This window comes from Uloborus diversus, chromosome 3 (genome assembly GCF_026930045.1).
Source record: "Uloborus diversus isolate 005 chromosome 3, Udiv.v.3.1, whole genome shotgun sequence".
Lineage (NCBI taxonomy): Eukaryota > Metazoa > Arthropoda > Arachnida > Araneae > Uloboridae > Uloborus > Uloborus diversus.
Window position 1 is genome coordinate 18,883,408 of NC_072733.1, and position 144,179 is coordinate 19,027,586.

The 144,179-nt window shown below is 35.2% G+C and overlaps 1 protein-coding gene across 1 annotated transcript; it reads right to left on the reverse strand.

Annotated features, from left to right (window-relative positions):
• Window positions 1-910: 910 nt before the first annotated feature.
• LOC129218251 (ATP-binding cassette sub-family C member 3-like) lies at window positions 911-84,857 on the reverse strand. The gene is made up of 17 exons (XM_054852474.1): window positions 84,744-84,857; window positions 69,812-69,961; window positions 65,224-65,337; window positions 64,092-64,268; window positions 39,959-40,167; window positions 39,077-39,182; window positions 38,892-38,987; window positions 38,701-38,791; window positions 35,262-35,406; window positions 33,718-33,841; window positions 33,279-33,380; window positions 14,507-14,653; window positions 7,237-7,395; window positions 7,023-7,168; window positions 4,976-5,137; window positions 2,941-2,948; window positions 911-1,173 (listed from the first exon to the last, which is right to left on the reverse strand). Exons 1-17 carry the CDS (start codon window positions 84,855-84,857, stop codon window positions 911-913), a joined length of 2,313 nt encoding a protein of 770 aa, XP_054708449.1.
• Window positions 84,858-144,179: the final 59,322 nt, after the last annotated feature.

Consider the following 144,179-nt stretch of genomic DNA (forward strand, 5'->3'; position numbering starts at 1 on the left):
ATAGAAGGCATTTTTCCAAATATCTCGAGAAATACTGCATAAAAATAAATGAAATTTGGTATGGATATAACTCATAGTATGACAATAACGTGTGCAAAGCAAAAACTAAAGTGCCATTCATTGCCAAGAGTTATTGCCAATAGTCCAATGTGGACTACATGATGAAAGATGGCAATGAAAGTGAGGCTTGTATGCTGTGAGGCCGCCTCTAGTACGTTGTGTGGTCACCTCTGACTTATAGACCACATGCACAACGAGTATCCATGCTGTTAACAAGAGATGGGGGTTGGCGTATTGCAATTGTCCTCCCAAAAGCATTCCAAGCATGTTCAATGGGGTTAAGGTCAGGAGGTTTGACTGGCAAATCCAGTCGGTGATTATCTTCGCTTTCCAGATATTCTTCAACCAGGACAGCCCTAGGTGGTCGGGCAATGTCGTCCATAAGAACGAATTCAGGGTCAACAACACCCCTGAACAGACGCACATAGGGGTGTAGGATCTCCTGCCTGTGCCTCTGGGCATTCACGAAACCAGTGTCAAACACATGGAGTGGTGTGCGGGTATCTTGCACGATCCTTGCTCAAACCATCACTCCTTCGCCAGCATAATGGTCCCTTTCCATGATGTTACTGAGATGGTATCGAGGCCCAGATACCCTCTATATGAATATTCACTGAGAATCAGGTTGTAGGCTGAATCTGGACTCGGCTGTGATAAGAAAATTAGCCCATTGGAGTTGTGTCTAGTGTTGGTGCTGTCTGCACCATTGTACACGCTCTCTTTTGTGAGAGGGAGTAAGTAGGGTGCAAATGGCGGGCATCCTGGCATACAACCCTCTTTCATCGAGCCTCCTGGAAACTGTCTTCCTTGAAACTAATGTTCCTGTGGCAGCAGCGAGGTCCTTAGACAGTTATGTTGCTGTAGACGTCCTCTGGCGCTTGGTTGTAAGTAACAAATACTGGTCTTTATTGGACGATGTTGCTCTCGGACGACCTTGTCCGGGTCTACTGGACAATGCCACACTGTTTTTAATTTGACTCCACAAGTTTGAAACAACGTTTGAAGTTACACAAAATGCCCCAGCAACTTGAGCATGAGACTGTTCTGGCTCAAGTCTACCCACAATTATCCACCTCATACTTTCGTCTAAACGATGATATTCACTCATTTCACCTAAAAATCAACAAAAAACAACAAGAATATTTAAAAAACACAAGACAAATCGCTACTGTGCTGTAGCGTGGAATGAGCTGAGTAGCTGGCTGCAGACATTTATACTTGCTGCTGCCTTATCAACGCCTACAAGAATATGTAAACTCATCTCAGCGACACCAGTGCCATAGTGCTGTTATATGGCAACCAAGTGTCCAGGTTTCATGTGATATTTTCCGAAAAATGTGTGAAAATGCCTTCCATCTCTTAATTTTGTCCACCAATGTAGTTGAACAGAAAAAAAAGCGGTACTGCAAAAAAAAAAAAAAAAAAAAACTCATTACAACCTCTGTGAGTCCTTGTACAAATGAAAAGTTATTTCAAGAAGTCCAACTCCTAGATAGTAGAGTGTTGGCAAGTAATTTTATCCTCGGAAAATTATCACCAGTGTTTTTTCACGTGTACGAGAACTTAGACCATCTCCAATGAGTCTTTTGCACTGCCACACATTTCTCCTATTCCTCCCAAATAGTACTGAACTAGTATTTTCCTTTTTTTTTTTTTTTGGATATTTAAGGTTCGGCAAATGCTGGCCTGATTATTTTTCAAGTTGTATTTTAAAGTTTTTTCTCTAACAAATTTTTTTCTATTCTTTGTTTTACAAGGCAAAAGGAGCGATTGCTTCAAAACTGATCTGCCATTGTTTTCTCTTGCATACGAGTACAACATTTTTCCAACCTTGAAAGATCCGATATTGAACTGTTTCATAATGATTTAACAAGCTTGATTTCCATACGTAAATCCCAAGTTTCTTTATTCATTTTATGTTAATTGGCTTTTGTTATTAGGGAGTAAAAATGTGCCATGTTAAATTAGTTTTTTTTTTTCACGAACGAAATTTTTTATTTTATATTTATGTCGATATTTTATTTCGTTGATTTTAGAAAATATTTTAATTTACTGATACATATGTGCTAGTCATTTTTTTTCTTTTACTATTTGTTACTGTTTATTCTAATTCAAATACAAAATGTTACACCATATTGTTGTTTCGTGCAATTTTACCAAAGTTGTGTTTTAATATTTGTACCAAACATAATAAAAATTTTAGACAAAACTTGGGATCCTGATAATCTTGTATCTACATAGGCTAATTTTTCAACTAATATATATTAATGAAACAAATAGCTATGATATGTACAGGTACTAAAATTTTCTACAAAATAACTATGACAAAATTCTTAAACACTACAAATGAGAGATGAGTTTCATAATCGCATCAACAGCGTTATGTTTGGTGAAAGATTTTACCAAGCAAATATGCATAAATAATTATATATGCAAGAAATAAATAAATAGCGAAAAAAAATAGATTTTTGCATTAAAACTACCGATTTGTTTCCAATGTCCTTTCGTCGACAACTTCTCCACTTGATATCCTTATGATCCTAAAAATTCAGTTTTTAAAATGTTATGAAATATCATGCACTATCTACATAAGTAAAACATTTACTCCAATTCAAAGTACTTAAACCTTCGGACGGGGAGCATATCTGCCTCTGGAATGAGTAACTTTTAATTTACATTTTCGAAATATTGATTCACTGACTTTCAGATAGTTTTTGGGATCAATTAAAACCAGAAAAAAAAAGATATTATGCTGAAATGTTTACGCCGACTAGCCTTTAACTCATGATACCTATAACTATTGACCCTAAACTATGTCCGCCTCATATCCGCCTACATCACCCCCGAGGGCCCCCTGTACCTGTCATTGTGATGACTAACCAGCATATCTGTAGGCGGATATGCTGGTTAGTCATCACAATGACAGGTACAGGGGGCCCTCGGGGGTGATGTAGGCGGATATGAGGCGGACATAGTTTAGGGTCAATAGTTATAGGTATCATGAGTTAAAGGCTAGTCGGCGTAAACATTTCAGCATAATATCTTTTTTTTTTCTCCTTCCGAAGGTTTAAGTAAAACCTTCAATGTATTACATATCTAACTGAAGCAGGATACTTATGTCTCTAGCCTTTCAAATAAAGTCATTGTCAATGACCACACAAGATCTGCCCAAATTGAAGAATTAAAGTTGGAAAGACCACTAACACAGGAACAGCTCTTGAACTATCGTCAGAAGAGTATTTCATGCATTTAATAATAGGTGGGAAGGAAACTTCTCCCTACCAGTTTTAAGCGAATGATCGAAATAATACAGAAAACAATAAATGTTGAAAGGAATTTAAATTTACTGAACTAAGTAACAAAACCACTTACAATAAATTGAAAATAACTTTAACCCCATCAAATACGAGATGACATCCGTCAGATGTCATTTATTTCATACACTAGTGTTTTATTGGATGTCCCCAAGATATCCTTTATGGTGTGCGAGACGACCGGAAGCAGTCAAAATCCCGACAGTCCAAAATCCTTACACGGCTGAAATCCCCTCACAGCCAAAATCCCGACAGAAATGAAATCGAAAATTGAGACCTTTTCTCAAAAATTGAGGACATTGATAAAATAATCTTTAGTATTAGGATAATAATTCTTAAGAGTAGTGTGTGTAAGTCTCTAAACGGAGAACAACCCCTTTCGGGTGGAATTTTCGTGAGGAACTTGTTCCAAAATTCCTCTTCTAATTTTGTGGAAATGCGTTGATAAAAAAGGAGCAGAGAGGTTGAGTAGACAGTATGCTAATATTTTATTTATCTTAAAGCTTTTATTTTAATATTACGAAACTTTTTTTTTATAATAAAGTCTGTGCTGTGTGTATAACTATTGCATCGGTATTTCGTCCCTATCGGGATTTTGGCTCTGCCGGGATTTTTGACTGTTTGGGTAACGACCCAAAACAGTGCATTTTCGTGTCAAACTACTTAACTAAAAGCTCTGAAGAAATTTGAAAAACATTTATGTTATTATATAGCATCCGGCCACAATAAGGTACATTTCAGAAAACCAGTTATTTAAGATAATCAAGTAATATGTAATAAAACTTTTTTAATCGGTTTCGTCTGAAACACTACAATGTTACGGAAATCTTAATGGTTGTTTTTTGCAGTTTAATTTAAATGTATGGTTAAAAATTGAAAAATGTTTTTCCTAATCGAAATTTCGATGAGGTGCGACTGTTTACTATATCGTTTATCCGTCACTGTGCGCCATCAGTTATGCAAAAATAGCTCTATGATAGCATTGGGTAAATCAAGAGCATAAAATTCAGATAACCAGTAATAATTAAATCAAATTTTTGAGTTGTGCCATTATTGTCACCGGAGAGGGATATGTTAATAACTATTCTCTCCTGTTTTATTTTACCCAAGAACTACAAACCGGGATAAATATATCTACCCCAGGTAAAATGGGTTTTCAGAACTTTTAAAAAGGTTTTTGCCGTTTTAGCTATTGAAATCGTATTTCCACCAGCTGAACCTTGATAAAATTGAATTTGCATTCACTATTCTTTTCGATATGAAAAAACAAAAATATTCATGTACTTATGCGTCACATTACAGCTTTCAGAACGATTTTGTGCGCAAAAAAACCCATGGTAAAAAATCCCCTTCGAAGTTTACAGGTTAAAAAAATGGGTTTCTAGTTCTATGGTTAACATAATTATTCCTCATAGCTGATGTGAATGACATACGAAAGTGAAATGAAATTTTGTATTGATTGCATCCTGTAGGATTCAAAATCTATTCATAAGCACTTGAGACGTCAAAGTCAAAACTTGACTATAAACGAAATTGTTGCGTATTAGGCACACAATTTTATCTTTACAGCCCTTGTAAAATTACGAAGTCGATAAAGTTACCTGTCATAATCTGTTAAAAGTCGACTTCCAATAGTAATGATTGTACTTCCTCGGAAGATTTGTCTTTCGGTGGGGCTGAAATCATCAGGATCTTCAAAAATCACAACTTTTGTTTTTTTCAAGAAGCATCTTGCAAGGGATAAGAGGTACTTACCCTTGTCACTGTAAAAAATTGTTTCACATGCTTACATCCATTTACGATATTTTTGAGAAACTTCAATTTAGCCATAGAAGTTAATAACAAATATCAGTAATATTTTAATTTTATAACATTACAAAAGACTTGCTAGCCATTCAAGCCTATTGTCTTAAACATTTATTTGTGACTAATTCTTCTTTCAAACACAAAAGAAACGACGAAATGCGAATCCATAAAACAATTTTCTGAGGAAAAAAATATTATTCATTAACACTTACAATATTAATATTATTTAGGCTGCACTAGACTAAAATGAGAGTGACAAAGGACATCCATAATAGTAAAAATTCTAACTTATGTTTAAGATGCTGACAAGGAGGGTTTGAATATGCAATCAATGTAAGAGGCACATTTAAAAAATATTTCTCCAAAATTTTGCCTCACGTGATAGCATATCAAGAAAATTTTGAAATAATCTCAACTTTTAAAGACATTGATACGCGGAACAGTTTGATTAAAGCTCAAAGCTATTGATTACTACGATTCCCATATCAAGAACACAGCCAGAGGGTGTTTAGGCCCCCTATTAACCCTTAACTCGAGGTACGTTTGCATAGCATTGGCATATTCCTGGAATTCCCGAAGTGGGTGACGCGCCCCTAGGGTCGTGTCTCAAGGAGAGGCGAGGAGTGCCGGAAGGTGGTTAAGGTACAATACAGTTAATTCCCGATTATCCTCGGAATTAGGTTGTACAAGTGCCGCGAATAATAAAAATCGCGGATAAACAGCAAAAAGGCTTAAATGAGTAAATAAGGCAAAAATTGTCCTTCCTCAAACAGTGAATATGTACAGTATATTATAATAATACAGTGTAATATAACAGTGAATATATACATACAGTACAAATGTTTTGTAATTTTGCACAACAGAACTTAACATCCATAAAGAACTAGTGACATACAAAGAAGAAAGCGCAATAAATAAGTAAATATATACTCCACAAGCAACTGAGTTTCAATTTACAACTTTTCGACCAAAAAAAAAAACACCAGCCATTGGTATTTTCTTTTTACTGCGAAAACACATGTTCCTGATTGTTTATTGACTCGTGGATCATCGGGAGTTTATCGGGAGTTTAGTTCAAAGAAAAGAGTGCCGTGACAAAGTGCTAATTTTTTAAAGGGTGGTGTGAATCGGAAAAATTTGGAATCTTTGGCGTACTGTATTTGTAAAAATAATTAAATTAGTTAAAATAAATGATTATAACCTATGTATGCGTGTGGATTGAATACCCCCTTCCCCCGAAAAATAATTGAAGTTTCTCTCGAATGGTATAGATTGATTTGTTTCAACGTGGATATTCCTTTGGTTCAGCAAATATATGTGCCGGTTTGCACGAATGTTTAGCCGGCCTGAACACTTCTAGCATTAATCAAAATATAAGTTAAAGTTTTCTCTGTTGCTTTTTATTTGTTTTGCATTAATCCAAATGAAACTAGCTAAAAATCTGTGAAACAGTGTGTGGAAAATGCTAAGAAAAAAACTATCCTTCTCAAAGACAGATGTTCCTTAAAAGAGAGAAAAGAAAAAAGAAAAAAAAAAACGGTATAAAAGACAGAAAAGAAGAACTTTCGTCAATTTCATAAAACTTGAAGTGTTGGGTCCCATGTCTTTGGTGACATCCTATTATTTTAGTGGTAAATATCGCAGCAAATAAAAGTCAAGTCAATTTGTAATTAAATTTCCTTGAAATGTTCTCTAACTGAAATGGTTTTTCCTCTCCCCCTCCCGGATTTTATAAACAATTCTTTCACAGGACTCAAGGAGGTATTAAATAATCTTGCCCATTTATCGTGAACGCCTCTAGATTGAAAATTTATCGTGTTTTAATCAACAACCCATACATACCTTAAGTATTTATCCATAATGTCTTCGAGGCTGGTTACATGTGACTTTAAATTCGTCACTTCCAAGGCATACCATAACTCATCATCAGTAAAAGTCGAAAATGGATCCAAATTTTCCCGAAGAGTTCCGTCAATGACTATAGTTTCCTGCAATTGAAACTCTCGTGACAAAGTCATCTCTTATTTGGACTAGCAGTTTTTAGAAAGAAATATACCTGTGGGACAAGGGCTAATCTGGATCGCAAGTCGCGAACACCAACTTTGCTGATGTCGAAGTTATCTATGATGATGCGACCTTCCGACAGTTCAATAAGTCGAAACAGAGAATATAAAAGAGTTTCTATTCCAGATTCTTCTTTTCCAACTAAGGATACCTAAAATGGGAAGACGGTTAGCGAAGAAGAAATTGAATTTACTTTTCAGAAGAAAATTATAAATCTGTTTTAATGTTTATAGGAAGTTAACTGAATAATAATAAAACCACGCATGAGGTGGGCTTCAATTTATCTATCTCCTATCTTACATAGAAATGATGGGTCGAGATTGGCCGATTGTTATAGGCACCAAACTCGTGGCCCTTCCTGATATTTCAGTACGATCATCCTTAAGATTTGGGGATGAGACATAGATCTATGACCTATATACAGTGGCTCCCAAAAGTGTTCGTACACCTACGACTTTCAATGAAATAGGCCATTATCCATTGGTTAGAATTAATATTTCGGAATAGGTATTTTATTATTAGATCTATGATCTATTCTTAACAAAACTACATGAAAATTTTTAATAAAACATTAAAATATAATTTTTAAAAAATCAAAAACCAAAAATTGGCAGAAATTTTATCTCACAAAAGTCTTCGTACACTTTGAAAAAATGTCAAATAATTAATAAATAATCTAACTTTTTACAAAGTTATTATTTAGTAGAATATCATGCAGTATCAACAACAGCTTTTAAACGTATGGGAATAGATTTCATTGTTTTTTTCTTTCTTTTTTTGTGTATTTCTGAGTAAGTGTTCAGACGCACTTCGAGTCTTACTGTTTCTAGTTCGCTTTTCGTTTCAATGGTGTATTTTCGTAATCCAGCTACCAGATATCTCCAAATATATTCCATTAAGTTCAAATCTGGCGATTGAGGAGATATTTCTAAGCTTAAGGACAATTTTTGAGGCACCAAACGCAAACGCGTGCTTCTTGTCGTTATCTTGATAAAAAAACAAAGTTGTTTCCGATTACCAAATTTTGGGCTAATAGTTTAATATTGTTTTTTTAAATATTTAAATAACAGAATGATTCATTATTTCATCAAAAAATTCCAAATTTCCAAGTCCTGATGCTGTAATGCACCCTTACACTAGAACATCTTCACCGTCCTGTTTAACTGATCCAACTAAGTTCCTAAGATTAAATTCCTCATTTTTTCTTCTATTTACAATTATACAACAATTTAACCGAAAGTGTTGAATTTGTTTTCAGCTATAAGTAAGACGTTGTTCCAAAAGGCTTTGAGCTTATTTATCATTGATATTACGACGGAAAGCGTGAGCTTACTGTTTTTCGCACGAACAAGAAAATTTCTGCGGGATGAGGTCCCATTTAATCCAACAAATCAGAGAACTTGGCGAACAATTTTAGGTGAAAATTAAACGTAAAATGTTTCATTCAATTCTGCAGAAACTTTTTCAGCATTCAAATATGTATTTTTCATAATTTTTTTAACTGTAAACCTCTCATCACGCATTGTTAACTTTGCCAGTTGACCTTTTCTTACCTTGTTTTCGATCCGATTCCTTTCTTTAAAGCATTTTATCAAGCACTTTACTATAGAATGGAATAAATTAACTAATTTAGAGACATTTCAAACCAATTTACCGCTACTGTGGGGAAAAAATTCAAATTTCGAATGGTGTTTGTGGTTCTTTTCGAATACCAGCCATTTTAAAGTAATAAGCAAAATATTAAGGAATAAATACACAAAATATTAAAGCCAAATGACCTTTAAGAATCAGCACAATGCAAAAATAATAAAAAAACGACATGTGATAACTTTAATCATGAATTTATTCGAAACTATTTCAGTGTACGATGACTTTTGTGGCGTATCTTTTCTCTTTCTCTTCGTTTTTTGACAAATTTCAAAAATAAAATCTGGCAATATTTTGAAAAAAACTACTGGGTTGTATTCAGAATGGCATAGGAATGGTGTGAAAAAAAATTGGACTTCATATTCGAATTCAGTTTTGCGTTATTTTGGTTTTACTACAAAATTTCAAGGTGTACGAACACTTTTGGGAGCCACTGTAGTGTATAACTAGATGCATAACTCCGCATCAGTTAGTAGCCACTAGCCGCCATTGAACACGCAAATCTTGAATTAAACAAGCAAAAGCGTAGCCTAAGATTTTGGCAAAAGTATTTGCGCGCCTGCGCTTTTCGGACGCTTGCCCGTGTACTACTTGGTCCATGGAACCGGTATCTCGTTGTGTATCTTGTTAGAGTGCCTAGAAAGAGTAGTGTGCCGATCGACGGGGAAAAGGTGAGGTCAGATCTGAGGAAAATCCAGATGGCGCTGCGCTCGAGAAGTACGTTAAGCTCCTCAATCAGACTCGTTTTAAATCAGCGATTGCATGCTGATTTCGCAGTTTAAAAGCCCCGTTTTTCGGATTGAACTTATTTCTGCGCAAAAGGCAAATTCTGTAAAAAGTGCTATTTGTTACATGGGTGTTCATTAATTTTTTCAAGCATATAAAATTTCCTTATGCTAATTTATCTTCAATGAAAATAGTAGACTATAAGGGGCCATTCATTAAATACGTAAAGGTCCTGAGGGGGAGGGGTTGGAAAAGCCTCTACATACCCTTACTTGGGGGGGGGGGGTCAAACTCATTCTTACGAAATATTTTCCAAGTCGGTATTTCACATTAGAAAATGCGCGGTCAAGAGATTTGGCAGAGATTTGTTCCATTTGTGTCTGGAAGGTAAGAAACGTGTTAGGATAAGATGTTTTTTTTATTTGTTTTACAAAGAATGAATAGTGTAAAATATAATAAAAGAGTCGCATTGTGTATGGCATGTTTTATTTTTAATTAATATTACATCAAAACAAAAACAGAACAAAAAATGTCGAAAAAACATTTAGTTTAGATTCTAACTTTTCAGTAACTATTTCTTTACGCAAAAGGTTTAATTTAATAATGTGAATTTAATAACGATTACAGTGATGTAACGACACCAAGATTTGTTATTTTATCATTTTGAAAAACGAAATGGAATCTTACGTAAGAACAGGGGGGGGGAGGGTGAAAAATCTTACGTACCCTTACATGGGAGGAGGGGGATCAAAAATTGCCAAAATCATTCTTACGTAATTAATGAGTGGCCCTTAAGTATTCAATAACTGCGCGTCTGTTATTTCTCTACTAATAATAAAGCTGAAAGTCTCTCTGTCTGGATTTCTGTCTCGATCTCTGTGACGCAGACAGCACCTAGACCGTTCGGCCGATTTTCATAAAATTTGATAGTTAGTTTGTAGCACGGGGGTGTGCACCTCGAAGCGATCTTTCGAAAATTCGATTTTGTTTTTTTTTAATTTCAATTTTAAGAACAGTTTCCGGAGCAAAATTATCATAAGTTGGACGAGTTAATTACGAAATTATCATGACGTGGAACCGTAACATGGGAAGAGCGAATGAACATAGCCAATTGGCGAGAAATTCATCATCCATTATTTGTAAATATACAAGCTAATCAAATGACCTTTTAATTTTCTCCTCCGGGCAAAGTCCTGCGGGTACCGCTAGTTTCAAAATAAAACTGCTTCTAAATTCTTAAGCTAATTAAAATTATCAGGGCTTCTCAGTCTGAGTCGAAGAGTCAGATCACTTGAAAAACCTACCGACTCCGACCTGTTTTTTTTTTTTTTTTTTTTAAATTTTCAAGGACTTTCCTTATATTAAAAAAAAAGGGGCCATTTGCTCCGATCACATATATAACTACATACTAATTTGCAAATAACTGCAATTGGCAAACAGCTGGCTTGATTATTTGTTGAATTTTCGGTAATACTTATCAACGTCAAACTGCTAGTTTGCTTATTTTTATAACGTTCTTTAGAACCTGTCAGCAAACGGTTTTGTTGTCGATAATTATCGAAATAGAAGTGTTTTTGAATCTGACGTTATCATTGTCAAAAAAAAGTATTTATGTATTTTTATCTTTTATCTCATATGTAAAATGGCGAAAGAAATGTATCCTTAAAAACTAAAAACAAATGGGGAACCTCCTCATCCCTCTCCTTTGTCTAACATTGCTTATGATAGCTTTAAAATGTTTTTTTTAAAGGAAGCGCAGCTTCTGAATCTCCCTACCTTTAATCAGGAAACAACATGACAGTGCTACAATTAAAAAATCTAAATAAGTAGCGATCAAAAGAACATTGTAATACATGTTTTTAGACGCAAAAAATATTTTCCCCTTTGTCGATATATGAGATTTTAAAGCCTGTGGGAATTTTAAGAAAAGCGAGTCTCTTTGTTCCAAATTTAGCGAGTTTCGATGGGGACAGACATCTTTCGCGCTCTGTAGATATGAATGTCCTGCCACATGCAGACGAGAAAATCGTCTGTGAGAAATTAGTACCTTCAATCCCTCGCCAAGTGTTGAAATTTGCCACTTTTCTTAAAATTTCGGGAGACTTAAATACCTTTTATCTCGATAACGAGGGACGATAACAACAATAATTATTAATTTCGTACAAGATTTTAAAAGGATGAAATTCAAAAAAAAAAATTTTTTTTTAAATATAACTTACGTGCTCGTTGATTCCGTTTGTCCGAAAGTCTTATGGTCGATCGCTAACAGTTACCACGTGTAGCGTTGCTGGTTATTTCCAACCTATTCTCCAGACCTATAAACTAGAGGTGGTGCTACCATATACCGTGCCCAAGTCGGGCTCTTTCTTATTTAGGAGCCTCATTGACTCAGGAGTCGCTCCTTTCTGCTTTAAACTCATGCTGGCTACATGAATGGGGCTTGAGTCTCCCAAGTGGCATTAAAAACAACAACAAACTACGCCCTTAGCCATCTCGACTGATAATACATTTGCCTTAAAATATAAGTATCAAATTTTCAGTCAATTGTGTAAAATTTTGTTTTGAAAACATCCTTGTCTTTGTGTCTACTTCAATAATGATCTTTTTATCGTCAAAATTATTTTCCACATAATTTTCATCATATACAAAAACTACAATATTTGGAGATTTTTAAATTTCATACAAACCCAATATTCGTTAGGCAAATTAATATGAACAGTTTCATTTATAATAGATTTATACGTGGTTATTTCAGTTTCACCTGCGGAAAGATCAAGTTTTTTTTTTTTCAAACAGGGAACATTTTTCTTAACTACATAATTCCTGATGGACCTTTTCTTTGGTAGTTTTTTAGTAAAGTATGTTGGCAGATTTGGAAAATTGTCGGCATTGCCTCATCTTTCAAAAAAGTTTTTCCCCGAGGAATCAAAACTTCCTCGCTATTTATAATAAATATGCTTAAAATGCGTTTCAATAAAATGTTTTTCGAAATGCAGAGCACAAATTGAGCAATATTTATAAAAAAAACTTTATCTAATCTGAGAATTAAGGAGTTCCACTAAAGTTTTTCTTCATCTGATGGAGCTTTAAAACGCGTCTTTTTCCTTGCATGTTTTGTACGCATTTTTGCATCCTGGTACGAAACAAGATGAAGCTTTATTTCTTCCAATGTTCAACTTTGATGCCTCTCTTAAACGCTGTTTCATGAAATATTCACGAAATACAGGTAAAAAAGAGAAACGCGGAACTAAATTGTAAAAAAATCCCGCGTCTACTAATGTAAACACCGCGAAATTGAACGTGCACCTCGACTGCACTGCCATCTAGCGGTTTTCATACAATTCGTCTTCAAGAATCGCAGGGAAAAAAGCGCCGGTCGGCACACTACTCTTTCTAGGCACTATAATCTTGTTAATACTAAAGCCCTGTATCGTAGCTTAAATAGCGACACGTCCGCCATCTTGGGGTAAAGCGATGCTTTCTTCTATGTCTGCTATGATGAAGTTTGAAGTAGCGTGTTTTGCTTCTTAATTGTAGTTTCTTATTAACTCCATGTTAATTCACAATTAATAAACACCACATTCAAGAAGCAAAACACGCTACTTCACCGTAGCAGACATAGAGGAAAGCATCGTTTAGCCTCAAGATGGTGGACGTGTCGCTACTTAAGCTGCGATCTAGGACTATAGTTAATACTACATCCGTGGGATAAGAATCATTCATCGAGCTGTTCCTATTTGTGAAATGTGAGTGTATAAACTATTCAAAGTCAGTAAAATAATATCCTTTACTAAGATCTTATCATCCATAAGATTTGGGAAAAGACTCATTTCGTTCGTATAAAATATTTAAAGTTATTAAAGTAATTCCTCTTAGAATAATCTATTTTTTGTAAATGTTTTTGTCTGAAGATTTGTTCATGATCTCGTTTGTGATGGATGCCCTTGATTTTTAGCCATTATAGATGAATACAAATTTTGCATTAGAGAAAATTTTGGTCTTTATAGTCTCAACACTGTTGTCTACACTCTACAGTATGTTTATCGTTCTTATAAACCAGCGGCTATCATTATCTTCGCAGTACCCGCAATACCTTTTGGTTAAGTCAACGTTAGTATTACATTTTATACTGGATTCAAAATTATGCATCGAGAAATTAAGAAGAAACAACAAAGATAACTAAGAAGACATTTAATAAAGATAATCAAAGATAAGTAAGAATACCTTCACGCTCTCAGAAATGAATAGAACGCTCACTATTGAGGACCCTTCAATCATAAGAAAGAATTCGTTGTTTATACACACCGAATTTTTCCTCCCTAAGACAAACGTTTACTAAAATTTCGAAATTTTTGTCGATTTGACGAAAGGTTTACTTGGAGTATTTTTTATGAAGCAATTTCGTCGATTTCATAATATTTAAGTATGCGTTTCAGAGTGCGCATGGACCTAAAATATCAAGTACTTTTCCTTAATGGTCATAACATATTACCGTACATTAAATAATCACTTCAAAAAGTTGCTGATTTTAGTCCTATTCCACGAGTGGAGTATAAGAATATAATATTGCCGTGGGTAGGTAAACAGCACTATCTGCAGAAATGAGTTTTTGAGATATTTCAAAAACGCGTTTTGGATTCATTATTAACAGTAGCGTAATATTGGTATTAGACATCTTTTAGCGCATTTTATTTTCAGCGGAAACCAAATTAACGAGTTTGTACAATAAAGCTAACGTACAATAGATAAAAAAATGCAAAGGAGGAAAAGAATAAAAATTCTGCAGTTACTGCCTTTTACCTGTCCACGTCAGATACTACAGTAAAATGAGAGGAAAGTCTTAATTTTTTCTTAATTTTAGAGTAGAAATAAGTATTTAAATAACATACTTTTTCTTTGGGTTTGATATCTACATTGATGCCATGGAGAGCAGGATAAAGGTCATCGCCAAAGCTTGTACTCAAATTTTGCATTGCAACAGCTCCTACACCTGGCCAAGATGGTGGTAATGGATTCGATGGATCTTCCCATTCGGGCTATTTATAAATGAAATACAATAAAAGACTTTTTATGAAATTTAATCCCGCCTTATAGCATTATCTTTCATCTGATAGTATGAGTACAAAAATTAGTTTTCATGACTGTGTATGAACTTATGTGTTAATAAAAATATGACAAAATGTACGGATAAAACTGAACACATTAGCTTACACAAAACAGTAAGGTTGTTGATAATTTTAGATTAGAAACTGTCAATATAAGGGTTGCCAAAATGAAAAGTGGACAAGTTGAATAAAAATAATACTTTTAAAACTTTTAATGTAAGTCAAAAGAAATCGCTATGGACGTTGAAACACAGGTTCCTGCGTTGCGGCAGCAGGTCGATCGATGCCACATTGCTGTAGAAAGATCGGGGCTGATTCCAGAGGTAGTCCTGCGCGGCTTCCTTTACTTCATCGTCTGGATGGAAATGTTTCCCCTGCAATGCTCTCTTAAGTGGCCCAAAGATGTGGAAGTCACAGGGTGACAAGTCCGGACTATACCGGGGGTGCTCCAATACTTCCCAGCGAAATTTGTTTAGGGTACTACCTGTTAGGGTATTTATTTAGGTTATTGAACAGCAGATGTATGTGGATGATAGTGTGAACCGTTCCTTTACTGAGGTTGAGTGCGTCACGGATTTCAGGGATCGTAATCCTTCGATTAGCTTGGATCATTTCATTAACGAAGGCAATGGGATCATTGGTGATCGCGGTGTTTATTTGGTCCGGTCTCGGCAGATCCGATGTCATTGGCCGCCCACTTTTACACCATTTATTTACAGCCGTACGACCTAAGCAGTGGTCGCCACCCAAGCAGCACACAGGCGTTCAAATGTCGTTCTAGAACACCGGCACGTTCAATAACCGGCACGTTCAAATTACGTTCTCACAGAACGGTCTAAAACACGTCTATGTGTCTCATCGACCGATGTCTTATAGCATGTCGAAATCAGGTGTTGTATCACCCCTTTTGCACCAACTTTGAACGTGTAATATTAAGTTATGTTAAGATGCTAGGAAGACGTTTCATTTTGGTGTTTATGACACGATATTAAATATAATTCAAAGGTAAAAAATTCGCAATAATTATGTTTGTAACCCTCCAAGCGGGCTTTTCTCATAAAAATTCAGTTTACATCAGATTTTTGCAAATTTCGCAGATAGGTCCTTTAATGCACCAGAATTCACATGGATAGTTTTCACTCCCCTATGGGGGCGGAAACCACCAAAGAGACATTTCCCTTACACAGAAATCCAGTTTAGGTTGTATCTTTGCCAAATTTGGCAAAGAAAACATTAGATGCTCAAGACATAACACAGGAAGTTTTCATCAGCTCATCCCTATGGGGGCGAAAACCCCATAGCTATTTTCCTTCTTACTAATCAAGTTAACGTCGGTTCTTTGCTAAATTTGGCACAAAGATCCTTTGATGCTCAAGAATTTACATAGGTGTTTTCGCCAACTCCAATGGGAGTGGGGGGGGGGGGTGACTCCATAGAGGATTTTTCCTTGTACAAATCCAGTGTGCTCCAGATATTTGCCTATTTGGCTTATAGGTCCTTTGATGCTCAGGAACTCACATAGGGTTTCGCCACTCCCTACACTGTAAAAACGATTCAGAAACGTTCCTGCAAAATAATAGGCAGCTGATGTGCCCAATTTCAACCAGTAACATTTCTTACAAAAACCAGGAACGTTTTCCGATAAAAGTCAGTAACCTTTCTGAAATCTTGTGAAATCTCCCCTATTAAAACCAGTCGTGAACCTTCTACAAAAATTAAATAGGTTTAATGTATTTGATTAGAACCTTCCTTGTTTACCAAGAAAGATCCAGAAGCATTACCGCGACCATGGCCTAAGCTGCGCGAATAATTGCAAGCAAGAACCAACCATATTTCTTGCCCGCAATTCCTGCCTCGTAAGGCTGCAGCTATCCAGTGACTTATTTGCTCCCATTGGGAGTTCAGTCAATCTGGACGGGCCGTGATCAAGTTAAAGCCGATAGACCTTATAAACATGCTCAGTCATTCTTTAAACTGGTAGCCAAAAATATCTTTCACACCAGTGAAATGTCTGCATTCGTGCATCTTTTAGCAATTCAGGAAACTTTTTTGCGAAGATACTTGATTTTGCGGGGAAATAGGTGAAAACCTCTGAAATCCCGAAACGTTCCACGGAGATAACCAGTAACGTTTCGGAATTTTTTTACAGTGTACGGGGGAGGGGGCGAAATACCCCACAGAGGGTTTGCCCTCTTACAAAAATCTAGGGCCGGATCCTTGCTAACATTGCACATAGGTTTCTTTAATGCTCAAGAATTTATATAGGGGAGTTTGTGTCTCCCTATGGGGACAGAACCCCCCAAAGAGGTTTTTCCCTCTTCTAAAAATCTAGCGCCGGGTCTTTGCTAAATTTTTTGCATAGGTTGCTTTAATGCTCAAGAATTCACAAAGGGGAGTTTTCCCTCCCTATGGGGGTGGAACCCCCCCCCCCAAGGGGGTTTTCCCTCATACAAAAGTCCAGTTTATGTCGGATTGTCATAGAGGTCCTTCGATGCTCAAGAATTCACGTAGGAGGGTTTTCCTTCCCTATGGGGTGGAACCCCCCAAAGTGATTTTTCCCTCATACAATAGTCCAATTTTTGTCGGATCGTCACAGAGGTCCTTCATTGCTCAAGAATTCTGTTGTTTTTTACTTACTTCTAGGTGTCTTATCTACTTCAACATTTGTATATATACTGTAATCAACGTATATTTTAAACCTGTAAAACATTTGACGAATATGCTTTATTTTATCTTTCAATTTTGTGATTTTTTGGTTTAAAAAAAAAGGCAATCGCGGGACTGGTCAACATAAGCTGTGCTTTTATTGAATAACGTAAGTTTATTATGTTGAAGGTATAGCGATGTAACAAACAGAATCAAAGTTTTTGTTAATACAGTTAAATTTATTACTTCGATTTTAGTAACTTCAACTATATAAGCTTACGTTGTTCAATAAAAGTATAGCTTCCGTCGACCGGTCCCATGACTGGCATTTTTTTTATTGACACTTCCAGCTGTCATAAATTTGTTATACTCCTCCAAAATGCTTCAAAGAGATAGTGTATCTAATAAGTACTAGTTCGACGATTTCTTTGCGTTCGAATATCAAATAAATAAGGTGATTCTCCTACAGGTGGAATTTCTTACCTTGTCGCTTCCAACCTGTTACCATGTCACCGTGTGAGGTGGTTCGAAAAAATCGATTTCTTTCCTTCGGAATCGCGTTACCTCTCTGAAGTTGTAGTTTGATGTCCTCCATTGGGGAAAAATATAAAAAATATTCTAAGTTGCCATCTTCAGTTCGCGCATGAGGCTGAAAGTTTGAAAAAATATGCTAAAAATTGAATTTTTCAAAAAATAGTAAAAGTAGTTTGTTTTATTTTTGTAAGGCAACAGCCATAAACTGTCAATATATAGAACTAGTCAATAATTTGAACCTAAAACAAATATTTATAGCTTTTACATAAGATCTTTCGTTTGCGCATACTCCTTAAATTGGGCTAAAATCTTTTTAAATGTGAAGTCTAATTTAAGGCGTATGCGCTAACTAAAGATCTTATTTAAAAGCTATGAAATAATTTTAGGTTCAAATTACGCTATATACTGATAATTTATGGCTGTTGAATTACAAAAATAAATTTAAAAAAAAATAATTTTATTATTTTCTGAAAGTTTCAATTTTTAGCATATTATTTTCAAACTTTCAGCCTTATGCGCGAACTGAAGATGCAACCTTAGAATTTTTTTTTAAATTTTTCCAAGTGAGGATACCAAACTACAATTTTTGAGAAGTAACGCGATTCCGAAATAAAAAAAATCGATTTTTTCGAACCACCCCAATGAGCATTGCGCTTTCTTCTCGAGAGACGATATTACTTATCAAAAAATCAGCTTTATATGACCAGCATAGCTATCCACAACTAGAAACTGACAGTAAAATCACTTTCTGAGTTTTTCTATACCAATATCCTAGAAACGTTTTTTCCTCCGAAAGGTTTGAAGTTGTGCGGATCTTTTTGAGACTACCTGGGAGGTCATTCCAAGCGTTTTCTACTTTCGAGTTCGAGACGTTACGTCAGAGCCGATCACGTGACGAGAAATCTCGCAAAATGTTATTCTGAAGTCAAGTGTATGAAATTCATCTTGCGATGTGGCGACGAGTCCAAAAGTCCAGCCGCATGGGGAAGTGGGTTTTTCGCCGGTTTCGGCGGCGCGGTTGGGGGGGGGGGAGGAGGCACGTGATTTCTTCCAACCAATAGTCTTTCAGCGCAGATACTTTTTGTTTTGATCCATCCGTGCAAGATAAGGCGCGAATTTTGACGATTGGCACGTTAATGTATCATACTTCAAAGAATACGTTTTACGTTGCAAAGAATCACATCGAAATAATTTTAGATTTTCTAGAAGCAAATCCAGAATTCATAAAAATAAATTCACCGAAAATTTTACAAAATAATACACAAAGGAAAATTGAGCCGAGGGCTCCGGTGCAAAAAGCATAGTCAAATGGCAAAAGGTAAGTCATATTTTATGCATATTTCAATATTACAGAGTCTAAAACAAAAATCGAAGAGGGGAAAAAAGCGAATACATACATAAGATAAAAATTAACCGTACATTTTGTTGATTTACAATATAAAACCATCTATATTAGTAAGAACGTCTTATATGAAATATATTTTTCCCGAGAAACTATAATCAAAATAATGATAATAACTTTAGAAAAAATCATGATATCAAAAAAAAAAAAAAAATCTTAACTGTCATAAATGCAGACGAAGAAATATAAATAGTCCGTAATCGTGGATTGAATATTATGTTGTTGTCGTGTCGAATGAAGTGCAGAGTGCAAAAGGTTTAGCTGCATCCAAAAGTCTTGATGAAAAAATCTGCTAATTCAAATTGAATATAAAACACTAAAATGCAGGGGGGGGGCTAGGTTATGGCACTGACTGCGCTATTAAAATTTTTAGGGGATGGTGGTGGTGTTTTAAGGAGTATTTGTTTATTGGGGGGGGGCTGTTGCTTTTGGAGGGGGGGGAGTCTACGCGACATTTGGGGGGAGGGGCATCTTGCAAAATGTAAAAGGTTTGTTGGGCTAATTGAGCTTTTGGGGATGAGAGCAGTCATAACAGAGTATACAATCTTCCATATTAGGATTGGTTATGTAAAAACCAACCCTCCCCTCGCTCGGTTGTAACTTGTAATTACAGCAACAATCTCAGTATCAAAGACATATTTCACAGTTTTTTTATCTTTTCCTTTAAAATTATAATTTAATAAGCATATGCTTAAATAAAAAGTTTTATTTCTTCATTATTCCTGTTTTCAAATTCCATTTTTTCTAGGTATTGTTTTCCAAGACCCAATTTTAAGATATCTTCAAAACAGTACATTTCTAGATTTAACTTTTCAAAGCAAGCAGCTTGTAACTATGATTACATAACTTCATCTTTATCTTCAAGATTAAAAAGTCGAAACAGCAATCTTGGTTACAAGAGTAGTTTAAAATAAATAAATACTCTGCTTCTGTAAATGTATATTGAAAAATATTCGTAAAGGGAGTAAGATTTTTTAATCATAGTTTCACTTCAGCTGATAAAGAACTTTAAACGTTCAACCCAAAGGAAAGATTCGAAATTGAAGAAGGAATGAAAAAAGGAGCAATCGGGGTGAAATGGAGAATCAAATTTTGGAAACCATTCCCCAGAAATTACCAAGCTTTGTACTTTTTTGTAATTAGTTAATCAATATCAAATTTCATTAAAGAAAAACAAATTTTCTTACAAATTGAATTCAGTTGAAATTGAATAATGACAGTAGGTAACAAATAAAGAATTTAGGGAAAAAAGGGGGAGGAGGATTTTACAGCAAAAGAAGACAGAAAAAAATTACATTCGTCAGTGGTATACCTAGCATGGGTGACAGACGGGGCGGTAATTTGTGATGTCACCCCCCCCCCCTTAAACGCAAAAAAGGGGGATTGTATATTCTGCGTAAACTTGAAATTCATACAATTTTCAGAAACAAATAGTACTTTTGTTAAAAAACTAAATTTTAAGTGGGATAATGTACAAAAGACAAATAAAAATTATGAACGCTTTTTATATAATTTGCCCTAGACGCATTTGTGCAGGCCGTCAAGCGGTCAAAACCAATGAAGGGGAGTAGGAAATTCATAGCCCCTTAATTTTTTCAAATGCATTATTTCTCGAAAATGGAAGCCCCCGATCCCTCCCCCCCCCCAACGTATTTCCTAAGTGATGGATTTGGTTAAAAGAAAATGAAATCCATGGAAATAAACAACCTTAGCCGATAATGCATTTTTATTCATAAACTGACATCTTTTACATTGAGAAAGGAGCTCTTAATGTCTCCAAAACACGTGTCTGCAATTTAATTCGGATATTTGGGCATTATAATGTTGTGAAAGTGGGTTTAAGTCTTTTAAGCATTGAAAACTTGTTGTAAAGCGAGAAATGTTGCATATATACCTATTTTATGTTTGCAGTTATAACTCTCCCTCCCCCCTCTCTGCCCCCCTGCACCATTTTTGGGGTTGGCCACATCCTAATTCGTTTTCTTCGTACTAATACCTTTTAGAAAAACCAACTCCCGTAGTTTTATTACGAAAATTTCACCGAAAACCACTTTGCCCCCTCCCCCTCCTTCCCTGCAAAATGTTCAGGGTTCGCTACATTCTAATTTGTCCGCTTGCCAACACCTTTCAGGAAAACTAACTCCCGTTTTAGTGTCACAAAAATTTAACGGAAAACCACTTGCCCCTCAGTGCAGTTATGACCCCCCCCCCCTTTTCCCTGCACCATTTTCAGGCTTGGCAATATCCTAATTTGTTTTCCTCGTGCCAATACCTTTCAGAAAAACCAACTCCCATAATTTTATCACGAAAATTCCACTAAAAACCATTTGCCCCCCCCCTCTGCACCATGTTCGGTGTTGGCAACATTCAAATTCGTTTTTCTGAAATGTATTGGCAACCGGGAAACTAACTCCCGTTTTTGCGTCACGAAAATGGAACGGAAAACCACTCCCCCCCCGTACAGTTATGACCCCCCTTGCCCCCTGCACCATTTTCGGCGTCGGCAAAATCCTAATTCCTAATTTGTTATCCTCCTGCCAATAAATACCTGTCAGAAAACTTACTCCCGCAATTGTATCACAAATTGAATAGAAAACCACTTGCCCCCCCCCCGGTGTAGTTTTAACTCCCCCCCCCCGCTCCCTGAACCATTTCCAAGATTTGCATCATCCAAATTCGTTTTCCTCGATCCAATACCTTTCAGAAAAACAAACTCCTATAATTGTATCACAAAAATCGCATAATCTCATCTGCTTCGGGGCAGTCGAGATTTCGCTCGCAAGTAAGACTGCGAAAAGTCACTTTTTTCTCCTTCGTTTGGCGATTAGAATACGAACTTGCGAGATTTACACAGGGATTCAAGTGAAACACGGCCGATCGCAATGTACCGCTGCGATCGCTATTTCCCCATTTTGAATTCAAGTGTAACATTGCGATTGTCTTCAGTCCCAATTCCCTCGCAAAATTTGCAATTGCTCTCAAGCTCTCGTAAGTCTGGAAAATCCCTCGCAAGTGCAGAAAAACATCAATGGCGTCTATTTTGAATGCAAAGTTGATTTTAGAATTAATGGAATGCTGGAATGTTATTGTTAAAAATTTTCAGTTCTGAATTGGCAACTCAATGCAAGACTCGTTTTTTGTTTATAGTAGCAATTTTGCAGTAGCCTTCATTTTAAATTGGAAGTATAATTGGTTTTATTTACTTAAAATATGCGATACTTCCTCATTTTAACTTTGTTTTCATCTACATATGCAGTACCTATTTTAATTAATGACTTAATACTTGATGGCATAATAATATTCTGCACAGTCATTATACTACTTCGTCGTTTTGAAGAAATCAACGAATTTCTTTCCGGCTGAACAACAGTACAAGTTGAATTACGACTGTGATGAGAAATTATAATTAAATTCTCTTCATTGTTGTAATTTTACTAGTTAGTAATATACTAGTTGAGAAAGAAAAAGAAAAGGGACTGTTGAAAGTGAGTAAATTTGTTTAACGTTCACTATCTTACTAATATAAAATCTCAGTTCTAGGCTAGTATTTTTTAATTATTTGCTAAAATTACATTTACTTGCGTATTGTGGTACAATAGCAAAATGCATCAAACTTAGCTACATGTCCCCAGTATAAGTTCCTACAATGACATGCGTTGTACTCCCATTAAAAGTTAAACTGTGAAAGTCTGAAATCTGGTAAATGTCGACACAAGTCAGTGCATATCAACATACACATACCAAAGGCATCAGTGATATACTTAATATTTCTGGTGAATCGCCAGTAAAAGTCGACATTCTTTAATTTTGGTGTTTTACAGTAACATATATGTACTGCATACACATGATTTTAAAAAAGTTATTGGCAGAAACATTTCGCTGTAAATAAATGAAAAAAAAAATAAATAATGATCCAAATCTCGTTGTTTTTTTTTCCCCCAATGAGGAAAAAAATAATGGCAATACTTCACAAAGGTGCATATACCAAACGTAGTCAGACAAGGGGGGCAAATTTCGAATTCAGTCGTTTAATACTGGTTTGGGAGGGGGTGATAGTGCTAAGCAAGCAGTGCCAGATGTTTAATTTTTCTGTTATTTTTATATTTCTGTGGCAAATGTTGAAACGGATGCTCTCACTAGTGATGGGTATTATCGAGACCTTTTAATAATCAAGATCTCTCCAAATCGAGAACTTGAGCGATTGATAATCCAGATCTTTTGAAATCGAGAACTCCAGCTGAGTCGATCAATAACCAAGAATTGGTGGAAATAAGAGTTCTCGAGAGATTCGATTATGCCCATCACTAGTCCTTACCCATCTACCTTCAAGGTTTTATATCAAATTTGAAGAAAATAATTATGGTGAATTTTGCCACCTTTCAGAAGTTGCCGCCTGTAGCAAGGGCTTGCTCCCACATATGTAGTACAATCCAACTCACTAAAAACAAGCGTAATGAGACTGCAGCATTTGCTTGTTATATATAACAGAGTGCGCATAAAAAAATGGTTCGTGGAAAAAATCATGAAAATTTATACATACTGCGTTATTTTTAGATTTCAATATAACACCAAAGATAGCTATTTGATTTGAACTGTCGTATTTCTCTCTTTCTTGCAATGTTTTCAAGGATTTCGTGGTATGAAAATCATCGCCAATGGCATCTGCAGTCAAGGGCGTCCATATAGGGGTCTCCAGCCCCCCCCCTTTAGAAATGGGCTTTCTTGCTTTTAGTGCTTTTTTCTTTGTAAAAATGTATAAAAATTTCTTTTCTAGCCATTAATGAATAGGTTATTAAAAATGTCAAATTTTAATATCTCTAATCTGTACCGAAATCGGTTTCCATGGGGAAAATATTCTGCTAAACCATGAAAAATTTTTGAGCCCCCCCTTAAAATTTTGCATATGGGTGCCTTTGTCTGCGGCTTAAAATAGTTCAAATTTTTTCTGCACTTTAGAAACTTTTGAATACTGTAAGCCCCGCTTAATCAGGTAATGGATAAACGAATAACCCGTTTATACAAATAAAACCTCCTGGAACCGAATATTTCCCCATAGATGCAATGCTAAAGATCCCCGCTTAATCGAATAATTTCCCTGGATAATCGAAAAATATTAATCAGCTTTCACAAACAATTTTGAAGAGAAACATTTTGGATTCATTAGAAAAAAATTAAGTAAGAACACTTATTGGTTGCGTTCGACGAACCTCACCAGTCGACCGGTGAGTAACCGGTTACTAACCGCAGCCTTCTTTCATCTTCGGTTACCATTTTAAGCTATTGATTGGTTAATTAAAGCACGTGATCAGTTAACTGGTTGAACTGGTTGCAAGTAAGCATTGAGTTAAACTATAAAGTAATATTTATTGCCAACTGTCTTTGACATTAAAAAAAAAAAATAGCGCAGTCGATAATCTGATTAAATAACACAAATAAATACTGTACACAATTTAGACGATGATAAATTTACAAATATTTAATGTAAGATACGGTAGACGAACAGGGGAAAAAGGGTGTCAGAAAGTGTTCCCAAAAGATCTTGAGCGAGCAATCACCTATTACGGAATTTTTCAAAAAACATTGTTGTTCTGAAAAAAAGTGCCAAAAATAAAGATTTCATAACTGAAGTTGTAAGCTACTTTTTATAATTTTCATACGTACTTGTAATATACTTGTTTATATAAGAAACTATTTTGTTGTTTATTTAGCTTATTTTTTAAAACTTAAGAAATAACACTAATTATTTCCCTTAAAAACTTGTTTTTTTATTATTATGTTTTAAGACAAGTTGTAAATTTAAAAAGGTAAATAAAATTTCCCCGCTTAATCAAATAATATTTCTTGGAACAGACAATATTCGATTAAGCCGGTCTGACAGTATGTCCAAGGCTTAGAGCTACAATATTCTTGGAAGTATATCTCGGAAATGATTTAACATTCGCTTCAACAAATATAATTTCTAAATCCTCCTAAATTCCAGGAATTTTTTTAAAAAAAGGCTGTGTCTTCACTTTTTTTCGGGATTTATGTTTTTTTTTTTAATTCAAAATGTTTATGAAATTTTTCGAGAAATAGAATAATGTTTTCTGCAGTGGAAATTGGCAGAAATTTTATGAATGACAAAAATATTGCTCGCTTGAAGCGGGGTTTGCTCGATAAGGCGAGTTACGTTCTTATAGGCTTAACATTGTTCCAACCAAAGCTTTTTCATTCCGTCGCTAAATCCAAGTTCTCGTTAAAACAGGGCTCGTTATAAGCAAATTCGACTGTATTAACCAGATACACTACAAGAAACGGTTTCATAGGTAATTGAGACCTTTTAGTAAATAGACAAGTGCTCGAACAAGACGTGCACAAACAACTTCTGCCGTATCTTCTGATAGGATGGAAACAGCATTGTATCTTCGTTGGCTATGTTTCTTCCCATTTACTTCAAAATTCGCACAGCCGGTGGCAGCAGCTGAGTTTTGCATCTAGTTATATAATAACATGCTTCCTTCGTCCTGGATCCGGTACTTGATGTACGAGAGAATAACCTGCATTGGTACCAGACAGTCCGGTTATCACATCCAAAGACTGCAGTTTTTTTCTTATTAGAACTCATCAGTCTAGAATAGTGTGAACAACCGAGCTGGAGGCAGATGTCAACTCATTGGAGCTGAGAGCGCCAACAAACTAGTAGACAAAGTAAATTTATCTCACCAGTGAGTGTCCGCAGCATGGTGCGGTTCGACTTGTGGCGGGTTATACAGCATGTAGCTATGTAATACTACATGAAGTACATGGCTGGTTTTAAGGCTAATGTATGGCTTTACGTGCGGCAGTGATGGGAAAATTGTATTGCAGCAATGCATTTGAATTTTTAAAACTCAGACTTGTTTACACAGGGTCAATGAGAGACCATATCAGCCTATAGTCTAAAACTAGGGGTCACAGCTCAGAGTTTTATGAGGAGAGAGGGGGCTGGGGACCAAACTTTACAACAGGTTCGCCTTGGCTCTCAGCTGCCCTGCCTTTACCCCAAAAGCAAACCAATTCCCACTACTACTCTGTATCCCTGACACAGCTACAGTCTAGAGGGAAAATGATTCCAAATTCTAGAATTTCAAAGCTTCCAACACCTATCTCCTAACCTAAAATCGGCCTGACACTGCAACCCCAGTTATAAGTAAACCTTCACCTCCACATAAAAAATTTCTTGTTATGCTACAATGCCCAAAAACATCTCTTGTGTGTCCATTACCAGGGCTATCAGACCCCTTGTGAGCCAGCTTCAGAGTTTTTGCCTGGCACATGGCGGTCCAAAGAGAAGGATGAGCAGTGCATCCCCCGCCGGGCGGGAGTGAAGACAAGGCGGCGAGCCCTAAACTGAGCTTTAGCTGCATTAAAATGTATTCTTTTTACTTTTATTCAGTACTAGTGGTACCCACACGGCTTTACCCACAGTAGAAAATTAAAAGGTCTTTTGGTTCGCCTGTATATTTAAATAATGTATATGTATTCGAATATGGTGAATTTCTCACCAATTCGCTTGCCCATGTTACAGTTCCGCGTTATGATGATTTCGTAATTTACTATTTCACGTTGTGATAATTTGTTCGGAGAAATTTTCTGAAAATTGGAATAGAAAAAAAACAAAATCGAATTTTTGAAAAATCGCTTCGAGGTGCACACCTCCATGCTACAAATTTTGCTAAATTTCATGAAAATCGGCCAAACGGTCTAGGTGCTATGCGAATCACAAGAGATCCAGACAGAGAGACTTTCAGCTTTATTATTAGTAAAGATTTAATTTAAAATACTAACACATTCCCGTCTTTTTTAATAAAAGGAAAGATAACATGGTCAATCTCTTCGGACAGCCCTGCCCCTGCTTTCCTACCCTCTGCGCGGCCTTGGTCAGGCCCGGATCTACATACTCGCAGACCCTGCAGTGTATGTGGGAAGGGGGGACATGCCGCTGAAAGTGCCCCCCGGCCCTTAGTGACATAGAAATTTAGTAGGCAGTCAGCGGTCGTGCTAATTTTTGGTAGGGGCCTCAAAATTGATAGATTCGGGCCTGGCCCTGGTCATATTATCCCAGGTAGCACAAACCATCGGATTTACGTTGGAGAAAGGTTGAAAATGCATCGTAATGGTTGGAAATATGTTTTGGTTAGATATTGGTCTTTTCATACGCTCATCCGATCATTTGAAGCATCGGAGGATGGTTTAAAACCAACCTATATCCGACTAGCCAAGCCATGTAATATCTGACAGGCGGAGGGGGAGAACCCCCTTTTACCTGAAATCTATAAGAAGTGGGGGCAGAAGAAAGCGCCGGAGCGCACCTATAAGAAAAGAAAAAGGGGGGGGGAGGAGAAAGCTTATGGCCTCGCTAGGGCTGCGAGGCCGCTTACGAGGGCATCTATTTGCTGTTGTTGGGCTTGGAGCTGTGTGAGGACCTGGGTAAGAAGTGCCAGGACCTGGCTGGAGTCGGGGGCAGAGAGCTGCTGCAGGGCAACAGGTCTGGGAAGGAAGTCCGTAGTCCTGGGAGCTGTGCGTGGAGTCCTTTCTTTCCATGCATTTCCGACCTGTGCAGAAAAGGTCCTGGGGGGCTTGGGTAGACGGGGTTTTGGTCTTTCAGGGCAGACAGGAGCATTTGCTGGATGAGGGCCGCCACACAGGGCACAGCAGGCTGGGGTAGAACTGTCCTTAGTACAGTCGAAAGTCCTGTGTTCCTGGGCACATTTTAGGCAGCGTGGGGAGCGATGACACTTGGCCGCCGTGTGGCCAAAACGCTGGCATTTGTAGCATTGGATCACAGTGGTCTTGGAACGAAGTCGCTCCACCTTGATCCGGAGGTAGCCGATGTTTCCGACACCAAAGACGTCGTCGGCCTTATCGTCTTTATTGAGTACGGCCAGGTATAGGGGCAGCAATCTTTTCTCGGGTCCTGACTTCATTTGGAGAACCTTGACTACGTCGAATCCGTATCTTTTCAGGTCCTGAAGAATATCCTCTGTAGGGAAGTTGATGGGCAGGCCACGGATTACGACTTTCAGCGGGCGTTTACTGGGCAGGACTCGGCTGTGAAATTGGAGACTCTTCTCCTGCAGATATTTCTCAATGAGGTCAATGTCGTCTTCGAGGGCTGGAAAGATGTTGAGATCCTCGCCAGTGATTTTTCCTTGGATAGCACCGGCGCATACTTTAGACAGGAATTCCAAGATACCAACTGGATTTGGGGGGGTTGGCGACAGTGATGGGAGGCGGAGAACATGCCTTGGTCTTTTTGGGAGCATCCTGGGTGGCCGAGGGTTCGGACTGATCTGTAACCATACTAGGAGTAGCACTCTGTAGACTGGCTGGTTCGTCATCTTTAGAGGAGAGGGTGGAGAACATGTTTTTAGTAGGGATAGCCGTCACTTTTTCCTTGGGAGGGCTCCGACAGGTTCTTTTAGCCTTTACGAAATCGTTCTGTGTGGACAACTCCTCGTCGCTTTCGCTGTCGAGGGGGATGTCTGGGGGGAAGAGTCCGTCTAGCTTCTTTTGGTTTTCCTTGGAGAGAAGATCAGCATCATCGTAGATTTTTTGTTCCTCCATAGTCCAGGTTCTTGGGTCGGTCAGATTGAAGAGGGCCTCGAGAAATTCGTACAGGTAGTCCGCAATGCCGTTTAGAGTGGGCTGGTCGAAAGCTTCAACGTATTTTTCCTTGGTTGCCTGGAGATCAAACTTGTAGCGATCAAGAAGTTGTTGAAAGCGAGTGGATATTCCCTTTTTAATGGTGCGTGGGTATTTCTTCCTAATAGTGGCCAAAGACATGAGAGAACCGGGAGAAGGCCAGGCGCTGAGCTGGGGGACGGTTTCGCTGACGGGAGTTACCCCGCCGGCCCTGACAAGGGCCTCTACGCCGTTATCCCTAGCTGCGCACTGTTTCTTCCGCGTCGAGGGCATAGGCTTCGGAGAACGAGAGAGGAGAAAACACGTCCGAAACGTATTCCCAACTTATTTCTAACCTTCAAACCTGTTTCACATTTACGCCCATTTATTGTAAGCTGGTTGCTGATTTGCGCGTTCTGCGAAGCGTGCGTAATGCGGTCCCATAAGCCCCCCCCCCCTGCCTCTGCAGTCTTGTTGAGACCCATGACTTGAAAAAGGGGTGATGGAGGAGTGAGTGCGCCAGGGGCATAGCCATTTTCTTTTTCATTCCAGGGTCACATACACATTCACACGTGTCGTACTTGCTCACGGCGAGTGTCGTTCAATCTCACAAGTACTAAAGTCTTCCAAAGTAATTCAATTCATTTTTCCAACTATTTTTCTTTCTTTCAATAAATTTAAAACTAAGATAAAACATTGTTTTTTTTTGGTATGTGTGTGTTTGATTATTAAATGCATTCTACTTTTATTTGTTTTCCAAGCACGACAAATGATTGTGGCTGTGCAGGCCCAGATTTTTCTTGTTTCAAACTGCTAGAATTTTTCCTACAAATTCATTTTGGCAGGAGGTTTTAGGAAGAGGTTGTTTCTAGGGGAATTTTATCTTTTTTTTTTGGGGGGGGGAGGGGTCTCCGATGAATCGAAATTCTTGAAATTTTTGCTCATTCGAACTGATTTTCTTTTTTTTGATAGATGCTTTAACTAGTTTTTTTTTAGAGAATTTTGTGAATGCTTTGAATTCGTTTTAGAATTTCATGTTGTTCCTTTGTTTAGCTTTGGTAATTTTAAACGCACAATACATGTGCAATTTACCATAGAAATAAAATTGTGTCTCTGCATGAACTTTTCTCGTTGATGGATAAAATACATTAAAATTCCTTCCCTAATACTAAAATGAAAAAAAAAAAATTCAATGAACATGAATTTTTTAATGAAATGGGAGAGTATAATAGTTCGACAAAACAATAAAATAAGTAGTTTTCATGATATTCAAGTTTAACCCACGTCATTTTAATTGTTATGAAGATTCTAACTGAATGTGTATGCGTATGTTTTTTTTATTTTTTATTTTTATTTATTTATTTTTTTTAATTCTTATTTCAGGTCAAAGCAAAATTGAACCTTCAAACAAGCTAGGTTATTTTTCATGGCAGAATTTTAAAGTCAAAGATTTTATTCTGTCTTAAGAATAACCTTGCTGGTAATTAATATTTCCTGAAAAAGAAAAAAGAAACTAATGTATGCTTATGAAGATAATTTTCGAGTAATTATTCAGAAAAATAAAAGGTAAGAATTATAAATATCTTAATTTTTGTTCATATTTTATTGAAACGTTTGTAAATGATAGGGAAATGATAAATTGCATTTTTTTTTTTTTTTTAAACTCTTTGAAACAATATATTGATGTAATGAGTGAAAATAGTAAAAACTTTAAATGAAACAGGTTTGAGAGCAATCAGAGGTAGCAATAAAGGTTATGATGTCACAAAGGGCAAAAAGTCACATAAATTATAGATACTATACATGATGCAACTATTTCTCTACTATATTTTAATTTATTTTAGCATATATAAGAATTTCCATGCTTCAGCATATTTTTTTAATTTTTAGCATTTCTATTTCTACGCTTGTAAAATAATAATGATTTGATATATATTTGGTAAAGTATATTGATTTGATGAGGGAAAATAATAAAAAATTCAAATGAAATAGGCTGGAAAGCAATCTGAGGTAGCACACTATTAAGGTTGCGCATATTAAATTTCAATAACATTGGGAAATAGTTACTTAAATGTTGATTTTTCATCAGAATAGCGTCGGAAAATAATCAGTCTAACGTTGCAGCTAACGTTGGAAAATTGTTGGATAAGCGTCGAAATTTATATTGGGATAATGTTAAGAAGTGTTGTTTAACTGTTGTAATTTACATTGGAATAACGTTTGGAATTGGTTGGTTCACCGTTGCATTTTACGTAGGAACAGCGCTGGAAAAATGTTGAGATAACGTTGGAAACCAATCGTTGGATAACCGTTTTCCGACGGTGCACTTTAACGTATGTTCTAACGTAAGAGGCCGACATAAGTCTAACGTAATAAGCTAACGTTGGCCGAATGTTCGTGTGCTAGCTGGGATGTTATTTCATTGTTTGTATTACAGTACACGTAGGTGTAATTAGTTTTATAATTTTGTATTTGAATAAAATTTCTTTTTTGAAGCTACACTTATTTCAGGGTAACAAGAAATTAGTTTACATTTTACTGATGAAAAAACTGACTTCCCTTAATAACAAAAAAAAAAAAACATACTGCAATCACACCTGTTTAAACGAAATCAAAGAGACCTATTATGACCTAGATGAACTAAAATAAGTAAAATATAGTAAAAATGTGTTTTGTTGAAGTAAAAAGAACTTATCTCTGCATAATGTGTATCACCATTTCAAAACTGGATGTATCTTATTAATGTGATTATTTGTAACTATTCTAGAAATTGGCTCCAACTTTTGAATTTAAACTTGTAGATAACCCAAACTATTAACAAAAACTCTCATTTTGCTTCATAAGTAAACATATTTTTACTTACTACTTGTGCAAATGTATTCAACGTAGGGAAACAAACATGTTCAAATCAAACAGATATTACAATAGGCAGTTTAAATTCAAAATTCAATAAGTATTATTCAATTGTCGTTGTGAGAAAATTATTTGAAAATCTTTGATTCTCATCAGATTCATTCTCATCGGATGATTATCAAATCGTAATTTTCCTTTAAACATCATGCGTTTTATTTAAAACAAATACAATATGCATGTGGAACATATAAAACAGTTCTTAAACGGCAACATTTTTTATCCAGTTTGCTTTCTTTTCCAACTGTAGAGCTGAAAGTTGAAAAAAATAGCACGGAATATATCCATTACACGAGCGAGCATGAATTATCAACATCAAAACAAATATTGCATCACGCTTTTAACCATCTCAAACTCAGGGAGCTTAAACCTAATTCTCTCATTGGTTGACATCAGTTAATCGCTCCAAGTACATGCGATTATCATCGACCAGTAGCTCCTACCCCGACTTCTCACTTGCGATTGTCCAAATTGTTTCACTTGAATTCGACTGCCAACAGCGATCGCAAATCTCGTCGATTGCGATTGTCTTTTTTGCGATTGTGTAGTGTTTCACTTGAATCCGGCCATTATACTGCGAGACTGCGATTTTCAGTATAGCGCCATCTAGAGAGACGATCACTGGAGACGATCAGCCAGAACTAATCTCGCAAGGTGAATTTCGAGCTTGGAATAAGCACCCTGTACATTTTAAGTAGATACATCACAAAAGATTAAAACTGCAAGACATTTTATTGCTACTACTGTTTTAAAATCGTTATGTTCCTTTGTTATTTTTTTACTGAAAAATGTCTAGAATTTCAGAAGTTCTTTTGTCCCTTCATTTCGTAATAACGGAACTTCAATTTTTTCGACTAGTTTGAACAAGACGCAAATTAAAAGCCATTGTTAAGAACTGAAGCATTTCTAGCAGTATTATGAAGTAACAAAGCAGTTTCACATGACGTCGTGTAGTTAAATTATGTTGGAAAATATTTTCAAAAATAAAAATCTTTTCTATAACATGATACGTTTAGAATTTACGTAAGATTAACTTTAAGGTAACTTATTTTGTTCAATCCTTGAAAAATTGCGGGTTCAATTACAGAAAGATAATACCGAAAAATAAGAAAAAGGTGTTGGATATTTTTCTACGAGTAATAAAATAGCGGTCTTTCGTTTTTGGAGCAGTAATTCGAATACATAAATGGAAATTATCAAAAGATAGTGAAACATGTCCGTTTTTGCAAGTATTGACTATTGAATATGGTAATATTTACAAAATACATTGAGCAGTGATTATTTGGCCGAATATCTATGAAAGTTTGCTATTTTTATGGAATTTTTAATGGTTCATTTTTGAAATATTCCTATTTTACTTTAAATAAATCAAATACGAGAAGACTTTCAAGATGGTTGACTAATAAAACATTTGGATTTTACCTCTTGCTTTATCTTGAAAAGAGACTGAAATCTTTCAAATGCTGACAGATCTACATCAAGAAAAGAGTTCATGATGACCAATACAAGAAGATTTTCTGCTATCTGTTTGAAAGAAAACACCACATCAAGTGTATATTATTTATATGTTTGTTTTTCTTTTTTTATTTTAAATAATAATACAGAAAACTTTTTAGAAGATTAAGCAACAACTTCTGAAAAATAAAAATTTGCACACAAATTTAGAATAAATTCATAAATTTTTCAGTCAGGAGTACATAAAAAAGATATTTAAGTACGAGAAATTCAATAAACATCACAATAAAAGACAAGTTTTGCTCAAAAAGTCGAAAAAACTCAAACTTATTGAAAACTCTAAAGTACGTTCAGTTTTGACAAATTGTAGTAAGAAACCAACGAGTATATTTTTAAAATCTCATACCTGCATCGCGTAAACAACTGCTAAAGCAATATAACCATCATCTTTTTGTTCTAATACCAACGTGGTGGTGGCAGTCAGAAGAACGAAGAAAGCTCCTATCATATCTATGCAACAGCTGAGCCACCTGATGAGAATAAAATGATAATGAAGTGTCAAAACAGTTTGAATATCTATTGATAAATAAACGAAAATAGATTGTACCTGATGTTACCTGGACACCAACAGGAACAGAAGAAAACAATTGTTATGAGTGTCCAACTTCAAATGGAAGCGATTTATGAAATGGTAAGCAGCACGATATGCTCTTATATTTGAAACGCTTTGCAATGTGTCTTCCAGCAAATTCGACAAAGGACAACCAGTAGCAGCAGTCAACTTTTCCAGCTGTCGCCAAGTGTTCAAGTACAATTTCTATGAGAAAATAATCGATGAAGCAATATTCTAATATTTTTAGACAATACGGAAAACATGAGAACAAATATTACCTGTACAACAAAGAATGCAAATATTAATGGTATTGAGAATACGCAGAGAAATGGAGCTATTACAAACATGACAACCAGAAGAGCAGGAACTTTGAAAACAGATATAAGCCACACATAATATGTCATTGGTATTCTTTCATCCATATACTGAAGATCATTGTCAAAACTGCAAATAAGTTATTTTAAACGTCAATAAGTACCAATTTTGCTCGTCAAGTGCAATAAAGTTTCTAAAACGTATACATAATTTAAGAAAACGTTTCTGGAACTACTCAGGTTAGTTTTGGGGTAAATGCGTACAAAAACATAAAACTACTGCTCAAATGTTCGATTTTCAGTTAAAATGAAGATTTTTCATTGTTTAACTTGAAGTTTGGCTTATTTTCATGCAAAAATTAAAAGAAAATAAAGAAATAAAAGCATGAAATCAAGATTTGTCTCCAATAAAAATATGACGGAAAAAAAAACAAGCGTAATAAATCTGAAAGTACTCTCATGAGAGGTGAAATGTGTCAGTTATGCGCCAAAATAAACAGTTAGCTATTATTTCGACTTATTTTATTTGTATTTCTGTAGTTCAAAATAAGAGCCCTCACACTTGACTCACTGCTTTTAACGATCTTGCAGATTTTTCAACTTATAACACAGGTATCTGCAAAATCCAGAAAAGCAGATAGATCTTCGCGGGAAAGAAAGACATTGTGAGATTACCCTTTACTGAACCATAAAATATTAATTAAATATTGTTTGCGAAAAATTTACAAATTTAATTGCATTATATAGAAGTAGGTTAGATGTTCTTTATAGACGTCTACCGTGAAACAATGAATTAACATTTTTGGAGTCTTTGTAGTGTTTTGTGCAACAATTGATGCATCTGTTACCTTAGAATTGCCCTTTTGTTAGGGCAAAATGTATGACAAAAGATAAAATTAGAGCGAGGGCATCAGCAGCAGGAGTATATAGCTCCTTTGGAGCCTTTGTGTTTCAACCCCTACCCTCAACAAAATTACATAACAAGATGGTTGCCGAAGAGCCTTAATAGCAAAAGCTCATTACCTTTGCAAAAACTTTTCTGAAGGAGTTGTGTCAAATGTGACTTGAGGAGCTCGCATAATTCGATTGATAATCCAAGTGTGCAATTTGCCTGAAGACAGAGTTGAAGCAGCATAAACTGATATTCCACACAGAATTAAGAACAAAACTGAAAAAAAAAAATCATTATACAGTAGAACGCATTTTATAATGTCATGCAAAACTCAGAACATTGAAATGTAGTTTAGTTTAGCATGAGTAATCAATAAGTTTAAAGCATATTTTTCAGTAAAGTGTATTTACGTTCTGCATGTCATTGCATTGAATACAGTCTTTACATCCTAAATGTTGATTTCACACCGACTGCGATTTCAACAAAATACATCTGCTTCAGTAGACTATCAATACGCATCACACTGCGAACCGTTGGGATTTATCTATTTCATATTTGGTCATAGCAAAATCATCAAATCTCGACGAAAGTTACATTTTTGTAACTGGGAGATAAAGGGCATTATATAATTCATTTTTTCTTTTTTCAAAATTGAGATTTAAACACCGGCTAACTCTATTTTTTATATCCTTATTTAGAGGTATCAAGCGCTAAGATTTTGATAAACTAATTATAATTTTTAAGTCCATAAATGACAATCATAATCTCAAAAGTGAAACTTTAAACTTCTCCCCTGGCTAACTTTGTTTTTGTGATTTAGTGCCCTTGACCTCCCAGGTACAGATATATTAAGAATATTTTTAATGCAATATTATCTATGAGTCTATGACTAAACGATATTCTGTCAAACCCGTTGTAGCGTTAACTAATTGTTGATACAGATAGTAGTTTTATGTCGGGATAACATTTGGAATTAAATCACTGAGTTTTAACATAAAGGACAATAATCCATAATTATTCACCAAATAAATGTATTGTACTTTGATTTTAATGTGAAAATAATCTCAAAACTAAGGTATCCATAATTATTAAGACGTAGGGGAACTGTTCGGGCAGATGTTGGAAACACTGTCATGCTCTCTAGTTTTCCCCCTTCTTTCAAGCAAGGCAGCGAGTACATTGCTGTCAAGTTCAATCTTGGCTTGACAGCACAGCTGTTTGTTATGTATCATATCCGAGAATGTAGTCAATAAGTCGAAAGTTTAAGTTTAAAACGCAAAAGTATTTAAGCTGATTGAAATACTATATCACTTATTAAACTAACGTATGGTGAGTCGTGCAATGGATCTCAAAAACGTTCGTTCGGAACAAGTGCCGAGAGTTCGCAACTACGATGAAGATGGAAGTTCTGACCGGGAATTTCTGACGAAGAAAACGTGAAAGTTGAACAAACTATACGTGATTATTGATGGATGATAGAATGATTTACCCAAAGTAGCATTCATTGAATTTTGAGAGAAAATGGTCAATGTTGAAAGGAGTTTTCAAAATAGATCTGTGGGGACTCCAGGTTAGTGGACTCCGGAACTCCTCTTCAGCCTTTTACAGCTCCAGATGGTCATCAGCAATCAGCAGCGAACACGCACGCGCTACTCAACTCAGCTCGAGAGAGATAACACACGTGCGCTCCGTCGAAGCGAGGTTGTTCCTTGAGAGCTTGCGTGCAGCGCGGTTCGCTCAACAGCGATATTTTCAAATCATCATCCGTCATCCAATGGACTACGGTCTTCCAATGGACTGGTGAATAGGTTCCACCGTTCCCTCAAGCAGTCGTTACGCTGTCACACTTCGACTCATTGGGATGAGGTTCTTCCTACAGTGCTTTTGGGGCTCCGAACAGCTTACAAAGCTGACCTTGCTGCAACCGCTGCCGAAATGGCATACGGCACATCTTTGCGTCTTCCGGAAGAGTTTTTCCAGCCCATGGACACCAGCATAGTCCTCGACCCTACCAAGTTTGTACACTAGCTGAGAGACTGTATGTCATCCTTAAAGCCAGTGCCAACTAGTGCTCACGGCAAACGCAGTCTTTTTGTGCAGAAGGACTTGTTGAGGTCTACTCATGTGTTTCTTCGCATTGACTCCCTACGAAAGTCTTTGGAGCCAACTTATTCTGGTCCTCATGAAGTGTTAACTAGACAGGAAAAGACGTTTCGCATTAAAATTAACAACAAAGAGGCAGTTGTTAGTATCGAGCGGCTAAAACCTGCTTTCCTTTGGGTTCCTGATACTGTATCAACCCCATCACCTCCAGTACAACCTGAAAAATGGGCTCCGGCATCCTTGGAACTACCTGCTAGTGCTCCATCGAAGTCCACAGAGGAGTTTTACACCACGCGATCAGGGCGTCGTGTTTGGTTCCGTAAGTATTTATGAAGCGTATCGTTTTCATTGGAGGGGGAGTACTGTGGGTACTCCAGGTCAATGGACTCCGGAACTCCTCTTCAGCCGTTTACAGCTCCAGATGGTCATCAGCAATCAGCAGCAAACACGCGCGCGCTACTCAACTCAGCTCGAGAGAGATAACACACGTGCGCTCCGTCGAAGCGAGGTTGTTCCTTGAGAGCTTGCGTGCAGCGTTGTTCGCTCGACAGCGATCTTTTCAAATGTTCCTTTTTACCTTTTAAAGTGTTAATCTTTTAGTAGTCTTTTGCTCGTTTTAATGTTCATGTAGTTTCTTTTACAACAATAAATATATATTTAAAGGATAAGCATTACACGTCCTTAGATCCAACGAATACTCAGTAAGGTCCGTCAGCGCCATCGGCAACGAGTTAATTCTTACCACCAATTTCTTTGCCCCACAGAAGAAAATCCTTTGATTGCCCTGGGTAACAGAACTTGATGCGTATCATTTACGTATGAGTTGGTTAAAACGTCTGAGGGCAAACAACAATTACATGAGTACCTGGAGTCTGCCGATGGTAAAGTAATAGTGACTAAGTTTATGGATTGAAATAATGGAGTATTTTCTGGGATTTCAAGGATTCTAAGACCACAATAAGTGTTGACGAATATTTTGCTACCACAAAGTATGTCAGACAGTCGATTCATGGAAGGAGAAGAAAACGGTCGCTTGATTACGTCCGTCAAACCGACTCTTCTGAATCAGTTTTGACTGGACATTATCACTTCTCCATTTTGTCAAGATTTTGTGCTCATTACCTACTACATGTATCCTAAACTAAAACGACGCTAAGATTGAAGACGAGGTTCAACACTTCCTTAGTGACATAGCGGCGAGATGGTAAGACACGAGCATACAAAAACCTACCGCAACTATTCCAAAAAAGCGTAAACCTAGCTAGATGGTAATTATGTAGAAAACTAGACACATATTCAATATATAAAATTATGCCAAAATGCCAACAGTAGTAAAAACAAGCAGTTTCTGCCCAAACAGGAGACTATATTTTTCGAAGTACCCCCGTAAATGATATTTTGCCACAATGTTATGAAAATTGCAAAACGTCTACATTGCAACGACAAAATTACAAACTCCACACATACCTTGAGCCAAGTTAAATGAAGCATATACCAAGAGATTGCGAGTATGCACTTCGCCTTCTATCCATTCACTCAGCCAAACTCCAGCACCTGCCTTCCCAAAATTATTTTACATTTAACTATATTGAATGCATTCAAAAACATATTATCGCAAAAATATTCTACTGTTGTTAAATACGAACAAGATTTCTTACTTCAAAACAGCATGCTAAACCACCAGCTAGAAGCGATAATGCTGTGAAAAGGTAGCCATTACTTCTCACGTATAAAGTCACCTTCTTAAGGAGACCCTAAAAATTGGTAAATTAAAAAACTTCAGAAAAGTATGAAAGAGATTTATTATGTACGGTAGCAACTTGCAAATTCCATAAAATATTACCATTGGTTCTCCGATGAAGCTATGCACGTTTTCCACTTCTCGTGTCAAATCTATGCCTGCAGCTACGCACCAAGGATCGTTATGCTCTTTAAAGTTTATTGTAGACCTATGAATATAAATGCGTGGGTAAGTAAAAAATTGCTTACACTACGTTCTACAATTTCTTTAAACAAAGATAGATGGTGACCGCATACACATGCATTAAATTCGCACGTCTGTTTCAACCATACAGGTAGTATTAATTAGATGTACAATGAGAAAAAGATTCCATGAACAAACGAGATCATTAAGAGATCACCGCCTGAAAAAAATATTAAAAAAAGAAATCGAAATCTAATCCCGTTATCGAAATTTAAGGTCTTAAAATTGGGTGACAATTTAAGAACAGTCGACAAATTTAGCGAGAAATGAACGGCTCTGGAAACCGTGATCAGAATGTCGATATCTCTGAATGTTAGCAACACTACAGCGACTGCCAAAGTGTACATTTCTAGCTAAATCTGGGGAATTTTTTAAAAAATGTCACCAAACTTGAAGACTTTGCATTTCAATAACAGGGTGACGGGGCAAGTGTGTCAAAAAACGTGCATCATTGTGCTCTTTCCATTGCTACCAATTTAAAAGAAATTCATTTTTACATTATCGTATGGTTCTCTGGTAAGAACATCACAACATATTGATTTTGGGAAGCAGTGAAAAAGAGCAAGCTGATAATTTCATAAAACTATTTCTATCTGAATGATTCTTATTATGAGAAAGGACCACCAGTTAGTTAGCTTTTAAAATCTGAGAATGACAAAATCAGTGGCAGGAAAAAAACATCAAGTAAAATTCCGAAGATGTGTCACAATATTCAATTCAATACCTTTATGTTTATCTTACATTTGATCGTCTTCCGAAGATATAGAATGGTGTTCTCTATGAGAAGGTGCTTTTCCAGCTTGAGATGTCCTTAAGTACTCAGTGAAATGACCTTCCTTTTTAGTCAATTCCGAGTATGCTCCTTGTTCTACAATGCAACCGTCCTTCAGGAAAACAATGCGATCAACAAGAGGTAAAAATTCAGCATTCGTAGCAGCAAATATCCGAATCTAGAAGTAAAAATGTCTACAAATCACTGTTACAAGACGAGAAAACCGTATTGTACCTAACAAAACAAATTCTTTATTCTTTATCACATTCTTTTAGAATACAGCATCAGTGATTCTTAATCTGTGGGGAGTGCTGGCAATTTTTTGCCAGTATGGCTAAATGATTTTCAATGGATACAAAAATAACTTTTACATGTTCTTCTTCAGCTTTGTAAATTTTAGCACTGTTAGAGGTTGATAATCAACCTCATCTAGGTCTTAGATTGCTTCCAATTTAATTCCATTCAATTCTTTAATTTCCTATGTTCTAATAAGACTATGCTCAAAACAAAGTTATGCGTAGTAATACTAAATTTGTTTACGAAATTATCAATATTTTTATTTAATAACCTGCTTCAGCTATCCCAACTAGCTTTAGTTTCAAATTTTGACTGTACTGTCGTACTGACTTAACAGGGGGGGAGGGGGTTAGCTTCCGTTAGTGTTCAAAGAGGGGCGCAGAGCCTACAAGGTTGAGAACCCCCTGAATACAGTGTTAGCTTAAATCATTCATAGAGCTTCAAAACATCTTGTATTGAGAGGTAGGAGAGAGTGGTCCAAAGCGGGTAGGTTTACGAAGAATGCTCGAAAATTGTAGTTTTTGGATTTTTATCGCAACAATTTCGGTTTTATTTCCTAGCAGGATTCTTGAACTTCAAAATGAAGAGTGATTTTTGCATTACTTGAAACCTAATATTTATTTAGTATCAATTTTTACAAACATTCGAAAAATCCGCTTTGCCCTACCACGGAGGCTAAAGCGGGTAAGCTTAACTACGAGTAATTGTGGTTTGGTACATTTGCCAATCAAATATGAAGTTATAAATGATTAAAATAGTTGACTAGCTACCTGCCATTATAAAAAAAATGGAAAACAGTTGTACTTAACCAATGTAAAATCAGCACATTTGTTTATAAACAAAGAAATAACTGATTAAATTAATAGACTAATTAATCAATTCCAGTCAAACCATATCAATATCGGTAGTAGGGTGAGCCAAAAAAAAGGTATTTTCGAGAAGCAACTTCTAATAGCAAAAAAAAAAAGGTTGTGTATTGCCTTCCTAAACATGGGGAAAATAATTAAAAAAATTTATATTTATGTCTTCAAATCGAGCCTTGGCAGCAAAGTTTGAAAAAATATTAAAAAATGGTCAATTTTCAAATATTTTTACAAAAATCCAAATGTTCAAAATTTTTGTTCTAATGCCGTTTAAATGCTTCCTTTTAATAATCTTTTAATATATCTTTGAAAATATTCACATTCCTTTACATTTTTTATAGTTCGCACATAAGCCGCAAAGTTAAGTGAAATTAACCAAAAATCGACGTTTTTAGCTTATTTTGTATATTGCAGTATTTCTTCTTTTAAATCCCAGTTATATATATATTTATATTAAAGGTCTCCTATACAGCTCTTTGCTGGAACTGCAATTAAATAATGTTGCATTAACAGCCCGCCCCAATTTGGTGGTTGTACTTGGTGTTTCACCTGCATTCCCCAGAAGAATGGTTATTGACAGGACTCATACATTTGTAAAGTAACTTACAATAATAATAACTATTTGGTTTTAAACAAGTTTCTAAGTTTCGATCAAAGTCTGAAGTTGGAGTTGTGACTCAATTTTTGCATTGAGGATCGCGAGCATAAAAGTTTTCACATTAATTCATATATTGTCTCATCTCAAAAAAACAACACTACCTACCGACTCATTAACCAGTTTAATAACCTATTCCACTGCCGGAGTGTAAAAGAGGAACATTTACTGATTTATGGGTAAAGCATCAACTGTTTTTGCAAAATTAAATGTTATTAACTTAGAAAGAACTCGATCGGAAGAAATCGAAATTTTAGAAACTGACCTAAAAAGCGAGCAAAAGTATTTGATGGATATTGCTGTTGCAATACAGAAAGGAAAATGTGACTTGGATCTTGCTCCCACCAAAAAACTAAGACGTTTTAGTCATTAGCTTTCGTTAACATGTTCTAACGGAGTGCTGGGGCTGTATAATATTCAAACTAAACTACTAGTGGAATGAAGTCACCCGTAAATAATATCTTTAAAAATTATGCTTCTATGCGTGAAATACACCGCCAGCTCAGTCATTTCCAGCAGAGAACTGCAGTTTCGTGCTTATTGGCACTCATCAGCCCGGCATAGGAAAGTGACTGAGCTGGAGATGGAAAACCTCTAAAGGAAGCCAAGAGTGCGAAACAAACTGGTAGCTAATATAGAATTAGCAGACCAGACGAGTGACCGAAGCAATGTTTCGGTTCAACTCGAAGATTGAACGCGAGGCAAGGTATATTCAGTAAATTACCGCCCATTAGCCAGGGCTAAAGTAGAAATACGTGAAATACACCGCCAGCTCAGTCATTTCCAGCCAAAGACTGCAGTTTCGTGCTTATTGGCGAGGCAAGGAAGCCAAGTACCTTGCCTCGCGTTTAATCTTCAAGTTGAACCGAACCATTGCTTCGGTCACTCGTCTGGTCTGCTAATTCTATATTAGCTACCAGTTTGTTTCGCACTCTTGACTTCCTTAAGAGGTTTTCCGTCTCCAGCTCAGTCACTTTCCTATGCCGGGCTGATCAGTGCCAACTAGTCGACCCGTGCGGAACTCCGCACTGTGCTTCGAATCGTTTCATAAAGTATTTCGCTCTTTAAGAATTTCAAAGGAAGAACATTATGAAGAAGAATCGAAAAAAAAGTAAGCGCAGAAGAGAAGGCATGTAATTTAAAGACATCAGTAACAAAACCTCGTTAAATACAACGTTGTGATAATTTGATCATCGCTCATCTTTTGGTCGTACATATTTTCAATCCAAACATAAATATCATTAAAAGTGTGGCTGAGCAGTGACTCGTGAAAAAGCAATAATTGTGCATGTAAAAAAACAGGTTGTGGCAAATACAGTCCTGCCTATGTGAGCATCTGACGGGAAAAAAAAGAAATATTAAAGAGATATTTATTGGCACGGATTCGGATTGGCGCCATTCTGATTAACAGCCCGACACCCCAACAAACCTAGCAATTGCGCCTTCCTTTTCGAAAGCTATTCATTGAAGGAATGCGTAGTAAAAAACAGCAAAAAAGCTTTTTGACAAAATAATAATAATAATAATAATAATAAGATCATGCTTCTATGTTTTGTCATTAACCAGCATGATACGATTTAAAATTATTCGAAAAGCATGGAATTTGATTAAAGAATGACGAAGATCTCACGTAGCGGTTGAAATGAACATTCTAGAGAAGTAATAAATTAGACTGAAAATAAGTGTTTTTATCTTTGAATATTGAACTATTTCACATAGAAGGTTGCTTTATGAGTTACGGCTTAAATGCCGGCACATGTTTCTCTTTTAATCGAACACTTAAAATTCAAAACCAAAACCAGTTGAACTGAGTCCGTTTTTTAAGTGTAATTTTTCGAACGTGGACAAAATGTATTTTTTTTCAGCAGAAAGCAGAGGAGTAGAAAATGATTTCTTGCTAATGTAGTTAATAATAATTTTAATGCTTTATATCGTACTCGCGCGAATAAAAAATTAAAGGTTTACTGGGTGAAACTCGTAGTTTTAATTTGGCGTAGTATTTTTTCATTTGTACAAAAGGTCGAACACTGCTATTAGAAACATCTACATTTCAGCATACAATGAAAACGTTTTTTTGCACAAAAAGGATTTCCTTTAGGTAAATCTAATACTTTTTTATGCTTACATTATGCTGAGTGGTCTGGATGTAGTCAAAACTTAAAAAAAAGGAAGAACACTCTTCGATTAACAGTCAACTTATCCGAATGATAACTGTAGCCTGCATAAAGGAGTCGAAACACCAAGTAGCATTCCCACTGCATTTATTTTATTACGTTTGTATGTTATGAGTACATGTAATGCGTAATACTAATATAAATTTGATATTCTTTCGGACAGCCCAAACTTGCCCGAAGTTCAGATAGTTTATAGCCGAACGCTCTGCCGAAAAAAACTTATCAATTTAACCGAACAACTAAGTCCAGTGCTTTTAAGCTTTATTGAAATATGAACACACACACAGGCTTTTTTTTTTTTTTTTTTTTTTCGAGCAATCACGATTGCTTGTTGTTCTCATTTGACCGTCTTTGGTGTCCGTGCCTTTTTCAGCTCTCACCGTCACCTGCAGGTGCGACCCCGTCCCCCGGTAGCCGCTCCTAGTCGGTGGCGTCCTAAACACATGCACGCTCATACACATATGCACTCACACACATACACACAGCGCTTTTACACACATACACACACGCCAACGTGCATACACACAGGTCTACGCACACACAAAAGCCTACACATACACATATAATACCCACGTCTCCGTTCTAGAGGAGAGGTAAACTTGGAGGGACAGGAGCCGTGTCAGAAACAAGTGAGTAGGGTAATAACCAGGTCCTGTCGCAACTCGTGATTGCGAAAAACATAAATTGAATTCAAAATTTCAGAATTCAAATTAATTTTCTTTCTTTTTTTTTGCGGAAAGCGACGTAAAAAATGGAAAACTGCATTAGAACTTTGCTTTTAAAAAATGCATAAGAACTACAGGCAGCATCAAGGTTTTGAAACAGCAAGGGCCGTTTTCAAAAACTTGATTTTTCGACCGTAAGTCTATTTTTCTTCATTAGCCAGCCTGATAAGTTTTAAAATGAGAAGGGTATAATATATAAGATAAGATATTGAAGAAACATTTTTTTATTCTTGAAAGTTTTTACAATTTCTTACCGCAGGCTGCTTGAACCGTTATGACTTAGATGGCAGCACGTGTTCATCATTTAACAGCACGGTTAAAATACAAAATAAACTGAACTATGCTCTTTTTTAAGCGTAGCTTTTCGAATGTAGTAAAAATGTGATAAGCTATTTGTTTTTTTGCAAAAAGAAGAAAAAATATATATTTTACCCTTCAAATTGAGATAGTAATTTTTTTTTTATTTGTACAAAAAGTCAAAAACTCATTAGAAGTATATATATTTCAATATACGATTTATTATTTTTTTCTGAACAAAAAACAATTCTATTGTAGTCTGATATCTTAAACCTGTTACTTATATTTTCGCTTACATTATGCTTTAATTTTCTTACCAGAGCCAAAGCTTGAAAAGAAAAAAAAAAAAAACGTACAATTCCGAAGTAATTTAACACAAAGTCACTTCAAGTTTTCATATCAGCAAGAAGCGTTTCCTTCTCATTTATTCTATTCCTTCATAGTTGTTATTCACTCAGTTAAGTGTTCATGTAATGCGCGATATTTATCTAATTTTTTGTTGCAGATTGTCCGGACGTGGGCCCGAACACGCATTCTCCTGGTTACGAAGAGAACGCTCTGCCGATCAAGCTATTCAGCTCTGTCGGTCATAGGGCAAATTAAAGTTATAAGTTTAACCGAAAACCTCATCCTGGTTCTTTAAAACAGGTTTTTCGGCTGAAAAAAACAATTTTTAGACCATGGGTCTATTTTTCGTCAGTAGCCAGCACCATAAGCTTTAAAATAAGGCGTAAATCAAAGAAATCGATCAAGAATTGAGGAAAATCTGGCGTAGAAACCAAAAACGGGCTACAGAAATAATATATAAGGATTACGAAGAGAACGCTCTGCCGATCAAGCTATTCAGCTCTGTCGGTCATAGCGCAAATTAAAGTTATAAGTTTAACCGAAAACCTCATCCTGGTTCTTTAAAACAGGTTTTTCGGCTGAAAAAAACAATTTTTAGACCATGGGTCTATTTTTCGTCAGTAGCCAGCACCATAAGCTTTAAAATAAGGCGTAAATCAAAGAAATCGATCAAGAATTGAGGAAAATCTGGCGTAGAAACCAAAAACGGGCTACAGAAATAATATATAAGGATTACGAAGAGAACGCTCTGCCGATCAAGCTATTCATAGTACGGTGCAAATAGACCAAAAAAAGGCCTAACCCCAACATCCAAAGTAAAAGTTTCCCTCCATCTCCAAATTGTTCTATATAGTCCACATATTGTTTGGTAAAAAGTTACACCGTTTTCAGCGTCGGGTTTTGGGGGGAGGGGGGTAAGAAGTTGGTAAATTAGAAGTTTTTATCAGTTTTTCCGAAATATTTAGAAAACTATGGCATTTAGCACGAAAAGTGCAATATACAAAATAATCTACACTGAATTTCGAACAAAATGGTCCTAAACATTATTTTGTTAAGTGAATGGTTGCAGAGTTACGGCAGGTGAAAAATAGAAAACTTTCATATTTTTTTTAGATTTTTCGGAAAAAATATTCATTATCACTTAGAAAACTAATTTTTTGTATGAGGAGTGTTTTGTAAAAGCAAATTGCGATCTATAGGGCCGGTGGTATGTTTGTGATAAACCCTTGAAGGAACGACAACCTCACCACCTACTCAAGGGGCTCTACTTTTAAGGGAAAAGAAGCATTCATGTACCGTGGCTATATAAATCTGCAGCATGGAGAAACACAAACTTTCTCTAGACAATGCCGCAATAAAAATGAATATATTTTAAACATAGATGATTTTTTAAATTATAAAAATTCATAACAATTATGATTTATTGCTATATCATTTTTAATTATGACATTTTTATAAGTGCAGCTTTTGAAGTTTTTTCTGTAGAAAATAGGCATATTTGCCTGTATATTACAACCATATTTTATTGTTGTATATTTTTGACGTTCGTAAACTGAGTTCAATACTAATGTTTAATAAAAATGTAGAACGTTGAATGCGACAGATTGTGATGTAAATTATTCACCAGTATTCAGTCCTCTTCAAGCATACCACCGTCCTCTTCTAGATCTTCGTCTATGATATTAGTGCCCCTGTTATTACTTCTTAGACCTGAGCAATAGCTGCACATGCTTGAGCAGTTTAGACCACTACTTCTGCACTCGCAGCTACGGAAGCATTCGGCTTTGCAAACGCGCATTCTGAGGGAAAGTAATTCCCAGGGAGCTGGAGAACGCATTGTTATAATTGGTCTCAGGTATTCACTAATCTTCTTCCACTCCCACTGGAGGTAAATTCTTTTTCTCATCCTGCCGTTGCTGAACCTGGTAATAGGTTCTATAGGGTCTATATGAATGCTGCCTGGTTGCTGCTGAAGTGGGGGTAAGCCAACTTGAACAATGAATGTATGGGCTGCTTTGCAATAGCCTGCAAGTAACACTGCTAGCGAAAGCTATATAGATCTTCAGTATTATTTGCTCTAAACATCGCAAGAAAGAAATACTTCCCTGCGTCAGCCACTGCACTGGGGTCAGCTTTGGAATCATTAAAGACTTAGAAGCTTCGTACGAAGAGCGTTGTTGGCTTACGCTTTCCTATACGGTGAAATGTTTCCCTTCTTGTAGAAAGATGGTACATTGTCACATCCTGTGAAGGCGTATATTGCAAAGAGTACACCCTTCATATCTCCAATGCTTCGCTGAATGTCGAAACAGTGCATACCTTCTCCTGCTGATTGCCTTTCTTTGGTACCACTATTTTCAATTTGTTTTCTGATGGTGTGTGAACATTCATCAAGAATAGCAAGTCCATGTCATCACCGATCACACAAGCTTCAACTCCATTCTTAGCTTTATCAATCGCTGTTAAAACTATTAATAAGACAGCATCACCTGATGCTTGATGAACTGTGCAACCACCTCTTTGCAAGTACATTGTCAGGAGAGAAATAAGGCCCATTTTGTTCTTAGTGTTAGCTAGAAATTCACTTTGGTTGATAGTTGCATCGATTGAGTCTTCAACTTTGAATTCAATGTCAGTGGTAGAATGTGATCTACGTAATTGTTCTTCATCTTTTGTGGTTCCTTGCTCGTATTCATCAAAAACAAGTTGCTGGCCTATAATGAGCAATTACGTAATTTATGTATTGCTCGCAAATCTGTCTGAAAGTAGCTGGGAAACCTCAGAAAACACAATGAAGAAGGTGATCATCATCAATGATGTAGGACACTTTTCCTAAATCTGGGGTGACCGATGATTCATTTGAATCTGGAACCAAAACAGACACCATTGAAGATTTGCTCCCCATCCTTATCAAACCAGATTCGTCGAACAAGGATGGAGGATATGCACATAATTCAAATTAAAATACAGTTGAGCCCGCTTATTAGAACATCGGTTAAAAGAATATCCCGCTTAATATAATACATTTTCAATGTACCAAACCAATATAATGTGTTATTTTTATCCAGGTTTTCGGAATATCCCGCTTATTAAAATATTTTCTCGTGGCAAAATGACTATTCACTTAAGTGGGTTCGACAGTATTTCCTACAATCTCTCATATTTTCATGCAGTGCACACAATCCGATTTAAGAGAGTATTAGGCAGGGGCGCACGTGGACTCAATTAAAATTTTCTGAAGGCAATGTGAAATTTTCTGAAACTATGAGGAAGCTCGACCCTTCCCCCTCCCCAGTAAACTCTTCAAAGATGCATACAAAAATTATTTAAATCATTAATAAAAATTATTTTAAAAGTTTTTTTAATTTTTTAAAATAATTTTTCCGTTTTAAAATGTGTTGTTAACCCAAAATTTTCGGAAATTTCTAAAATTTCGGATCAAAAACACCCCTGGTATTAGGGTTCACACATACAGTGGTGTTGTTAATTGTCATAGACTTGGTAATAGAGGCTAGAGACTGAACAGCTAACTTTCTTTTCAAGTGTATCTCTGAATGTTTTGTTCTCAGTCTTTTTTAAAGCTAATAGTCTAACTTCAAGTGCTTTATCACAGTTCACGCAAATTGCAGTAAACCGGTTCCCGTTCCCAGTATTTCTACGTTTCTAGAAAGAGGTAGAAATTCTTATTTTCACGTTTTACAACTTTTGCTCTTCATCTATGGTAACAATTTTAGGAAACTCGATGAGGGTAGGCCAAGCCTAGTGGGATCCCATGTAATGCCTCTTAGCTTCTTTTAGACTAGAATACGACTATACAATATTACTTTTTAATAAAATTGTTTAGTTATTTCTGTTTACGTAGTAGTTAGAATTTCATTTTCCAAAAAAATCTGAAAATTTTCTACTTTTACACCCGCCGTAACTCTGGAACCGTTCACTTAACAAAATAATGCTTAGGACCATTTTGTTCGTAATTTAGTGTAGATTATTTTGTATATTGCACTTTTTGCGCTAAACCCCATAGTTTTTTAAATATTTCCAAAAAACTGAAAAAAAACTACTAATTTACCAACCTCTTCCCCCCCTCCCCCCAAAACCCGAGGCTGAAAACGGTGTAACTTTTTACCAAACAATATTTGGACAGTATACAACAATTTGGAGTTGACGGAAAACTTTTACTTTGGATGTTGAGGTTTATGTCTAATTGCACTATACTATCAGCTCTGGCGGTCATAGCGCAAATTAAAGTTATAAGTTTAACCGAAAACCTCATCCTGGTTCTTTAAAACAGGTTTTTCGGCTGAAAAAAACAATTTTTAGACCATGGGTCTATTTTTCGTCAGTAGCCAGCACCATAAGCTTTAAAATAAGGCGTAAATCAAAGAAATCGATCAAGAATTGAGGAAAATCTGGCGTAGAAACCAAAAACGGGCTACAGAAATAATATATAAGGATAAGCACGAAACTGCAGTCCTCCGCTGGAAATGACTGAGCTGGCGGTGTATTTCACGTATTTCTGCTTTAGCCCTGGCTAATGGGCGGTAATTTACTGAATATACCTTGTCTCGCGTTCAATCTTCGAGTTGAACCGAACCATTGCTTCGGTCACTCGTCTGGTCTGCTAATTCTATATTAGCTCCCAGTTTGTTTAGCACTCTTGGCTTCCTTAAGAGGTTTTCCATTTCCAGCTCAGTCACTTTCCTATGCTGGGCTGATGAGTGCCAATAAGCACGAAACTACAGTCCTCGACTGGAAATGACTGAGCTGGCGGTGTATTTCACGTATTTCTGCTTTAGCCCTAGCTAATGGGTGGTAATTTACTGAATATATGCTTCTATGGTTTGATATAATCAAAATTTTAAAGAAAAGAACTAACTTCCGTGAAACATGGACCTATACATTAAAATGTCAGTAATCCAACGTTATTAAGCACAAAACTTGCAAATGATTGCAGACACGTGTTTCGGTGTTACAAGGAACACCTTTTTCAATGCAAAGAAGTGTGAGCTTTTGGATGAAAAGTCATCCAAGAAAAGCAACACGGTGGAACAGGAGGTAGTATAAATATCAAAAAATAGAAATTAAACAAAACAAAAAAGATAAAATGACACATGGAGACAAAATTTATTATATAATTCCATCAGGAAAAAACCGTTAAGTAATAAATTTTAAAAGAAAACCCATAAACAATGCAAAAAGTCCAAAAATGAAACCACTCTGAATAAATTAGCAATAAATATACCAGCGGGAAAAACTATGTATGGAAGCAATGTATCAAATGGAGAAATGCAGAAAAAAACAGAGTGAAGGATAAACATATTGGAATTAGTTAATCACAAAACAAAATAAGAAAGCAAAAAATGAAAAAATAAAAGTAAGAAATGTACGACGTTTACATAAAAATAATAGAAAATCTAAACCAATTTTAACAAAGGAGTCCACACAGAGGAAAAATAGGGAATTGCAGTAAGATCGTTAACTAAATTAGAACGGTTCCTCAGGATGTGAAAAGATTCCCAAAAATCAAGATCCAACGAATTGGGGCATTTTTGGATAATTTGATAAGAGTTAAAATCAAAAGAGTGATTCGATTCCCAACAGTGTTGAGCAATACTGGATTTATTCAGCTGTTGTTTTCTCACATAGCTTTGATGTTCTTTTAACCGAAATTTCAAAGAACGGCGGGTCTGTCCGATGTATCCGAGTCCGCAATTGCAAACAATTTTATAGATCCCACAGCAATTAAGAGGGTGAATAGAATCTTTAAGAGAAGAGAAAGAAAGTTTATTAATAGGAGAAAATACCACTTGGAATTGGAATCGCTTCAGAATCTTTGCAACCTGAAAACTGATACTAGGGAAGAAAGGCAGAACAATTAAATTCTTAGTGTTAAAAGTTCTATTAAGAACAACATTTTGAGATTTTTTGCAAAGTTTTTTATAAATGGAATCAACTAAGGTGGGCGGATAGTCTCTATCAACAGCCACAGCTCTTATATAGTTAAGTTCCGCATTAAGAAGCTCAGGTGAAGAACAAATATTCATTGCACGATAAACATATGTGTTGAAAGCTGAATATTTTTGATTAGGAGGGTGAGACGATAATCTATGTGGGGGTAAGGAAACAGCAAAAGGTTTACGATAAACCGTAGTTTCAAAACCGGACTCAGTTCGAGAAACGAGAACATCCAGAAATGGAAGGCAATTATTCTGTTCTTTTTCACAAGAGAATTGAATATGAGGATCAATGGAATTTAAAATGGATAAAGCATCATCAATGCTTAGTTGACCGTGGTTCATAAGAACAAAACAGTCATCAACATAGCGAACATAGAATTGAAACTGTAGTTTCTGAAACAACTTGACCTCAAAGTAATGCATGTAAATATCACTAAGGATGGGGCTAAGTGGGTTTCCCATTGCCAAACCATCCAACATAGTATAAAATTTACCATTAAAAACAAAGGAACTTTGCCTTAGACAAGTATGAGTAAGGAAAACTAAATCCTCAATTTCCTTAGAGGTAAAATGAAATTCAGACAGTCTACTCTGAAGGCATAACAATGAACCCTCGACCGGAACGTTCGTAAATAATGAGTTCACATCAAAAGAAACCATAAAAGAATTATTTGGAACGCAATTCTGAATTTTTTTGACAAACTCGATAGAGTTTTTTACAGTGAATACATTATTACTCATAAGAGGAGAAAACACAGAGACTAAATATTTTGCAAGTTTATAAGAAGCCGTACCAATATTGGAAACAATCGGTCTGAAAGGAATGCCAGCTTTATGTACCTTGGGTAAAGCATAAAATCTAGCGCAATTAGCAATAGAAGGAATAACAGAGCGTTTAACATTTATTGGAATAGACTGAACAGACTTGACAGCCGAAGAAATAGTCTTTAACTCATTTTCACTAGGATCTTTAGAAATCTCTAAGTATGGACCAGAAGAAATCAAATCATTAGTTTTGTCAACATAAGATGATTTGTCAAGAACAACAATTTGACCACCCTTGTCAGCTTTAGTAACAACAATATCTGAATTAGAAGTTAAATTCTTTACAGTACGCCGAACAGTATTAGTAAAGACGGGATTGGAAATTCTAGAATTAAAGTCCACATTAGAAGCAATAAGATGCCTAACGCAATCTTTTTGATTGGATGATAAGGCACTAAATTTAAAAGCTTTCTCAATAGGAGCAATAAGCTTAGAAAAAGAAGGTTTGCTGGCCAGAGCAAAGTTATCATTGCATTTTAGAGCATTAATTTGAGAACTATTTAAAGGAACACTTGAAATATTAACGACAACATTTTTATTTACCACTGGTAAATTTTCCGAAGGAACAACTTTCGAATTTCTATAAAGTTTAGCTAATTTCTTTTTCAAAACAACTTGATGATTCTCCGTAGAACGAAGGGTTCTAGACCAAGAAGTTCTATCAACATAATCAAAATCAGAAATAGAATTTGAAATAGAGAGATGCAAATCATAGAGCTCACGTTCAATAAACGAGAGGCGTTTCCTAGTTTCTTGGATCGAAGCTCTAAGTAGAGCCAATTTCGACCGAAAAATAACTTTATCAATTTTTACAGAACGTGGTAAGTTACATTTCAAAGAAATAAAATTCGAAATAACTTTCCTGCGCCTACATTCTTGAAGAAATTTTAAGTGGTTCAAAAAGCGAAACTTCTTAATACGAAGATTGCAAAACCTATTGATTTGAGACATTCCAAAAACAAAATAACAAAGTACATAAGAACAAATTATTATCAAAAATACAAATCAAATTAAAACAGTAACAAGGCAAAAATGAAGCAAAATTCAAAACTACCAAATACAACAAATACAACCAAAATTCAAGGCAAGAAGAAAGAAAAAAGAAAGTAGAATGCAAACGTACGGCCCGTTTAAGCCAACTAAATAAAGAATAAATACCTTTGTGCTGAAAAATTAAAATGTCAGTAATCCAACGTTATTAAGCACAAAACTTGCAAATGATTGCAGACACGTGTTTCGGTGTTACAAGGAACACCTTTTTCAATGCAAAGAAGTGTGAGCTTTTGGATGAAAAGTCATCCAAGAAAAGCAACACGGGGGAACAGGAGGTAGTATAAATATCAAAAAATAGAAATTAAACAAAACAAAAAAGATAAAATGACACATGGAGACAAAATTTATTATATAATTCCATCAGGAAAAAACCGTTAAGTAATAAATTTTAAAAGAAAACCCATAAACAATGCAAAAAGTCCAAAAATGAAACCACTCTGAATAAATTAGCAATAAATATACCAGCGGGAAAAACTATGTATGGAAGCAATGTATCAAATGGAGAAATGCAGAAAAAACAGAGTGAAGGATAAACATATTGGAATTAGTTAATCACAAAACAAAATAAGAAAGCAAAAAATGAAAAAATAAAAGTAAGAAATGTACGACGTTTACATAAAAATAATAGAAAATCTAAACCAATTTTAACAAAGGAGTCCACACAGAGGAAAAATAGGGAATTGCAGTAAGATCGTTAACTAAATTAGAACGGTTCCTCAGGATGTGAAAAGATTCCCAAAAATCAAGATCCAACGAATTGGGGCATTTTTGGATAATTTGATAAGAGTTAAAATCAAAAGAGTGATTCGATTCCCAACAGTGTTGAGCAATACTGGATTTATTCAGCTGTTGTTTTCTCACATAGCTTTGATGTTCTTTTAACCGAAATTTCAAAGAACGGCGGGTCTGTCCGATGTATCCGAGTCCGCAATTGCAAACAATTTTATAGATCCCACAGCAATTAAGAGGGTGAATAGAATCTTTAAGAGAAGAGAAAGAAAGTTTATTAATAGGAGAAAATACCACTTGGAATTGGAATCGCTTCAGAATCTTTGCAACCTGAAAGCTGATACTAGGGAAGAAAGGCAGAACAATTAAATTCTTAGTGTTAAAAGTTCTATTAAGAACAACATTTTGAGATTTTTTGCAAAGTTTTTTATAAATGGAATCAACTAAGGTGGGCGGATAGTCTCTATCAACAGCCACAGCTCTTATATAGTTAAGTTCCGCATTAAGAAGCTCAGGTGAAGAACAAATATTCATTGCACGATAAACATATGTGTTGAAAGCTGAATATTTTTGATTAGGAGGGTGAGACGATAATCTATGTGGGGGTAAGGAAACAGCAAAAGGTTTACGATAAACCGTAGTTTCAAAACCGGACTCAGTTCGAGAAACGAGAACATCCAGAAATGGAAGGCAATTATTCTGTTCTTTTTCACAAGAGAATTGAATATGAGGATCAATGGAATTTAAAATGGATAAAGCATCATCAATGCTTAGTTGACCGTGGTTCATAAGAACAAAACAGTCATCAACATAGCGAACATAGAATTGAAACTGTAGTTTCTGAAACAACTTGACCTCAAAGTAATGCATGTAAATATCACTAAGGATGGGGCTAAGTGGGTTTCCCATTGCCAAACCATCCAACATAGTATAAAATTTACCATTAAAAACAAAGGAACTTTGCCTTAGACAAGTATGAGTAAGGAAAACTAAATCCTCAATTTCCTTAGAGGTAAAATGAAATTCAGACAGTCTACTCTGAAGGCATAACAATGAACCCTCGACCGGATTTTATCATTTTATCTTTTTTGTTTTGTTTAATTTCTATTTTTTGATATTTATACTACCTCCTGTTCCACCGTGTTGCTTTTCTTGGATGACTTTTCATCCAAAAGCTCACACTTCTTTGCATTGAAAAAGGTGTTCCTTGTAACACCGAAACACGTGTCTGCAATCATTTGCAAGTTTTGTGCTTAATAACGTTGGATTACTGACATTTTAATTTTTCAGCACAAAGGTATTTATTCTTTATTTAGTTGGCTTAAACGGGCCGTACGTTTGCATTCTACTTTCTTTTTTCTTTCTTCTTGCCTTGAATTTTGGTTGTATTTGTTGTATTTGGTAGTTTTGAATTTTGCTTCATTTTTGCCTTGTTACTGTTTTAATTTGATTTGTATTTTTGATAATAATTTGTTCTTATGTACTTTGTTATTTTGTTTTTGGAATGTCTCAAATCAATAGGTTTTGCAATCTTCGTATTAAGAAGTTTCGCTTTTTGAACCACTTAAAATTTCTTCAAGAATGTAGGCGCAGGAAAGTTATTCCGAATTTTATTTCTTTGAAATGTAACTTACCACGTTCTGTAAAAATTGATAAAGTTATTTTTCGGTCGAAATTGGCTCTACTTAGAGCTTCGATCCAAGAAACTAGGAAACGCCTCTCGTTTATTGAACGTGAGCTCTATGATTTGCATCTCTCTATTTCAAATTCTATTTCTGATTTTGATTATGTTGATAGAACTTCTTGGTCTAGAACCCTTCGTTCTACGGAGAATCATCAAGTTGTTTTGAAAAAGAAATTAGCTAAACTTTATAGAAATTCGAAAGTTGTTCCTTCGGAAAATTTACCAGTGGTAAATAAAAATGTTGTCGTTAATATTTCAAGTGTTCCTTTAAATAGTTCTCAAATTAATGCTCTAAAATGCAATGATAACTTTGCTCTGGCCAGCAAACCTTCTTTTTCTAAGCTTATTGCTCCTATTGAGAAAGCTTTTAAATTTAGTGCCTTATCATCCAATCAAAAAGATTGCGTTAGGCATCTTATTGCTTCTAATGTGGACTTTAATTCTAGAATTTCCAATCCCGTCTTTACTAATACTGTTCGGCGTACTGTAAAGAATTTAACTTCTAATTCAGATATTGTTGTTACTAAAGCTGACAAGGGTGGTCAAATTGTTGTTCTTGACAAATCATCTTATGTTGACAAAACTAATGATTTGATTTCTTCTGGTCCATACTTAGAGATTTCTAAAGATCCTAGTGAAAATGAGTTAAAGACTATTTCTTCGGCTGTCAAGTCTGTTCAGTCTATTCCAATAAATGTTAAACGCTCTGTTATTCCTTCTATTGCTAATTGCGCTAGATTTTATGCTTTACCCAAGGTACATAAAGCTGGCATTCCTTTCAGACCGATTGTTTCCAATATTGGTACGGCTTCTTATAAACTTGCAAAATATTTAGTCTCTGTGTTTTCTCCTCTTATGAGTAATAATGTATTCACTGTAAAAAACTCTATCGAGTTTGTCAAAAAAATTCAGAATTGCGTTCCAAATAATTCTTTTATGGTTTCTTTTGATGTGAACTCATTATTTACGAACGTTCCGGTCGAGGGTTCATTGTTATGCCTTCAGAGTAGACTGTCTGAATTTCATTTTACCTCTAAGGAAATTGAGGATTTAGTTTTCCTTACTCATACTTGTCTAAGGCAAAGTTCCTTTGTTTTTAATGGTAAATTTTATACTATGTTGGATGGTTTGGCAATGGGAAACCCACTTAGCCCCATCCTTAGTGATATTTACATGCATTACTTTGAGGTCAAGTTGTTTCAGAAACTACAGTTTCAATTCTATGTTCGCTATGTTGATGACTGTTTTGTTCTTATGAACCACGGTCAACTAAGCATTGATGATGCTTTATCCATTTTAAATTCCATTGATCCTCATATTCAATTCTCTTGTGAAAAAGAACAGAATAATTGCCTTCCATTTCTGGATGTTCTCGTTTCTCGAACTGAGTCCGGTTTTGAAACTACGGTTTATCGTAAACCTTTTGCTGTTTCCTTACCCCCACATAGATTATCGTCTCACCCTCCTAATCAAAAATATTCAGCTTTCAACACATATGTTTATCGTGCAATGAATATTTGTTCTTCACCTGAGCTTCTTAATGCGGAACTTAACTATATAAGAGCTGTGGCTGTTGATAGAGACTATCCGCCCACCTTAGTTGATTCCATTTATAAAAAACTTTGCAAAAAATCTCAAAATGTTGTTCTTAATAGAACTTTTAACACTAAGAATTTAATTGTTCTGCCTTTCTTCCCTAGTATCAGTTTTCAGGTTGCAAAGATTCTGAAGCGATTCCAATTCCAAGTGGTATTTTCTCCTATTAATAAACTTTCTTTCTCTTCTCTTAAAGATTCTATTCACCCTCTTAATTGCTGTGGGATCTATAAAATTGTTTGCAATTGCGGACTCGGATACATCGGACAGACCCGCCGTTCTTTGAAATTTCGGTTAAAAGAACATCAAAGCTATGTGAGAAAACAACAGCTGAATAAATCCAGTATTGCTCAACACTGTTGGGAATCGAATCACTCTTTTGATTTTAACTCTTATCAAATTATCCAAAAATGCCCCAATTCGTTGGATCTTGATTTTTGGGAATCTTTTCACATCCTGAGGAACCGTTCTAATTTAGTTAACGATCTTACTGCAATTCCCTATTTTTCCTCTGTGTGGACTCCTTTGTTAAAATTGGTTTAGATTTTCTATTATTTTTATGTAAACGTCGTACATTTCTTACTTTTATTTTTTCATTTTTTGCTTTCTTATTTTGTTTTGTGATTAACTAATTCCAATATGTTTATCCTTCACTCTGTTTTTTCTGCATTTCTCCATTTGATACATTGCTTCCATACATAGTTTTTCCCGCTGGTATATTTATTGCTAATTTATTCAGAGTGGTTTCATTTTTGGACTTTTTGCATTGTTTATGGGTTTTCTTTTAAAATTTATTACTTAACGGTTTTTTCCTGATGGAATTATATAATAAATTTTGTCTCCATGTGTCATTTTATCTTTTTTGTTTTGTTTAATTTCTATTTTTTGATATTTATACTACCTCCTGTTCCACCGTGTTGCTTTTCTTGGATGACTTTTCATCCAAAAGCTCACACTTCTTTGCATTGAAAAAGGTGTTCCTTGTAACACCGAAACACGTGTCTGCAATCATTTGCAAGTTTTGTGCTTAATAACGTTGGATTACTGACATTTTAATTTTTCAGCACAAAGGTATTTATTCTTTATGGACCTATACACTTATTTAAAGTTACAAAATCTACAAGTCAAATGTGTGATAATCTTCCAAGCATCGTGGATCCGGTGATTAAATGAAATGCTTACTTTGTTATTTTTAAGAAATTGTTATTGGCAATGCACTAAATGCGAAATATTAAGGAGTTGGATTGCAGTAGGGCAATACAATACAACGCAAAAAATTACCATTCAAGAAACACTTCAAAAGCTATAAGAGAATCTCTTCCATCAATATCAAGATTTGAAGATTCGAACTACAGCAGTTAGTTGACAGGTCAACGTGTTTACTTCCTTCGCTTCAGTGATGATGTGAAAAACAAGGATATTTAATCCTTTCTAGAAACTATACATGTATTTTTAAGTACGTATTCTTAAAATTCCCATATCACGCATGGGCAGTGGAATGGATTGTGGAAATGTTCAGTGGTTCTGCAGAAATTCATTTGAGGTATTAGACGGAAGAGATGGATTTGTATGAAAATCTCCTTATTTTTTCGACATCAGTGCCAAAACTGAGTCATAAGTCCAGCTTCACACCTTGATCGAAACGTAGAAACTTGTTTCAAACCATATAGTTATTATGAAAGATGCTTTGCAAATGTATAAGTCTTGTCAATAAGTCCAGTCTTGGGAACGGCAGGGTGAAACACGAAGTGCAACCTCTTACTTGGAGTGGGTTCTGGGCTGTTAATGCAACACAATATAACTGCAGTTCCAGCAAAGAGCAGTATAGTGCACATTTACTGTATAAAAATATATAACTGGGATCTGAAAGAAGAACTCCTGCTGTGTACAAAATAAGCTAAAAACGTCGATTTTTGATTGATTTCACGTAACTTTGCAGCTTAAGTGCAAACTAAAAACTGTAAAAGAATTAAATATTTTCAAAGATATATTAAGAGACTGTTAAAAGGAAGCATTAAAATGGGATTAGAACAAAAATTTTGAGCATTTGAATTTTCATAAAAATATTTGAAAATTAACCATTTTTAAACGTTTTTTCAAACTTTGATGCCACTGCCCGATCTGAAGACATAAATATTAATTTTTTATATTATTTTCCCCATGTTTAGGATGGCAATACACAACCTTTTTTTTTTTTTTTTTGCTACTAGAAGTTGCTTCTCGAAAATATCATTTTTTCGACCCACCCTAGTCTGCAGATACTAACCTTTTCCTTTAAAATTCCACTTCGGCCTATGACTCTATAGTATAAATGCTCTGCTACGGATGTTTCGATACCACTCAATGGTTCATCCAAAAGATAAATATCAGCATTTTGATATGCTGCTCTGGCGAGATCAACTTGTAGTTTCTGTTGATCTGTTAGTCGTACTCCCTTAAATAATAAGGTATTTTCAATAATAATACATCAAAATATAAATTAGAGTAAAACATATTTTATACGTCTCTCGATTATGCGTCTTTTTTTCATGTATATGTTGTTTTCGTAAAGTAACGATTCGTTTCTAGTACTTTTAGTGCAAAAGTACATCGTTTATACGACGTCGAGAAATATCGGTTATACGTCGTTTTTCCCTTCCTAAGGAACGAAAATTTTCTGCTTGACTATCTTTCTGCGTTTCTCTGAACGAGAGCCGGCTGGTGGCGTGATGGTTAGGCGCTGGGTTGGATTTTCGAGATGCAGAAAATCTTCAGCGCCCATGTCGTATGATTATGCGGAATGTAAAAGATCCCTTGGGTATTCGTTTGGCTTCGAATATCCCTCGGCTAAATTAAATTCCTAGTACAATTTCGCATCAAATGAGAGCTCAGGTGCCTCCATTTGGTGGAAACTGGGCGTGGAAAATACTGTGTCATGCATCAGCGCCTTAAGGGGCTACAGTACCTCAAAAATGATGAAACGATGAAGCTTTAGCTTAAACTTATTTACTTAGAGACTCCAAAAGCCATTTTATCATGTATAAAAACAGCCAATAATTCTTACAGTGAAGTCCTGCTAGCGATTTTTAATGTACGTCAAGTTGATTTTATTTCTGAACTGGTTAGGTGGGGTGTCTTATATCTTTTTTTTTCAAGACGTAGCAAGTGACTGAGTGTTAGCGTTGAATGCAGGCTATTATCATGAAGTCTACGATGTAACAAAACCCCCAACTCACAGAAACTGAAAAAAATTTCATTTTTACTTATAAAAACTTATTTTACATTGAAAACTATTACTTTCCTTCTATATCATACAGTTAATTTGTAATTTTGTCTTTAAGGGGTTACAGTACCTCAAAAAAATGAAACGATCAAAAAAATTTTTGCTTATTTCAAAACTAAAAGCTATTCCGAACACAGGGGAAAAGTTTCATTGCTTTAGTTCAAATATTTAAAAAGTTATGGGTGGTTTTAGGCCATGCTCGCTATGTGTTCTTATGCAAAAGAAAAACTTTAAATTGCTTTTTCTCGATGATGGTTTTTTTTTTTGTGTTTTCATGTCATTAGAATCCCTAAGGATTTTTTTCTATTAAAGATACAGCTTCAAAGTAATACTTTTTGCAATTGGGATAACATATTTGACAAAACTGTGCATTGGATAAGCATTTTATAAATTACTCAAATGTTTAGAGCATGTTAAACCTTTAAAAACCAAATTAAAAAAAAAATGATTTTTTACATTATTAATCACATAAAATTTTCTAATAAACTCATAAGCAAATGAATGCACAGATTTTTAGAGATGATTATAGTGATCCTTTAACAAAAAACTTTTTTTAAATTAGTGCAAAAATAAAAAAAAAACCTTAGGGATTTTAAAAAATTGAAATTTTCCTCCTCCTTTTTTGAATTTTTAAAAAAGTGGGCACTATTTTTAAATTTTGAAAATAAATTATTGATTAAGAAATAAGTACGCATGTTATGGTTTCAAAGAAATATAAAATTTACTTAAATTTAAGAAAAATGTTTGAAAGATACTGTGACCCCTTAATGGGGACACACGAAAGACTGATGCATTGTTGGGGAGCGTACTAGGTCTGGTTATGGCCCTGACGCCTCTTGAGGTGGGTCTCTTATACAGCCCCATTGGAAAGAAGGAAAAAAATCTCTGGACGAGAGAAATGTCTGAAGTATGGACATAGCAATTCCTTTCTTTAAAGATGCAGTAAATTGTAATTGTAAACTTAAAGTTTATTTTGCTTCTCAAATCTCAAGTGAAAAATCATTTCATGATCTTGATTCAATTTGTATTATAATAATCAAGGTTCAAAGACAATGAGCACATCAGAGGACGATGAAATTTTTTTCAGCTAATTATAAGTATTTAGGACATGCAATAAGGATATAATTTATTCAAGTTTCATTTCTATTTTGTTAAAAAACCCAATTTTTGTTTTAAATATAGAACAAAGGTTTCCACACACTGCTCCTTTCGCTAGCCAATATCCGTTCGCCTTCTTCCGCCTGTGACGGGTAACAATTGATAATTTTCATGCTTTTATCCCAGGATGTTCTCAAGTTATCCTAGAAGTCTAACCCTCTCTGCTCCCTTTAGGTTAAGAGAGATTATACAGGGTGGAAATTCTTCCTCTGAATGTCTTGTGTTTAACGGTGTTGTTGTTGTTTTTAATCTCCCTTTGGTCTGACGGAGTCAGACCAAATCGATGAAGCCGTTGACCCTAATGAAATCTGACACTAGCAGTGGACTGTCGAATATGTCGTTCCAGTCCAATCCCAGGCAGCCAGGGCCTGATTAACGCACGGTCCGGCGGGTCCGCGGACCTGGGCACCACAAATTTAGGGGCACCAAAATAGCCTAGCCTAAGTCCACTTACTTACTTCCTTTCTTTCTTTTTTTTAAAGCTCATTTTACTTTTTCTCAACTTTAAGGGAGAGGGGGCTCAAAATTTTTCAAAAATCAGCTCAAAAACTCATAAAGTAAAAAAAAAAATTTAGCATAAAGAAGTCGTTGTCCCTTAGCTTTGGAATTTCAAAAAATTACTCGGATGACATAGATGGACATTTTCCAGAAGAATTAACACACTTTCAAATTTTTGCAAAAGGTAACCCTTCTGCTGGAGAATGTTTTAAAAGGATAAGATCATTAAACATTACACATACATTTTCGAATGTGGATTCACCCCTTGCAGCTTCTTCTTACCTTGCCTATCAGCAGCTGTTCCAGTGAATCATTTGAGAAGCTGCGTTTCTAAGAATAATTTACAGGCGTTTTCCTTATTGACCACTGAAAATGCTGTGACATCAAACATAGATTTCGATTATTTGATCGACACATTTGCCTGTGTTAAAGCCAGAAAGAAGCTTTTTTAAAGCTTGATGTCAGAATTAGTAAGATTTTTTTTGCAGTTTTAAATTGTTTTTTAATTATTTTTTGCCTTAAGAGGCAATTTCAACTGTAATTAGTTTGGTGACTATCAAGTGTTTGGCATTCAAATCCCAGGTTTCCTTTTAAATGTAGTAATGTTCCTTTAAAATATAGTTTCTAGTATATTGGGCTTCTAGTATGATACATTGACTTTAAAATTGTGCAGATTTTCTCATGAAGGGGGAAGGGGTACCAAGTTCTACTCAGGACCTGGGCACCAGTTTGGCTTGATCGGGCCCTGCAGGCAGCTCAAGATATGCTGTGGTGATGCCTGGTCTTGTTGGCATTTAGGGCAGATGGGGAACCTCTTGGCGCTTCCAGAGAAAGTGAGACTTTTCAGATGTCCACTGGCGAGGCGAGACAGAAGGGTGTTAGTCTGCCTGTCGTTTAACGGTATTAGTATTGACCTGTCAGACATTGATAGTCTAGAGGAGATAAGTTTACAGACACGCCATGGGCGGATCCAGAGACTACTGAAGGAGGGGGCGGTTGATTTTTTTCTACTATGTATTTTATTTACACATGGTTTGGGGGGGGGGGGGAGGGTGCCACATTGTTGTTGGCTGATATAACAAAAATATAGGGATTTATCCAAGGAGGTCCTCGAACCTTTTCCTCTTCTTTTTCCGTTGAAAGAGTTATTCAAAAATTTCTCTTTAGCACTTCAATTTCGTAGTAATTCCAAGGAAATGTTTCGAAACCCTCTTCCCGTTACATGATTGATGGTCATCTAAAATGGCGCTTTTTGGGACATTAGCTTCGAAAGTTACGGGAGGAACCCATTTCTTTTCCAGACACTACATGAAATGTCTACAATCGCGTAACTTACTTACATTTAAAACTTATGTAGATTTTGAAAAATATCTGGAAGAAGACCTCTAAATTTGTCCTCCTAATATAATTAAAGATAATTTGAAATTACCGTTTTGAAACTTCAAATCCAAAAAGTTTCCAATAGGAAGATTCGAACTCCATTCTTTTTATTAATGTCGTCAAAGATAGCCTACACTTCTATTTTAGAACATCAAGTTGGAAAGATGCCTATGCAGGATCCCTCAAGGGAGGGATGATCGCACCCATTGGCCTTCCCTTGTATCCGTCCTTGGGACACACAGACCGATGCGCACAGGTTTTAATAGTCTAGACTAGAGCGTAAACATTTTACCTAGTTAAATTGAGAAAAAACTGCACAAAAACCTTAAAACTGCTATACTTAAAAAAAAAAATTGTATTGCTGGAATTAAAACTTATAGAAATGAAAGTGATGTTTTGATTATGCGTCGTTCGTTCATAAAAACCTTAAAACTGTTATATTTAAAAAAAATCGTATTCCTGGGATTACACTTGTAAAAATAAAGATGACGTTTCGATTATACGTCGTTTTCATTTATGTGACGTTTCTCCTCAGTCCCATAAAAGACGCATAAACGATGCTTTATAGAACTAATAACACAATTCCATTAAAAATATTTACCTTATCCCCTATTTCCGTTTCTTCTCCAGCAGGCAAGGTCTTAACATCAACATTGAGTCTGCAAGCCTCAAAAACTTTGCGATAATATGCATCGATTTTTGGCTTGATAAATAATATATTTTTCTCTATGGTTGTGTTTTGAATCCATCGTGAATCACCAATGAAGGCCATTTCACCCTATATCAGAGATGTATAAGCATTAGACGTTGAATACAGTCATAACTGTTATTTTTTTCATAAAAATCAAATTGTAACCGTTCAGTGTCGAATACTGGAGATAGTTTATTCATCGTGCCAGAGTTAAGCCTTAAAAATTCATTTATTATGCATTGCACTACATTTTCTTAATGCGTCTGCGATGAGCGTTGCTATGCCATGTCTTAAGCCTTGGTTTCCTAGCAGCGAACACGCCGATCGTCGGCGTCGCTCCTCGCCTAGGCGAAAACTTGATTCTTCTGCGCATGAGCGTCCAAGCTAAATCAACGTCGTGAATGGCCATGCCGAAATCCACTTGACTTTGATTTCAGCGTCACGGCGAGGAGCGACGTCGAAGATCGGCGATTCGCTCCTAGGAAACCAGGGCTTTATCTATGATTTTCCCGAATCGGGACAGAAACTTAACTGCCGCACTTAGACATTTTTATTCAAGTTTTATATCTAGTTTTAACAACAAAAAACATAGAAGTAGAATGAATTTGCCGTAACTCCCCCCCCCCCCCTAAAAAAAAGTCACCACTAGGGCAAGGGCAGCAGCTTGCTCCCTCTGGGTCCGGCATTGTTGCTATGGTAACGAACGGATATTTTCATGAGCTGAACCATTTCGTAATTCTAGTATGTGTAAATTCTTAGGCAGCTGGTCTCTAAACATTGGAGCGTCAAAGGAGCTGTGGGGGGAGGGTTAGTTGGGCTCACACCTGGCTTTTATATTGAAATGAGATGAAAGTTTTTCTTCGATTCTTCAACCACAAAATCCACAAAAACACTTACACTAAACAAACATCTATTGGATCATTTTCCTTTTGTGTGCTGTCACCCTGAGTACTCATTGGCATTTAAATTCAACTAATCTGAATTTTGAGCTTACATCAAAGAGTTTTGTGCAGTTAACTTATTTTGTAAGTCATGTACTTACCTTAGCGAAAATTTCACCAGAGGATTTTTCTAGTTCTCCTAAAATCGCTCGTAACAACATGGATTTACCACTTCCTGGCTTACCTACTATGGCGATCAAAGAGGAGGCTGGGATCTGGAGATTAATATTTTTCAAACAAGGTTCCGTTTTGCCAGGCCAAGAAAATGATGCATTATATAGATTTACATAACTTTCTGAAATAAAAAAACTTGTGTCAACAAAACACGTTTATTATGTAACATCACTAATTACTACACACTGAGTAGTCAACATTTAGTTTTGGCTGGAAACTAAATAAGCAAGAGCAAGGTTAAACTTGAATTTAAATCGGAAATTTCAAAAATTCTCATTTTCGAGAATTTAAAATCGCCAAGAACTTTTCCTCGTTTTCACTTATCTTTGTTTCATTATCATTATTACGTTTAAAAACTTGTATTGGAATGAAAATATTTTCATTCATACAAAATATGTTTAATAATCCTCTCAATTTAATGTTAACAAATATTTTCAATCTTTAAGCTTTGGTAGTCAAGATAGAAATATCGTTACAAAAAAAATTGTTATTGAGTTTCTTTGCTCAAGTTAAAATTTTTGTTCATTTCACCTGTCACATACATACAATATAGAACTTAACCGCACATAATCGTTTGAAGTAATTGTTTGTAAAGATTTAGTGATTTCATGCAGAATCAGACAATAAGTAGTATAAAAGTTCTTCTTTTCTCTTCAATTAAGTTCGAAATTCAGTTTTCACAACTTGAAAGGTGTTTATTCCTCTGATAAGGTATTACAATCGTGCTTGGGAAAAAGAAACTCATCTGCTGTCAGATTTATTTTTTCAGTGTTACATTCGAGCCATGACGCTAGTGCAAGTTTTTAAAAAAGCTATTTTCCCCCTCATTGAAATAATAGCATTGAAGAAACAAAGAACAGTATATCGATAAAAAGACACACGGATGGAAGTGAAACTTTTGTATATCAGAGAAGCACTAAATTGGGGGGGGGGGGGGGTTGTATTCCCTGTCAATTTGACGAACTAGATGAACCAGTGACTCGTCCTAGAACCCAACAGGAGGACAGGTCCACCTGTTATTCATTTTGGTTCCAAGAGCGCTTTGGATCCAGGTTTGTTTCAAGTACTTGTAAATTAACTTTACAGAAGTCGCTAGTTGCTATGTCGAAACGAAACTGATGAAAAGTTGAGTGAAACGCAATTTTTTCGGAAAATCTAGCAAGGTAACTCATTTCTTAAAATAAATAAAAGCTCCTCGGGAAATATTTCCCGTTAAGAACTCAATTTTCATACCTAACTTGTTTAAATGTGGATGAATGAATTCATCTCCTTTTAAAAACTGAATTAGTTAAACATCAATCAAACTACACTTCTGAAATAAAGACAAGTTTTCTTCAACGCGGTTTTCGTACAGACACTAATATCTCACAGCGCGATATCTGACTAACAATCTGAGAGGCTCAAACAGCAGAGCGCTGAGTTTCGAACCCACCGGACACTGGATCGAGTCCCGGCCAAGACGTTTCAGGTATATTCACAAGAAAATTGCATATTTCAATAAAGAAAATAGATTATAAAAAACGAGAACACTAAATAATACTTGAAATGCGTTGGTTATACACACGTATTTCAACATATTCTCTGTTGATAACCAACAGCTGCATTCAGTGGTCGCCACACCACCTCATCGCAGTACACGCAACCACGGACAGCGAGAAAGAAAGAAAGCTAGAAGAGCGCTTGTGCGACGTCATTTTCGTCACATAAAAAGGTAGCGGATAGGAACTTCAAAGCCATCGCTTAAAAAGGTTCACTTCAATAATTGAGACTGACTTACATTTACTTTATAATAAATACTGAATGAAGAAAAGTGAAAAGGGGTCGTTCACAAATTATGTCACGCTTTGAGGGGAAGAGGTGTTTTAAATTGTTGAGTTTTGTGACAAGGGGGAATTAAGAATCACGCATTTTTTTTTATAACTGCAATGTTTATGGAAAACAGTGTGACATGTGATGAGGGGAGGACGAAAGGGGAAATGTGACATCTTAGAACAAGAGGGGGGGGGGGATTGTCAAAAAAGTGTGACATCATTTAGGGACAGCCCCAAATCTGACGAATAAACGAAAATCTCAGACCTGGCGCAATTTCTGCATCAGTTATATTCATTATTTCCTTTGTATCCAAAAGTGTTTGAATTCGGGATGCTGATGCTAAGCCCTAAAAAGATATAGAAAGGATTTAAAGCATTTATCCATTTTTAAAACAAAAAATTTCTAAAAGTTTTATGTCTTATATTTTTACAAGCAACATTTATAAAGTTGTTTATTTTTTATATATAAGTAAAATATAATTAGTCTCGTTGTGCATAAAATGTCAAAAATAACTAACCCCTCCACATCCCAAATTGTTATTTTCTGTATATGAGCATATATATATATATATATATATATATATATATATATATATATATATATATATATATATATATATATATATATATATATATATATATATATATACACACAAAAAGAATGTTAAAGAATAATGTACAGTAGAACCTTAATTATCGGAACTCCCACTATCCGAATTACGACTCGCAAAATAAGAATTCTTATCTGCGCTCTATCCTCTCAGGGAAGTTAGTCTAACAGTTTGTGTGACAGAGATATTCAGCAAGCAAAGACTTTCATTTAAAGTACGATGTGTACATGCACTGCACTTGTAAGTACGCTTCATAAATAAAAGTGTTGCATTTTCATTTGATTTATTAAAAGTTATATTTCTTTAATAGTAGAAAGCGTTCTCTCATTTTCAGCATGATGCATTCAAAAATTAATCGAAATAGGCCCTTTTTTCGGACAAAAGCCAATTATCCGAACTTTTTATGAGCCGAATGGGGTTCGGTCCCAATTGACTCGGAATAAATGGAATTCTGCTGTATTTAACTATAAAAAGTGGATTATTTCTTCATACGTATTTTCAAAATAGGTTTGTGACTCCGGGACTGAAATATTAACTCGTGTCACTACCAATAATCTAAACATAAAGCAGCTATATTGCACCACTCATATCACACTGGTCATCTGGTCAACAAAGGAATAGTGCTCCTATAGGAAAATATGATGAAATTTGGTGTGATTTCAGAGTCATGGTGAGCAGTAGAGGGTTAACATGTAACTACTCTCGTTATATACATAAAATGCCAAAAATAATTAACCCTCTACTTTCCAAATTATTATTTTATGTAGAAAAAAACATATGCATAGAATGTTAAAGAATGATGTATTAACTTATATAAGGTGGATTTTTGTTTTTAAATTTCTTTATACAGAATTTCAAAATATGTTTGTGATTCTGAGAGTGAAATATTAACTCTTAAACCAGCCATATTGCACCACTCAGATTACTTGATCAGATGTCACGCTGGTCATCTGATCAACAACAGAATAATGCTCCTATAGGGAAATATAATGATGAAATTTGATGTGATTTCAGAGTCAAGGTGGACAGTAGAGGGTTAACATTTTATTTACTAACCTGAGAAAAATAGCGGAAGATCTGCAAAAAACTTCTGAATGGTGTTTTCATTAGGCACATAAGAAAAAAAGAGGCAAAGATGTTTTTTGCTTCCATTTCGCTTCCCGTAAGTACATACGCAGAAAAACTCGTCAGTGCTACCTATGAAAAAATGAGTTATTTGTTTTTCCTTAGTACTAATCATTTTTACCTTTTGAACACAAAACCCCAGCAATCTGGCTTTATATAAATGTCATTAGATACATAATCAAAAAAGGTACATATTTTAAAGAAGCTGTACGGTGGATGCCGTGTAAAAGAAACTGCAAATGCTTTCTTACGTAACTTCCGAACCTAAGCAAGTCTAGTAAATGAACTACAAATTTCATCCATATCCAAGCAGAATTAATAGCAATACAGAACAGTTCAGTTACAGCATCCAGAGACTTTAGTTTCGAACCTTGATTTGGGCTTATCAATCTGGAATAGCCAGCCATAACCCTAAGCTGCAAGCAAATAACCTCTTATAAGAGCTTATCTACACACTCGTGACTTTTTCTTTGTTTTTTTTTTTTGCGAATTAGAGAGAGACCTCGCAATCTTGGTAGGCCTCCCCCCCCCCCGAAAAAGTGAAGATAAAAGCTACGGTGTAAAGAACTATGAATTACCGCCACATATTATGCCCAAATCGAGTAATGTTTTCTAATAAGGTTATTTATTGTAACTTTGCAATGTTTCAAAAATAATTGGATTGTAAGGGAATTTCAATTATCTTTTCCAATCTTAAAGTACGAGGAGGTTTTAAAAAGTAAGATAACAAGAGATCTGACGGTTGTGCAGATTCTCTGTATGAATAAATATCACACTGAAGATAACGAAGATGATCAGAGCTTTCAGACAGTACCGGTGGATGGGTACCTGAGCTGAGTATCCACTAACAGGACAAAATGTCAGTTAGAAGATAGCTGTGTCAACGGAACAATGTTCGGATGATGAAAATGAAACAAGAAGTGTGATAAAATTTTTGAGTTGGGAGGTAGTTGGACCACTCTACTTACAGTCCCGGCTTCGCACCAACTGATAACCATCCCTTTGGACCTTAAAAGAAACACTTGGGAGTTCAACAGTTCAGAACCGATGCTGCGGTTCAGCAAGCCATCTTGATGTGGTTTCACATTCTTGACGATGATTTCTTCAATGCCGGACCTCTAATTGTATCTTTAAAGGTCCAAAGAGATGGAAATTACTTGGTGCGAGATAGAGACTGTAAAGAGGTGTTCCAATACCTCCCACCGCAAAAACCTTATCACACTTCTTGTTTCATTCGCGGGACATGTTTCCGTCAACGCAGCCATTTTCTGACATTTTGTCCTTTTAGTGGACACCCAACTCCATCCATCTTACCGTTTGAAAACTATGATCATATTCGTTATTCGATTTTTATCGATACAAAGAATCTGCAGTACTTGTTACCTTACTTTTTGAAACACCTACCTACAAATTCATACTGTATTTCTGTGAATCAGGGTCGAACAGAAAAGAAGCAACTAGGGCAGTTTCATGGGTCTCCTATTTAATAGTCCCTATATAAAACGGGAGGGAGAAGATAATACCGAGTTCGTTTTATTTTCACTCAGAAAATCCTGAATTTTTGCTAATACGTATTCCAAATGGGACAAGTCAACCATGCTTGGATATGCATTGTTGTGTTAGCATTATTTTGAAAAACCAAAGCTATAATACAGTTCCGTATACATTTAGAAATGAATGTACAAAAAATATATATTTAGACTCACCAATGAGGTTGAAGATAATATCAAAAATTTGAATATGATCCTCAGAAACTCGGCTTTCCTGATTTCACACAGTTCTGTTTTCCTCAGCTGAAGAAGTTTGCCAAGGAAGACATCTTCCCATGCATAACACTTCAAGACCTGGTTGATAAATATATTACCGATTAAATGAAGTTTGTTTTTGACTTGATACATTTAAAATGATATTTTATAGTATCAGCTTGGAGAGATTAGGATTCCTAACTGCTTTATTATCAAGTACTCCGGCAAGTACTCTCCTGTTTGTGAAAATTGCAACACCATGAAGGAAGCATCATAGTTGAATGAAATTTAATACACAGTTGAGTGGTAATAGTACAAATAAATGATTACATTTTCAAACCAAACAAGGAATAAAAAGAGATAGAAATCAGTATTTTGTGTGGCCACCACGCGTCGCAATAAGAGCTGCTACACGACTCGGCATGGAGTGAAACAAAGCTTGAATATCTTCCTGCGGAAGAGTATTCCATATTGTTTGTATGCGCAACCAAAGTTCGTCTGTCGATGCAACAGGACGAGGATCACGAGCGAGATGCCGCCCAACGAAATCCCACACATGTTCAATCTGACAAATCCGAGGAATATGCAGGCCAAGGAAGAAGCTGTACCTGCTGGGAATCAAGGTAGGATTTGACTCTCTGGAGAGATGACTGGGCTGTCGGTACATTGCACGTAGCTCCTTTAGTTCAAAGATGTTTAAAAAATCCCAAAATAGAGGAGGACTTCTACCGTAGCTGTATACTGCATGCTTAGGACAATATTCGCATCTACAATTTTGAACAACATTGAGTTATTGTCACCAGGCGGTTCTTTGTAACGTATTTCACCTAGATAAAATTAGGGATGTGTCGTTCATGAACGAACCGGTGAAAAAGAACGAATCCTTAAAGTGAACGACCGTTCTTTTGAACGATGAGCAGTTTGGAACATTGTATTGATGCACTTGGGATAAAATCGCTTTTTTTTTTTTTTTTTGAAATTACATTCATTTTTAAATTTTTAACTCTCATTCAATCTCAAACTTCCTTTTTCTCGGTGCAGTATATCATTCGAACCTTTTTACTTTCTGCTTTATTCATCATTTTTCTTTAACCACTGCAATTAATTAGCAATTTTCCAATGTATCCATTAGTAATGTTTTCTATAACTTGTTTGGGCTACTAACGAAATGTTGGACATTCCACTTCCTGTCCCACGCACGTGCTAAAATCCTTCTCACGCTTTCTGTCACCAAAATTATTTCTAAAAATACCTTTTATCACTTTTCTGGCAAACCTTTTGTCTTCTATAATATTCCTATCAACTACCATCTATACATGAAATACACCGCCAGCTCAGTCAATTCCAGCCGAGGACTGCAGTTTCGTGCTTATTAGCACTCATCAGCCCGGCATAGGAGTGACTGAGCTGGAGGCGGAAAACCTCTTAAGGAAGCCTAGAGTGCCAAACAAACTGGTAGCTAATTCAATGCTACCATTAGCTAATCATGCGTGTGTATTTCAAATTTTAGAAGGTCATTTGTTTTGTATTGTTTCAATGTGTCTACATGCCGAATTTCATTAAAATCAGTCTAGTAGTTCTGGAAATAATTGACAAAATCTGAAAATTCTCTTAGTTTCTTACACAGGTATACATTAACACCGTCAAAAAAACAAGATACAGGTCTTGTCTAAAATTAATCGCGGGTGGATCGTAGTGCCTAAACAGGGACGGTACTTGGTACCTTCCTGTATCAAAAAATAATCAGCCCATTACAGTTCAGATATGTATAATTAAGGTTAGTTCAGCGATTCTCAACAGGTGGTGCAATATCCTTATAGGTGGGGCTCGAGCGTAAAGAAGAAAATGACGCTGAAAAACTGATTGGTTTACAAAAAGAAAAGAAAGACAAAATATATTCTGACTTAATAAAATATAAAACACATATTAACAGTGAAATAATAATTGTAAAAAAAATGTATCAATTTCTTTTCTGTTTTGATAATTATCTTACAAATTCCTATCAATGCTACTTCTTTATCTTAACGTTATTGTTTGTTAAGAATTTTTTTTATATGGCATTGCATTGTTAGTTTCAAGAGTGAAATTTCGATACTTCGTTAATGGATCTCAGGTTATTTACATGAAAGCAGTAGAGCTGAGATGAACAAACATCTAATTTAACGCAAAATTACATTTATAAAACATATTATAACTCTTTTAAAGCTAATATTTGTAACAATTAAGAGTTTTTTTTTTTTTTTTTTTTTTTTTTTTTGTTAATGGATGCACATGTATGTTTAGTTAATTAGGTAAAGAAATGAGTATAGAAGTAAAATATCAGTTGGAGAAAGCAGTGGGAATCTATTATTAAGAATTAAAACAAATTCAACAACTTAAGTGCATATTTTTAGTTAAAGTTGCGATGTACCTTTAAAAAAAAAAAAAAAAAAACTCAGAATGCATTATTATATATTTTGGTATTTTATTTGGCGCGATGAAAATTGGGATTGAAAAATGATTAACGAGTACGAAAAGGTTGAGAACCCCTGGGTTATTTTCAAAAGCTTGTTCCTTTTTCTTGAAATGCTAAACTGAATACTTACTGTTTTGAAGTATCTAAGAAATACTTTTGTTAAAGTTGAGATAGGAATGCGTTCCAAATAGCTTTAACCTTGATGAAGTTCAAAAATAAACGCTTAAAAACTGCAATTTCAAAGCGACCGCATTTTAATTCATTGATGTCACAGTAACAACACAGAAATGCCGTACTTCTTAAAACTGATTCGAATGAATGCCGTCTCGAAGAAAACCAAGGATATAACTTCGTAATGGTTTTGCTTCCGTAAATGCCAAAATCCAATTAAATACTTGAAAAGGTGAATCTTTTACCTTATCACTCTGAAGGCAGCAGCTCTGCTTCAAAACTTAGTTAATATCAAAATCCTGTTTTGACAAAACGGAGTATATTTCGGTTTTGGACACTAATTTTAGGACAATAATAGACCACATTTCCTTTGTACTCAAATATGTACCCTGGAGGTAAAGGGCACTATGTCACAGGAGCCAAAAGTCTTCTGGAGGTGTGTTTTCAAGTCTTTTACCTCAAAACTAGCATGTGAAATGTGCCAGCCAGAGCTGTTTTCCATTGTTGATCTTGTCTCATAAGGAATTAACTTGACGCTTTGTACCTCTGAACAAAGTGCAAAAAGAGGAGTGATATAGTGCTTATCCCGAATTCTAATAAATAGATCTAGTGCAAAATCTACCTCCAGGGTACAGAAGTACGCTATAAGCGAGACATATCAGGTGCTACGTTACCGTGCTAATTCACAATAAAACAACAGTCCACCAGCTGAAAATATTTCTCCTTTTGCGTTTGTAGAGTTAATAGAAATAAAAATTTGGAATTTAAACTTTGATGTCGTTCTTTGACAAGGCATACGATTAGTTTTACTTTTAGAGGACGTACTGAACAATTAGCTTTTTTTTCCACGGAAGATATTCAAAAATGTCTAAGCTAAAAATATAATGCAATTTAGGATTAATTTTTCCCGAATAAAAAATTTTATTTTATGCTCAAATTGACAAACTGCGTGTTCACATTACTTATTTATAGTTTTTTTTGTTTTTTCAATCACCAACATCTTTTATTATGATAGATTTTATGAATACATAAGAGATGTATGTTGGTTCTGAAAATATAATCTTCATTTAAAAAAATACGAGCTACTCTTTAATATATGATATTGCTAACATATTATACTGTTATTATTTGTAATGTTAAAAACTGATATTTCAATTTAATTCTAACTCATCTTAATGCGCGTTCATACGGAAAAAAATCTAAGCTCATGTTCTAAATGCTTTACGTTCTACTTTTATGCTCAAGATATTGAATAACCATAACTTTTATAAAAGAAAAAAAAGTTATTAAAAGATTAAATTGGTAAAACAGGAAACTTGCCAAATGAGCCTAAGGTTCCTGTCCATAAATGTCTCACTTTTCACTTTTTACCGCCCTCCCCCCTTTGACACCAAGTGTGACAATTCAACTTACCTCCCCTCCCCCCCCCCCTTTTTTTTTTGCTATTTTTGAAAAGCATATTCTTATAAAAAAAATGCGTGATGTCACACTACTTGTCACTCCCACCCTCCACCTTCAAACTGTCACAATTTCACGAACCACCCTCCCTCCTCCCCCTCAAAGCGTCACATCATTTTTGGACAGCTCCTAACGACATTTGAATGCACCAGCGACTACAATATTTTCATATTTCGAAAACTTGAACGAGGTAAACATCATTTGACGACATTGATTTATTTAACGACCTACAAGTTTAGATGAAAAGCATGAACAGCATCTAAATTCTAATTGATGATGAATAACATACTTCATGACCAGCATCACCTGCTTTGCTACACATTTTTACGCATTTTTCAACGGGTGTCGTTAGAACCCAAATATTATCATTTCATGTATTTTTGACAAAAGCAAATGAATAGCAGAAACATTGACACAGAACTCAATACATTTTTTGTTTTTCAATTTTGTTATTATCAAGGAAAAACAAGCTTTTCGGTTTTGACACGAAAAATACTTACTTTTATTTCACGTAGACATTCTGCAAATACATCAAGTCGTTTGCGCTTTGATACGAATCCCTTTTCCTGAAATAAAAGCAATGCATAAAATTCTGAAACTTATTTCCTTATATTTTTTTTTAAATATATATTTCGTCTCCATGTTTGAAGAGCATTAGCACAAACATATCTGTTCGGATTTGGAAAAAATATTTTTACCCTCAACTAACGAAAAAGAAAAATAAACTTTTAGTCCCGATATAACTTCTACGACATTGCTTAAAATCCATTACAACGAAATTTCCGTTACAACGACCAAAGTTTGCGGTCCCTTGAAGTTCGTTGTAACGTGTGTAAGGCACCTCACCAGTTAAGGGTTAATAAATAAGGTAACTCACACGGTTTGAGTAACAAGACACTTCAGAAAATAAATAGTTAAGTAGAGATAAACAATCAAGTTTCTAGAAATTAATGTATTCTGAAAATTACCTTGTAGTATTCAGCACAATGTTCGACAAGAATGTGAATGGGAATGAATAGGATTGCAGTTGCTACTCCTACAAATGCAGCGATCCCTAAGAAAAACCAAAGCAAGTACACACCGATTAGCAGCCTCAAGGGTGCTCCCCATGCTTCATTCATCATGCACACCATTTGGAAAATATTATCTGCGTCTTCGAGTAAATGTCGCTTAATATCTTTAGGACGTTGAGAGATTCGCAGAGCCTGTAAAAAAATGCAACATTTAAGCTTTAGAAATTTGGTTGGATTTTTATTTATTTATTTATTTATTTATATTTACTTTTACTAAAGCTTGACCACTGAGAAATGGCGGATGATCGTGAAGCGGAAACATCATTTGTATCATTTGTTATAGATAGAATCCGCCAGAAAGCACAGAGTAGTAAGAGGCGCGTTCTCGCTGATCCTATCTGCTACAAATAATAACAACCTATTACAAATGCTACCAACGATGTTTCCGCTTCAAGGTCATCCGCCATCTCTCCGAGGTCTAGCTTTATTATTATTTTATTTATTTGGTTTTTTCAGTGTGGGAAGTTTCTTATAGTATTTGAAATACTAAGATCACGAATCGAACGTATTTTAGTCATTTCGAAATTTGACAATAAAAACTCATAGGATGTAGCATTAACTAAATATACAAGCGAGAGACCAGTTCCATGGCCAACCGAAACCAACTAAGTAAATGGGAATGCGTCCGAAAAGCGCATGCGCGCAAACAACTTTTTGACGTAGCCTACGAGGATGCAAACAGTATTGCATCCATTGGGGATCAGTGATTGTATCCTCGTACTCTACGCTTTTGCCCGTTTACTTTCGCACGTTCAACGGCAGCCAGTGGTTGCCGCTACCTATACTACATCTATGGGTCATTCCATGCGAAATGAGCAAATCAGCTGTGGCTGACATGTCACAGATTTCAATGAAAATTTTTATTTAGGTAAACAATGCATATCTATGAGGGAATGCAAAGTATGGAAGTTTAAAAACTGTTTGTTGCTTTGTTATTGACATTAGAAGTTGATGCTTATGCTAAGCCTAAATTTTCAGAGTTCATTGCTGCCAGTTTGTGACTCAATAACTCCATAAGTTATAAACGTACACTTAAAAAATAAATATTTCCGCATTCTATAAACAAATCTATTGGGAAAAAGCAAAGTAAAATTTATTCGGATCTTTTTTTGAATCTGAGATATTAACAAATATTGAAATTTTGCCAATTTACTTCAGATTTCAAATCACTCTTCTAGCTCTTTTAATGAAAATATAAGAGTAAAAATGATTCAGATTGAAAAACTATCTGTAACTAACTATCTGCTCTAATTTAGTTATTGTTTATGAATTTCTTGATGACGAAATCGTAGTTTAAAAAATCGAAAATTTCATTTTTTCCTCTATTTCAGATGTTTTTTTGAAGATGAGGGAATGCTCTAAATTTACTCAAGTTTTTTTATGTAATATATTGATGTGTCTTTTAGATGCTATTAAATTTTAATCATTGGTATCAGCGTATTTTTGTTACCAGAGTAATTTGAACTTAGGCAAAATTTCATTAGTTAGATCTTTTTATTGTAAGTTTAGCAAAACTAACCATTTCTTTCGTGTTTCATTTTCTCAAAAGCATGTTTATGAAGTATTTGCTAAAATGTACATTTTTTAAAAATCGAAATAAATGTTAGATATACTTGCTTTTGCATCATTGAGTTGTTTATCTAGTGTTTTGAATTCTCGTAATTTCACATAAGAGTCAATCCATACAGGTTCCATACAGTATAAACTAATCATTCGTGTTCTAAGTTATAAAATTAAAATAATTATTTTGAAAATTACGATATGTTTTTTCAGTATAATGTATTATATAGGGCACAATATACGTAATTTAAGAAGGTGCAATGAAGTTTTCACACCTTTTATTTCTGTTTTAGTGTGTGAATTGACTAGCAAAATTGCTCAATTTCAAAGACCTGTATCTTTTTTACAAATCAAATACAAAAAACAATATATATAACATGTATAGTACTTGAATAGAATATTCAAAATTGCTCAATTTCAAAGACCTGTATCTTTTTTTACAAACCAAATACAAAAAACAACATGTATAGTACTTGAATGGAATATTCAATTGGCCAAGAAATTTTATTTTTAATTCCATCTCCTTTTGGTTTACAGGGGTCTAAAAATGTCATTTTTGTCATTTTTCCGATTTTTGAGGGGCTGTAATCTATAAAGGGCGCACAAACACACAGCAACAGTTACATATTCTTTTTAGCATGGCTCCAGTGATTAATTTTTGCCGTATTTCATTTTGTGTTTCCGTCCCCTACGCGAGTTATCCCCCTTTGAAATGAGTAAAATTTTTACATTTGGTCTTGAACTAACCTGTTGCCATTATTTTAATTATTAACGTACAGCTACGTAACTCAGCATGTAAGACTATCAACTTATGCACTTTAACATCAAAGCGTTAAATTAACTGTCATAAATGTAATTCAAATAGATTTTGGCCAAAATGCAAAGGTCTAAAAGTCCCATTTTTGAATACGAAAATCACTTTTGATGACCTCCAAAAAATCAAAGTTAAGATAAAAAATAAAAGAGGTTTTAAACATCTTTAATATGCAGCTTTTAGGGATATGAATTTCAAAAAAATTAAAAATGGTCGAGCGCAACCATCCGTCGAACCTGTATGGATTGACCCGTAAAACAGAAAGAAAATGCTATTTTTCTGAATTTTAGTTTACGTTTGAAAATCAAAAACCAATTTCGAGTTTCTTCAAGCAAATAGTAGAAACACAGCTCTATATTCTTGAAAAATTTTAAATTTGTCTGAATTTTCCCTCATTTGAATTTTTGTGTGTACGTGAAGGGGAAAATCATCATTTTACAAAATGTCACTAAGTTTAAAACTGATTTTGAAGACAAATGAGTTAAAATACAACTTCAAAAGTAAGGTATTTCTTTTATGATGCTTAGCACATTATTGGGTATTAATTTCATCATAGCTAATGCATTCCTTAAAGATTGAGATTAAAAAATAAAATGCTTAATTATGAGAAAATTGAAATATTTTCAGTTTTTGAGACTCGGTTAAAAGTTAACTATAATAACTTTGAAAATTTTACTGATATCAGATTGATTACCCTACTCCATAGATTGCAAAAACATATAACTTTTATTTTTTCATTAAATAGTTAACAAGATACAAGCCTTCAAAAGCGCAACATTTAGCATTGATGAGAATGCTGTTCAATTTGACCAATTTTCAATCGCATGTAACTATTTAAATGAAAAATTTTAAGCAAAAATATTTTAGATATTTTTATATAGGCATAAAAAGAACCTGTATACCAAATTTCATAAAAATCTGTTACCATGCGGCCATCACTTTTTTGCGAATTTTGCTCATTTCGCATGGAATGACCCCTATGTAAAAACCTGACTCAACAGTAATTTTATTGAAAAAAAGTCATTCTGTAAAGAATAGTACTTAGTCTATTTTTTCTGAATCCACAATCTTTCGAAGAAATAAGATTGCTACATTTTGAAAAAATTATGTGCAAGTTTGAGAAACAAAAAATAATAAGTAACGTCCTTGTTGGGATCTGAAAAAATGACTTCCAATGGGCGGAGGGTTAAATGATTCAATTTTTTTAAATTGGGGTGACGAAAGTCGGTTTGCTTTGCCAATTCGGTTATTGGAGTTGTGCAATAATTTCCCCTCTTTCAACTCAAACATAAATGTACTCGTCAAACATCTTGTTATCACAGCCATATTCTAATATCTACTGAAACTCAGAAGGTCATACCTTTTCAAAAACAGCAGTCATCATCGCAGTTTTTACTCTTAGGCCGGATATAATTCCGTAATATTTCCGCTGAGAATCCGCTAAACAAGACAAAAGCAGTGCAACGAATAACACTGACACATAAACATACTTGTGCCATTCCTTCTCTTGGCTGCAGTTAACAATAAGTCTATATAAAAAGTAAAGGAGGAAAATAATTTTTATTTTCTGCATTTTACTTATAAAACAGTTTTGTGACAGTGAGAAAATGCTTACCCGAAAATGTAGACCGGAAGGAAATACAATGCAGTAAAAATAAGTTCCAGGAGTGCAGCAATTAAAAGATATTTCCTAGAAATTCTAGCCAATACTTTATAAAGTGATTTTCGGTTTTGGGCTGGTTCGGGGAAGTCTTCGATGTCGTTTTGAGATTCGGTCTCGTAAGCTGCTTGATCAATGAGATTCTCTGCATGAGGAGAAGATGAAGTAATATTTTGACTAAACAGAAAGAAAACCAAAATCAGAGAGTTTCAATTTCTCAACTTATCTATTAAACATGGCCTTAGACAAACTATAAAAGTATTTGGATCAATAGTGCACGGTTTGAAGGTATTTAAGTTTTGAATGAAACTAAACAAACAGAAAGAAATCCAAAATAATACAGTTTCAATTTCTCAACTTATACATTACATATGCCTTAGACAGACAATCAAAATTTTGAATCAATAATGCATGGTTTGAAAGTGTTTACGGTTTGAATGAAACTAAATAATCATTAAAAAAAACAAAATCAGATACTTTCTATTTCTCAACTTATCTCATTACAAATGGCCTTACACAAACTACAATATTTGAACCATTAGTGGATGGTTTGAATGAAACTAAGAAATGACTTGAAACAGACCTCGATCTTGTTGTGTATTCTTCTTTGAACTTTGCTGCAACTGTTGATGATTTCAATTCAAAGCAAAGTGGGATGAGAAAGTCTTGGTGCAAGCTAAAGTCCACACCTTTTGCAAGGATGCTGCCGGAAAAGAAGAGTTAATTAACGGTTTTTACTCACATGTCAGAATGTGCTTTCAGACACTTTTCAACAAAAACTTAAAACAGAAAAAGAAGTCTTATAAGCAAACTTTTTTAAAGCTCCACATCGCAAAGCAAAAATAACAATTATTTTATTATTTGCAATACATTGTGATGAAATGAAAAACTGTATTTTGCTGTTAGAAGTTTTGAAACAAAATCCAAGTTTTAAACGGGGCTGCGGAGTCGAAGGGAAAATGACGGGCTCCTACTTTGGAAATTTTATAGTCATCGAAATCCCGCCATCTACTTTAGCGCCTAAAGTCGATCCGACTCCGACAGCATAGGCAGGGTTACGAACCCCGAAGGAAAATGATCGACTCCGACTCAGAATCTTGGAGTTTTAAACCTTCAACTCCCGACTCCGAGTCTTATCTCAAAATCTGACAAACTCCGACTCCACGACTTTGACTCCAACGCCGTCGTCACAAGTGTCTCTGTTATGTGAAAATATCTCTACCCTGTTGCCTGTAGTGAAGGAATCAGTTTAGATATCTCTCGTCGGAAGTTTCTCAGGATAGACTTCTATATCTAGTTACCTTAGTGGCACTTATGTCACCAAATTTTTGGGTACATTAAAAGACCCGAGTATCACATACATTAAGCGAAATCCATGGAACTATAGAAACACATAGCAATAGGAACACTCGATGTTTTGTTCAAATTACTGCAATATAGAATTCTACAACAAAAACAATTTCATAAGTCATACAATTTAGAATGCAAAATCAAATCACTGCTTAAAAGAAATAAGATGAATTTTCATGAAAGTTATTGGTGTCGACGAAAAATCTTGAAATACATTAAATAGCTGAATCGAAACTACTTAAAAATAAAAAACATACAAATTTCACTTACGGAAGCAACCAGCTAAAAGTCAAGCGTGAGGGCAAAGGAGCTCCTTCAAGAGGACAATATTCCTGAAAAAGAGCATACAGTTAATGCATGATATTTATATTATAAGAAATTGAATTTAATAGATTATGAAATACACTGTACCAGAGTTTGTCTGCCTTGTGGTGGCGCTGGTTTTTCAGCTATGCAAGATAAAACTAGCGATACCACGGAAATTACAAACGTCAAGCTGTCATTGACAAGACTGGTCATTGATACCCAATCATCCTAAATAAAAAATGAAGAAAAATAATGATTTAAATATCTATGCTGTATGCAAAGGTGGAAAAAATTTCTAATTTTGGAACGGTCATCACTAAAATGCGCCATTTCCAGAATCGGCGTGTCAAGATCAAATACGGCCTTAAATCCCTATATTTTGCTAATTAATTATTTGACATAAAAAATTAAACACGACGGAGTAAAGATGTCGTATAACTTCCTCTTCGATATGTCTTTTGTCGGTGAAGAAAATAGCGTTGAAAAGGGAAACATCTGTTGTGATTTGAGATGAAAACAGTCCGAAAAAAACGGAAATTTTCGGAAAAAAAAAGCGGAAAAACCGTTTTTTCCGAAGGAGTTTATTTTCGATTCGGAAAAATTGAAATTGAATTTTTTCAACTTTTTAGGAAATTTCAACTGAAATTTTCAGGAAAAAAGCGATAAAATTAGTAGATCTCATACTTAAATTTTGATGCTATTTCCTCCCCCCCCCTCCTCCTCCTTGTATGTTAAAATACTGTAACTTTGATAATGCAAGTTGTTGTATGATTATAAAATTTGCATATATACAGGGTGTTCCGTTTTAACCTGCAAGACCTTTATTTTCGCAAGCGTTAGTCCTAGATGTATACTTCCAATTGCAAAAATGTTCAAAACCAGATGCAGAGTTATGATATTGAAAGTTTGAAGTGAAAATAAAAATGTGTCAAAAAATACAAAATTTAACTTTTTATACGGGGCCCAGGTCCCCTAACTTACATTTAGGGAAATAATCTCCATTGAAAAATAATTCCAGCATAAAAAGTTTGAAATTAGTATGACCAATATTCACCGAGATATGAAACACGGCGTTTTGTGACTTACACTGCTTTTCACTCCCCGTCAATAACACCTTTTGGGGGAAAATTTAGTGGTTAACAAGTGTTTAAAATTACGTGTGTGCATAGAGTGTGGATTTTCAAATTATTCGAATTTTTGTAGTGTGTTTTTGCGTGTCACGGCATAACATTTGCATTTATTTTTGAATGGCAACGAAAAATATAAATACCTTGTTTTTCTTACTTTGACGACCTGTCCTTCTTCTGAAAGAGCGATAAGGTTCCAATCTTATCTTCTGTATAGTCCCTTAAAACTTTAAACTGGAATATCTCCTTGAGTTTTGGTCGCACAAATATCAAGTGTTTTGTGTTAGTAATAGTTTTAATGGAGATTATTTCTCTAAATGCTACTTAGGGGACCTAGGGAACGTATAAAAAGTTAAATTTCGTGTTTTTGACTCATTTTTATTTCTGCTTCAAACTTTCAATATCTTTACTCTCACATTTTTAAATCAACATTTGCAAATGAATAATAAAAATATACATACATTTAAAATGAAAAATTTAACTTAAAATTTAAAAGATCCATATTTTGAGTACCATGTGGGAGACTTAAATATCGCAAGAGAGCAAAAATTGCTATTTAAAGCTATCATCGACTCTATTGTTTATATTTTTTATCTTGATTACTTCTTAAAATTTACCTTACATTTTTAAAAATATATAGAGAAATTAAATCAATTTTTTGAATAAAATTACAAATTTTAGGCCTGCTCCACACCTAAATATTTTTTGATTTGGATAAATATTTTTGTGGTACATTTGTGGCTAGAGGCAACGTTTTGTAAATCTGAATTTTCAAACTACCAAAAAAATATTTTCTTGATTTGGTCTAGTACACAGTGTTGGTTCACACTTCCAAGCGCATGTCGGTGCGGGTTGCCATTGTTCAAATTGTATGAAACTTTTTAACTTTTTTTTTTACCTAAAAGAAAAAATATAAGAGGATGTGCGACTTGAAAAATCGATTTTCGTTTCTTTTTTTTTGGGGGGGGGGGAGACAGCAATATTTTTTTATAATTAACCTTTACTTTCTACTGAACAAAACCCAACTAACTTTAACATAACACAGAACAAAACTTTTAAAAAAGTTTTGAAAAAATACAGAACTTAATTAATATAAGTTCGCACAGCACTAAATTAAACACCACTTTAAAGTAATTTCTGCATACTCTACCGTGCTAAGAATATAAGTGGAATCTGCAATTGAGCTCAAACTAAGATGGTGCGTTTATTTATTGGCTCTTTCATATATTTTATTCAGATATCTATTTTTTCCAGAATTTTTCTAAAAAATAGTTCTAAATAAAATGACCCTAAAACATTTAATTTATTAAGAAAAATGCGAAACAGAGAACAACTTCGTTACAATAACACAATTTTGTTCAAAAGTGCAGGTATGACTACTTTTACTACTGTGCTTACCACGGCCCTATAGTTAACTGTAACTCCATCGTGAGTTTTGGTTCAGCATTAGAAACCATTACGCAGTTTTGGTTTGGGGTTTCTGTTGGAAAGGTAGAGAAAAACCTATTTAGTTTTGATTTTGACTTAGACTGGATGAGAAAAAAAATCAAAACTCAAAAGCTTTCATTTTCAGACAGTTAAGTTACATTGCAGGGGAGGGAAAGCATACTTATTTTTCTTTCAAACAATATCAATCATGTTTGAATGTCAATGATTGTTATTATGATTTCAAGTTTCAAAGGCAATCTAAAATAGAAAACCTAGCTGTTATGAGTAGACACACCTTACCCAATATTATGGGTTCAACCACGATTTCACTTATTTCTTGTGTTTGACCAAGAAAGCTCTCGGTTATAAAACAAAAAGGCTATTTTTTTTCTAATGAAACTTACCTTTATGTGTATTTCTGTCAAGCAGAAGAAGAAGATGCATGGATTGCATATGTTTTTTAAAGCTTAACCCTTTATATGTTCCAAGAAAAATTAAGAAACCCTATTTTTATTCATAAAAAAGTCAAATTTTCCATGTTTTTCAATTTTTCCACCACTTCAAAATTTCCGGAAATTTTACATCTCTATTTGAGATAATAACTATTCCATCAAGTCCTTAAGAAATTTTATTTATACAAAATTTAGTACCAGTAAAAGATAATGATTTATTTCACATAAAAATGCATTTTTGTTTTTCCTTGTATCTGAGGACTCAATCTTGTTTTTTAATGCAATTAAACATTCTACTCACCTTATCCAGGTCATTAATGTCATTGTAAATGGTAACAATGTTGCTAATTGTAGAAATCATCCAAAATGATGGTAAAGCTAAAGACACTCTAAATCCTCTCTCCTTGCAAAGCATTGTCAACACCACAGTTAATATCTTTGAAAGAAATAATAAAAAATAATGAATACGAACGTGTAAATGATATATAAAAAATGCATCAATGATAATAACAATGATTTTTTATTTGGTAATGGTAATTTCGCTGTAGCTAGTGTAATGTTAATCACAAATCGCCAAGTTCAACTGCTTGCGATAGCAAACACCGCATTTGTACTTTATAGTCCAATTTTCTAATTTTTACGATGCATTTTTAATCTTTTCTCTACGTACACGTACAGGGTATTTCAGAGAGGACTCTCGGACTTTGAAAGGATATTATAGCAAATTGTGAGAGATAAGACGGTAAAACAAAATGGTATGTTGGACAACTAGGTAAGGAATATTTTACATATCGGTTTTCAAAATTACTTCAAAGATTGGACATTAGAGGGCGTCTTAGTCACAAATGTCTTTGAAATAGTGTATGAAAGTGTCGTTACTGAAGAGATGTCAAATCGCATTGAAATGGGTTCAATATGCCCTCCTAAACAATTACAGCGAGTGACTTCGAACGCTCCCTTCGATTGCATCATGTTACTGCTATGAAAGTTGTCCATATCGAACTCACTGCAATAAGACTTGATCTATGTTCAGGGAAGCGCCGTCCCTATGTGCGAGGTCGTGCGGCGCACGACGGCGCCAGAGTCAAAAAGGCGCCGAGTTCTACCAATCAAAAACGCTCCAAAATGGGGAGAATCTCTCCTACCAAAAAAATAAAACTGAACTTTTCATTAAATCCAGGGCCTGATCAAGCCAAAGTGATGCCCAGGCCCTGTCAAAATTTGGTACCCTTCTCACAAGAAAATCTTCCCATTTTTCATGTGGATGTTCCCTAAAAAGAGAAGAAATAAAGAAGTTTACCCTATTTTGGTGTCCCTAAAATTGTGGTGCCCAAGTCCATGGACATGCCGGACTCTCAGGCCATGATTATTACCAAGAGTGGCGGTGAAATTACACTACTTATTGAAACAAGATATCCTCTCGCTGCCCATCTAAACAGAAAAATTAATGCCTTGTTGTGTCTAAATATGCAATTCAAAAGCACAATCTTTTACACTGAAAACACATGATGCTAATTACTGCATACATTAGCAATTTTCTTCCTAATGTGGAGCCATGAATGCTATTTCGGTATGTCTGTATCTGTAGTACACAAGGCTGAGGGAGCATATGAGGCGCAAGAAATTTACTATTCCCCATTTTGGTTCTTGAAGTGATTATGTTGTATTGTAATTTGTATACTATGTCCTTTTTTGATTTCTAACTATTGTTCGTGGTAATTCGAACATAGTTATCAAACATGGAAAAATACTGTAAGCCTATTTGCATCTATTTTACGTGTGTGTAATATTTGTAAATTGTAGACATCAATTTTGGTTAACATTTTAGTTCCAAAAAGTAGCAAGTTGACCATAATTACATGATTCTCCCCCCCTATCTCCTCTTTTTTTCTTTAACTATTTGCAAATTCAATGCCTTTTTAATGATTCTGCATTTTAGAATTATTGGTCTTACCGGAAAAGGCGAAAGGGATTTCAGTTTCAGATTTTAAGAAGGAATATAATGAGTATCCTGATGTCAGGTTTTAACATGCATAAAAGTGTTTAATAATGTATCAATTAGAGATTAGAGAGATATTTAGAGCGGCGTTGACTTCGATATTTAAAATATTTGCTTTTTACAAAACGCTTAGCACATCAGAGGAGCTACTGAACTAGAAATAATTTAGAGATATGAAGTAAAAACATTCACTATAATCCAAAATAAAATACACATTCTTACATTTTTTTAAAAAATAAATTAAATGCCAAACGTATTTTTTTCCACGCCATATTTGTCTACAAAACCTCATTATAAGTGTTAACTCTATTTTCGTCGGACGCCACTGCATAAAGGCGCTTAAAAGACATTTGCACGACGGCGCCGATCAGGCTTGGCGCGGGTCTGCCTATGTTCAACAAGTACACTTTCATACACTATTTAGAAGACATGTCTGACCCCAGCACCTTCTAAATGTCCAGTCCTTGAACTATTTTTTGAACTCTGCGTATAAAAAATTCTAGACCTGTGTGTCCAACATACCTCGTTTCATATTTCTATCTGTCACTCTGCTGTAATACCATTTCAAAGTAGGGAAAACCTTTCGGAAACACCCTGTATACTCAATGGTTTGCGCTACCTAGTTTTACAGAACATCAAGTTCAGTTGCGATTTGTGATATATCGCTACGTGAGCTCAGGAGTACCCCGATGGGAAGTTCCAGGAGGTCACTGTGAAATTCAAAAAATTTCTTATTCGGCAAATTTTGTCTGACGCTTAGGCAAAATATCATCATTCGGAGTAACTTTTAGTTCCATTTGGCAAAATTTGGAGTTCCATTCGAAAATTGAGAATTTCCGCCATCCCAAAATTTGAGTTAGAAAAGCCTCTGCGTGAGCTTGGTTTACCCGTACATGGCTCGAATTGCTGAATCAGAGATGAGCAGATTCGTATTCGTAAATTCGAATCCGAATTTGATTCACAGCACCTTAACGTGTCAATCCGATTACATTCGTATTCACAAGTGTGAATTTGAATAGATTCATATTTACAAGTGTGAATCCGAATACGAAATTTAGACTCACACATATGAATCCAAGTCTGAATCTATTCGGATTCACAGCTATGAATCCAAATCATTTCAGATTCACATCTATGAATACGAATCCATTTGGATTCACTGAAAAATTCAGTTCAAAAGGCTAATATAAATAAAGGTCTTTCTGTACCTCACTACAGGTCGAGTTTTGGGTGTTAGCGAATTTCTGAAGAGAAATGACGGTATTGCGATGGATCCAAAAATTTTAGAAGTGTAATTTTTGAAAAAGTTTTTTGCCGAAATCTGTTCTAGAACATTCAGAAGCAAAACCAAAGGTTTAACATTTTTTCATATGTAAAAGCTCATGGAAAAGGGTTTTGCATGCCGCAATCTATTAATGCATTTAACCGCAGAGAATTGTTTTTTATTTTACTGCACAGAAGATGTTCTTGGGAAGAATATCTGTCTTATTATACTTAAGTAAACTACTTTCTTTCTTACGTCCGGCAGCGGTTTTTGTACCTATGTAACTCAGTTTAGGAATATGTTTATAACTCACCGTCCGTTGTTGTCAATAAGTGAACGAATCTTATCCAGAATAATGAAATACAGGTAACTAATTAAATTATTCCAGCTTCACAATGAGTTGATTTCATATAAATAAATATGTAACTACAATAAAAATACTGAATAAATTGAGAGCTTTCCATCGAATGGATAACTATTTTCATGCAATGAAAATTGAAAACTGACAAAGTTTATACCTTAGTAACCGGTTGGTTGTAACTGAAAATGATCTTAACACTTTTTCGTAGTGCTTTCGTGTTCCTTTTTGGGCGGATGATGATGGCAAAACATATTCCATGTTAAAATTGGTTCTTTCGGCAAAAAATCAAGAATTACATAAGAAAGGAAGAGTTCGAAGACCAGCTTTTTTGGAGCACAAGAAAGTGTCCATTTCACTGGAAAATTTTTTGCTATCGAAAGACTGGCAATAAGGGTGATCGACAATTGGATAGAGGGTAAACTGTAAATTGTCTTATATTAAATTAAAAACATTATCTTTACCTTCTTTGCATATTCTCCGAAGTTTGGTTTATGTTCATAAAAATAAACTTGTTCGAATAGACGAAAATCATAATTATAAAACAAGATCATACTTTTTATTAGCAACCACGTATAATTGTCTAAATGCTAATCAAAATAGTCTGAACTACTGCTGCATCAAATTCTTCAATAAGCTTCCCGAAAGTGTAAAAAACTTACCATTCAAACATTTCAAACACAACCTTTGTAATTTGCAAAATATAAGGCATTCTATAGCTTTTGTGAATTTTTAGAAGCACACCTAAATGTCCTATGAGTTTTAAATTATTCATTATTGATTAAAATTATATTGTGCATTGTAATAACAATTAACAACAATAAACAATTGTAATAGGATTAATAGTATACATTGTGATAGTTTAATATGTAAAAAATTAATTATCCTGTAGTTTACATATTTAAAATTGACCTTTTAATATCATGTATATGACTTCTACTTAATTTGTATAGTGGTTTGACGCCGATAAATATACTTCCGAAAACTCGCTAACAGCCAAAATTCGACCTGTAGCGAGATACAGACAAACATTTATTTATTTATATTGGCCTTTTGAACTGAATTTTTTAGCGAATCCAAGCGTGAATCCAAATGGATTAGTATTCATAGATGTGAATCCGAAATAATTTAGCTTCATAGGTGTGAATCCGAATAGATTCGTATTCGGATTCACACTAGCAAATATGAATCTATTCGAATCCGCACTTGTGAATACGAATTTATTCGTATTAGAATTGAAACGTCAAGGTGCTGTGACAAATTCGGATTCGAATTTACGAACACGAATCTGCCCATCTCTGTGCTGAATAACGTCGCGAGCATATTTACAATTAGCAATTGCTTCACTTGCATGACCACAGTAGAGGTGTCAATACAAGCCACTGGTGGTGCTCTTTATACTTAAATATACAAGTATTTAGAAAGCTCAAATGACAACCAGTAATCTATTTGTGTCAGATTTGCAATGGCAAAATCTACTGCATAATTATTTCAGAGGCTATTTCCTGTAGAGAGAGTAAGTTTTTTTTTTTTTTGGAATCGCAAGAAAAGTGCAGCAATGTGGCCAGTCACTTTCTTCATTGTCATACGACAAGCCTTTATCCTAGGACACCTTGGAGTGTTGATTCTTTGCGATCCTCAGTTATAATTAGTCTAACTGTGTTAACTTGAGTTACAGAAAAATAGTCGCAAAAAAAAAAAAAAAAGCGATAAATAGCATTCTAACTCCATTGAAATTTGACCGAGTGTCGGAATGTCACATGAGAATCAAAAATCTAAATATTTCATAGTGGCTTAAACAGGAACCTTGTACAGTTAGACAGCTTAACTAAGATATAGACCGCAGTAAAATAATCAATTAAATTAGTGTTGCTGCCATCAGTGACTTTGCAACCAATTGAAATTTACGTTTTTTAAAGTTGCTACAAGTAGTTTTTCCTTCCGAATTTCATAATTCGTTCATCAACTCAAACACTGTTAGTTCACATATTAAAATAGAAGTTTCATAAAAATTGAAGTTTTGTATAACTTACTATAGTGAGAAAATAAATTATTGCTGATATTAAACCATCAAGGCCTTTTTTTGATCCCGTGACATAGGCATATGTTTCACAGATGAGTTGAAGTATACATATTAAAAGAAGTACTGCCTTTAATACCTAAAAAGTATTTAAAAAATAGTTAAAACCTTACATTACTAGATACATCTTAATATTCTGAAATTATTAAATTACATAACATGCAGTAAACTCAAAATCAGTATATAGTAGAAATAAAGAGTTTGAATTTTATAGCAAGAAAAAAAGTAGCTCTCAATATTATAGAACATACATCCGAAATGCGGCGATGTTTCTATAAATCTTTAAGATCCGAAATTTACGATCAAATTAAGCAATTACACAACACAATGTTTTGGAAAATTTTGTGATTGTAGTAAAACGTAGTGTTGATTGTATTCTTTTATTACAGGGACTAGTCTACTACAGAAGTTATACCGAGCGGAATGGCTTCTCCAGAACATTAGTGCAGTGCGACGCAAAAAGTTAAGCTCAATTTCTATTGTCGGTGGGATAGTATGATCATAATATGTATCTAAAGTTTTGGAAAAAAATTACTGTAATAAAAATCAGACATTAGAAATTACTTTTTTTTTTTTGGTCGCAAAAGTTTATGCACAAATCAGATTTTTATGTATATGTCTTATAAAACGTAATAGATGACAAAATGGCGAGATTTTTTTCTTATACTATAAGGTGTAGATATTGTTCAACAAATAATCAAAATGTCTGTAATTCTTGCATGAAGAAGGTGCTAAAATGTAGAAGCTGAAAGCTAAAAGTGTATCTGCTTTGCTTATTTTTCTTGTTTAGAGAGATAGATAACGATTAAAGTAACATTAAAAAAATTTCGACTATTTTTTCCAAATTAATCTGCGATAGTCGAGTATTAAATATTTTTATAGTTTGGTAGTTTGGTTTAGTTTAGCATATCCAGATATATCTCTCACCAACCAACAGTAGTGGCCCATCTCAAAAATTTGAAGAAACAAAATTTTATTTATTTAAGATCTTCATTTAATGTTATTCTTGGTGCGTGGTGGTGTGTCAGCGATACAACCAATAGTGGGAAACATTTAAAGTTTCTTAATTTAATAGAAAAGCTTGCAGACTTTAACAGTAAAATGTTAATATAGACTAAAAGTACCAATAAGTAGTGATAACATACCATAACTTTTGTTGAGTACATTGTAGTATTGGAGTCGAAACTATTTAACCAGTAGTATAATTTAAAACTTTTGTTTTTTCTCGTTTGTGTGTGCCACTGTTATCACCGGTGGGTGATTAATTCAAATTTTTTCTTTAGATCATGAAGCAATTTTGAAATTTAATACACATAATGTGAAAATTTGTACTTACAATTTTTGATATGGAAAGAAGTGTCCACGGTCTTCGTATGCCTCTATATCTACAGATTTTCACGATTTCAAAAGGAGCAACTAGCCACAGGACTCCACAGTCTCCAATAACTAATATCAAATGAGTAAAACATTGACTCACGTAAGGCTTCTCGGCCTCCCACGATTCAGAAGAATTCTAAAAGTAAATTCAAATTTGGATCAAAATAAGTAGGGTTAACTATTATGCCCTATTAAAAAGCGTGAGATATAGAAAGAGGAAAGCATTTTACTTAAAATTTACCCAATTGATACGAACTCCTGAAACAGATCTGTTGAGAACTTATAGTGCTGATCTGATCAGTTGAGCCATGACCTTGACAATGTTTACTTCTTTTTCTGGGAGGGTACTTGGCACCCATCCCTATCCCCGAGTTTAGTTGGGTTACTTTTGCAGTAGTTTTGCTAAAGTATTCCAGCTGAATTATGTGCAAATGTGGGAATGGGGTCTTTTACATACGAGGCGGTTAGTAGAATCAACTTTTCGAAAAAGTCGGCTGTCAACTAGTTGGCTGGCGTTTTTCGTTGCCTTCTCACGAGGCAACTTAGCTGAATCAACTTTTCTTCTAAAATAGAATTTATTCGAGCAGCTGCTCCGCAATGCTGTTAAAACTGAACCGAGTTGACTAAATAGTTGAGTCACGTGTAGAGCAAGCCCATGGCAATATCTCGATTTGCCGGATGAGTTCACTGCCATGTGAAGGATGCCGGGTGATTCTTTCACTTAGTCAGTAAGTAACCGCCCTATAGCCAGGGCTAAGGCAGAAATGCATGAAATACACCGCCAGCTCAGTCAATTCCAGCCGAGGACTGCAGTTTCGTGTTTATTAGCACTCATCAGCCCGACATAGAAGTGACTGAGCTGGAAGTGGAAAAACTACAAGGAAGCCTAGAGTACCAAACAAACTGGTAGCTAATACAAACTATAGGGCGGTAACTTACTGAATATACCTGCCTTGCCTTCAAAATTCGAGTTGAACCGAACCATTGTTTCGGTCACTCGTCTGGTCTGTGCTGATTCTGTATTAGCTACCAGTTTGTTTGGCACTCTAGGCTTCCTTAAGAGGTTTTCCACCTCCAGCTCAGTCACTCCTATGTCGGGCTGATGAGTGCTAATGAGCACGAAAATGCAGTCCTCGGCTGGAATTGACTGAGCTGGAGATGTATTTCATGCAATTCTTTCACTTGTTACACATTCTAATAACTGTCCGTTCGAAAGTTGATTCAACTAAGCTGCCTCGTGTTAGGGAGACAGAACGCCACTATTTCAGTGAACTGCCCAAAAAGAAGCAAATATTGTCATGACGTGGCTCACATGATCAGAATCAAAATATACCAGGGCTGCGTAGTCGGAGTCGAGTAGTCGGTTCGACTCTTCGTCGGATTGATTTTGGGCTGAAAGAGGCGGAGTCGGCGTCGAAGGTTTTATAGTTCAAAGAGTCGGAGTCTATCACCTTCCATCAAAGTCCGCTACTCTTCCAGTGCTTGCGGAGTCAGAGTCTTACGGATTTTGAGGTAAAGGAGTCGGAAACGAAGTGAAGGTTCCAAAATTTCCAGTGTCGGAGTCGGTCATTTTCATTCCGACTCCGCAGCTCTGAAATATACACAAAGCTTAGCAAAAACAATAAGCTGGTTCCAATAAACTCTTTGATGCACGGCGAATTCGTTTCATGCCACCACTTTTTTTCAGCCAATATGAACGTTGTAGAGTAAGCGAACGCCTTTGTGTCGCAAATTGTTCAGAAACGTAAAAAACAATAAATAGGCAGCTCCTCATTTTAAAACTTTCAAGAATCACAAATAAATAAATAAATAAATAAAAATAAAATTTATTTATAATTACTCTGCATTCACATCTATACATATCTATCTTCTTCTATACATATAATAAAATAAGATGTTTATGTGTGTGTGTTTGTGGCGCGCATCCCAGGAAAACAGTAAGGCCTAGAAAGATGAAATTTGGTATACAGGTGCAGTTTTTGCCAAAGATGTGCACCCCGGGCTTCGATTTTTGATATTTTAATTAGAAAAAAAAATATTTAATGTTTTATGTTATTTTTAGCACTTTTAACCTCACAGACCCCGAACCAATCGCACCAGACGGATATTTTTTGTACTATAGTGTAGGAAATTTAATTTTAAATATGATGAATGAAAAAATTTTGAAGATAGAGCAATCTTTGTATTTTTTATAGATTTTTGAAAAAACCTTTATTTTACATTTTTTTCTGGGTTTAGTTGTTTTCGAAACCCATCCTGCGAAAAGTATTGAGCCCTCAATTCTAAAATTTTAGTTGGCAATAGTAAAAACATTCTACCCCCTTCAACAAAAGTTTTTAAAAATACGCAATAGTTTTTTTTTACATTTTTTTTTTAATGCAGAACTCGACGCGAGCTGTTCACTTGCCGGCTGAGTTCCAAACTTACCTCATCACCTTATCCAACTGAAATCGTTTGCCTTCTCTTCACCTTTTTTTTTTTTTTTAGTATTTTATTTTTTTGCTTTTTATGTTTGCTTCAGAGAATCCTTAATTCAAAATTTTCATTATCATTACTCTTAATGATATATATTTTTAGTACTTTCTTTGACTATAAGTAAAGAAAGTATAAACCTTTGTTTTATGGCCTTTGTTTATCAATGGGCTTTATATTTAATCTTTTGGGAGGGAAATTGCAAGAAATTTATTGTTTTACCCTTAACTTTTCCCTAAAAAACATATAGGGTAAATCAAAGATTTGGAACCTAAGTTAGACCACCCCTAAACAAAACCACCACTAAACAAAAAAAAAGCATAAAAACCGGTTCACTAAGTGAGACGATATACAAAGTTAATAAAGTACAAAACGATTTAAATGTGAGTATGATATTTGAAGAGTTCCCTCAATTTCATCAAACCTGAACTTGATTAACATTAGACCGCCGAGGAACTATGCTGTTTCAAACAAAAAAAGACTTTTCCTTATCGGTACAGGCAGGAGCGTGCACAGAAATTTTGGAGCCCATCACAAATGACTTTTCCGGGCCCCTCTCCATATAGTTTACCCCTATATTTCTCCTTTAGTTACAAAAATATTGGGCTCCCTCCAGGCTCGCGCCAACAGGTGTCCCTCCCCCCTCCCTCCGCACGCCCCTGGGTACAGGTGTCTTCGAGTATTTATGGAACATTGTACAAAGGAAAATTAAATACGACGAGTTCAGAACCTCCTCCTTTTATTGAAGCCTGCTAATTAATATAACCCCAATTTCAAATTGAACTGGCGGCATCGTGAAATAGTAAATCCAGAATATTGGTCAAACTTCAGAAATCATACACAGTTATAATGTATATTATTAAAGAATATAAATTAAATCGTGGGGGAGGGGTGTTCTGTATTCAATTCCTCCTCAATTGAACACTAAATATATTTAAAAATTGGAATATTAAATAAAGAACTTTATATTTTAGTGCCTAAATTAAGTTATTTATTAGTAAATAAAGTATTAAGGTAATTGATTCAACTATTAAAGTAGAAAAATATATTTAATTTACTGCTTTGCTACGCAATAATAAATACATTAGTAACACCTATAATAAAAAATTACCATGCGGCGCAGCGTTGAGAAAATTAATCATCCATGTGCCGCGAGAATTAAATATCGTCTAAGAGAAAGCCAAAAGCTTAGGTGTGAAAATACACCGATCACAGCAACACCACGTGACCATGACGTGTGAAATTTAAAGTTTCTTGGATTTCTCCGAGACCCTTTATCAGATCCAGACCAAATTGCAATGGGACCATCTGAGAAGTATACCCTTCCAAACAATTTTTTTTTTTTTCAAATCGGTCTAGTAGTGTTGGAATAATTCAAAAACACACATAAAAAGCCGCAATACGAAATCATAACCTCCTTTTTTGAAGTCGGTTAAAAATGCAACTATTTTCGCGAGACGACGTCCCCCCCCCCTCCCCCCACACACTACAGCACTGACTATACAAGTATGGCAGTATGGCTTAAATTTTTAGGATATGGGGATACCCCTAAACATTCCTCGACGCTCACAAACATAATATTCTTCGTAAAAGTCAGATGGAGGGGAGCAAAATCCCCCTTTAGTTCTCGTTGCAGAATTGACCAGATTTTACTTGACACGACGGGCCGTAGTATTTCCGTCAACTTACAAAATGCCATCAACTTAAACAAGATATAAATAGTATAGAAAGAAAGAATCAAGAACTATAAGATTTCTATACATACAATCAGAAATTTAAAATAATCTAAAGCACGGAAATACTCTTACCCAAAAAGGGGTGCCACAGAGGCCGCCGAAATCCATCTTGCTTCTTTCTGATTTCTGATCAAAATCATTTTAGCTTCTTGTTAGTATAAAACAATACTAATTTTTATCTCTTCCGTCATGAGAATCACAGTTCTTGCTTATCTTTCATTATGATACTCATTATCTAGCCGCATCATGAGGCACACTTTTGTTATCCAATACATTCCTTTTATATTACGATGTCTGAAAATAGATGTTTTCATAGTTAGTATTGTACATATTTGCAATTTCTCAAATTTTTAAATAAATTAGTTAAACTGAATTAGTTAAGGAGTCACAGTACCTTTCCAACATTTTTCTTAAATTTAAGTAAATTTTATATTTCTTTGAAACCATAACATGCATACTTATTTCTTAATCAATAATTTATTTTCAAAATTTAAAAATATTGCCTACTTTTTTTAAAAATTCAAAAAATTGAGAAACATTTCAATTTTTTAAAATCTTTAAGGCTTTTTATTTTTGCACTAATTTAAAAAAAGTTTTTTGCTAAACGATCACTATAATCATCTCTAAAAATCTGTGCAGTCATTTGCTTATGAGTTTATTAGAAAATTTTCTGTGATTAATTATGTAAAAAATCAAATTCTTTAAAAAAAAAAATTGGATTTTAAAGGTTTAACATGCTCTAAACATTTCAGTAATTTATACAATGCTTATCCAATGCACAGTTTTGTCAAATATGTTATCCCAATTGTAAAAAGTATTACTTTAAAGCTGTAGCTTTAATAGAAAAAAATCCTTAGGGATTCTAATGACATGAAAACACAAAAAATCCATCATTGAGAAAAAGCAATTTAAGGTTTTTCTTTTGCATAAGAACACATAGCGAGCACAGCCTAAAACCACGCATAACTTTTTAAATATTTGAACTAAAGCAATGAAACTTTTCCCCTGTGTTCAGAATAGTTTTTAGTTTTGAAATAAGCGATGCAAATTTTTTGATCGTTTCATCATTTTTGAGGTATTGCAACCCCTTAAGGGGAAATGAATTTTCCCAAATAAGACACAGGTACATAGCCGAGACGAAGTGTAAAACAAATTTAAACTAATGCAGCTCAGTTAGCGTAGCCAAAACTATTTCATACTTAAAAATTGCATATTTTTTCGAAATTTTCCAAATTATTAAACTAACCCGTAAAACTGATACATCAAAGTTTAACTCACATAGCCGCAAAAGATAACTATTCGTTTATTCTATTACTCCATTTATTTCTTACTGGTGAAGTACTGACAGGTGTACCAACTCCCAAATTAATTTCGCCAAAATGCAGCAAGTTAGGGTAGTGTCCCAAGTATGGGCACTTAACTGTACTAAATGTAAGCAAAATTGGAATGGTAGTATAATTCTTTATATAATTTTATTATTTTTAATAATTTTAAAATTATCTTACTATTCAATTAAAGATAACAATTTTGTTGAAAAAAAAAAGGAATATAGATTGCAATTTATATGTGGAACACTTAACAATATCAACATTATAGTTCCAGAAAAATATAGACAGTTAGAAATAATTTTCAAAACGAAGTTTAAATGTCATTAAAGCTATTATTTGTATGATACATTATTAAAACTACTGACCATAATTTATTTAATGTCAAACCTAGATGTTGAAAAATGCATTTACTTTGCATTATCTTAAAACTTCGCGGTGAATTATGTCGACGAGGAAGCAGTAGAACTTTGTCCCACTGTACCCCTATCGATATGTCCCACTGTACCCCCAAAACAGTATTTTTAAAACAAGACTCAAAATCTGAACAAATTTTATTTCTAGTAAAAAAATTATAAGATAATACAGTGGTTGGAAAAACTATTTTTTTTTGTAGCGAACCACAGCTACAACTACTTTATTACAAATGTAATTAACTACAACTACTTTGTTCAAAATGTAGCAACTACAAACTACTTTTGAAAAGTAGTCGCTACTTCGCTACTTTTTTAAAAAATAAATAAATGAAAAGAATACAAAAACACACCGTTGGAGGATTGAACAAAAAAATTCAAAAACTAGTTTAGATTAAAAAATTAGCTCATTTGAACATGGAATATTACTAAGAATTATTTATTCTTTAATTCTTTTACTGAGTCGTTTTGTCATTCCAAACATTTTTTACGATTTTTACGAAAGATCGCTGCAATAAAGGGTTTAAAAAGTTGAAGGAATTCAAACCTTCAAATTTTTTAATCCTTTCCTCACAGTGAATATTTCATTCAAGAAGTGCAACTTGGCTACTAGAAAATATAAATAGGTGCGGTCATAATTTGATTAAAATTTCATACAGACAAATATGTACATAAAATTGATTTAGATGGTGAAAAACATATTTTAAACAAAAGAGAAAAACACTACTTTTCATTATAGGAATTAATTTCATAGGAACTTATATTTTGTAGGAACTAGTTAATTGGTTTTAAGCTCCAAGCTAGTGGTCTGGACCTGGACCCCATCTCCTTTCTTACGCTACTGATAAAATGAAATAAAAGCATTTTTCAATTTTACGAATGATCTCAAAAAATTTACAATATTCAGTAATTGACTTTTATTTTGTTGATATATCAACACTCAATCAGTAAAAAAGAAAAAATAAAGGAATAGGAAAATTTTCCCAAACGGTACTAGTATTTAGAATAAAATATTAAAAAATGTCCGAAATATAAAACATAAGTAAGACTGCTTACTTTACTTCAGTGTGCAATTTTAAACTACAGTGCACTCGCACTACAACGTGATTAGACTCACGCAAAATGGCTTAATAGCGAGCTTTTCTCGAGAAACGAATTTTGGGGCTAACGCGAATTCCACACCTCGCCTTTTTATTGGGTACCAAATATTAGTTTCGTGAATGGACTTTCTCTTCAGCATCACTGAAAGCAAAAGTACCTCGCATTACACTAGTCGAAACTTTTTTATTTACAAATCGCCACTCCGGATCTTTTCCACTCTAAATATGAAGTTGATAAAACATTATTTCACGTAAGCGTGCTGTTTATCTAAAGTTTTAAAATGAGAGATAAAATGGGAAGTTTCTGACTAATAAAGAAATTTAAAGATTTAACATATGCTTAAACAACTAAAAGTGCGTCGAATATAATTACTGTATCTACTATACACTACTATTGTAGTGCTGCATTTTATTATTGCTACATACTATACGTACCTTATACTGTTTCGTTTTATGCCTTCCTCTCCCATTGATTTTGTGCATCCTAATCGTATTTTTATTGAATAACACAGCTTTTTTTTTTTTAAATACAGTAAAATTTCATTTCTCTATGTTTAAATTCAGTAATGGGAAGTGAAGAAGTTGATTAAAACTACTTGAAGAGTGTTTTCAAATATCTAAAAAAAATGGTATGTTCATGAAAAACCGTATAGATACTATTGTCCACAACGCGAAATTTCAACCTACGCGAAAAGTCTTGGAACGCATTCCTCGCGTAAGGTGAGATTCGACTGCATATGCGGATGAAATTGATATCGAAAGCTTTTTGCTTAGCTAGCACAGTTTACATGAAACCGAAAAATTTCCGTTGTCGTACATTTCTATAACATTGTAATATTTGTTGTTAGCCTGTAAGAAAGTTCATCCTCTTCCTTAACATTTACAGTAGCTTCCATATTAGGAGGGAAATTGATACAATTATCTCATTGACATCAAAAATGTTTCTCCACGGGACATTCTCTGCTAACACTTCAGGGTCCCTCGTACTTACCAGCATTTGTGGTTTAACCAGATACTTTGCAAACAGAAAACACTAACTTGGTACTACTTGGCAGTTATCGCTTATTCTTTTCTTTCTAAGCCATGCTCTACTAAAGGCGAATATTGGGAAAATGTGAAAATTTCGATGTCAAACTAATGGCATCAAACAGATAGAACGTATGGAGCCAAAATATGTCTGATGCCAGCTCGTATTTTTCAGCCTTACGAATCTGGTTGATGTAAGTTCTACTCACGCGTAAGACTTGCATCACTCAGATTGTTTGAGAGAGAAGCCTCGTTTTTTTTTTTAAACTATTTTTAAAAGTAGTTTTTAGAAATCGCTACAAACTACTTTTTTTTTTGTAGTGAATTACTCGCTACTCTACTCTTTTTAAAAAGTAGTGCGCTACACGACAAACTACTAAAAAATCTAGCTACTACAGTAGCGTCGCTACTTGTAGCGCGCTACTGCCAACTACTGACATAATATAATTGAGAAACTTGTAGTTTTAAGTTAATGCATTGATATTCAACACTGAACAATAATTTACAACCGAAGTTCAAAAATTAAAACTTACCTGATTTACTCGGCACTGATAGTAGAAAGTAAAGATGGTTGCAACTTCCTTAAACAATGAAATGTCGAAGTGGCCAGTTTCCACAGTGTTGTCAGTTGTTATACAAGTTAACTAAACTACGGATTTCTTTCAGATTTGCAAGAATTTACATAGTAAGAAAATATCAGTTTTCCCACTATACCCCAACCTCCCCTATAATTTATTTAGATCCATATCGGTGAAAATTCAGCTCGTGTGACCTTTTGCATAACTGCCAAACTAAATGCAACATCCAGTGCGCAATTCAGTGGGATACTTTATGATCCTACTTACTAGTTTGACCCTATGTCACGAAGCAAAATCCTTCAGAGAATGATTCTATTTCTAGACTGCCATACTGGTGGTACACTGCATTTATTGATTTATTTCAACGCCTGCATCCACAAAAGCTGTTTTGCCGCTGATACAAAGTCTGCTGACTTGCGGTTCGTCTCAGAAGTTTACGGCAGCACGACTTTGTTTTCTTTTCGGTGAGAAGCTGAACTTTTTGGAGTTTGTTAGGCATCAGTATTAATTCAAGCTTCGTTTTTGCCATTCGCCATACTGATTGGTTCCCAGGGACGCCCCGATGTCCAGGCCCGTCATTTGGGCTATCAGGAGGAAGATATTTTAATAAAAATGCTACTATGCATTTTTTGCTTGTACTTTGGTGCTTTTTTCCTGTAAAATGCCTTTATTCATATCTTTTGCGCCCCCCCTCCCCCGGAAAACGTTAAAATTACGGCCTTGGGAGTTCACTAGAACCTCTCAAAAATGTCCTCACTCCGAAAATTTTGTCTGACGATTCAGCAAATTTCGAAACATCATTGCAATACATGTGCAAACCCATGTGTGCAAACTCATACTTTACCATTCGACAAAATTTGGAGTTTCATTCGGTGGATTGAGAATTTCCACCCTCCTAAAAATTTAAGTTCGAGACGCCCCTGTTGGTCTCTTATTAGTATTTTACGAGCGAACTTTCTGGTGGAAACCCTTGAATTTCATTGAACTTGCTTTCTGATGGCGTTACGCTTATCTGAAATATTTACCGTATATTTTCCTCCATTTCCTAGACCTCGACCATCTCTGCTACGCCCTCTGAAACAGCAGATTGCATCACTATTTACCGAGGCATATAACGCAAACGAATTAGTGTTTAAGGAACTCTTGAAAAGCAGAATTTTTTATTGAAATCGTAAAATGCCAAAAAACAATGCGTAAACTAACAGATCCAAAATATAATTGAAGTGGTATACAAAAAGAAATAAACACAAACTAAAAAAAATTACTTTGTGCGAGGATTTCTGTGCACCTTTTGCATCCCATTTCTAACGTAAATCAAAGTTACGCTAAATGACAGTATAACTTTGAACCAGGAAAATAATTCGTTTCAAATGGATTTAATCTATCGCTCACTCCTTTCGAAAACCGTCATACCTCAAAAATTAACCATTTCGAGCTACGCCTTTTTTTGAACTGCCATGAATGAGTAGCATATCTCTGCAAAACCTGCATTTCTATAACTTAAACTAATCTATAACTCTATAACTAAAATATCTGTCCCCTCTTTTAGAGTCCTGCCGAATATTGCATATTAGTCAGCTAATTGATCTAACATAATTTTCAAGGTGCAACTCACATTTATAATATCAGCTTTACGATGACTAAGACGTCGGCAGGCACTTTTTACAGGTTAGAGAGCATAAATAATATTGGGTTTTTCATTTCAGCTTCCTCGAAGAAAAATTTTGTACAATTTTAGTAAGTTATGAGTGTTTTTCTTAACCTTACTGAAGCGTCCAACATTGTATTCAGGCTACGCTAGAGGGTTTTACAATTTGTAATAAAGTTTCTCAATTTTTCCTAAAACGCAATTTTCTAAGTTTCAAATTTCAGTGATGGTTTTCGAAAATGTTTCCAATTTTTACGCGATTACTGAATTGGTGAAGTATGAAGACAAAAACCTCCGAATGAGAATACCAATTCATTCTCGGAAAATATACTCTTTTTTTAGTGTGTTCCTAAATGCTGAAAGGTAACTACACCGTTCATCACATGAGACACTAAATTTGTATTGCTCTCCTTGCAGAAGTACGAGGAAGGGGATTTAAAACTTCAAGATTCTTGTGAAAAGATTCGTTTTATGAGAGTCAAAAGTTGGAAAACGCATGCATGGAGAACCTTTGCGTGGTTGGAAATCTTGCGGGATTTTGCTCTCAATTCCGCAGGATTAATCTCGCTAAATATCATGCGGGATCCGGATTTCGGAATTGGTAACCCTATTTTAGACCCTGACTGTATTTATATTTTAATCTTGACTAGCTGTTAAATGGTCTGTGGGTAAGAATGTTAATTTAACTGATAATTTTTACATTTTTTTGGACTAAATAATAGTTATAGTGAAAATTAGGCAGTTCCACGATATGCAATTAGTGTGAAAAGTGTTTTAAAATTTTAAAGCATTTTTATAAACCTCAAAAGAGTAAACCATTGCACTTGTTGTTGGTAAAAGGAAACACTCGTGAAGCTTTTGATTGAAATTAACTGTACACTCTTTGTTTCATGACAAGCATGCAAACTTGTTCACTTTCTTATTATTGCCAAATTAATGATAAAATATGCGTTAGAAACGTTTAGTTTTTATTCAATTAAAATTAATTTTCAATTCAATGTTCCAACAAAACCAGAAAAACTCTCCCCCCCCCCTTCTTAAATAATATATAACTTTCCTATGAGAATAAAACATACATTTTTTTTTTTATCGGTAATGAAATGTTGTTTTCATTAGTTCAATTTGTGAAAATAAAGGATGTTTGCGCTTTTGCTAAATTGATTGAAGAGTCAGAGCTGCAATCGATAGATGGCAGCATGAACAACAGTATTTAAAATCGCAGTTATTGAAAGTTTTTATTTATTTTTATTTTATTTTTTTTATAGGGAGAGGGGGTGGAGGGTTTATTTTTTTCAAAATCTTAAAGTCGGGGATTGGTTAACAATCAAGTAGACGGAATAAAATCGACAGTTTTTTTTCAACCTTATGAAATTTGAAAACAAAGCATAACAGAAGCGAACTATCTAAACTTATTAGATTGATAGATAATTTTAGTAGATAATTTAATGTACCAAATTGCGTTTCTTTGACAAAAATAGCCTTTAATAAATAAACACCCAACACGCATCACTAATTTCATCCCTAATCATACAAGGTAAAGCAGCCCCCCCCCCCCCCGATTGAGCAAGGACGCGTCCCCCTAAACTTTGCGAATGCCTCAACCCCCTACCCTGAAAATTTCAATGGTGCAGTCTGCGACATGATCTCCCCCAGGTAAGCATCCTGAGTAAAGTGTCGTATATGCAAACTTTCACACCATTTCAAAAACTAAGAAAAACATTTTTAGCATGTTTCGAATTTTTTGCTCTAGCAAGGGATTTCGCGATCTCACATACATTGAGAGCGATGCATGTCTCCTTTCATAGGTGTTATATGGAACTCGGGTCGGGATCAAGGCCAAGGATGCCCCGTAATATAAACTTGTTGTGAGGGAAGAAATTCTCAATTTGCCGAATGAAACTTCAAATTTTATCGAATGATAAAACACTGATATGCAAACATACGTACATACAAAGGGACATTCGGGCATTTGAAAATTATAATTTTACACTTTTGTCTCCAAATATTTGCCGAATCGTCAGTTAAACTTTGCCGATTTTTTTTTTTTGGGGGGGGGGGGGAGTTGCAGCAGGGACGCCCTGAACTCACTAGCGTAACCAGAAAAACCTTCTGAAGGGGATTTTTTGATCAAAAATACGTTCTGAAGGGTTTTTTTTTTAATCAAAAATACCTTCTGAAATGTTTTCTTTGATCAAAACAGCCCTTTCATATGCATATACTGTATTAGAATTTGCATTTATGTTAAAACCAATGCCTCTGGGGGGTGTTTTAAACTCTCCCCCCCCCCCTTCCCCTTCGCTGCGCCACTGCCCGAACTTAAATATTTTTGGAAGGGTAAAAAATTATCAATTTGCCAAACCAAACTAGAATTTTCTACTTTTCCGAATCATACAAAATATGACGAATAAGGAATTTTTGGGAGGTCATAGTGACCTCTCGTGACCTCCTATCGAAGAGACCCTGTGTCGCAGTGATCTCCCATCGGGGCGGCCCTGGGACGCAGTGAACTCCCGTGACCTCTCACCGGCGTGCTCTTGAAGAAAGAAAATATTGCTTTCGATCCAGTTCCTTTTCTCATTCCTGCAAACTGTATATTTTCAGAATTATTTACTGCTCTATTTGTACTGAGGAATTACTGAACAAGAATCTATGCATCTGACGTTAGTAAATATGCAACAGTCATGTTGAATATCGCAAAAAACAAAGATGTACGTTCAGGTCCGTCATTTAGGGGGGGGGCAGCGGGTGGTGCAATTTCCCCCTTTCCCGGGAATTGAAAAATTAATGCGCTTGCCTTTAATCACGGCCCAAGCTGCACCATTGAAATTTTTATGGGAGGAGTTAGACAAATCTCTTATACATTCGGTAATTGCAATTCCGGTAAACAGGTTAGGGTTTCTAATCCCGCGCTGAATTCAGTCCCGCGGGATTTCGGGATTGCAAGGAGCCAGTCCCGTGGGATCCTGCGGGATTGACTTAATTTTTCTATAAATTTAATTTTAATATCAAACAGAAAAAGTTGTGCTTTTTAGGACGGGCTGCTTTTGTTACTTGAATTAATAGTTTTCCCGAAATCCGTAAATCAGTTGTAGAGCACTCCAAAGTTAGATCCCAATGAGCAATTATCGTTTGGTACGCAAACGTGTGCCCTAAAAAGTCTAACGCGTCTTAACAGAGTATTGCTCCGTATGGAATGAGAAAGGATTTTTCTCAAAAAATAATGTGCTTGATGAAAACACGCACTGTGGGTCCAGTGCAGTTGGTTTTACTGAGATTAAATAACTGTGCACCATTTAGCAAAATATTCCCATTAACTTCATCACCTTCAGAAGTAGATTTTTATTTTCTTAGGCTCAGTTTTTGCTCAACAACTGAAAAATTTTGGGGCAAAAACGATGTTCATTGGACATGTGCTTTGCTGCATCGAATTTAACTTGCATTAATACCCTTGTGCCTTCATTAACATTTGTCATTGTATTAGCGCATTTGATTCATTACAGCAGGAGGTGAACGCCGATTGCTTTCACCAAGTCTCAGTAAAAGTTTTAGGATAACTTCGCTAATTTTACCTCTCACTTTAGACAGGCATTCAAAAATTTGAGCAGCTTCATTTACTGCATTTTCATGCGAGTCATCCCGTGTTTCACCAAAGTTTCTGTCGCCTCTTTTAGAGTCATGCCGTATATATAAATAATGTCAGGTTTTTCATTGCTTTCTTCTTTGCTAAAAAAATGTTGTACACTATTTGTAAGTTATAGGTTTTGAGTGCATTTCTTAAGCTTACAGAAGTGTTCCGACATTGCATTCAGGCTACTTCAGCAAGGTTTACAATCAGTAATACACTATATTTTTTCTAAAGACTAACTTTCTGAGTTTTAAACTTAAGTGATGGTTTTCAAAAATGTATTAAAATTATACGCATTTTCTCAATTGCTTAACGTATGAAAACTGAAACCTCGAATGAGAACATCAATTTTCAGAAAAATATACTCTATTTTTGTTGTATAGCAGATATACGAGGAAGGTGGTTTAAACTTCAGATGTTGCTTGTAAAAATAGTCGTTTTATGAGCGGTAAAAGTTGGAAACGTTTGAATGGAAAAAGATTGCGGGATTGTAAACCCCGCGGCATTTTGCTCTCTATCTCGCGGGATTAATCCCGCTAAAAATCATGCGGGATCCCGCGAGAATCAGGATCGGGATTGGAAACCCTAATAGAGGTACACCGAATACGAGTATCTAGTAGGGGATTATGAGGCAAAGTGAAATAGCGGGGAAAAGGTGAAATATTTGCTCTGCGTTTAGTGCCACCCACCTGGTAATATTTTAACAATGCGGTTGCACCATGTACTCTATTTCAGTCAGGAAAAAAAATACCGCCGAAGATTAAAGCATAATATAATACAGGCAATTTTCAAAAATTGATACTCTTATTGTAATGTTTATTGTAAGTCAAAAATTATTTTTTATATAATAAAATGATAAAGTTCTTGTGATTAACAGCTTAAATATTAATTGTGACCATCTAATATGCAGAGCAATACTTATTTAGTTGACATTAAGCATATTTGTATTTTAAATATTTTGTTCAAGTAGTCGAGCAAGGGCGCCCTTATGCAAAATTTTAAGGGGGGGGGGGGGGCTCAAAAATTTTCCCCGTGGAAACCGATTTCAGTACAGATTAGAGACATTAAAATTTGATATTTTTATAACTTATTCATTAATGCCTAAAAAAGAAATTTTATACATTTTTGCAAGAAAAGGCACTAAAAGCAAGGAAATTCTTATTTCTAAGGGGGAGGGGATGGTTTGAGCCCCCACTTGCCCCCCTATATGAGCGTCCTGGTAGTCGAGTGCATGTGGGGCAAAGTGAAATTGTTTATTTCGTTTACTCAATCATTTACTAAAACACTTACGTATTCATTTGTTAATTAATTTACCATTCCTTCATTTGGTATTTCACCTATTTATTCATTCATTCACTTATTTTTTTATTCATTAACTCTTTCATTCACTCATTTATTTTTCTTAGTTTATTAACTAATTAATTTAATTATTCGTTTACTGTTCTATTTTATTTTCATTTATTCATTCAAAATTTTATTTATCGATTCATTTGATTAAAAATACTTTTTATAATCAAATAGAAAATATTTCTATCGAAAAATATTTCATTTTTCACTTTGCAGTATGAAAAACAAGTGAAAAATTTCCACTTTTTACTTCCTTTTACAAACGAGCTGATGTGTGCATCACATGACTTCCTTTTACTCCAATTTAATGACATTTTCTCATTATTGGCAGTTTTAATATGATTCAATAGTTTACACTCTAAATATCACCAACAGTGGCCAAATTGAAACCAGATTGAAAAAAAATATATATATATATATATAAAATAAATCTCCAAATTTGTCGCCAAGTTGGCGACAAAACTTGGCGACCAAAAGACTGGCGATATATCGCCAAGTATCCGCCAAATTATAACACCACGTGAATTTACATCGAAATTAACAATGATTTCTCCCCCCAAAGGGGCAAAAGACCCCCTTTGAAGCATACGAATGCAACCAAAAAGGAAGGTGCACAACTAGACCCCACTAGGAGTCTATGTACCAAATTTCAACTTTCTATGCGGCATACATACACACATACGCACATACATACGTACATACAGACGTCACGAGAAAACTCGTTGTAATTAACTCGGGGATCGTCAAAATGGATATTTCGGGTGTCTGCACGTTCCTAGGCATATATCCACGTGTGATCAGGTTGAAAAAAAACTCAACATTCATTTGGGGGTGAGCAAAATGGAAATTAAGGCCGATTTTTAGGTGTAATTTTTTTCACGAATACAATACTTCCCTTTTCGTACAAGGAAGTACATAATTTTGTAAAAGGAAGTCCTAGTATCCCTAGGAACGTACAGACACCCGAAATATCCATTTTGACGATCCCCGAGTTAATTTACAACGAGTTTTCTCGTGACGTCTGCATGTATGTATGTATGTGCCTCGCATAACTCAAAAACGGTATGTCCTAGAAAGTTTAAATTTAGTACGTAGACTCCTAGTGGGGTCTAGTTGTGCACCTTCCCTTTTAATTGCATTCGGATGTTCCTAAGGGGGTCTTTTGCCCCTTTTTTGGGGGGGGGAATCATTGTTAATTTCAATGTAAACTCAAGTGGTGTTATAATTTGAAGGACACTTGGCGATATATCGCCAGTCTTTTGGTCGCCAAGTTTTTTCGCCAACCTGCGACAAATTTGGCGATTTTTTTTGTGTGGTTTTGATTTGATCACTGTTAGTGATATTTAGAACGTAAACTATTGAATCACATTAAAATTGCCAATAATGGGGAAATGACATTAAATTGGAGTAAAAGGAAGTTATGTGATGCACACATCAGCTCGTTTTTTTTTGTTTTGTTTTTTTTTTTTAAGATTCCAAATTACTGCCAAAAATAAAAATGTATTTCCAATGAAAGTTTTATCATAAAATACAAGGTTTTCTTTTTACACTGTAATTTTCAAAACAAATTTCCAATTTGTTCATTTTGGAAAACCTCTGTCATCTTAGCTATTTCACTTTGCCGCACACACCTCTACTGGTTTTCAACTTCGTAAAACCGGTAATTGCGATTATTTTCGATATATACATATTTTTAGTTAAAACGCTTTTAAAATTATTCATTACGTATTTGCTGTTTTAAATGCTTATTTTTTTCATTCAGAAGACAGGACATAAATCAATCATTTCGTGCCGAATTCGGCTTCAAAATAACGAGTTGAGTGCAATGAACAAACACATTGGAAAAGCAAAAGAAGATATTTTCATTACTCTATGATGTTGATGAATCACGTTCTCGTACATTTAGAGAGCAGAACAGCATGTTTTTATTTTTGCCATTTCTTTGCAGGCCCGTCATTTAGGATCGACAGGAGGGGGTAATTGACCAGCCTGGCTTTAAGAAATCAACTTATTTTCACATATGGGCACGTGGATTTTGAGATTTTTCAATATAATATGCATTGAGCATATACCCTGTGATCCCCCCCCCCCTGGAAAATTTTGAAATGACGCAATGACTGGTCTGCATCTTTGTTTATTTCCTTTTGCATATCAGGCTATTCCACTAGTCACTCTGTGAAAGTTAATTTTAACTCTAGCATGGTAACAATCATTTTTTCTATGAGTTAGTCTAACTTTCCATTTCACAAGTGCTGCATTCCTTTATATTATTTTTTTTTTATCTCTTTCAATGAACTTTACTTTTATGCATGCCACGAAGGATTTTTAGGTGGTGTTTTTGTTTTAAGGAATCTTTGCCTTTTTTTTTTTTTTTTTTTGCTGCTGTTTCATATAGGGAATACAGTGAAATCCCGTTACAACGAATATCGATACAACGAAATATCCGTTACAACGAACAAAACGTTCGGTCCCGTTAAAAACCCCATTAAGATAATGTAAAAAAAATCTCGTTATAGCGAAAAGAATTTTTACAAAAATCCGTTACAACGATAGGTTTTTCTTGGCGTCAGTTTGAATATTTTTCATTTAATGCTGTTTTTGGAAATAAAAAAAACAACTTTCGTTAGTCGTAACGTGAAAACTCCGTTTGTACTTCTGAAACAGAGCGACAGAGCCATTCAAGGTGGAAATCCACTCATGCTGAAACGTAAGCCAAACAAAAGCCAGTGTCTAGCCATGCGCTATTGTATGGTACCCCACGAATTTGTCAGGGGGGAATCCGCAAGATTTCAACTTTCTTGTGGCCAGTGACTCACGCATTCAGTCTAAGGTGCGAAGAGAGAAATCGAACAAAGTGGCTCCTGATTCGTCAGCGCGATGAGAAGACAAGCATACGTCATTCTTATTGCCAACGGGTGGTCTAGTTTAGAATCACTAAAATTCTGACCAAGGGTCACGGAGTGTTTTTTTGGTGAAAATGGCGACTCTCAAGAGAAAGCAGTTTTCTCTTAAAGAAAAGATGGCTATTATCGTAGAAGTGGATAATGGATTAAAGAAATCGGAGGCAGCGAAAAAGTACGGCATATCCCCGTCAACTTTATCTACGTTTTTAAAAGATCGAAAGAAAATTGAAGCACAATTGCAATCATCGTTGCTTGGACCGAGTCGGAAGCGAATGCGGCCAGCTCAATTTCAAGATGTTGACTCTGCTGTGTTTCAGTGGTTCCTGGATGCGCGAGCACGCAACATTCCCATCAACGGCCCACTGCTACGAGAGAAAGCTTGCCATTTTGCAGCAATGCTTGAAGTTGAAATTTTTCAAGGAAGCATTGATTGGTTGAATCGCTTCAGAGACAGATATGGTGTAATTGCGAAAGTAATTTGCGGAGAAGCAAGTGATGCACCTGCCCAATCAATAAGTGAATGGAGGTCTGGCGAAATAGCCGCTTTAATAGAAAACTACAGTCCAGACAATGCGTTCAATGCAGATGAAGCTGGTATCTTATCAGCTTGAGCCGCAAAAAACATTGACATTTAAAGCAGATAAATGTGTCGGCGGTAAATCTTCGAAGCAAAGATTAACAGCTCTCTTCTGCTGTAATAAATCAGGAACGGAGAAACGAAAAATTTTAATCATCGGTAAGTCAGCAAAGCCTCGATGTTTTAAAAACTGTCATTCTTTACCTTGCGAATACAGGGCAAATAAGAAATCTTGGATGACGCAAAGCCTTTTTAATGATTGGATACTTAATTTCGACAAGGATATGAAAAAACAAAACAGAAAAGTACTTCTTATCGATAATTGCACCGCCCACAATGATCTTCCTAATTTAGATTTTGTTCGTGTGGAGTACTTCCCGCCTAACTGCACCTCCATTCTTCAACCACTTGATCAAGGCATTATCAGAGCTGTTAAGGCTCGCTTCCGATCACTTTTGTAAAGGCACATTCTTTTGGGCATCGAAAATGACAGTGGAAGAAAGCCGAACGTCAAAGAAGCCATAGAGATGATTGCTGGATCGTGGAACGAAATTAGCAAAAATACAATTGTCAATTGTTGGCGTCATGCGCAGCTACGCGAGGGAGATAAGAATTCCGTAGAAGCTGACTAATCAGATTTAAAGGATCTATGGAGTACTGTCAAAGCTCGTACTTCTGTCCCCGATGACGTCCGACTGGACGATTTTAAAACAGCAGATGGTTTAATGACCTGTGCCGAAATTACTGACCAGGAAATCATCGATTCCATTAAAAACTCTAAATTAAATGGTGAACCAAGTGAAGAAAGTGAGAATGAAGATACAGCGTGTGCTGACCCAAACGTCACCGCAACTCAGGCTATTGAATTCCTTTCAAAAGTAAAGCAATTTGTTTCGTCTCAGAGCGATGTACCTGACTTAATTTTTTCCCACATTCATAAACTGGAATCTTTTGTAGTGTCCTCTGGGACGAAATCTCTCGTGCAAAAAAAAAAATAACAGATTTTTTGTAAAGACAACCGATAAATAAAAGGTCAGTGTTAAAAAATATTTTACTCTGTTTTTTCAGAATAAATAATGTGTTTGACAAAATTTGCGATCGTTAGTTACGATAAATATTGCAGATTTAATTATATTAGAGTACAGAGTTGCAAAACTAACACTTTTACAAAAATAAAGAAAATTTTAAGTAAATTCCGTTACAACGAATATTTCGTTACAACGAAATATTTTGTCGGTCCCTCGGAGTTCGTTGTAACTGGATTTCACTGTATTTCTTAACATTTGAGGGGAGAGGGAATGCACTACTGTTCTTATTGGGAGATCATCATCCCTACTGTTAGTACAAATGTTAACTTTCCTACTAGTTAAATTAATCTGCTCGCTTCGGTCGCCAATATGCCAATCCTCGTTCGCCACCTGCGGTGGATAAGAATTGATGATTTTATACTATTTTTTTCATATCTCTGGCCACATAAGGTTTAAAAGGTGTTTACCGCACTTGTAAATACTACAAGCGCGTTTTCAGGGCGAAGGTCAATAAGCATTCCTCAAAACAGCAATTTGAGGACTTTAGTTTCTAAAAATAAACGGGGCGACCGTTCCAGATCTCCTGTTTGTGCGCAGATACACTATAGTGTTCGAATTAATTCGGACGAAGCTATTATTTTGCGAACTTTCAAGTTGATTGCCAGCTAATTCCAGCAGGTCCCACTAAACTACTCCGTCTGTCTTAATGCCATCCGAATGTCAGTATTTATTGTTTAGAACTATTTTAAACGAGAAATTATGAATATTGAGCAATGCCTCACATTGTTTCTGTGAGAAGAGGAAGTTACATCTTGCATTCGTTCATTTTAGTACGCTAAAAAGGGATATAAATCCTAGGAAGTTTGCAGAGATAATCGTATTTAACAGTCACGCATCTATAGCGGAAACAAATACTATACTTCCATGATTGGGATTAGAAAATCCAGCTTCTCCGTGCGCCTGCGCCTGAAGAAATGCATTTAACTAAACCATTTCCTCCTCGAAATGTGAACGAAAAAAGAAAAAAACTCCAAAATAGGATCATTACCTTGAAACAACATTATTAGACCTACAAGAACTAGCCAATGCATTTCTGAGGTATTTCATTGCCTATTTTATTGATATTCATTGTTTGAGACTACACCGGAGACTTCTCACTGTTAGTCAAAAGAGAAGTTGTCAAAAAAATAATTTTCAATACCAACCACAGGTTCCACAGAAAATATTTTTTTAAATGGATTTGTGCCTGTTTAGTCCGATTATCTCTGGCGTTATCCCCCCTCTAATTCTCTAGAGGTTGTATCCCTATCGTACACTATAATGAAAGAATGGAAAATGTTATTTTCTCTTCTCACAGAAACTGAAGAATTTTTCAATATTCCCATCTAGACTAGTTTAAGCAATCAAAACTAACATCCAGAGGACTTTAAGCGAGACAAAATTGCTAAGGGGAACCCACTGGAGCTAGCTGGCAGCCAAGTTGAAAGTCTCCGAAAAAATATCTTTGTCCCAAATAATTCAAACACCACAGTAATACCTCCTTCCAATTTATAAGCTCAAATCTTACTACTAACTAATCAAAAGCCAGATGCAACGATGGAAGATCTGCGCTTGGTACTTAACCTACGAATTGTGTATTCTTAACTGTAGGAAATTTGTGTACGATAATACCTCCAAGGTGGAATGACAGTTCAAGAAATGAATTATGTTTTTTACACTCACTTTTCTATCAATACATATATGATTGACAACATTTTTGTGTGATATTGAATTTTCGAAAAAATTCTCTTATTAGTATTTAAATGTAATCATTTGTTCTTTCAGTTTATATTTGCTCACTACGTCACAACATGTAGTATTTTTATAGTTTATGCAAATGAAATTAAGAAATTGGCGAACAACACGAGTTTTTGTTCTTTTTGGAAACTTTTCTATTACCGGTGTTCAGGTATCAAGTTTTAACTAAGACCGAATACCGGAAATTTATTTTTGGTCCGGAATTGCAATCACCATATTTTAAGCCTGGCGTAATGAACTGTTTGGTTACTGCTCATGATAATACAATGTAACACATTTTTTAAAACCTTGACGAAAGCTTTATGTGAAGTATCTAAACATCTTTGTCCAGAGATGTTGTATCGTGTTAAAAATCCACAATTGCCAATCTGCTAAGTGCGCTAGATCAGGGTTTCTCAATGGGGGCCATGTGACCGCCTTGATGGCCGCAGAAAGGTTTGGGGGGGGGGGCAGAGGGAAAAATATGAAAATAGGAAAACCATGATCCTTTAGAATGGGCAACGGTTAATTTTTTTTGAGACTTGTTAAAATATTTAGCATGATAAAGTATTCCCTTAATTTTAACCCAGTCGAAAACACAGTAAAAATTAATACATTTTGGAACGGGAGGGGGGTAGTCTTGAAATGCGTTTTTGAAACTGATTTTAACAGAATTCCGGAAAATAATTCCCCAAAACTATTCTTTCCCTTATCGCCATCCACAAGATGACCTACAATAAAGTATATAAGACTTCAATTTCGAAAAACTTCCATCAGAGCTCGGCCATCTAAACTCTTGAGAAGCGCCCTTGCACCATCATTAAAGATCGTTAAAATTTCATTTTTAAGAATTCCGAAGGTCTTCGAACCTCTTCTCCCCCCCCCCTAACATTTCCAAAGATTGTCTAAAAACTACGTTTTAAAAGTTAAATTCAAAAAAGTTCCGAGCCAGTGACCCCCCCCCCTTTCTTCACCATCATTAAAGGTTCTTAACCCACTGCCCACGTCTTAAACTTAGTTTAAAAGACTTCAATTTCTAAATGTTTAAAGAGGAGAGCTCCCGAAAACTCATCTCTAAAATTATTAAAAGTCAACTGAAATTATCTTTCTGGAGCTTCAACTTTAAACTACCTGTCCCTTAACGTTACCAAAGATGGCCTATAATCGAATTTTTTAGATTTTAATTTCGAAAAAAATATCTGGGATGGACTTTTAGTCTCTCTCACCCCTAACATCACCAAACATAGTCTAAAACTGTTTTTACAGCTAGAGTTTTGAAAAAATCTCGGGGGGAGAGCTCCCGAATTCCTTTTCCCTAAATTTAAAAAAAAATCTAAAGAATAAAAATCTCAAAAAGTTTTTAAACATTTACTTTTCGAAAAGCGGCCGTTTACAAGGATTCTTTAGAATGCACATCTACGGGGGTGGGTGATCGAATCTCTTCGATCTTACTACGCTTTTAGATCAGCAATTTTGAAATATTTCCGCTTAACAGCACCTGACCTCCCTCCCCCTCCTCCTCCTCCCGCACACTTAATGTAATTAGAGGTTACAAATACGTTTTTAAAGTTTCAATTTGGAAATTTGACCGGGGCAGCGTCCCCGAATCTCTTTTTCCTTTAACATTAGCAAAGATCGTCTTATGCATTTTTAAGCTTACACAAGCTAGGATTTTTCTGGGGGTCAACTCTTCATCCTCTCTTTCCTTTAACATCACCAAAGATAGTCTGAAATTGCTTTGGAGCTGCAATTTCAAAAAATTTCCAACTGTAACAAAACATTTTATTTATTTATTTGCCTATATATGTACCAGGGAGGTGAAAGGCACTGGGTCCATTTTTTCTCAAAATAAAAGATTTAACCACCATCTTTGTCAACTTTTTACACTCTATTCAAATGCATAAAGCACTAAGATATACATTAGCTAATTTTCATTGTATAAGCACATAAATAGCAATCCAGATATACAAATCGTCACAAAAGAAAAAACTTTGAACTCATCTCCTAGCTACTTTTGCTGCAACTTATTGCCGTTTACATCCTAGGTAAAGATATGGTAAATGTAGTCGAACAGTTTTCTGAATTTGGGCACAATGATACCACATTTCTCGAAAACCATATGTCTTGTTAAGAATGAAACTAAACACATTCCCAAGTTCACTTATCTTGCAAGGTAATATGCTATGCTCCAGTTTGAGTGTTATCTCGACTATAACATTCAAAATCGCAAGACTCTTCATCGAGAACTCTTTGTCAGAGTAATAGCAAATAAGCACTTTACGAAAGATACAGAAACCAGAGCTTGAAATCAATTCAAACTATTCAGTGATGTTAAATCGTTTTCAAATCAGGTTTAATTGAATCGAGTTTTATTTCAAATAAAGACGGTACTATATATTTATATATATTTTAAAGTAGACAGTTTTATAGTTTTGAAAAGAAAAGAATCATTCATGTATTCTTCCATCGGTTTTTTCAATTATGGATTCACTTTTACATTTTAACATAAATTGTTTTTATTATTTTAAACTTAAAATACTTTAATTTCCAAGATTAGGATTTAATAATTTCCGCTTCGAAAAATCTGCGAATGTTTCGATTCGCAACTCTGAAACTAATTTTAAACGTTAATTTTTCCAGTGCGGCAATTCTAATAGTTTTAATTCTAATTTTTTTTTTTTTTTTTTTTTTTTTTTTTTTTTTTTTACAGAATGAGTTAACACTGAGTATACTATTTTAGTTTATTTGCAAAGAGAGACCACACAACATTCTTAAATCAGACGACTTTGTCTTTACGGAGTTCTACGTTTTAGTTTTAAAAGTGAAAAATATGCACGGCATATTCAGGACTCTAATTATATTCTGAACAACTTAATTTGTACTTTGCAAAAATATTTAATGAGTTAAGGTCTTCAAAGAACAAATCAAGAGCTTAACAAATATTTAATATGAACTAAATTAAGTAAAAAAATTCTGATCTACAGAGTTTTGCTTCGCAGCACATTCAGATTTTTAACAAACATATTTTCTAGTGAAAAAGCAGTTACCTGGAAATACAACAGATGTAAGGATTAGTGTCCAAAACATATCAACGTTTAAGAAGTATCAGTGGTAGAACTATTGTCGCTTGTTTTATCAACGTCTTGCTTTTCACTTTCGACATCAATATTTATTGGAAACGGTTCTAAAGGTTCTTTAGGGCCTTCAATGGTTAAGACTCCATTGCTATGATTGGATTTCACATTTCCAGGTGCCACTCCAGGTGGAAGTAAGTACTTTCTGCAGAATGCACGCCTAATGACACCACAATTGTCCAGTTTATCGGAATGCTGCGCATGGACTTCTACGATGTTACCGACCATTCGAATACTGATATCTTCAGTGGCAAAATGGCGAACATCCAACGTAGCTTTGAATTTTTCGTGGTCATCTATAACTTCAGACTTGCCAGAGTTTTCTACAGACTCACGAGTCCGCGGCCTTATGTAATAACTTCTGAACCACGTGCTCTCATGAAGGTCTGCATCCGAAACGACTATGCCAAAGTGCTGATCAAAAAGCGGCTTTGTGTAATTCAACGGAGACCACCAGTTAGCAGGTTGCGTTTCAGGTGCTACTAGTGCTACAGCCATAATATGTCTCAAAATAGAATGATTGCTGCACTGAAGCCGAAAACCACTTGCAACTAAATATCAAACAAATCCATCCGATTCTTTTAAAACGACGTATATATACAACTTAAAGATATGCCCGTTCAGCAGAAATTTCAACGTCACTTTCGCGAAGGCCAATCACTGTGTGCAAAATGCTCAGTGGTTGGTTTTCGTAAACTACCGCGCTTTTCTAGTTTTGCCAAGTTAACAATTATTCTTTTGTCACGAATTCAGGAAACGCACACAAAAAAAAAAAAAAAGGCGGAAAATGCTAGTTTTCTGCGGATAATACACTCAAACTTGTTTTTATGCGGTGCATAGGGACCGCATTAAAAAAATCTCACAAAACAGTTTTTCGAAACTTCACGAGTAGCTCTAATTTGTTTTCGCAACACAGTTTAAAAAAAAAATATGCCGTGGATAGGAACCACATGAAAAAAGTCTCACATAGAAAATAACACAAAAACTTACAAAATTGTAATATTAAAATGAAATTAAAATGAACCAAGTGATAATTTTTGCCGAGTAGTCGGACAAATTTTTCCGAATAAGGAAATTTTTGGAAGGTCATAGTGACTTCCCATCGGGGTGTCTATGTCGTCACTTGGAAAATACTACCTCGCACTCGTTTTAAAAATAATTTCGTCAATTGAATCGCAATCTGATTGAAGTTTTAATGTTACGCAAAAAAAAAAAAAATCGTACCAAAAAATAAATAAATAAATAAATAAAATCGCAAAAAAAAAAGACCGCATAAAAACAGGTTTTAGTGTATATTCCTAACGTAGAAGCCGAAAATAGTGATATATAGTTTTTTTCAAGGCGTTAAAATACTCCTTGACGTATTTTAAGGGAGTGAAATTCATTTTGGAGGACTGAAATGTACGAAAATAGTAAAGACCATAATGGTTATCTCAATTCCGTAAAAATAACTAACTTTTTTAAGGTTATGCAAGATATCCGTCCTAAGAAATGTCTGCGCCCTTGGCGAATATTTTTTGGCGACCCTTCCCCTAACGTACAGAATCGTGGGAAAAGTACCGAACATATTCATATTAATCATTAGATAATTGAGAATGTTAGTTTTTTTATTTGCCCAGGCACTGTCGGATCCTGAATACATCCTTACTAATGTCATGAATGCGAAAGTATAAGTATTGTAATCTATGTATACCATAATCTATGTGTACCAAAATGTATGTGTACCATAAAATACAGAAAATTAAACGTAGGAACTGATGTGATATACCCCACCCTTGGCGACTTTTTCCTGTTGGCGCCAAGAAAGCGTCGCCAAGAAAACGATGTATGACGACATATTTCATACATCGTTCTTAGCGATGCTTTTTTAGCGCCAAAAGGAAAAATCCGGTAAAAAAACATGATCAAAGCACTTCAGAACACAATATATATAAAAACAACATAAAAGCACAACAAAAAACATCACGAATATATGCTTCAAAAATGTACAGGGCCGGGGTTTTTTGTAAACATATTAAAATACAATGAAATAAATTGTTGTATTAATTACAAGTCGAAATTAATGCATTAATTTTTTTTTCATCATTTCTCCGGGATACGAGCCCTCGGTCTCATAGTACTTTCGTAATGAGACCTCGGCTCGCCGGCCCTGCCTCGGTCTCATTACGAAAGTACTATGAGACCTCTGGCTCGCCAGGACCTCGCTCCGCTCGGTCCGTTATCCCTCCGACTGTTAATATACATTACAGTCGGAGTATGGTCACAGTTATGTATATTTTCATGGAGACACCCAAGGGTGGCTCCTTCCGTTCAGTGTACAATAATGACACAGTTTTAAGTGTGAAATATGCACCCTTATTGTGCAGATTTATTAATAAAATTCAGCATTTTTAAGAGTACAACCGAAAGAACTTTCAATTGTTAACATAAAATTCAGTACCTAAAGGAGGCACGTTAATAGAATGTCTAAATAATTCGTGGCATCGATAAGAATTAACTTTTAGAACAAAATAACCGTACTATTTCTGTAAAATTAATTTACATACCGTAAAAATAAAGTTAAAAACTACAAGAACCCCTCAAGGATTTGTAAAAACAAAGAATTTTGGAAGTGAGAGGTTTTTTTTTTTTTTTTGAATTCTAAAATAAAGAACTTACCTTTTTATATGGTATAAATATTCACACTCAGTCTAAAACAATACATCATATGACAATGGCACGTTACAGATACACACCACGTTGGAGTTAACTTTTAATTAACCTTCAAGTTTGAAGAAACTGGCATTTTCTAATGTTTTTACTTCAAAACACAACTACTGAATTTATACTAACACAAAATTAGCATTCCTGTAAGGTATATTGCACGAAACAACACCACGTATCTCTCCTGCGTGAAACCCAAACAACCCAAGTAAACAAGTTTGAACAGATCTGTAAGATTGCCTTCGGGTTGCTAAACACAGGTTAGTTTGCCCAGGGATGCCATGCATAAAAAATTATCGCCTCATTGGCGAGAAAAATATTTTAATTTTGTGCAAAAAAATCGAATATCGCCATTCGAATGTCGCCGATGTATATCACATCTGTACCTAAACGTAATATATCTATATACCTCAGAGCAAGATGGACGTAAGTCACATAATCGCAACTTTCCAGGAAAGCGGAATTTTTTTTTTTTCTGGTGCATGCTAAGGATGAGACGCGACCCTCTTTTAACACTGGTAAAAATGAAAATGAGTTTTTTTTATCAACTACATTCTTATCGCTGGTACGGAATATAGGCTACTACATGCAATGCACTAATAAACGGAAAATTGCAATTCGTGTACGTTATTCTGGCTGACCCTCCCCTTGCAAAATTCCTGTGTGCGCCAGTGGCTAATGCATTACATTTTTGGCTAAATTACCAACAAAATGATGCATAGCATTTTGGCATTGCTCCAATACAATTCTTGTTATTACCCAACAAATCCAAAAAATGCTTTTTTTTTCTTTCCAAAAAGGTTTTTGCGATTTGAGTTCGAGATGAATTTCGGGAAATTTGTAGGGGTACCCACATAGGGGGAGGGGCTCATGGCGCAGACTACTCCATTGAACCTTTTTTTTTGGGGGGGGGGGGTTGTATTGAGTGGTATTTTTCTCTTTGTTGGTTGCCATTGGGCAATTTTTTGGGGGGGGGGGGAGGGAGGCGTACGCCCTTGCTCTTAGGAAGGTAGGCACCCCTTTAATTTGAGATTATTTTGACTAATATTTCAAAAATCAGTAACATTCCATAAAAATATACATGCGCTCGGTTTGAAATCCGTCTTCGAAGTTCATATTTGTTATCATCAAAAATTGTGGATTTTTTTCTTCAGTCGTTTTCTAAATGAATTTCAGCAAATGCAGTATGTATGCATAGCCGTCTTTTAATTTGTTGACGTTTTATAAACATTTAATTAAGAAAGACAATTATTTATCAATTGAGAAGTTCTTGACATTTTTTGTACTGTATAAATAGCAAATGAAATTTTAATTGATAAATAATTGTATTGAAATTATATTATAATCTTATAAAAGCATATGAACTTATAAATACTAAATATAGATGGCACTACAAGACATTAATCTAACCGTCTCGTTTTCGCTTAAACACGCATAAATGCATTCCTCCGTTCTCAGCTTTGTGTTTTCCTCGTAGGCTACGGTTTTGGTTATGGTTACTGGGGTCCATCATTTATGAGAGTCGGGGGCAGGGCCCAATTTCCCAATAGGCAGAGTAGCAGCTGCCAAGGGCGGCAAAATTTTCAGGGGCGGCAAATTTTGCTTTAACCACACACTTTTTAAATGAAGTTTTCATTCTTGAAAGTAAATATTAGCATTTTTTCATTTTTCACGCAGACATTTTTTTCTTGCAATTTAATAATGGTTACTCTTACACATCTTATGAAAATCAAATGTTTTTCAATCATGGTAATTGATCAGCGTAAAATAGTAAATGAAGGCGAAAAGCGGGTGTCGATGATTTCAGAAAGTGTCGTAGCGTTTATCCAGAAGTCGCAACAAGATTGGAGTTAGACTAATAAGATTTTTAGTGCTATACTAAAGATTATTCAATACTGGTTTCTTAAGTGATTGACGTTTATTTTCTTTTTTTTACATCATTCATACTTAAAAGTTGTTTTCTGTTGATATTGAGTCTCGGAGGCAAATGAAAATGAGTGACGAGCGAAAAAGGCTGAATGATTTTAAATAAAGGAAACATGCTAAATTAAAAACCGAAAAACAAAAAAAAGTCTTCAAAAATTTTTAAACGTGAATTTTTTTTTTTTTTTTTTTTTTCAAATCAGCAGTTTTCAAAAGCGGAAACTTTGGACTCTTTGCAAAGTAATGCAGTTACAATTTATACTAATGAAATACCTTCGAACAGTGAGGAGTGTAAGAACACAAGTGAATGAAAGTAATGACAGAAATTATTCAAATCGTTGATTCATAGATGAAAAAAATAATAGATGAAGATACTGTTATAAATAAAGACGATGGGATGATAAAATGGTTAACGCACAAGACACTAAAGTTCAGCGCTCATCAAAGATTCAGCTATATAGATATTAAATAAATAAGCTAGAGTTTCGATTTTAAAACAGTTTTAATCAAAAGAGCACTATACGTAACTTTAAGAAAAGGGAACGGAATTAATTCGGAATGTAACTTATTTTTTCTAGAATCAAAATGTCTTTTTGAGCCAACGATAACAAATAATGAAATAACAAAGAAGTTAGTTATTACGTCCTTTCACAAAAAAGGAAGTATTGTATTCGCGAAAAAAAGTTCACTTAAAAATCGGCCTTAAATTCCATTTTGGTTGCCCTCAAATGAATATCGAGTTTTTTTTCTCAACCCTACCACCCGTGGATACATGCCTAGAACCTACACACATCCGAAATATCCATTTTGACGACTCCCGAGTTAATTACCACGAATTTTCTTGTGACGTCTGTATGTACGTATGTATGTATGTACGCACATACATACGTATGTATGTGCGTATGTGTGTATGTATCTCGTATAACTCAAAAACGGTATGTCCTAGAAAGTTGAAATTTGGTACGTAGACTCCTAGTGCGGCCTAGTTGTGCATCTTCTCTTTTGGTTGCATTAGGATGCTCCTAAGGGGGTCTTTTGCCCCTTTTTTGGGGGGAAATCATTGTTAATTTCAATGCAAACTCAAGTGGTGTTATAATTTGGCAAACACTTGGCAATATATCGCCCAGCTTTTGGTCGCCAAGTTTTGTCGCCAATTCGGTGACAAATTTGGCGTTTCTCTTTTTTTTTCTTTTTTTTTTGGGGGGGGGGAGGGGAGAGTTAACCGTTGAATCACATTAAAACTGCCAATATTGGGAAAACTTATTTGTATAAAACGTTTTCTTTGCTTCAATTCGCAACAAACTTGGGGTGAAAACATTTAAAGTGTTTCTTTGCTTAATTCGAGACACTGTTATCATTAAATTGGAGTAAAAGGAAGTCATGTGATGTTTTTTCCTGAATCTCATCAGCTCGTTTTTTTCTGAAAATAAAGATGCTGTATTATGTGAAACATACATTTTAGCATTACAGACAAATCTCGGTTGCTCTTTATCTTCCCATTTTCTATCATTATATTTTCCCCTACTGATTTAACTCAAGTCTATATCATTTTTCAGTAATTCATCTGCGTTGCCATTATTCGGAAACGTTTTAAAATTTCAAAGAATGAAAGAGAACTTTTTTTATGAAACTACTAGCTCACCACGCGTTGCTGTGGCTTAGTAGTTGCAACAGATCGAATTAATTTTTTACTCATCATTTTGATACAATCAAATTAATATTTTTAATAAAGCTGAAAATAATTTAGTCGAATTTAAAGCAAATAGTATTGAGAAAGAGATGGCCAAAGTTAAGACAGAATTGCATGCAAGTACTTTGAATCTAACTCCCCTGGCAGGGCCGGAGTGGGCAATCAGGCGATCGGCCGATCGCCCGAAGGGCCGGTGGGTTCCGGGGCCGTTGCGATTTGTGATTACACTCCTTTTTACTTCCTTTTACAAAACGAGCTGATGTGTGCATCACATGACTTCCTTTTACACCAATTTAATGCTATTTCCCTATTATTGCAATTTTAATGGGATTCTCTCTCTAACTCTTTAAATATCACTAGCAATAGCCACATTGAAAGCAGATTTAAAAAAAAAAAATCGCCAAATTTTTCGCCAAGTTGGCGACAAAACTTGGCAACCAAAAGACTGGCGATATATCGCCAAGTGACCGCCAAATTATAACACCACTTGAGTTTGCATCGAAATTAACAATGATTTCCCCCCAAAAAGGTGCAAAAGACCCCTTTAGAAACACCCGAATGCAACCAAAATAGGAGGTGCACAACTAGACCCCACTACGAGTCTATGTACCAAATTTCAACTTTCTAGGACATACCATTTTTGAGTTATGCGAGATACATACGCACATACGCACATACGCACATACGCACATACACACATACGCACATACATACAGACGTCACGAGAAAAGTCGTTGTAATTACCTCGGTGATGGTCAAAATGGATATTTCGCGTGTCTATACATTCTTAGGCACTTTTCCGCATGTGGTCGAATCGAAAAAAAAAACTCAACATTCATTTGGGGGTGAGCAAAATGGAAATTAAGGGCGATTTTTGAGTGAAAATTTTTTCGCGAATACAATACTTCCTTTTTTGTAAAAGGAAGTAAAAAGGAAGTATTGTATTTGCGAAAAACTTTTCACTCAAAAATCAGCCTTAATTTCCATTTTTCTCACGCACGAACGAATGGTGAGTTTTTTTTTCGACCCGACCAGAAGTGGATAAGTGCCTAAGAACCTACAGACACCCGAAATATCCATTTTGACGACCCCAGAGTTAATTACAACGAATTTTCTCGTGACGTCTGTATGTACGTATGTATGTGAGTATGTGTGTATGTGTGTATGTATCACGCATAACTCAAAAACGTTATGTCCTAGAAAGTTGAAATTTGGTACGTAGATTCCTAGTGGGGCCTAGTTGTGCACCTTCTCTTTTGGTTGCATTCGGATGCTCCTAAGGGGGTCTTTTGCCCCTTTTTTGGGGGGAAATCATCGTTAATTTCGATGTAAACTCAAGTGGTGTTATAGTTTGTCGTACACTTGGCGACATATCGCAAGTCTTTTGGTCGCCAAGTTTTGTCGCCAACTTAGCGACAAATTTGGCGGATTTTTTTTTTTTTAATTTGGTTTCAATTTCGCCACTGTTGGTGATATTTAGAGAGTAAACAATTGAATCACATTAAAATAGCGAATAATGGGGAAATGACATTAAAGTGAAGTAAAAGGAACTCATGTGATGCACACATCAGCTCGTTTTTTACTCGCAACTGTCGCAACACTCTCTTAATAAATACAAGTTTGAAGAACCGTCAAATTCGGTGGCGCCTGCGAGAGCCCTATGTTTAATAGAGGCTTGGGAGTCAATCAGGCTCTGAATGTAGGTTTAATGTCAGAAGAGGACCCACGAGGCATTTTTTAGTGTACTCAGGGCCACCGAGAGCCTAGGTGAGAGCCTGCTGTCTGTTGGTTTTCCGGCCCATTATCCTCATTAAGACTTATACAATTGCGATTCCGAGGTGGGCCCCTAGTTTCCGACTAGGTTGACGTGTCCTCTCGTCGGCCCTGAGTGTACTTCAGGGCCTCCATCAAAGGGGTATAGAGGGTGCTGCCCAGCCCTTTTTAAGAACTCCATTGTAATTATATTTTAGCGATGTACCAGAAAGGAAGGCCTTCATACCCTTAAAAAATTAAAATAGTAGTTATAAATGAACAAATTGAATAAAAGTAACAAAAAGTATTTATTCTGCAAAACTTTAAACTATAATGTAATCTTGAAAAAGAATCTTCCAAAATTCTGTATTTTTCAGATTATCTGGTCACCGAATGTACGTTTCAAACTTTTTCAACGAAAAAAAAAGTGAGTATATAAAGTAAACTCGTGGCGAGCTACAGTTTATTAAAAAAAAAAAATGTGCGTCACGGGACGCTCGGCAGAAGTGATAACTTTCATAGGATTTAATTAATTAGCTCATGCTTATCCTGAGCAGCGCTCTGAACGGCGGATCGAACCAAATATAAATAAACGGCTGTAGCGAGGTGTGTATGATTATCGGTGGTTATATGCTAGAGTAAACGTTAACTGAATCTTTACTATGCCTCTTCGACGAAAGAAAGCGAAATTTATGCACATTTCGGAGTTTGCACGGGGCAGAATCGTCGGATTGCGTGAAGCTGGATTGTGTTATCGTGCAGTAGTCGCTCGTGTGCAGTGTAACAGCAGCACAATCATGCGTGTTTGGAAGCAGTGGACGGACGAGGGTCGGACAGCTGGGAAATCCGGGAGTGGACCCCGAAATGTGACGTCAGCTCGCGATAACAGACACCTTGTGCGTATGGCGCTGACGGACCACACAGCTTCTTCTAGACAATTGGCAGCACAGTGGTCAACAGCTACAGGTGTTTCATTGTGTGCTTCATCAATTCGGAGACGTCTGCTGCAGCGCGGGCTGCGCGTAAGGATTCCTTTATACAGATTCCTCTCACGCAAAACCATCGCCGCCTGTGGCTACAATGGGCCAATGTGCATTGGAGCTGGCGTGCTGATTGGCAGCAGGTCGTATTTTCTGACGAATCCCGCTTCAATTTGTGGCACCATGATGGCCGAATTCTGTCAGACGCTATGCCGGTGAACGGCACTTTCCGGAGTGCATTATCGAACGCCACAGTGGACGAACACTTGGAGTTATGGTCTGGGGTTCCATAGCATATCATGGACGATCACAATTGCTACGACTGGTGGGCAATTTGAACAGAACTCGATACATAAACGAAGTTTTACAGCCCCAAGCTATTCATTTCTTGCAAGGATTGTCAGGGGCTGTATTCCTGCTGGATAATGCCCGTCCTCATGTCGCCAGGATTGTCAAATCCTACCTTGATTCGCAGCAGTTACAGCTTCTTCCTTGGCCTGCATGTTCCCCGGATATGTCACCGATTGAACATGTGTGGGATTTCGTTGGGCGGCGTCTCGATCGTAATCCTCGTCCTGTTGCTTCGACAGACGAACTTTGGTTGGACATACAAACAATATGGAATACTCTTCCGCAGGCAGATATTCAAACTTTGTTTCACTCCATGCCGAGCATGCCGAGGCGTGTAGCAGTTCTTATTGCAGCGCATGGTGGCCACACAAAACACTAATTTCTATCTCTTTTTATTGTTTGTTTGGTTTGAAAATGTAATCATTTATTTGTACCATTACCACTCAACTGTGTATTAAATTTCATTCAACTATGATGCTTCCTTTATGGTGTTGTAATTTTCACAAACAGGAGTGTACACACACACACACACACACACACACATATATATATATATATATGTATATATATATATATATATATATATATATATATATATATATATATATATATATATATATATATATATATATATATATATATATATATATATATATATATTAGGGTGGTCCTTATTTTTGAAGTTGTAGATATTTTACACGACGCCCCCTCAATTTGTTCCATTATACAAATAAATGATCCATGCAAAATTTTAAGTCAATCCATGAATATTAACACGTGCCCCTAGGGCCCCCTTTTTTGAGTTTTGAAGAAAAAATTGCGGATTTTCTCATTTTTATGTAAAAATATTCCTAGGTTTCATATTTAAAGTAATTTTAAACCTTCTATAGATGTTGCTACTGCCAGACCAAACATTCATTCTGTAAAATTTTACATATTACATAGGGTACATGTACACCAATGGCCTTGGGACAGGCATACCGCTGCTATTCGCGCTCGTTCGATGCTATAAATATTAGTAATGACAATTATATTTTAATTCAATGTTCTTTAGTTATATTCTTAAATATTTATGCATTTTTATATTTCAAATTTTGAAAAATCCTCGATTACCCTATCATAAAATAAACTCGATTTTCCATATTTTAAATATAAATTTTTAAAAATTCCAGATCGGAATAATGTAAAAATCTATTCTTTAAACTGCCTTTTATTTCAGTACATAGTCCTTTATTATCATCAAATTCCTCTTGCAATTTACAAGATTTAGGAACCGAAATGGGTATCTATCCTAACCTGTTGAACCTTTTTTCTAGATCTGGTCTACCACAACGCAAAAAAGCTTGACAACTATTGAGATCTGCTCGAATTTCATCAATGTTAGACAAATGCCATATTAGGGACAAAAATGCTGCTCATTTATTAACAGCCTATGTAGATACAGTAAATTTAAATCCAAATAATCTTATAATCAATCGTACATCCCTTAAGAGAGCAAGAGAAAATCTTCGAATCTTCGAGAGGTAAAATTAGATTTCATGAATTTAAATTTAGATTTTTTAGTTCTTCCCTGGGATACAAAGCTACATCCAGATGTAACTGGAAAAAAACGCCGATAGGCTTACCATGATAGCTTCCAATGTTGAACAGCTACTCAGAATTTCTAGATATTTCTTCAGTTGTATATGTGTGTTATCTTTGATGATTGCTCTTTGTTGCTAACTGTTCAAGCTGTAGTGTTTTTATACAGCGGCTTACAATACCGGCCGTATAAATTGTGCATGTAATTTTTAGAGCAAAAACTGAACGGTTATATATTGCATTTGTATTGCTATCATCATGCACTTGAAATCGTACTGCAGAGTGTCTTTAAAGAAGTTCTTGCCTTTCTTAGTTCTAGACTCGATATTCCATTATTTAAGAGCTTCAAAATTCAAAAATTACACATACGACTTAAATTCTAAAAGAAAAATTTGATGAAATATTGTTCATAGAAAGCGGTATTAAGAAATATTAGAGAACTTTCATAACGTGTAATAATATTTCTTGGTGAAGGCCTCCCTCCTACAGGGATATGTTTTCGCCAACCTGGAGCTTATCTGTGAGCCAGATGGGTGGCAAAAGGAATTTATTGTTTGAATATTTATATATTTAGGAAACAACTTAAATTGACCTTACATGAAGAGATTGCTGGTAAATTCTGTTTTACAGTTAAATATTGTATGAAGATATAGTTTTTCGCAGCAACCCATTCTAGGCCTTTTAAATTAATATAAAGTCTAGTGTCTAAAAAACATGCAGCGTACAAAATGATGACAAACATGCAGCAGAAGCAGTGATTGAAAAATTCATAAATCACTTATGGTACTTAGGGGATGAACTAGTAGCTTTGTCCGTATTGGATGAAGGAATTAATTTTGAAGATAGGAAAAGACTACGTCAAAAAAATGCTTGCTGTATAGGAAGACGTGTCTGATTGTATAAAAAATTTCAAATAACAGTAGATGATTTGGAATACTTTCTTAGTAAAGATCTTCCTCTTTATCGAATCAATTACAAGTCAATAAAACTGTTAGATAAGTTACAAACACCAAAAGATGTTTTCCTATTTGATCCTGATTCATGGCAAAATGAAGGAAGCTATTTAAAGGGAAGAGATATCGTTAAAATGTTGAAAGTTGTGAATGATACAACTGAAAGAGGAGCACAATTAATCGAAGAATTTCACAATCAATTTACCAAATATGAGTCACAAAAGCAATTTAGTATTTTACAGGCACTCCAAGACTATCGGAAAAAAATGCACTCGATTGAGATACATTGAGAAAAGCGTACGATTAAGGTAAAGTTTCTAAAGCAATATTTCATTCCTATTCAATGTAAAATCTTTAGACGATATGAAGTAATTAAAAAGATTAATTTTTGTGCTACCTCGCTGTAAAAATATTTTGCAAACATAGGAGAAACGATTTACGGGGTCTGAAGTAAAAACTCGAAGATTTGTGAGAAAATTATCAAAAGTGTTAAAGTTCAAAGTCCTAGGGGCACGTGTTATTATTGACCAATCGAGTTCAAATTTTGCACTGATTACTTTTTATTATAGTGTCACAAAACTAGGGGGCGTCACTTGTTGAATTCCGAAAAAAAATTTTTCCCATATAAATAAGGACCACCCTAATATATATATATATATATATATATATATATATTTTTTTTTTTTTTTTTTTTTTTTTTTTTTTTTTTTTGAGGGGGAAAATTTTTTTCAAAGTGAAGATTTTGGGGTAAACCTCATTTTGAAAAATTTTTTAGGATCCCTTTAGGATCGGCTTAGAATGTAGTTCAGTTTTATACTTTAAAAAAATGTCAACCTGAGGGATTCCTCCCCCCTCCCCCATAACTTCATTGGTTCATCATAACATCTGCTTCTCTCCCCTCTCCGCATCTCCTCAGACATAATCTTTTTTGGTTCACCAACGCCTGCGGATTCAAAGTAGAATACTTTAACTACACAAAAATAAACACACATACACAAGTAAATAAATACATATGTGAGTAACAGAGAAATGAAGTTAGCTCAATGAAATTAAATTAAAGATTCTTTTCTCATCGTGATTATTAGTAGAGGAACTATGGTAGAAAATACAGCCGGAAATTGCATTTTGTGATAAAATCATGAAACTTGGCATGCATGTAGACAATGCCCTTACAAACATTTTTAGAAGGGAGATATTTCAAAATCCCCCAAAAAATCCTCCTGGCGACCATTTTTGGTCAAAAATCCAAAACTACTTTTACTTTTTATTTAAAAAAAAAAAAAAAACACCCACTGTATCTTCTTTTGTGAGTTCTATTATGCTTACTAAAGTGTAAAAAACCATCAAAATACCTCTTAACCTCCTAATTTTCAAATTCATTTCAAAAACTTTTGATTTTTTTAAACGAAATATCAACTAACTAAAGTCTAACATTTCTTGAGGTGTAGTTTGAGAAATGTTTTTTCATGTATTTTAAAGCACTATGTTAAAGAAAATCAATTCATTTATAGTAAAACCCAATAATCTGGACCCCAGAAATCCGAAACATTAGAAAATCTGAACATATGTTTTAAAATTCACTAATAAAAACTAATTACAAAATTAAGAATAAAACTAGAAATAAAAAATCATAAACGAAGCTAGTTATTTTTTAAAAATTTAAAACAAACATTTGACTTGTTAGTTAAGAATGAATACAATACCTTGATTAGTTAAAAGGAAATCAATTTTCATCATGGGGGGGGGGGAGAAAACTTCGAACACTTTTTTCGCCATTTTTTAGAAGTTTCACACTAACATTTTGCGGTTTTATAAGTCATATTTGCACTACCAAAATGAGAGGAAGGGGGGGGGGATTTTGTTCATAGGAACTCTAAAATGTATTATTAAAAGCTTTAAAACAATTTTTAAGTTTTTTCTCACTAGACGATTTGAAGCGGTTTTTCAATGTTTTAAACGATGCAAGCGGAATAAATTATTACTTTCTGCAACAAGAACTAAAACTGCAAGAAATCTGAGTAGGTGATACGTACAATGATTATACAGAAGGTAATTTAAAACGTTTGAATTAACAAGTAATTTACATGGATACACAGCATTTTCCATTGCAGATTTACACATCGATGTGCAGATAAGCTCATTTTTGAAGCACTCACACGTTATTTGAGAACAGATGTTTTTTACACTTGCGTGACATAAATTCGCTTTAAGCTCTTGAAATTGCGAGCAAACACAAACAAACAAGAAGGTGCATCTCATCAATTACTGTAAACCACAATCATGAATTTAAGTTCCGGTTAAATTTTTAGGCATACTGCCCCATTGATATCTATACCTTGATAAGCACTAAATAAGTTGCCTCAGGGCTTCAGCTGTGGGTGATAAGTTAATCATTGATCTTTGTTTACTGGTGGAAAAACATTTTCTAGCTTCATTTACGGACGGAAGTTACATGAAGACGAGTAGCAAAGATTCGCTAAGATATTTGAAATTTTCAATCATCTATGCTTTTTTTTTTTTTTTTTTTTGAGATTGGGATAGGCATAACAATTCACCAATCAAGATAGTCTTTCCCTTTCTTCTACATCGTCACTTTTTCCCGACCTGCAAAAAAAGTGGTCGTGTCACATCCTGAGAATGAGTGGAAACCTCTTTGAGCAACTGCTTTTTGCTGGCCGAATTAGTAAGCAAAATCTTGAACTAGTATAGGTCGAAAGTGTTTCCCAACTACAAATTTAAGCCCCATCTTCTTTCCCCCCTTTTTTGTACAGCTCATGAAAGTATGATCTGCCTAAAATGACAGTGGGACCAACAGTTCTTACGGATATGCTTCTGTATCCTCTTTCTGCAGCATCCAAAACATGTACGAAGATCCTACAATCAGCTTCCTCGTGATTTGATATAGCTAGAGCTGTTGCATTCAATGAAAATCACCGTCGAATCATTAAGAGCAAAATAAGTAGGTATAGGCAGTGCAATCATGAAAAACAATTCTATCTTCTTATCTGCATTCCGGATGAAACTGATCCTGTTCCCATGTGAGAGAGAGAGAGAGAGAGAAGCAAACTATTTTCTCCAAAATGATATCTTTCTCGTATTCCTCTTATATGTCTTGCATCTGTATCCTGAATAGACTTGAGATGCTGCAACAAAAAAATTTCGGTCCTAGGTCGTTTTGTGTGAACGATGAAAGAGCCATCATAGACAATAGCATCACAATGTATCTCTGCAGTTAGTCTAAAATTTGCATTCATCGTTTTCATCTGCAGCAACCCTTCTCAACTCGTTTTTATCTTCTCTCGAGTAGTCTTCATCTGTTGGAATACTATTACTTAATTCATTGAGCAGGAATGTTAATGACTAGACTTATTTCCCGTTCAAAGAGCTAAATTTATTGAAATTGATGGAGTGTGAGGTTGATTTTCATAGAGGAGAAATTCATCCAGGTTTAAATGTACGATATTGCAAATAATGAAAAGAGCTTTGAAAATGAATCTGCATCGAATTTTAATCTTTTCATTAAACAGGCTTGCTGGTTTTTCCGTAAAAATGAAAAGACGGGTTTTTTTCTACCCGTGAATATGAAGTGACGTTTGAGTCACAATTATTTTCTCTATGAATTTGTTGTAACTTTTTTTTCTCAACTTGCCCAATCTTCATGAATATTTGCATATACAATGTCTACCAACATGTCAAGTTTCAAAATTTTATCTCAAAATGCAGTTTCTTCCCCCCGTATATGAGTAATATTGACATTGAGAGCTCGCCATTACCCTTTGCACAAAATCGCATACACATTTGCTTTAAACTTACTACGAAACTTTCTTACATACATTTCCCACATGTTTTGAACGATGCGACGGTAAGTCCGACTGGTATTTTATAATGTGCAAAAAAAGTCTTAGTGTCCTTTGCATCACTTGCTTCACTTGTCTGTTGTCATTTTAGTTACTCTTAAATTTTAAAAACCGCTGCTTTTACAACAAAATGCTAAGATCCGAACATACCTTCTGCCGAAAACAGCGAAATGGAATCATCAGATACCACGTGACGAGGGAGGAGTCAAGTGCCTTCTTGTTGTCAAGTTGCCTTACAAAAACGGCTTTTTTTATTAACGAAATTATTAATTAAAAAGGCAATTGGCCTTCTTTTGCCGATTCGGTGATGAAAACATGTTCGTACATTTAAAATTTTTATACCAGTCGAATGAGGGTTTTTTCCGTTTAGAGTTTTTAAGCTGGTTGCAAGTGGAGTAATAGGTATTGCATTTTCAGCTCGAAAAAGAAAGTCTTTCCTCAGGTTAAAATCACTAACCAACTCTGAATTTTAGCAGTTGCCATTGTATTAACTCCATGTATGTCAATTAAATTCGTTATTCTTTGGGCAGAGGGATTTTCATTCAATTCTGATCCTTGGCTACGTGACCATCAATGGAGTTCATTCACTCGAACTAAATATGATCGTCAGTATTTTTTTTTTTTTTTTTTTGCGAAAAGATGTACAGTTGGCTCTTTGTTTAACGACTTTCAAGGGACCACAAAAAATCGTCCTTAAGTAGAAAACGTCCTTAAATAGAATGCTTTTAACACTACAGTGGACCATCTGGGGCCGTGAAAAGCCGTCGTTAAATTGAGAAAGTCGTTAAATAGAGCGTCGTTAAACAGAGAGCCAACTGTAGTTTTATATTTATTGATTTTTTTCATTTGTTTGTTTTATTTATTAATATTTCCAGACGTTAAATGGACGGTGCTACAGGTCATCCCACCAAGCACTACTTTTGAGCTAATTGAGTTTAAAGTTGAACATCAATGCACAGTTTCATGGAAGTCGGTTGGCATCTTGTTCAGTAGATGGCATAGTAATGCATAATTTAAATCTTTTATGCCTCCTATAGTAGTACGGCAGTTTATCTACTAACCTATGTGAACAACTCATTTTTTGAATTTTTGTGGGGTAACTCATTTTTGCATAACACCCTCCAAATGTAAACTTAGTTATATATTTTTATATCTTTGCTTTTCTTACTGTCAATTTCTTTCAGGCTGGATAGTTGCATGTTAGCATTAAGCATCTTATTACTTAACTTTAAACGCTTAGCTACAGGGGTTTTGAATGATTTTAAAGAGTACTTAAATTAGCTTTTTTGTTTGAAAGGAGGCGTTTTGTAAGGCAGTGGGCGTCATTACACCAGGATTTTCTAAAATTTTATGGAGTACGCTTGGAGCTTAGGTCCAATTATTCGTGCACATTTTAAGTATGAAACATAATCTGTTTTCTATTTCGATGAGGGAAGAGAAACTTACATGAGCTTAAAGAGCTTGTTTTTGATCTTTCGATTCCATGTCACAACTGACTACAACTGTATTTATGTCGAGGACTGCACACTAAGTGCCTTGCCTCCATTATTTTTTATACCGATAGATGGCAGCACCATCACCGGATCGAACAGTTAATGAGAATTTAGAACTAGACCAGGAGCTAATAGCTACCTGGTGCTAGCACCCCCAGAGGTATCGTTTCACTTGGAGGACATTGAGACCATGAGCATATTTAACGTCGCCCAGTCCCCTTTAATGACGACGGTGGGTCTTCGACCATCGAGGTTCGAACTCAGGACCCTCCGGCCCCGAATCCGACACTCTACCGATCGGGATACCACGGCCCCATTAGATTTTTCTTAAAAAAGCAAGGAAAAATTTCACAGTTCAGATATATTGCCAGATATGCTGAATAAATGAACGCTATGAATATCTGAGTTGGGGAGAAATCCCTGTTGATCTCTTTCTATCTCTTCCGAGCAGCACAAAAGATTCAGTTATTCCCCGTAGCATTAATCTCATCTTTATCAAAAACAAGCGATTGCATCGCTACAGTTGGATGATTATTTCAAACTGTTTGAATGCAGCAGCAACTGTTTAGCGTCCTTCACGCCGATTTCAATGTCAACATTGAAATTGTATCTGTACAACGCAACCGTGAGTTATCAATCCAACCTCCAACATAAACAGTCCTCTCCTTCTCATTAAAAAAGCCTTTTATCGCCTGTTGACAGGCCATTGTTTGTTTATTTACTTTCACTTTAATTTCCTTGCTAATTATAAGTACGCTGCTATTGTGTAGATTGCGATCGTGAAGATAAAATGCAGTGGTGTTGAACTCGGAAAGGTTTCGCTTTTACATTGAATATGCTGTTTGAGATGTGAAGAAGGAAACGATACAATTGCAAATGTACTCCAACTAATTACGTACTGTAATAAATAGTTTTTTTTTTTTTTTTGTAAATCACCATTGATGGACAACAATATATATTATAAATTTTTTGTAAATAATAAACAATTTCTGGAAATTTATACTCTGGGATTTTTTTTGCACCATAGAATTTTTTTGTCACATATACAAAGTGACCATTTATTGTGTTCCCCCAAAAGGCTTTTCAAGCATCTGCACGTGTATCTTAAAAAAATAAATAATATTAAAAAAAAAACAGCTCCACCCAGTGAGTTTTGGTTGAAGTAGTTAGTGTGCATTCAGAGATATTTCAGTATGAGAGGGGGTAACCGGACAGGACACCTGAAAACCTGTTCACCTTACACATATAGCATCATAACATGAAAGACTGCACGAGCAAAAATGCACAAGGAAGTTCGTCTACAAATGATGTCAGGCTTTGAGGGGGTTCGTGGAATTGTGTCAGTTTGTGACTAGAGGGGTGGGGTTGCAAGTTGCAAGTAGTATGACTTCACGCATTTTTGAAGTGAAACTTCGGTAGGCGCGTTGAGCATTTTTGAGCTGGGGAAAACCATTCATTTCGCTACACCGTCACCTCACCGACATTTGGAATGCAGCGAATGCTCGGTTTCTCTCGGTTCCTTTACTACGTTGCTTTCGCTGGGAACTGCGAACTTCAGTAGCGCTGTCAGCAGCGCGTGAGTCTCACAATTCCCATTCCTGTGTAAGTAATCTCAAGGAGTGTGAGTTCGATCCTCACCCGAGTCAGTGCATTTCTTCTTCAGAAGAAAATATTTGGGCCGTGGTAGCCCGATCGGTAGAGTGTCGGATTCGGGGCCGGAGGGTCCTGAGTTCGAACCTCGATGGTCGAAGACCCACCGTCGTCATTAAAGGGGACTGGGCGACGTTAAATATGCTCGTGGTCTCAATGTCCTCCAAGTGAAACGATACCTCTGGGGGTGCTAGCACCAGGTAGCTATTAGCTCCTGGACTAGTTCTAAATTCTCATTAACTGTTCGATCCGGTGATGGTGCTGCCATCTATCGGTATATAAAATAATGGAGGCTAGGCACTTAGTATGCAGTCTTCGACATAAATACAGTTGTAGTCAGTTGTGACTCTGAATAGGAATAAGAATAGGAAGAAAATATTTTTAAGCTTATATAATATTTTTGAAGTGAAAACTTATTTAGACGCTTTGGGCATTTTTTGAGATGGGGAAAAACAATAATGTTTATGATATCGGTGATACGTGTGTTTGTAGTTGCCACTCTGCAAATGGATAGCTAATTGTAATGGTTGCTGTTTATATTTCACCAGCTAAATCTATAAACTTATTACAAGAGTTTTTGAATGAAAATTTTATTATTTTTCCAAAGACGCTTCTGCATTACTTCAAAATAAAATTGGGAAGAGCTTTGATGATTTAACAATGATTTTGAGTGGAGATTTTAACATAACGTTTGGAGATGATAAAAATCTACCATTAATTTTTAAATAGAGAACTGAATTTAACGATGTTTAATGATTGCAATCTTAGCACGAGATATAAAACTACATTATAGATGCAGTCTTTACAAGATTTTTTCATAGATTCGAATCAAAATTTTTTATTTCCTATTTTAGTTATCATAAACCTTCAGTTTTAGAATATAATGATAATAATAATATTGATCAAAGTGTAAAAAAATCATGATTTTTTTGAAAAAATAAAAAAAGTTGGGATTTTTTTTAAATTAGATATTTTTAAAATTTGAATCGGATTTTTTTTAAAGGCTTTAGAAATTTTCGTAATTGATTCATTTATACTTTTAAATATATTTAAACTTAAAATCAATGTTTTAAAAATTTAAAAACAATTAAATTTCAGATAACGCGTCGCCAAAATGTTTTTATATCCTCATGAAAAACCAGTTTAATACAGCTGCATATGATTCAAATCAATCTTAAAACAGATTGCATAATTGTACACATAAATGCATTAAAACAGGGCAAACAAATCGGAATTTGGTTTTTGCTAAATGTCTTTTCATCCGTAAGATCTTTTTTTTCTTCTTCTGAATGAACCCCAAATTATCTGGCATGCCTCAAAATTCGAATTCCCCAGCATGCTGGTAAATCTCACGGCAAGTCGGATAAAGAGTACAGTCAATTGATTATGTGGAAAGTTCAGTATGTGTATTGTTCATATCTTTTATGCATGGAAAACTGAATAACACATACTAAGAATTTATTTTCAAATATTTCCTATATTTGCACCAATATTTACTTTATAAAAGAACTGAAATAGATCATAACGTAACAACTCGACTGTAGCTTATGTTTTGAATTCGCAATTTATAAAATTCTAGTTTTTGAAACTACAATTAATTTTAAATGAAAATTAAACGCACACCACACACACACGAGAGCGCACTAGCACACCAAATTTATTTTATAGTTTTAAGTTTTCACTTCTGTCGGCAGTTTCATGACTGCTTTTTTTTTTTTTTTTTTACATCCATTACACGTAGAAATTTTAACTTCTAAGTGAAATTTCAAAGAATTAATGCGATCTAAATTCTTTATAATAAGTTAATGAGCTATTTAATAAATCAGTGGCTTGATATAATTCAAAATGATTCAACTAGCTTACTTATCAGGCACTGTGGCAGACTGGGTCAAAAAAGTGTACTGGGCAAAAACTTGACCGGCGCCATTTCCGTCTTTCGTAGACGACTCCCCCCCCCCTCTCCCCCTTCCCCTCGTCGCCAGTCGTACTGCTCAAGATTATAAATTTTAACCACCTACCATGTAAATAGATGAATTACCGATTAAAATGAAGAACAAAATTTATTATTTTTTTCCTCCAAAAGTACATGGTTAGGGGGTATGAATAGTTCCAGTGTTCCATAATTGGGAATGATGATCGTTACCAGAATACAATATAATTTGAGTTTGATAATTTGCTGTTTACATTCTATTTTTTTTTTTTTTTTTTTTTTTTTTTTGAATATCTTCACGTTTCAACTTTAATTTGTTATCTAATATTCAGATCGCGTAATAATCTGAAGGCCCATTATTGACATACCTACTTACTATTACTGGTACACTTAGGGTGGATTATTACATAAAAGATTATGATGCCTCAAAAACATGGGGGTAAAATATAAATTTTTTGTATTTGGTAGTTTACGAAATATGTTTTGAACTTATTGGACACATATGTCCGATAGTCCTCAAAGGGTTAATAAGAGGGGAGAAAATTTTATATTCTAACACATGGTTATTGGATTCGCTGTCAATAGGAATAGAAGCTTCTAATACTGGCACATAAATATAAATATTAGATCTTGAACGTATTGGGCACACTTGCCCGATGATCCTTAAAGAGTTAAATAAGAGGGGAGAAAAAATTTATTTTCTAACACAAGGCAACTGGATTCGCTGTCAGGAGAAACAAAAGTTTGTAGTTCTGGCATAGAAATTTGAAAATTGGATCTTGAATGGTACAAACAGAAACTACGACGAAAAAAATTTCCATTTCACTGGCAGAGTCGTTTAGTAAACTTAAAGTAAATTGAAAGAATTTGAAAAGAATAAAAGAAATTCCTATGCAAATGTCTTTATTTCTCCTCTCTTATACACTTTTCTAAGTACAATAAATGAAGATGAGGCAAACGGCCTTGCAAGCAACTAATCTTGACTCGCGTATCAGGAAGTTCTTGCTACATCGTTTGATTGCTCCATAAAAAAGTCAGTTATGCTAATGTTCTGGGTTTAATTGATGGAATACTTAACGAGTGATTTGCATGGTGGAATGGATAGCTTGAACATTGTAAATGGACAATTCAGCAACAGAAACAGGTGTTGTCGTGCCACGAGAACTGCATCAACCATGATAAATGGCTATGATTTCAACCTTTTGGGCCATTGACGCTATTGATGCATGGAAAGTCGAAAAAACTGAAACCAATTTTGTGTGATTCAGAAATGTTGCTACACGCACGACATCGTGATGTTTTTCAATCTTAAATCACAGCTTAATGAAGTATTTGAAAAGTCTCTCTTTAAAAGAGTAATCACAAGTTCAGTGTTTGGAAGAAACAATTTTTGTGTGTAATATCGGCACGTTGGGCTAAATTTCCACAGAGGAATTGAAAGAAGCTAAGTTCCTACGCTTCTTTTTATTCAACGATTTCTTAGAAATTAGAATGAAAGCGGCGGAGCTCATCGATATTGCGCTCCGGAGTCACTCCCGCTAATTCCTAGGTACGCCACTGATACAAGCAGGGGCGTGCACAGAAATTTTGGCTCCCGCCACGAATGACTTTTCCGGTCCCCCCCCCCCCCTCCATATATTTATCTCTTTATTTCACCGATAGCTTTAAAAAATATTATGCTCCCTTCAAGCTCGGGCCCGGGCCAACAGATGTCCCTCCCCCCTCCCCGTGCACGTCCCTGGATCAGGGCCGCAGAGAATCAAGGCGGGCCCCTTATCATTATGTCGCCGGGCCCCTCCTGCCCCCCCCAAAAAAAAGGAAAAAAGGAGGAAAAAAAGAAAAAAGGGGGAAAAGAGGGAAAAAGGGGGAAAGAAAAGAAAAGGAAAAAAAGAAGAAAAAAAGGGGGGGGGGAATCAAAACTGCTTACCAGAAAACAGTTAAGTCTACTTTAAGAGCCACGACAGTAAGCAACAACAGAGTAAATTTTATTTAATCCTTATTTTTTCTCGTATTCGAAGTCCCTGACTCTTTTTTAAAAATCTCTTTTTTTTTTCTTTTCTTTTTCTTTTGGTTATTTTTTTTTCTTTCCTTCGTTTCGCTCTTTCTTTTTTTTTTTTTTTTCTTTTTTTTTTGCGTCCGTGTCGAGTGGGGGTATCCAGAGGGGGCAAGGTAGGGCAGCTCCCCCCCCCCTTCGAAAATAAAAAATATTTAGAATTAAAAAAAAAAACTCCAAATTGACGGTTATTTCAATTTCTAAATTTATCAAACAGTTCAGATGTAGTAACTTGTTCTTGAGTTTGAAAGTGTACGAGGGCTATTCAGAAAGTATCGAGATTGAATTCATTCTATATATTCTAGAAAACCCATAGCGGTGGGACTGTGCGCATCAGGTACGCGCATATTTCACCTCGTCTCACAAAAATCGGCAGGTGTGTACAGCGCGCCGTTCAATCATACTGACTTGTTTTATGTGGAGTGTTTGCGTGCGTTAGTCGAAAACAGAAAATGTGTGAAAACACGGAGCAGCGAATCTGTATCAATTTTTGCTCTAAGCTCGGTAAAACCGGCATCGAAACCTACGAGATGATGAAAACAGCGCAGAAAACGACCGGTGCTGTGGGCGTCCTCTCGCTGGATGCTTCATCATGACGGAGCCCCAGCGCACACCAGGAATCTTGTGCAGCAGTTCCTGACAAAACACGAAACAACCCAAATAACACATCCTCCCTACTCACCAGACATGTCACCTCCAGATTTCTTCCTCTTTCCCAAGATCAAGAACACCTTAAAAGGACACCGGTTTCAGGACATTGAAACCATGAAACAGAATTCGACGCAGCAGCTTCAGGCCATCCCTAAGTCTGAGTTCCAAAAATGTTTCGAGGAGTGCAAACGTCGTTGGGCCAAGTGTGTTACTGTCAATGGAGCATATTTCGAAGGATATTGACTTAAAACTTTTCTATGGGGGGGGTATGTATGTTTTTGCATAATAAATTCAGTCTCGATGCTTTCTGAACAGCCCTCGTATACATCTTTTTGGGGAGCTCATTGAAAAGGGAAAGTAATTGGTGTTTAGTTGAGTTAATACCGCCCTCATTTTAGAATTTCATTACTTCTAAAATCTTAAAACAAAAAGGGGGCGGGGCGCTGAAATCGATCTCCAAACTGCCCAAATGATGGGCCTTCTCAGGTATGCCCGAACTTCGAATTTTTTTCAGGGTGGAAACTCTTAATGTGCCGAATGGAACTCCAAATTTTGCCGAATGATATTTTTATCATATCGTCAAACAAAACTATACGAATGATGATATTTTTGCCATATCATCAAACAAAATTTGCCGAATAAGAAAACTTTTTGGGAATGTTACAGTGATCTCCCATCAGGGCTCCCCTACAGCGCTGCCCTCCCCTCTCCTTTCATGGTTGAGCTGGATACGCCCTTGGTTGTACGTGTTTTTAAAGTCATCGCACATGCATCAATTGCCAGTATTCTCAACCAACGGTGCAAACACTAGTAGAAAAAATTTTCAAATGCTTCAAAAGAAATAAAATTAATTAATTTTTGTGTGGTCACATTTAAAATCCCACGTACATATAACATGTATTCATCAATAAAAGGTAAAATGAATATGTATTGTAAAAAAAATAAATAATTTTCTTGTTTTTCGAAAACTTTTTCTGTATAGAATTGTCTAAATAAATGGGGCTATATTCTTTCATAAATATTAATCATTTATTATAATTTTATAGATGAAAGACATTTTACCTATATATATATATATATATATATATATATATATATATATATATATATATATATATATATATATATTGCGGAATACATGTTGTATGTATATGAGATTTTAAACGTTATCACACAAAAATTTATTAATATTATTTCTTTTGAAGCATTTGAAATTTGTTTCTACTACTGTTTGCACCGTTGGTTGAGAACACTAGCAATTGACGCATGCGCGATGACTTTAAAAACTCGTACAACCAAGGACGTTTCCGGCTCAACCAATCCGGGGGAGGGGTAGCCCTGATTGGAGATCACTGTGACCTCCCAAAAATTTTCTTATTCGGCAAATTTTGTTTGACGATATGGCGGAAATATCATCATTCGGAAAGTTTTATTTGACGATATGATGAAAAAATCATTCGAGAAAATTTGGAGTTCCATCAGGCGAATTATCATCATTCGGGGAAATTTGGAGTTCCATTCGGCCCATTGAGAGTTTTCACCCTGATAAAATATGAAGTTCGGGACGCACCTGAGAAGGCCCATCATTTGGGCAGTTAAGAGACTGGTTTTTAGTGCCCTTCCCCACTTCACCCTTTTTATTCCAAGATTTTAGAGGCAATGAAATTCTAAAATGAGTGCGGTTTTAACTCAACTGAACACCAATTACTTTCCCTTTTCAATGAGCTCCCAAAAAAGATGTCAAACTCAGGAACAAGTTACTACATCTGAACTCTTTGATAAAAAAATTTAGATATTGAAACAACCTTCAGTTATTTTTTTTTTAATTCTAAATATTTTTTATTTTTGAAGAGGGTTGGAGCTACCCTACCTTGCCCCCTTCTGGATACGTCCATGTGTAGAGCTGGCTATCTCCATCTCTGTCGAACGAATATTGCAATGCGCTAACTCTTTCATTCTAAGCAATCTTTAACAGCTGGCAACCCCCATTTGTGGCCATTTTCGCATAGACAACCTTAGTTTATCACGTTCAGAAAAATAATTAGCTTTAATTTGATAAATAAATGATGACTACTTTATGAGTGCATAAATGTGCCACAAGGGGGGGGGGGGGTACCTGTTTACATGTGGCTGCGAATAGGTGGCGGCCATTTGCGCAACGGGAACCATAGCTTTTCAAGTTCTTTAGGTATATTTCTTTGAAGTACAGTATAGTTTATTTCAATAACAAATGCGTATTTTTTACCCCAAAATGTCAAACAATATTAATTTGATAAAAAAATACTTGCGGGCACTTCTTGCTAGGCAACCTAGCCAAAACACATTGCCCCTTTTATAATGTAATATAAAAATTTGATTTTTTGACTTTATACTCGATGAGTGCAGTAATTCTGCAGCCGGATCTCGTACTACAACGTTTTCTAAGGGACACAATGTCATGCAATACTATGTGCTGTGATATTGCATGAAAGGTTGCATAAGTATCCTCTTTTAAACATCAAATTGAATATTGTTCTTAAAAAAAAATTCAGTGAACTTGTTCTGCATACATCAAGGTCAATTTCTTTTTTGTTTACCTGCGCGAATCCCTCAGTTGAAAAAAACAATCTCTTTTAATCGATGAAGTGATCTGATATTCATATTATTGTACAGCAACAAGATAGGAGACACTTGAACCGTGATATCACTAGTAAGATGACAGAATGTTCTTGTTATCACCTTAATGATAATAAGTTGATAAAAAAAAAAACATGTCACGTGCCATAACATGCGAGCCAGATAAGATAATATTAGGTGCAAATAACAACAAAAATCGCCTTATGATATCAATGACACTTGCTTGTAGTGTTTTTGTACAAGCAAAGGGATCGATGTTTTTTTTTTTTTTTTTTTTTCACATTGCACGATAAAAGTGTGCGTGCTATTTTTGTCGGTATGTATAGCATGCATAAAAAGCATTTTTTTTTAAGAAATAAAAAAAAAATGTCATAGACTACCACTTAATTTTAATTTCCACATGTATAATTAATTCTTAATCCATTTACTCAAGTTTGACATTTTTACACACATATTCGCCGATTATTCCCTGAATTTTTAGCTTTTGCTTAAAATTTCAATATATTCGAATATAAGGAACCGTTAAGTAGTATAATATGTAGTATGAACCAGGGGTGGACTGTTTCTCCCAAGACGGCGCCAGCCTTAATTCCCAGAAAGCGCGAAAAAAAAAAAAAAAAAACCCTGAAGGTGCAAAAAAAAAAAAAAAAGAAAGAAAGAAAAACGAAGGCGACGGTGGGAAAAAACCAAAATAAAAAATATGTATAATAATAATAATAATATTAAAAGACTGAAAGCGTAAAAAAAATGATGATGACGCAAAGGCGCACTAAAGTTTCAAAGCCCCCCCCCCCCCAAAAAAAAAAAGTGCGCACAGGTTTGAGGACAAAAGAGAAAAGAAGTAAAAGAAAAAAAAAGTGAAGGCGCATAAAGAAAGAAAAGAAAGAAAAAAAAAAATAAGGTGCGCAGAGGGCGTTCGAGGGTGCACAGGCGGGAAACCGCAGGCGCATCATCCCGCTGGGCCGATTCGCAAGTCCACCCCGCCATGAACTTCCTATAAAGTTTTCTTGAGCTTAATAACTAATGATTCGTGCGTGTTGTGGACGTGACCATACAGTTACGCCGTAAAATGCTCCAACTATGGGCAGGGCCGATCCTAGCAGGTGTGCAGAGTGTGCGCCGCACAAGGGCGGCCAAAGCAAGGGGCGGCTGCAGGCCGCATCATATAGTTCTTATAATCAAACAAAATTCCTCAAGAATTTTTCACAAAATAACTTATAATAAGTAGAATAAATATGCTGATTTTTAAATGTTTAATTGTCAAAGTATGTGTCGATTTCCCGACAGCATAGCATAGTTTAAGAAAAATAGAAGGTCAAGGAACATTGTGGTTGGTGGTTCATTGTCCATTAATATCTGCTCCTAACACACATGCTTCATTTGGTTGCAACGTTTGTAACAGATCCGGTAATCAGGCATGGATACAAGGGAGGGGAAAGGCCCCCTTCTGAAGCATGAAATGGTGCCGTCTAGAAGGAGCACCGAGGGCGACCACTAATGTTTACCCCCCTCCCCAAGCTTTTATAGATCTAAACAATGAAGACATATTTTATTTATTTAAAAAAAAAGCTATACTGATTAGATACTCTCGCAAGCATTTCAAACAACAAACTATGTAACTAACTCTGAGTTTAACAATCGTGGAGATAAAGTGGAAAATTGCGACTCCCTTGAGAGTAACATATATGAATGACGAACTAAAATGTTGTACTTTTCCCCTTTACGACAATTTTTCTGATTAAAATCTTGAATGAACTGCCCGGTTTCAGATCAGGTAGGAGGACAGGC

Excerpts from the sequence above, each read along its gene's own strand:
- LOC129218251 (XM_054852474.1), bottom strand. The coding sequence starts at position 84,857 with ATGCTTTGCAAGGAGAGAGGATTTAGAGTGTCTTTAGCTTTACCATCA. Across the intron at positions 14,654-33,278 it reads TTTTCAAGATAAAGCAAGAG|CCCGAATGGGAAGATCCATC; the intron begins GTAAAATCCAAA and ends ATTTATAAATAG. Across the intron at positions 7,396-14,506 it reads ATATCAAACCCAAAGAAAAA|GTATCCTTAGTTGGAAAAGA; the intron begins GTATGTTATTTA and ends TTCCCATTTTAG.